Source organism: Streptopelia decaocto, assembly GCF_964273445.1.
Source record: "Streptopelia decaocto genome assembly, chromosome: 3".
NCBI classification, from domain to species: domain Eukaryota; kingdom Metazoa; phylum Chordata; class Aves; order Columbiformes; family Columbidae; genus Streptopelia; species Streptopelia decaocto.
Genome location: NC_138656.1, coordinates 19,934,784 through 20,078,962, shown reverse-complemented (window position 1 = coordinate 20,078,962; position 144,179 = coordinate 19,934,784). Strand labels below are relative to the sequence as shown.

General features: G+C 41.4%; 2 protein-coding genes across 5 annotated transcripts; both read right to left on the bottom strand.

The window, feature by feature from the left end:
• Positions 1-10,727: 10,727 nt before the first annotated feature.
• Positions 10,728-27,126, bottom strand: TLR5 (toll like receptor 5). Of its 4 annotated transcripts, XM_082048137.1 has the most exons (4): positions 27,007-27,066; positions 24,630-24,744; positions 18,946-19,002; positions 10,728-15,521 (listed from the first exon to the last, which is right to left on the bottom strand). In XM_082048137.1, exon 4 carries the CDS (start codon positions 15,512-15,514, stop codon positions 12,932-12,934), a length of 2,583 nt encoding a protein of 860 aa, XP_081904263.1. In that variant the 5' UTR covers positions 15,515-15,521; positions 18,946-19,002; positions 24,630-24,744; positions 27,007-27,066; the 3' UTR covers positions 10,728-12,931. The 4 variants fall into 4 exon arrangements, with proteins under 4 accessions (XP_081904263.1, XP_081904262.1, XP_081904264.1 ...); XM_082048136.1 differs by lacking the exon at positions 24,630-24,744 and having other exon boundaries at positions 27,007-27,126; XM_082048138.1 differs by lacking the exons at positions 24,630-24,744; positions 27,007-27,066 and adding an exon at positions 21,093-21,211.
• Positions 27,127-41,653: 14,527 nt separating this feature from the next.
• On the bottom strand, positions 41,654-119,451 carry SUSD4 (sushi domain containing 4). The gene is made up of 9 exons (XM_082048653.1): positions 119,332-119,451; positions 118,846-119,001; positions 73,578-73,790; positions 65,653-65,832; positions 62,003-62,191; positions 46,838-47,029; positions 46,253-46,397; positions 44,230-44,612; positions 41,654-42,540 (listed from the first exon to the last, which is right to left on the bottom strand). The coding sequence occupies exons 2-9, from the start codon at positions 118,964-118,966 to the stop codon at positions 42,512-42,514; spliced, it is 1,452 nt and encodes a 483-aa protein (XP_081904779.1). The 5' UTR covers positions 118,967-119,001; positions 119,332-119,451; the 3' UTR covers positions 41,654-42,511.
• Positions 119,452-144,179: the final 24,728 nt, after the last annotated feature.

Genomic DNA, 144,179 nt, shown 5'->3' with positions numbered 1-144,179 from the left:
TTGTTTGTTTGTTTGTTTTTAAAGAGATGGCAAAGTTTTGCATCTTTTTTCACAGCTCTTGGGATCCCATCACTGAACAGCTCATAGAAAGCCCAGCTCACTTTCATACAAATGCATTAGTATATACATGTGATCATCGAAGGCAAGACCCCTACACTCCCCCTGTAATAATGATCTCCTCTTCCAGGGGTGCTGGGCTTCAGTGCATTCTCTGAGCCCTGATCTTTGTTTCATGTCCCTTCTCAGCCCTTGCACCCCAGCCACTGTTGTCCTGGCTGATGCAGAGCAAATGGGTTCTCATTCATAGCCTGGCAAAAGTGGCCCCTTTGCAGCAGTGGTAGGTATCAGTGGAGGCTTTAGTCAAAGGCTGTCTTGAACCTCCTCCTGTCCCTCACGTGTTCCTGGTAACCACCACAGGCCCTGCACACCTGGTGTTCCCCCAAGTTCCAGCCAACCTTCAACTGCCATCATTTCTTTCAGAAAACATCCCCTGAGGCTTATGATGTGAACTTGTATTTAGATAAAGCACATGTATTCAACAACCATAATTAACCTTCCATTTTAAAACCTCCATTTTCAGATCAGCTCCCTACAGGCTAATTTTTCTGTTTGCAGGAATGCGGGAGTGATGCACAGATGCTCTGTCGGGATACTTTACCTATTCATTAAGTTTGATTAGATAGCATTTGCACTCTGCCATCTAAGAGTGCGTAGCTTTCTGATATAATTAGTGTTCCTCCAATTAGGATAAATGGCTGTTTCATTACTTTTAAGTGGGTCATTAAAGTGCCATTCCTGTTTCATGCCTCTGGAGCTGACAAGGGTACGTACACACTCCTTTTCACGAAGTCAAATCTAATTTCAGAAGGCTGATGGAGAAGGTAATGTACCAGGACAGATGTTGCTTGCGACTCCTGCTGAGAGCAGCTCCTGGGTAGTCGATTTTCTTGTGTGCTTGATACTCTGATTTACTGATGAAGCAGAAGTACCTGTTTGCTAAGGCACCTTTTGAAGAAGTTCCCGGAAACATCAAAAACTGGGAATTATTTAAAATACGTATTGATAAGCTTCTGTTACCATACCGATCCCGTTAGGACTGTGGAAGTGCCAGGTTGTCACAGGAGAAACACAGAGATTGCGCCTTATCAAGAGCAATCCTTGCATCTTTGTTTTCTCATCCCCACATTCATCTGCAGGAATGTCTTCTCTCCAGGGGTCATGCTATTTGTTTGTAACCTGGGTGTAGCAGCCCCTTCTGTTTCTCCAGGGGGCCTTGCAATTCCTGAAACATTAAATACTGCAATGCTCTAAACAGCATTTCTGAGAATTGGAGGGCAGATTGCTAGCCCACATCAGAAAATTGTGACTCATATTTTGGGAAGGGCTAGAGACAACTTTTTTGCAAGGGAGATTTGAGAGCAGTGAGTCACCACGGTGGTCTCTTTCTGTGACTTCTCCTTCTTAGATGTGGAATTCATAGACAGTTGCACATTCTAAAAATGCTTAAAGCCACATGTGCAGGAGAATAATCTTGATCATTTTGGATGCTGTAAATCAGAGGCTGGTCCAGGGCTGAGATCATCTGATTCTCCCCATCAAGATCTAATACTGTTTTAAAATTTCTCAAGAAGGGCTAAGATTTTGGAGAACAAAGAACATACTTCTTGCTGTGGGATTAATCTACTCAAGAAGTAGTAAAAAATGCCTTTTAAAAAAAAACTAATAGATTTATGGAACTCCCCGGGTATCTTTCTATTGATGAAACTGGGTCAAATTTTAGATTGCTTAAAATGTAAAAAGCCCATTTGTTTTCCTCTGATTTTTTTTTGTTTTCTCTACTTTTCTTTGAGTTTCAAGTTCTTTAGTTTTCTTCTGCCTTGTGGTCCCTGGTTCTCCTTTTACCACAACATCATTGTATAAGACATCCTCCCCAGTTCATCCAGCTTACAACCATCTAGATATTCTAGATATTCTCAGGCCCTCATCTCAGATGATTCATCAAAGCCAAAACACCTATTAATCCATCACCGTCTTACTGATTAGGTTTATTTCTAGTAAGTGTGTTAGTACTGAATTAAAAATGGTTCAAAGACATTTTTCCCATCCTCCTCAAAGTCGGTGGACATAGGGCAGGCGGCTGCAACCATTATCCCCTTCAACCACTTCTCAGTGGGTAGATGGAAACATGCAGAGTAGTCACAAAAGGCAAGTGGGACCCAGGCAGGAAGGATTAGATCTTGAGGAATTTTATTTAATTAACCTTCCTGCTAAAGCAAACACATCTCATTTCTCAGACTCTTACCCTCCCAGGTCATGTTTTCTCTATCAAACTGTGAAGAAACACACAGAGTTATATAGCTGCCTTGGTATCTTTGATTTAAAAAAAAAAATTCTGAAGTGACAAGAAAGTATAAATAGATGGAATATGAAAATATTTACTACTGCATAAACAGTTATCAGTCTGTTAAAATCTGTGCGGCTGCTGGATCTCTGTGGGAGGCAAGCCCGAGTTTGGCACCTTGAGCCACTTGTGACAAAGGTTTGCATTGATCCCAGATGCTACTTTGAAAACTGAGGCTTGATACATCTCTAGCTTTTGCGGGAAGTCAGAATAAATCCAACAGCTTCTGTCCAAAATCTCTGCTGGTTTTGCTGTAGATGGCATTTTGGTGGCATAGGAGCTTTTAGTGAAGATTCTGGCTTCACGTGTCCCAGAAGAACAGAGTGATATTCTGCAAAGCTGAATTTTGTTGACTAAGACATCAAGCACATGGTGTTAGCTCATCAGGCATTATTACTGTGTGTATCCTGGAGCTCCAAAGATGAGGGTCTGGCCAAAGGTTCATAGGTTCAGGCAGGATGTGCTGCTTTGTCATGCCAATGAAATACAGTCAACAGGATATGGGGAGACCTGAGCATAAGGGCTACCGAAGGGTCACTGAAAGAAAAGCCGCTGCTTCTATATGTGAAGTACAAGCTGTATTCCTCCAGAGCATCTCCTGCTAATCTTCTTCCTTCACAGGGGTAAAGCTGAGGTCAGGGAGCAGTAAGTTATTAAGTTAAAAACTCTATTCTGAGGTCAGCTGAGGTGCATCAGAATCTACAGCATGGCAGAAGGAGGGGTGAGGCCTTGCTAAGAAGAGCTGCTGTTTTGCTTCTGCAAACTCTAGGTGTCTTCAGTGGATTTTATCACCCATGGCTGTATCTCACATATGTGAAGAATGGGCCAATTTCTTGATAAACAGCCTGCTTCCATGGGAGAACAGACACAGGAGAAAGAGCACCTTTCTCTGAAAACTGAGAAGGCACAACAGCCCAGCCACAGGGGTTACTTGCAGCTACCTACTTTGTAAAATATTTTTCTGCAGATATTCCTGATAGGTCCCTAAGTTATGGTGCAAGGCCTCTTTCCTAAGTGCTGGCAAATACTGAGTACATGGAAACCAGAGGTAAACCATGGACCCTGCAAGGAGCCTGTGGACAGTGAGTAGCAGAAATTATAATTTCCTAAGAACAGTGTCTCTGCTCCCTGAAGTCAGTCAGTGGTGTCTGAGCAGGTGGCACAGGTTGCCTGTTGAATGAGAAGGATATAGCTGGTAGAGTGGCCATTTCCACCTCCTTACTCTGTTCTTTACAATTTTTATTTAAGCCTGGCAACCACCACAGTATCAACAGGATGGGCTTTCTCTGGGCACCTCTTCTAAAAAGGTGCCTCTCTGGTGCCTTTGGCAGCTACCAGCAAGTGTGCTGGAGCTGGGTAGGAAACTGCAGCATCTTATTTGGTCTTCTTCCTCAGGCTTTGTATGATTGGGCAGCCCTTTTATCTTCTGACAATTTTAGGACCATAACCTGTACACTGACATAGTGGAGCTCTGCTGAGGAAGCATCAGGCTTCGTAGCTATGGGCTTCATAGCACTGTAACATGAATAATATAAGTGTAGTTCTGTCCCTTCAGCTAATAGCAAATTATGTTCTAACCCATCCTCAGACAGGCTGACACTTTCTGTATACACTGGCCCTTCCTCCTCGCAGGGCACAGCAGAAGTCCCCAGCGTGTGCGTTGTGTTTGGCCCTCTTCAGGGCTGCTCTGTTGGCCAACTGGGTTGGTCTTCCCCAAAGTATTTACTACAGTTACTCTCAAGCATTTTATGGACCTTCCTCTTTTATCTCTTGGCTTGCAGGTAGCTTATGCCTCTTTCATGAGGTGTACAGTATGCGTTCTGACAGCACACATGTCCTGGTGTGGAAATAGTCACGGTGCCAAATCCTCTAAATATTGTAAAATTCCAAACCCCAGTCCAAGTCTCCTAAAATAGCATGTCTGAGCAAACTTCCTGGGGCTTTTTAAACAGCCTTCTGATGTGTGTGCTGGGGTATGAATGGAGCTGCGCATTTCTGAAGTGTCAAGGGGGCGAATGTGTGTATACCCAAATGAGAATATTATGAATGAGTCTCTTCAGAGAAGAACACTGATGAAAAGGACACTGTTAGCAAAAAATGACCACAGAAGTATGAGCAAATACTCAAAAGGAAGAACACCCAGGGGGAGCGGGTTCCCACTTTCTAGTGAACTACATTATTTTCTTTTCAGAAGTCAGGCTAAATAGGAAAGATTTTCCAGTTTTAGCAAAAAACTCAGTGAAAGTTCTTCTGGGTGTGAAGACGAGTGCCAGTGTACTTCTGTGGCCATAGGACATGGATTCCTCTGGTAAGAGGAAAGGAAGTTAGAAATTAAAGCCCTCTGTGTTTACATTGCTCCCTCAGCACAGTGTGTAAATGTCCCTCAATTGTAATGTATTTACAATTACAGCGCCCTTAGGATAGTGCTAGTCTTCCCAAGCAAAAAATGAAGAAAGTGAGGCATGAAGAGGGAAATTGCCAAACGAGAGTGATTTCCACAAGATTCCTTTTGTCTCCTTTTATTTCAGGTTAGTGGCCTCTCATACCGCTCCTTATCTTTTATGTAGTCTCTCCATCTACAATATGGACAGTGAGTTGGCAGGGACAGTGCCCTCTGTAGTAATGCAGCTCCTTTTTCATCACGCTGGAAACTTTTGCTGACTTGAGATGTAATATTCTTGCAGCTCTTCATAGTTCTTTTTCTTCTCAGTGTTCTTCATCTCTTTTAAATCACTACAGGTCTTTTCTTTTGTGATTTGTTTCCATCTTCACCCAGAACCTAGGCTAGAAGAACTGCACAAAAACTGAAAACAGGGCAGAAAACTGACTGGCCTTTTCTAAAGGCTGTCACAAGTTTTGGGAACAAAAAAGAAGAAATTCCATCACTATTTAAACTAATCAAGCTCTGTCACTCCTACCTAGAGTCTGTTCTCCATCAAGGCAGAACTCACTGAACTACCACTAGTTTTGTATTAACCGACAGCCTACATTTTCCTCTTGCTAGATGTGTTCCTGCAGAGTATTGAGGGACTTTTGTAAAGGTGCTGTGTGTTCTGGATTTCTTTGTTCCACACAAGTTCATATTTCTCCTTGTGCCATGAGGTCTGCCAGGAGCAGCAGTGGCTGCTACAGCTGAAGGCTGAGCTGACATCTTCTTAAAAAGTCAGGTCTCTGGCAGGAAAAGTGCAGTCAGACCAGAAACTCCTAGCTGAGACATGAGGAAAGGCTGCAATTAATCCATGAGGTTTCTTAGAAATCTGGGTAGCGAGTAAGGTAGACATACCTAGGTAAATGTTTTGTAGACCCTTCCTAGCTCATATTTAATCACACACACATTCCTGCCATGAAGCTTATGGGTCAGCTGTTGTCAGTCCTGGCTGTCAGCAGAGAATGGTCCTTTCCTGAGTGGGTGCAAATCTATTTGTAACAAAACGTGGTCCAGGGATGTTTGGCAATGTGGAACTGGGGAGATTACAAAAAGCAGTAACAAAGCAGTTAAAATTTGAAATTAAAGAAGCTGGCACCGAGAACTGCAAGATGCAGTTGGAATGTTCTCACTTTGCAGCTTCAAGTCTGTTCTCCCTAGGAAAAGAGTGAGAAATTCAACGCCTGCTTTTCAGAGGTGTTGAATGTTTATGTCAGGAGGGCTGCAGATGGTAACACTCTTGAAACAAAGTAAGTGATTCGCCTTGGCATTCTCACCGTCACAAAAGGAAGGCTGGGTGCATGGGCCTGGGCTTTTCCTTTCTGATGAGCAGGTGTGGGAGTGAATTCCAGAACATCAGATCTTTGGCAAAAGGAGGTTATAGTTGGGATATGTTTGTGCGTTTCTTGTACTTCTGACCACTAATTGTCTCACTTTTTTTTTTTTTTTTTTCCCTTATGCACATCACATTCTTCGGCCCTATTGTTTTGAAGAAACATACCCAAATGGCTAATTGCAAAGCTTTTTCCTGATCGTTGATGGAATTCTAGTATCTTAAAGTTCTCAAAAGATAGTTCATGTGTTTAAAAATACTTTGCCTTCTCCCTGTTCTCCCTACTCCATTTCTGGCATTCCCACATGTGCATTTTCACATGTCCTTCACTGGTTTTCCCACTGTTCTTAATTTGCAAGCCCCATCAGAAATTCCAGACCATGTGGCTACCTGAAAAACTGTTCGCAGCTCCCAGAAAAATGCCCAGTGAATTCTCGTTCCTGTCCTGAATGGGGCCCAGATCATCCTCAAATCACTGGCACTCAAGTTGGCCACTCTCACTGAACCTTCAGCTACCTTCTCCTCCCTGTAAAAATGGTTCTGCCCCACAAGGGCAAACTGCTGGCATGTTAAGTGGAGACCTTACACTGTTAATTAGTTCTGGAGATAAACAGAAGACTTTAGTTTCCAAAGTAATAAAAATGTATGTTGTAAAACTCCTACAAAACAGAGCAAACAGAGTTAATAGCTTATCCTTTGTCAAACCTGAGTTCTCTTTCCAGTGCTGCTCCTGGTAAAAGGTGTGTAACTTCACTCTCTCTGCCTTTAAAGAACAGATAATAAAATGCACTTATCTTTATCAAGCACTTCTAGTTTCACTATTACAAGGTGCCACATGCACCAAATATTTGATATGGAGTCTAATCACAATGCTGAAATTACATTGCCTATTCCAATTTTAGGAACAGTGATAACAGACTTCGTGGCTTGAAGTACTTGGCTTTGGGTGGCAATGTGAAAAGCTTACATGTGTATGTGTAATCCTGATGCAAAAAGAACTTTGTCTGGTATGAGGTTTCTTGGTTTGCCCTGCTGCTCTCCATCACTGCCCTCCATGCAGCCTTGAGGCAGCCTGATAGTGCTGTTCTTATCCCGGGAAGCTTGCAAGAAGCAAGCACACAGGTGATCAGCCCAGTGCAATGACTGCTCATAAATCCATTTTTGCAAGAGGCTGGTGAACTGGTAAAGATAAAGACAGTCTAAACAGTATTTGGGACACACTAAATAAAGAGTGAAGCCTTTTTTGATAGTGATGTTTACATACCATATAATTGTTTTTATCACTGAAAATCCCAACTTCCTTTCTTTGAACGTAATGTCTAAACAGGAAAAAGCTAACCTTCCTGTTTGGAGAATTGTTAGTTTCAGAAGAAATATCTTTTTCTCTCTTACTTGCAGTTTTCAAAGATTTTATTTTTAATACAAATGGAAAAGACAAACAATAGGCTATCTGAAAGGAAGGAAAACTGCATGTCTGAAACAAACAGTCTGCTATGAACAGATAGTCTTTGTGCTATCAAATAACTCATGTCATACCTATATACTGCCTTTTTGCATATTGGAAAAGGAAATGTAGACTTATTTTTGGCAACCACTATGCTGTATGTACACAATGCAGAAAGCAAAGGTAAGGCTAGAAGGGGGAGAGAAGCCCCTTGTCAATCTTGGTGTCTACCTCTATGTCAATCTCTGCTGGATTGGCCCAACAGGAACACCTAGATGTGATGCCATGTTGACTAACAAGGCTAAATTTAAAATTTCTGGTACCTACTTGGCATTCAGCATTCCCTGTGTGTCTGTGCTCACAGGAGCCTTCTGAGTAAATCTCAGCTTCTAAATTTTGCTTTTGCAGCTCTTGTTTCATTGAAGGAAATACTGGTGGAGCAGCACCTGCAGTTCTGTTCCAGATACATGGAGTCTCTGATGGCTGCAGAACAGTGAGACTGGAGTTCAAGATGCTCAGCTCATCTTTGTGAGGGACAAAACAGAAAACAGGTAAACTATATATGAAAAGGTGCCTGTACCCCAAAGCAGAACAAGCTGTTTGGCATCTCAAAGGCATTTGATACCTTTTCAGAGACTGACAGCAGCCTAATGCAGTAACCACCAGAAGAGGTTTTGTAAGGACTACTGATATAAATTTGTCTGTATGGGAAGTCGTCATATCATCACTTCTCCTTCAGGTTATTTTATTGTAGTCAAGGCCATAGTTTTGCTGATCCTATTTATCAGCAACAATTACAAAATATTGAAGAATGAAGGACAGGTGTGATATTAAGAACCACCACCCAGAGCAGGCTGGGAAGGCCAGTCTGTCTTTTCTTCACCATCTTCCTCAAGATATTCTTTAATCAAGGCCTGACTAATTTACCTGTACTTCACAGTTAAGCCGAAATCCTGAAATATCTGGATTATTCCTTAGAGCCTTGGCTCTCGTATTCACAGATTGCATGAATATCCACCTTCTTATCATCATAGAGAAAGTGTAAAAGTGTGGTCTTATAGGGTCAAATATGAGACATTTCTAACTCTTCTAATGTTGTAGATTTGTTTGCACCAGTCTTCTGATTCAGGAGCCTTATTTCACACAACTATATGCTTGCTGTTAGCAGTATTGTATAGTGCAAAGAAACCTTGCAAATATTTGCTAGCGCTAGTCCTACTTTAAGTTAATCTGCTTACTGTACTAGGACATCATTTTTAATCATGTTTTTAGAGTCAGACTCTAAAGATTTATCTTGTTCCTCCTCTACCTTTGCTTGCTTCAGGTTTCTGCTTCTCATGGAACACAAGTCCGCTTTCGATGGCGACATGCTTGGCCAGCCATATATACCCCTCCTAACTTGGCTGATCTCTCAGATATGCATGTTCTGATTCTGCTCCATTTGCAGTATCTTTGCCACTCACTCTTGCACTCAGCTGTGCACTGCTCTTCATCTGGAAGTATTTTGCCAGGTATGGGCCTTACTTGGCGATTTAACTGGACTGCTGCTATTCACAGTTCCAGCAAGAGCAGAACATGTTAAAGCCATTGTAAAATAATCAGCACCACATGAAACTGAGAAGGTGGGATCCAATAATCTGAAACCCAGATGGTCTCTGGCAGCGAGTAGAAGAACTGTCACGCTGAAAAAGACCCAGAAGTCAGCAAATGAGCTGAGTTAATGATGTGACACAAGAAAAGGAAAGGCAGAGTGATTCTGAGCAACATATGTTGGAGTGTCACACTCAAGAGCTTGAACTCTCTGTATCATATCTGTGCTGGCGTTCTCCACAGAGGCAGGACAGCTATTGGAGTGGGAGCAATGATGGATACTAACTGTACATTAACAAGGTGAGAGACCTACCAGCATGTTGAACAGTCTCTCTGAGGAGGGATTAGCAACTGGGATTAGCAAATATAATTGGATAACACTTTCCTGAGAATGGTATGGATGTCAGATGGGATGAGGAGGAGAAGCCTAATTTCACTGTGTGTGAAATAATAATAATGTAAAATACGCAATAACATGTGGACATATCATTGTTGACTTCTGGTACCCTCCATAGGAATATGTTTCTAGAATCTGGGTTCTGGTCCGGAGTGCCTTGACTTCGAGTAGGAGCCCTTCAATCTCTGGACTTTGACAGGTTGGTCAGCTCTTGCTGTAGAACACCACTGCCTGCTTGACCAGTTAATGTTTATAACATATGTTGCAATGGTGGTGGTAGGCTTTTACTGTTAAATATCTGAGCTGATACCATGTGGCACTGAGTCACTGTCCTGTGATTATTCCCTGTGCTGCTACTGCAAATAAATTCACCAGCTTCCGTCTTAATAGCTTGCTTTAGAGCCAGTGTCACATTTCACACCCCATTCTGGACACTCTCCAACAAGTTAATGTCTTTCACTGAGGAAGGTGACTAAAACTGATGAGAGTATCCTTAACTAAAGAGCCATAAAATGCTAATAGACCGGTGATGTTCCCAGCAAACCTGAAGGGAATCTGATCAATAGTTATGAGGTTGAGGCTCAATTTATGGCCTTAATTCATCAAGCATAGTCATTCTCCATTTTTGTACAGGATGCTTTTGTGGTTCCTGCTGAGCAGGGGAGCATATAGTCTGCACAAGCCCTTTCTCAACAATTCCCCAGGCTTTGTCATTTAAGAAGAGGTGACTACAGAGGTGGTGGTCAGGGTCCTGTGATCTATTTGAAGTCAATTTTTCATTGTGTAGGACAGCACACCGGCTGGGAAGACTGAGAGTCTCAGGCTTAGAGTGCTTTCACAGTGAGTAAAAAATAAAGGTATTTTGGATCTCTTTAAAATTTCACATTGCAGTTATTCATACGCCTGCAAACCACTCCACAACCAGGAATGGTTCAGTAGCATGTTCTCCAAAATCCTTTTACTGCCCTTTGTAGACCCCTTGCAGTAGACTCTGTAAGGGACAGATGGGGGCTGGGCTACTTCTGTGTTTCTAAGCTGCCTCTGTGGTAGAAAGAAGTTTTCCCAGCTGCTCCTGACACATGTTTGATCTCTTTAAGTTTCCAAAATGCTATATAAGCATGGAAGCAGATAATGAAATTTCATCCAAAGGTTTTATTATGACCTTTATGTAAAAAGTCAGACCTTTTCAAAGGCTGAAGTAAATGCAAATTTTATGTAGCCACCTCCCACCACTGTCATAAGCATGAAGTACATAGAAACATTTAAAACAAAATCAGAAAGCCTTGGTTTAAAGCCATCTCAGTAATCTCTGTTCTGCTTGTCGTTCCTGCATACGTAGGTTACCTGAAGTAAGTTTTAAGTATCTGAAGCGATAGGAGTGACTAGCAAGAATACAATGAGGTCCTAACGGAAGAGGGGTCTCAGTTAACACTTGATCAAAAATATTTTGTGACATTCATTCAAATATAATTCCTTAAGCGTGCTTTTAAAATTCCCATCTCTTACACCATGTACAGATCCATAGACTAACAGCCTAGACCTGCACATGATCTTCATTGTACAGATTCATTCTTGCTTTGGCTATCTGTCAGTGATTTTTAACATGAAATACTCCCTGGTATAACCTCTGACTTTAAAGGATGCCTACACATATTTGCACTAGTTGGGGAAGAAAAAAAAGTTTGGACACTTTCAGATCAATGTAAGAGAGCTGAAATGCAGGTGGTGGCTTTTCTGGCAGCTCATGGGGTATGTGGGAAACCAGGGCTGCTGGTTGTTTTTCAGACCTCCCTCTGCAGCAGCATTTTGTCCCTAACGCCAGCAGCTGCAGCAGACGGATGCTGGAGGCGTTTGGGAAGCCCTGGCTGTCACCCGAGCCCACAGCGACACCCAGGGCTTCATCTACATCATCCAGGCCATTTTCTAATCTGCTCCGCTGTGCCTCCTGGAAAATTTTCCAATGTTTAGCCCTTTTCTGCTCTTGAGTGACTACACTGATTGAGAAAGAAGTAATATTTTCCTGTAGTAATTTTATCAATAGAAATACTGTATACTGCTACACTGACAGTAAATTAGATCAGCCACAGGCACATCTATATTCAAACAGATGCATTCACAGGAAGTGGGTTGTACTTCTTAATCTCCATCAAAATAGTTAAGATGGTAGTATTTGTTTGCAGCTAAGGTCAAGACAGCTTATAAACCTCCCATTCCTGCTTCCTCGCTACAGCGAAAAACTCACTGAGGCCATACTGAAATGATTTGGTAAGTTTTTGTTGAATAAATGTATAAACCGAGATGAACAGTACACAGAAGGAGTACGTCACCATCAAAATAATAGGTGCAGGTTTTATAACAGTGAACACTGAGTCACACCTATTTAAAATGACCCTGAACAACGCCCTGAAGACACATACCTGAACAAACAGTGGTAAAGTGATTAGAGAGGTAAGAGAGTACCACGCATTAATGATTCTAGAAAAATACTTAAATAGAAGCAGAAAAACACCCTTGATCAGGACCCAGGATGTACAGAGGACAACCCAAATTACACACCAATTGTCTGTACTTTCCACTCCCAGAACGTGAAAGCTGTCTGGCCATCGCTGGGCTACTGGCCATGTCACCAGTGTACAGCCCACGCAGCTGCTGAGGTAGTTTTCTTGTTTGCTTTTCAGATCAGAACTCAACTGCAAAAGCACCAGGCTGAAACAGCAGCAAATGAAGTAGACCCATGACCATAGTTTTACCACCAAACAGAGCAGTTGTGAAGGGGAAAGGTTCAAAGTTTGTACATTCCAGTTGAGAAGCTGAGGCTAACTGAGTAGAAAAAAAAAATAAATGAAATCTGTGTTACACCAATTTAAAGCATAAATGTGCAAAGCACTGGTTGTACTTTGAAACAGAGCATGAGCAGTTACAGAGTTCAGAAAGCACAGGAATACATAATCCATGAACCAACAGTTCACACATGAGAACACGCTTGCTCCCATAAAGTCCTGTGGGCTCTTTATAAAAAAAAAAACAACAAAGTCATCCTTCTCTAAGTGAAACAGACCTGTAAGTAAGTAGTACACTGAAAATCAGGACTAAAGTGTCTGAAGCTGAGCATCCAAAATATGAAGCATCTGTGATTCATTTAACTCTTCTGAAAATGAGTGTCATAGTCTATAAAAATTGCACTTACATACATTTTCTGGTTGCTTTCAAGCTGTTTCCATGTTTAGTAGGATTTATACTGAAATAGTTATCTTTCTACCTGAAAGACGATGCAAACTTCTATTTATTCTTGCCATTCCTGGCACAGCTGGAAATGGAATTTATAGAAGGCCCATACAGTGTCAATGTGAGACTGTTGTTACAGTCTGCAGCTCTATACCATTGTCCGCCTTCTGCACTTTTTTCTCCTTCAGAATTCGACAAGAAAGATTATTTAAAAACCAGCCTACATCTTGATAATCTTCAGGCCATCGCAAATATTGGCTCCTTTGTAAAAAGTTCCGAATTGGTTTGTGTTTCATCAGTTGATATTGAGAAAGTGATCCAGCCACTACCATAATGAGGACATCTTTCAGATCAGAAAAGTACCTGCTTTGGGCAAAATTAAAGGCTTCCACACACCACCCGTCTTTGAGAAACTGCCTGGTCACAATGCAAATTGTCTTCCTGCTGTTCGAAATGGCATCACGAATATTGTTGATATGTTCTTCCCCAGGTAAGAAATCTCTTTCCTCAAAGCACAAGGTAAATCTGTTTTTATCAAAATACTGTGAATCCAGATGCTTTATCAAGGAATTCTGGACCCATTCAAAGTCATTTTTGCTGTAACACAAATATGCATCATATCTGTATTCACTTTTATCTGCTGCTTGTGGATGCCTGTCTATAATTTTTTCTGTGATAGTTTTATACCAGACAAAACAAATCCCTCGGCAGCGAGTAAAAATGATGACTGCTGTCAGAAACATTAGAAGAGTGACAGAGGTGAAGACAAATAGTGAGAACCTGAGCATCTGGTGGAGTTCATCTTCATCGCAATCATCATATGTCAGAAAGGACAGTGGTACCCCTGCAAATGCAGGTGGGTATACACAGTACCTGTCAGCTTCTGAGCCAGCCAGGGTTACATTGGTTTCATTTAGCCACACTAGTAGATTCTTTAAAGTACAATCACAGACATACTTATTATGTGTTATATCCAGAATACTCAAAGTCATAAAGACTTCAGGCTCAGGGGATAAAAGCTGATTTCCAGTTAAGTTTAGGTTGGTTAGGCTTTGTGGAAAAATCCCAGGAGAAAGATGAGACAATAGGTTGGAAGCTAGATTAAGCCTTTTTAGAGATGTTAGACCTCTAAAAATCTCCTGTGGAAGAGCACTGAGGTAGTTGTTATTCAGATGTAGAACCTGAAGTTTTGACAGTGCCCCGAACACATCCAAACATACACCTCTCTCCCACACAAGCTGTAACATATTTTCGCCTAGATCCATATAGATTAACTGACTGTTTTCTATAACATTTTCACTCTTCACACAGTAAGAGAAGCGATTCTGTTTTAAGAAGATATACTGCACATCTGGAACTTGGAAAAGAATATACAGGTCACCCATGTTTGCCAACCAATTTCGTTCTAAGTCAAGGTGTGTTGTTGCTATTGCTGTGCCAGCTACAGACATTAGTTTATTATCACCTAAAAAGACAGAGGTCACATGTGGAAAGGAAGGGAGTTTTTTAATGGCATTGTCTCGGAGATCAATTATTTTCAGGCTTACTAACTTACTGAATGAATTTTTACCAATCATCCCGATATGATTTTGCTGTAAATCAATATACAGTATACTGCGTAGACCCTGAAAAGTATAATCATACAACTCGCCTAAAAGATTACTTGACAGATTGAGCACTTTTAGGTTTCCCAAGCCAAAAAATGCTTGCCTTTGGATTTGATTTATCTTGTTTTTGAAAAGGTTCAGAAATGCCAGATTACCAAGGCTTTGAAAGATTAAAGAATTGAGAGAGAAAATGTAACCATTTGAAATATCAAGCAAATGAAGACCACTTCTTGCTAGCCCTGCAAATGTATTATTATCTGGATTTTTTAAGTTATTAAAGCCAAAACCCGAACCCATTATATGAGGGCCAAATATTAAAGAACCAATTTGAGTACCTTTAATGGCTGCACAGAAATATTGGACTTTCTCTGTGCTCCAGCCATTCCCACTAAGGTCTAGTGAGTCAAATGTAATATTTCTGAAGGGATTTTGGCATTTAGCCCAGACCGTTTCATCCGTCTTGTACAATTCATTAGAACTGAGGCTAAAAAACATGAAGTGTTTTCCTCGGAAGCTGGTAAGATTGCTTTCACACAGGTTGGATATCGTGTTGAATTTCAGGTTCACAGTTTTTAAGACTGTTAGATTATAAAATAAGGGATGAGGATGAAGTTTAGTGATTTGGTTCCCTGAAAGATCCACTTCTTCTAACGAGCTCAAATCTTGAAAGTAGCGGTCCTCCAGGATGGAATCTCCCAGGTTGTTCTGAAACAGACGGAGTACACTCAGATGTTGCAAGCCTACAAAAGCATCAAGATCCAGCTGAAGAATGTTATTGAATCCCAAGTCTAAGACACGAAGGTTTGGCAGGTTCCTGAAAGCTCCTTTTCCTATGGTAACAGGATAGACATACTGCGCCCCAATTTCCAACAACAACAAGTGCTCCAGCAGTGGAAAGGAAGTTGCAGTCACTTGTCTGATATAGTTGAAAGCTAGCAAAAGCTTCACTGTGTCCTTTGGCACAAGTGGAATATCTGTGAGGTTGCAGAAATGATACAGGGAGACTTGGGCTTCTGAATAACAGCTTCTAGATGCACATATATCACTAGCTAGTGATATTCCAATGACAAGTACTAGCTGTTGACGTAACATCACGAGTCTATGTGAAAAAAGTGAAAATAGTAAGCATTAATTCTGGAGTTGGCAGTAAGCTGTAGAGCATGTTTTTAACAGTTGTACAATAAAAGACTGACGTCACACTAAAACTGACTAGTGATTTGAGATTTATCCTTTCTCTGGAGTACCTTTATGTACATTCAGGGTGGCACCAAAACCCCACTAGGTAAGCATGAAAATCTTGGCCTAGCTATTTAAATTACATCATGGGACTGATAATGCTGTTGTATTAGCTTAATTCCTTAATCAGTTATCCAAACAGTTGAAACAGTTTGGATTACCGAAGTAAGGTGCAGTCATCCAGTCATCTCAACCAAGGAGGCAAACGCTGCTCTTTCCCTGAGCGCTCTCCTGGTAAGAGCAATCTTGCTATTTGGAGTTCAGATTGCTGTCACATAGAAGTCCCTAACAGCCATGAATTTTTAAAAGAAGGATCTCTTTTGGGGGTCCTTGAGCCTCAGATTAACCATGTAATGTGAAATTGTTCTTGAAAGGGTTGTAAAATAGTTTTGCAAGTATAGGCAGGAACAAGGCTAACAGTGAAGGAAAAGAAAAAAACGCAGCATCCTGAAACTGTGCTGCAAGATTTCATGTTTTGTGAAAAACTGCATTTCCTGAACTGTAAATTCCTCAGACAAAAAGGTGCATAACATAATTTATGCAGCTCACTGATGAACCCATTCATTAATTTATTCCCACTCTGGATTTCCCTTGCATTATGCCATCTGTCTGCCTGTCTCTATCTGAGACAAAGACCTCTTCAGAGCAAGGAATTTCTTTTTTATTGAGCATAGTAAAAAACCAGAGCAAATTATTAGCCCTAAAGTGGTTGTTTATGTACTGTAGTTTAAAAAAAAAACCAAACTAACTAAGATTGTAACCATCTGCCTCTCCTTTTAAAAAAACATTTATTGAAATGAAATGACAGCCCAATGGAAGAATTTTTTGTGACCTCCCACTCAATCTGCTTAAAAATCAGAAAGCGTAAATTCTTGCAGAACCAAAGCCCCGATAGCCATCTAACAACTGCAAAGTAAATCTACTTCAGGGAGGAAACAAGTTGGGCTTTGAGCCAGTAATTTAAGCCACTAATTACTATTATGATTTGAGCACACTGCTGCTTTAAAGCAGAAGTACAAAATGCTATTCAGAACATTGCACTTGAACTAAAATCATCTTATGCTTGTTGTCATCCTACAAAGTGATTTCTGGGAAACGAAAAAGCATGTCAGTAGAAACCATTATGATATTCCCATTGCAAATGCCAAGGGAAAGAGCTGGCCATTTTTTAGACTATCTGCTAAATAGGAAGAACAAGGATGTTGTAGTACCATTGAATCTCATAACTGACACAATCTCACTGCACTTAACATTTTCAGTGATGTTCTCAAAGTCATCTGATTATACTAAAACTTTAATTTGTAACAACTGTGACTAACATGGGGAGTCTCCAAGCACATACATGGAAACTTAAAATACTACTCCTGTCATTTTTTAAGACAATTTCATGGTCTTGGAACATGATCTGATTCTTGAAAGTAAAAAATATTATTAATATAGGATTGGGTGCTAAATTCTGAAGTCCTGGCATTCAAATTTCATTCACATTTTGTCTCATTAAGGAATTTAGGATGTGCTGCAAAGAAAAGCAAATCACAGGTACTGAGTATCAAAATTCTGGTAAGAGGTTTTAACTGAATCTATGGGGAATAAATCCTAGGACTAGAAAATCATAGTGTTTTCTACCCTCTTCTTTGACCTAGCACGCACTGTTAAAAGGGGACTTTATAAACAGTAAACTGTATAATGTTTGTCTTTATGACCACAAAGTGGTGTAGGTTATTAAAAAAAAAAAGAACTAAACATAGAGCAGGTTGAGATCTTGTTTACTTTTTACTCTTCTGTCTGCTTGAACCATGGAAACAAACGACCACATTTCCCTTTTATTATTTGTTAACTATCACTATTACTTGTTGACACCATAATATAAGATGTTTAGCACAAATGGTTTCAAATTACATTTATCTTTCAGATTCCATTTCCATTCCTTGTTGTTTGCCCAAATGCAATGGCTGGATTTTCACATATGGGCAAAATGACAGCATCATCAAAAGCAGTGACAAATAGAAACTACTTTGGAAGTCAAAATTTAATAGACATGTATCAGCTTAACCACAAGAAAAAGCTCAAAATGTTTAGAGCGGAAAAACTGGAAAATGTTGGAGTTTTTTAATTAAAAAAATATTTTTATTATTGGAAAATAAGAAAATGGTGAAATATTTCTCGCCATCTTTGCTTTTATACTTATCTGCTTTTCTGCATTCTTGTAAGTTAAAGAAACCTCTAATAATCTCTTAACAGTTGTTACAGTCCGCCTCCACTCTGGTTTATTGACATGGAACATTCGTAAACTCTTTGCTCCCTCAGTTTTTTTCTGTGTAAGTTACTACATTTTCCCCCAAATCGTGGCCCTCCATGAGCAAGAGGAGGATGCTGACAGTAAGTAATGCCTCTTACTGCTCTCATGAGAACACCAAACATTTTTAATTTAACAGAATCCCCTGTGTAGCATTCATACAATGCTTCACCATTGTACATTAACACGTAAAACCTTCTGGGAAGAATATTCTTCCCACAAAATGACCATCATCCCGTTAAGTTACATGCCTGGGCATGGAGGTGAAGTGATACGTAAATGCTTCATTTGTTACTGGAAACTGGAGCTATAAAGCTTAGAGAACCAGAGCTCAGCATGTGAGATTTTGTTTCGTTTACTGCATTGATGTTGGGCTAAGAGGTAAAGGGAAAACGTAGGAGGGGAGGAAAAATGCAGCAAATACTTTTGGGGTGGAATATCCTAAGCTGCTATGTTTCCGAGCAATTAAAAGAACTTTTACAATGCAGGGTGGATATCCTACCTGGAGGTAAAGGCAGCAGGCAAGTGCATACAGAATGCAAATGGTCTCAGCGTCCTTGGGAAGTGTGAGTCTGGATCAGGGAAGGCTGATGCAGATGCTTTGAGTAGTCTGGAACTGACCTACACTATTGTACTATCTTTTTTTTTTTTTTTAAACTCAGTTTTGTTAATTTGGATTTAAATCACCCAGAGACCTTCACTGCACAGCAAAAAGGGAACTGGTGGTTCCTGAGAGTGGATGCTGTAGTGGTGTCTGTCTCAGCACAGCTGTGCACACTTTGGGACATCCACAGAGGCTGACGCTGAGCAGTGCCTGAAGCATAGCTGAAGAGGAGGGCTAAGACCGTCTCCTTTTTGATGTAGAAAAGCCAGAAAAGAAGTTAGAGTAACAACTGTCTGATGGAGAGTTAGCAAGCACTTGCCATTCCCCTTTCCACACCCCCAACGAAAACACACTGGAGTCCACATATAAAAAGAATGGGTTACATACCCTATTTTTGTCCTTGCTGGTGGCTGAGATCGTTTGCTTGCTTTTTAAGAGAGTGACCTGAAAGGAAAATTTTGGTTTCAGAAGTGGTTTTGTGTAGCATTCAGCAGCATGTTGACTCTCTTCAGCAGCCTCCCCTGCTTCCGTCACATAACCCTGGGTCAAATATGAACCAGCACACCCCAGTGGGAGTGAACAGACCCATCCCGTATGTGCTTGTGAAAATGAGCAGTGGACCTAAATGGTTCTCAGTTGTCAGCCAGAGGTTTTGGGGAACCAAGCAGCAGAGGCGTTGGCTATCTGGGTGGACTCTAGAGAAGACCAGTCTGATATAATCATCAATGAGATTTACAGAGTTTAAAAATATTTTTAATAACCTATTGCACTGACCATTCCCTCCTAAGGACAACTTTCCTAGACAACTCAGTCAGCCAGAGGAATTGTGTGCCCACCACAAGCACAGACTGCTGAAAGTAATTCCACAAAGATGAAGTCCTGTGATCAAGAATACCGATCATTTAGGTGTTCGCGATGTGGTCAGTGGAGAAAAAGGTAAAGACAGAGGTAAAGCTGGTAAATTTTCCATTATCTGCACCAAAAAACAAAGCAAAACCCCAAGATGTAAATATTTTGCTCATGCTAATTTTCACAAAAACAATTCAGGCTTTTTTTCTGTAAGTCACTGAATCACAGATGAGTAGGGTATATATATAATAAAGGTAGCAGTATCTTTTGATGAGTGTGTGAGAATCTCATCTCTAATTGCTGCAAGCCTGCTTTAGAAATAAGGATTAAGGGATAAACATTAAGCCTACTGCCAAGTTGGAAGTTTTTTTTCTCCCTTTAGCTCCATAACTAAGGGCCTTGCTGTTTGGACAGCAAGACATGAGAGCTCACTTGGAGCCTGCACGAGTGCTGCGGGTGCCCTTATGTCTTTCTATGAAACACCACTAGTTGTCACCAGTAGCACAAAAACTCTTCAGAGAAAGGGAAGAAAGAAAGAGGATTAAACAAATTCAGGGTGTATTTCTTGCCTGGAAAATCAAAGCATCGTCCTCTTTTCTCCCCTATATACCCAAAACCATTAGGTACTGAAGAGACAAAGACCGTCTTAATTGTCCCTTTTTTTTTTTTTTTTCTGTAGTGAGAAGTATTTGTGTATATAATTACACTGATTTAACTTAGAATTTTATATGCACAGTGCTTTCATCATCAGTGTACAACTTTTCTTGTGAATGTTTTGAAAATATATTTAAACCAACTTCTATATGTATATGTCCAGAGTCCAGCTAACTGAACAGAGACTGTTTTGTATTCACCTAACCTAAACTACACTGAGTTTGCAGCAATGTTTATGAATAAATTTCTAGATACACTGGTGCCACACTTCTGCTTTCTGGTAAATTCTAAGATTTGAAATAATTCTCTGGTTTCAAATCTAATCACCAGTAGGTATTTCTGTGTAGAAAACAATATAATTTCAAATGTTTTGCTTCTGATTCTTAGATACTAATACAAATACATTCTTGCTGACTTCTGTCCCTCTCCTGCATTCACCAGAGTAGCTCTCCTGCCTGACAAGGATTGATACGTTTACATTTGTGACAGAATGAACTGGGGGTCCTGCCCATATACAGCTTCTGAATTCTGCTTGAAGTACTTAATGTTCTTAGTATTAATTTGTTCTGGCATACTGTCCCGGACCAGAAACAACAGTCAGTTTTTCAGTCCTTTGGGACAAGGGATTAGCCAATTCCTAGAAGAGTTAGTTAACCCCAGATCTTTCTGCCAGAACCTGTCAAAGTGCAGCATTCACAAACAGTATTAATAAAGAAATCAGCTGTAGGTACAAAGCAAGTGGGCATGAACGAGCCACTGGGAAAGGGAAACAGCAGGAAGAGTTTGGAACCTTTGGGTGAGGTCATTTTTGCTTAGTTTCAGGTTAACTCTCACTCGGTATAGATAATCTCAGCTGGAAGGACTGAGATTTCAAATGGCTCTTGATTCAGTCCATGAGTTGTGGAACAAGGTTCCCAACAAAGTCAAATAAATCCTTACTTCTCTCCCCCTTCCTTTTTCAAACCTAGTTTTCTTTTGAGAACAAATGTTAGGAAAATGTTCATGTCCTGATAGTATTAAAGTTAAAATACCTGATCTTTGTACATCTGTAACCAATCTTTGGCCATGTTGCATGTAAGATGCTTGCAATGGCTCCAGGAAAGGGGTTATGGCAGATACAGCAGTCCACTACCACTCAGCCATGGTGACAGGACAAAGCTGAGCTGTAAGATACAACAAAACACACACAGAGCTTTATGGGAGTTAGGCCTGAAACGGTCTCTCACGGTTTAGCAGCGTGGGACTGCTGAGCCAGCTCATTAGTGCTGGAGGAGAGTATGTGAGACACTGCTTCTGACCTGAGACTTGAAATGTAAATCAATGATTTCAGTTCCCATCTCCCTCTCCTTTTCTTCAGTCCCTTTCTCTTTTCCCTAGACTTTGACTTAGGCATGGACCAAGTGCACCAGCATATAAAGGGAGTCTAGCTCCTACATTAGTATGACCACTGCATCTGTCCTCTTTCCACATTGCTCTTTAGTGTGGATATAAAGGTAGGACTTAAGCTATCTGCCTGGGGAATTTTGGATGTTAGCTGCCCAATCAGAAAAGTAATTCCCAACCAAAGACCCAGAGTGAGGACTAGAAAACAAGCACGAACCTAACGCAGCCCTTGCATAATGATATGGCCCATCCCTGGTACATGACTAGTGCAGCTCCTGCCTTATTTGGATTGCATTGACCCTTCTGTGGAAACACTCAAACAGAAGGAAGACAACTTGGGAGTAAGGGGGTGAAAGGAAGAAAATAACAAGCACTGCAAACAATGGAAACTTGTCTGTCATTTATATGTCATGGGGTTAAGACATTCTCTAAAGTATCTGGGTCAAAGCTATTGAGGCTGGAGGCTGTAACTTTGGAAACTGGTACCTCAAAGTGGAAGGTGATGCTAAAAGAAGAACTGAGGAGTTAACTATATATCCCCAATTCTGCATAAACAAGGGGAATACTGACTGGATGCAACATTATGGCAGAAGAGTGTACTAACAAAGGGAAGCAGAGGACAGTTACTAATTCTGTACTCAAAACTAGGCTCTAAAGATGAAGTCTTGTGATGGATTTTAGCTAAACCAGCATTTTGGATTAAACAACCACAGTCAAGCAACCAGTGTTACACTCCAAAGTAATTCAAGAAGTTTATCTTACAATACCTGCTCAGCAAAAAAATCCTCACAACTCTTGCATTCTTGTTTGCATAGCCAAGCTTCTGCAGTAGAGATACAACATACTGTTACCTAACATATGTGCTTACAGCCTCGTGATTAAAGCCATTTCCTTGAAGGAGAACCAGACAAGCTTCTCAGACTGAGGAAGGTTGAATACTCAGGTCTTCCACTTCCTTTAATGGTCTAACTGGGTCATAATATCAGAGACCTCTCATTTCCGTGGCTAAAGCATGCAAGAAAATGTCCATGGCTGGTATGCCTTGCACTAAACCCAAAGCCGCAGCTTTGCTGGAAGTGTTCCATGCAGGCTCCATGGAGGGTCGTGTTCTTAACATCCATCTCCACAACATCTGCAATCACTGTGCGAGGTTCCTCAGCCTGGGGTGCTCCTTTGCAATGGCTTGCACATGCTGGGAGCAGCAGCACAAATGGGGGTGCTGTGTGGGTTTATGACTGAAGGAAGGGCCTGCTGGATCAGCTTCTGGGGACTTGGCTGCCTAAAATCTACTGAAATTCACCTGAACAGACAAATGTGTCTCAATTTCAGTCTTCAGTTCTTGGGTCTCTTCCTGCGATCCAAATTAAAGAGCCTCTTTGTTCAGTTTTCCCTATCTATGCACATGTCACAATTCTGTAGGCAACTGAGAGTAATTTCTACCTCTTGGAGAAAGTGCAGAACAAGTAAAATACCCTTGTCTATTTCCCTGATATCGTTAGTCTTTTCTTCACTCTCAGCAACAATTATGGCATGTTTCCCAGGGGCTGGTGATACACACTGACCATGAAGTACTATTTGTATTTTGTGCTTGGTAAAAATTTTCAGAAAAAAACCCCAAAGACCTTCAAAGAGCACATTTTTCTGTTACTCGGACAGTCAGCCTACAGACAGGGAGTTTGTTTGTAATATTTATCTAGGCCATTAAAGAGATCTTAAAAGATATATCACAAACAGTAAGCCTTTGTTCTTAGACTGGCCAGATAAAGGCCAACTGCTATTGTGAAAATTTGTATTGCTGCTGTTATCTGATTAGATCAAATCTACTTACTGAAACAGAAATACAACTCCAAGCTTTTGTCCAGGCTCTAAGCCATCATAATATATGCATTTGTGCTCATAAAAAGCTGTGCAGTGTAAACAAACTTTTCTTCATGGGGCCAGTCTAGCTGATTGCAATCTAAAAAAAAAAAAAATTTCATTAATCAGATGATTAATGAATGTGTCCCTTCCCACCCCATCAGCCTCTCCCTTAAATTGTTAGGATGCTTACCTCCAATACAGCATTTTGTGACTTAAAATTGGGAAGCATGTTATAAGGCAAGTGAGTTCTGTGACAGTTCCTAGCATAGACGGGGAAAACCTAACACAATAAGGCATTTCATGACTTGATAGAGCAGAAGGACCATGAAAAACAGCCACTAGTTTGGATAATCAGAAGCTACCTATGGGATGTAATTATCTAGTTCCTGTTCATTACCTAGATTTATTTGGTTTGACATCCCCTCAGATTATATAATGAGATGCAACACACACACTTCAAATACAGTGTAATTCCTCTATTCTCATTATAACAGTTCTTGAAAAGCAAGTCTCCAGAAGGATGGGGAAATAAACTTAAAAGTATAGACTAAAATACACTCTGAGCTATTTCTCTGGGGAACAGGAGTAAACTGGACGGGCACAGGGAAGGTGCTGTAAGCCCAGACTCTAGCTCCTGGCCCCACTCAGTTGTTTTTAGCCCCTGGCACTGTTCTGAGTGTCTCCCTCCTGAGCAGAGCCAGCTGGCTCTCTTCCCTGCCTGAGCAGCCAGCTGGGCTGGTTTTTCCAGTGAAGTGCCCCAACACTGGGCACTGGTCCATCTGCCAGCCCCAGCAGCCAGACTCCTCTGCCCCTGTGTCTCAGAGGGAAGGGTGAGGGCAGAGAGCACCTCAGCTAGGATTGAGCAGAGGACCAACAAATTGTCTTATGCTCTTCCAGGTCCTATGGAAATGAACTTCTCGAGCCTTCAGTGAAGATTCCTGAGACTGTTTCCCAGGAGAGACGCTCATTCAAAGCTGCACAAACCACTTGTGGGCAGTCACAGTCACCACTCAGGTACTCTTGCCTCACACCCTGAGTCCATGTTCACTCTTTTTTGCTTTGAAAACTGTCATGGGATAACTGCTTGTTCTAGACTAGACGCCACTCCGGGGAAGTAGTGTTTCCGTCCTGTTAGTTTCCCTTCCCTCTTAGCTATCATTTTGGACTGTCTTTTTCACAAAGTGGATTTAGCCCAGGGACAAAAGGTCCCTTTTTGTGCTCACAAGATAATTAGAAGCAGCCAGGATTAAAACTCTCACCTGGAAAATATCAAAGTGATAATAGGAAAAGGACTCTCAAGAATGACAGCCTAGTTTTTAACTTACAGGAGGTCAGCTTTCACAGATGTGACAGAAATTCTTGAGGAAGCAGCAGTAAGCGGAGAAGCAGCACTCAGACTATAACTCCTCAGGTCACAAGCAGAGCTCCATACAGCCTTCCCTGCAAAGCTAACCTTTTTATAAAGCTCATCAGCACTATCATACCAGTGAAACAGTGGTCAGGCATAAAACAGTGGTGATGGTTCAGTAGCTGAAATAGGCAAAGATGACTAAATGGCTAGCTGGAAGGGAAATGGCATGGTTGCCACACCTGCACTCCTGAGACCCAACCTGAGCATGTTACTTATTAAGGAATTATTTAAAAAGTGTGGAGACAGGTGCCTAAACATTTAGAGAAAAACGGTAAAATTGATAACAAAGAGATGTTTTTTGCATCATGTTTTAAGAAAAGCAATCAAAAGACAACAAGCTGCAAATGCCCAGTGACAGAATAACCATAAATGTAGTACAAAAGTGAGACAGTCAGTCAATCAGCCCAGCATTTAACTGAAGTTAGAAACCTGCTCCACTCTTTCCTGGAATGGAGACATTGAAAGGATACCTTCCAAATCTCTTTGAAAAAGGCTTTAGATCAGAATAAGTTTGTTGGTGGAGGAGAAAAATTACACTCACAAATATCGTTGACCTAACTGTACTGCAGAACCTGTTGTGCAAAGTAGACCTAACAGGTGAAGAAGGTAGAAAAGCAGCTGGTAGCCTTTCTGAAACAGTTCCTGTGTGAGGCTGTTGGTCAGTCAGCTGTTTCATTGATGCACAGGATGGTAGGCCAGTCCTCGGGGTCACCTGCATGTCCATCCCAGGTTGAGTGCTTATCTACGGGTTATCCTTATACCAGATGGTCCCAACCTGACCAAGATACCTAGCTGTCACACAGGCTAACCTGCATGAAAGGCTTTAAAGTGGGAAGCAGGAGACCAAATTACGTACTCCATGCAGAGCATGTAAAAAGATATGTGCCTGATTTCTGAATCCATAAAAGACCAGCAGTCTGACACCTAGAGACTGCCACAACAGAAATCCCTGTGCAGGGTATCCTTTAAATTCTGTCCCAGACCAGCTCTTTCTGGAGAGAAAGCTAGCAGTGTCTTCATTTAGCATTTTAATCTATCACATGAAACAGATACACTCCATTCTATTTTCTGCACAATGCAATACCAAACCCTTTCATCTCACAAATATCCATTAACTGTGGAAGCACTGGTTATTTTGGACTGGAAGGCACTCTCCTCTTCTGCTGTTACAGCTTTTCCAACTGATGTTCACGGTTCACTAAATCAAAGATATGTTTCAGCCTAATGAGGGGCTGGGGGATACTTTGCATGGAGGCCAAGTGAGGGGAGATCTGCTCTGAGCAGTTTCCACATTCTGACTGTGCACATGTTCAACCCAGAAACTACCCCTGGAGAACAGCCTCGAGGCCCTTCTTGCCCTCACCTCTAGTTTCTGCCTCTTACCATCTCAATCAACTTCTAGTAGTTTTTGCACAGTGACGCAGCTTCAAAAGGAAGCTGAAGAGTCAGTGCCAAAACGAGTCTGTTGCCAATTGGGAGGAAAGACGGAAAGACGTATGTCTCATTTGCCTTCAGGCAGACAACGCAGTTGAATGAGCTCTCCCATGACCTGGGTGAAAGCTTCTATCCATGAACCACTGAATTAAAGGTGTACAGTAACAGTTCACCACTCCTTTTAAAAATAATTTGGTTGCCACTGGTGCATTTTGCACTGGGTCTGAGCTAGAAGTGTCTCTACATCAAAACACGGATGCAATGTGGCCAGATTAGACACTGACTGATCAGACCTGTCAGACTGAGGCACTGTCAGGTGTCTGCAGAAACAAAACATTTTGTTTGGGAATACCGAAGGGAGGGCTGGGGAACTCCGCTGACACCCACAGGCTGGACTCTTCCAGCATCAGGCGCAGGTGAGGCTGTGCCTAATCCAGTCCTACCTCAGGGCCTTCTGCCCTTTTCGGAATTTTGTACCCTACGTATCTCTTTTTCCCTTAAAATGCGCATAACAATCCCTGTCTGCCCTGGAAGAAAAAGGAAAGCCAAATAACATACTGCTTTGAAAAATGCGAAGTGCAACCGAGGTGCCAAAATTTTTTCCTAAGGGTGGATAACATGTCCTATTTCGTAGTGGCTCAAGGAGGGAAGGCTGAGGGTGGCAAGGGACGGAGAAGCCTGATGCTTACACAACGGCAGGCTGCGAAGCACCTGCATGAAGCTACCGCACCGTCCCCGCCTGCTGCCCGCTCCCCGCCCGCCGGCCCCGCTCCGCACCCTGGTGTGCCCCGGGACACGCCGCCGCGGGACCCGCCGAGCACCGGGGGCCGGCACCGCCTCACGCCGCCCGCGCTCACCTCCGCCGGCACGGCCCGCGCCGCCACCGCACCGGCCCGACCCGCGGGGCTGAGCCCGGCCCGCCCCGGGGCGGAGCGGCCGTTAACGGAAACGCGGCGCGCGGCGGCCCTGCCGTAACGGCCGCGGGGCCGGGACACCCGCACCCGAGCCGGCGGCTCCGCGGGGCCTGAGGAGCGGTCCCCCCGTCCCCTACGCGCACCGGCCGGGGGACGTGAGGAAGCTCGGCCCACGCTCGGGCCGTGTGACATGGCGGGGGTGCTGAGCACTGTCAGGCCCTGGGCATCGCGGCTTTCCCGTTGCAGGAGCCCGCCTCAGAGCGGCGGAACGAGATGCTGCAGAGGGGGATCTGGGGGTTCTGGTCGACGGCAAGTTGAACATGAGCCAACAGTGTGCCCTGGCAGCCAAGAGGGCAACTGTGTCCTGGGTGCACCAAGCACAGCATTGCCAGCCGGGCAGGGAGGTGATTGCCCTGCTCTGCTCTGCACTGGTGCGGCCTCACCTGTGCTGTGTGCAGGTCTGGGTGTCACAGGATAAAAAAAGATCTAAAGCTACTGGACAGTATCCAGAAGAGAGCTACGAAGTTGGTGAAGGTTTTAGAGGGGAAGGTGTATGAGGAGTGGCTAAAGTTACTGGTTCAGACTGGAGGAGACTGAGGGGAGCCCTCATGGTGGCTACAGCTTCCTCACAAAGGGAGGAGCAGGGGCAGGTGCTGAGCTCTTCTCTCTGGTTCTGATGGAACTTGAGGGAATGGCAGGAAGATGTGCCAGGGTAGGTTTAGGTTGGACACTAGGAAAAGGTTCTTCACCCAGAGGGTGGTGGACACTGGAACAGGCTCCCCAGGGAGGTGTCACGGCCCGAAGCCTGACAGTGTTCAAGAAGAGACTGGACAACACCCTCAGACACATGGTGTAAATTTTGGGGTTGTCCTGTGCAGGGACAGGAGTTGGACTCGATGATCCTTGTGGGTCCCTTCCAACTCAGGACATTCTATGGCTTTCACAACAGCAAAAAAACAGAATTGGGCTTAAGCTACTCACACACGCAATGCCATGGTACAGAAGGGGCAGCACAGCACAGGTGGGGTGCTGCAGGGGTAAATAATAGTGGGAAATGGTGATGGTGTGGATATGGAATGGGAAAAAAAAATCTAAAAGAAGAAAGGTAGAGACGTAAAGTCATCCGTGAAGAAATACTGGCAGGTAAATTCCCCTGGAAATCCTCCCTGGCTTTCTAACCACAGCCACTAGATGCCAAGAAGGGGTCAGGCAAGGGGAAAGAAACCAGGCTGAGAGGTGCAGCTAGGGCACAGGACCCAGCTTTTATGGCCTTTGCTCAATGTAAGCATTGTAATGATGATCACTTGTACACAACTCAGCCTAAGCAATGTAAAAAATTGTGTTTGCTGCTTGGTGCTTGAGCTGTTTCTTCTGATCTTTTGCAGGTAGAAAGAGCTAGCTGCAATCTCGCTGACCCTCTGATGTGCACTTAATTTGACCCAAGGTGACTGCAAACAGCTGATTATCTACTCTCATTCTATTTCTGATGGTCATTATATCCCATTTTCTACATTATCTTATACTGAGTAGAATACTTAGGCTTACTAAAGAAGTTAAGATTGAATGATAGATCTGTAGCTGAAGTCATTTATTTGCCTGTTACTGTAATTCTTAAAGAGGATTCCAGGAATGAAAAAACAGGGTAAAAGAGAGAAATTTTTATTTTAAAATATTATAGTCACTTACATTGTATTTTTGCATTTAAATAAAATTTCTGGAAATGGATGCTGTTTGAGGAAGTGGCCACTTCTAAGCTAACTCTGGAGCACACCACTGCCTGGCTGTATCCACAGCAGTGAGCTGGGGATTTAGTAAAATTGCATGGGAAACACAGGTGACTGAAACATTGGATCTACAATATACATCATGTTAACCAAAACAGTTGGAAATGCAGAACTTGATGGTTGTGTCTCTTTTACTTATAATTTAATAGATGGAACTGGATACCTGAAGTTCTGGATATTTTCAGGATAACTCTCAGCTGTAATTAATAGGAAATGCAGTAAGTCTGTACTAAGTCTCGTTTCTACTGAGCCTGCCACTGCAGCACCTCTTTCCAGGTGGTGACAGTAAGAACCAGCATCAGGATTTAGATGTGTTTGCACCCAGTTTACACGTCTTGAAGTGGGTCTAATGTGGATGCTTCATGTATAATTCTGTTGTAGCTCGTTGAGGCAGATAGGGAACACCCAGGTTTTTGTGGATCCTCTCAACTTAGGCCTGTTTGTTCATATACATAAAAGGCTGATATATTTTATATTGATGTTACTGAAACAAGGCCTAGAACCCAGTGACAGTTTAAGTGCCAGCTGGGCTGGTCTCAGATTGTGAATAAAAACTTTAGAAGTGGCTGAAGCAGCAGGTAAGCAGGACTGCTATCCCTTCACAGCTATAGTCTTTGAACATATTTTTGTTTAATATATAATGTACATTTCAGCAGGGAAACAAAGTATTCCCTGCTGCTTGTTGTACAACTGCTGCTAACAGGTGGCCACAAATTTACAGAAGTGTTTTTTGCAAAAGCTCTTGCCAAGTTATGGTTGAAAATCCAACCTGGAATTTTTTTTAGTTTGGTGCATTGACTTTGATTTATCACTGAACAATGCTCACACACTATTATTACAATTGCAGACTTACTTCTGGATTACATCTTTTTGATTCAAATTATTAAAAACCTCCAAGTTTAACATGTGTAAATCACAGGACTCTATAAAACATGCCGATATATTCAGGTAGTTGTGTAACTCAGAAAAGAAACAGCTAAGTTGTCTGTTAATGCAGCAGTACTTTCTGTAGCACTGTGCTGACATCTTTAAATGCCTTCTTGCACAGAGGAAGTAATGTAATTCCAAATGATCTAGATGAGCATGTTATATTTTGAAGACAAAAGGCACACCTACGCAACCGTCTCATGTTGTTCTATCACTTGTAAGAAATGATGGAAACTAAACCAAAAGCTGTCTTTCTGCCAAGCTGTCTGTGTTAAGCAGAGACTTGTTTTTTGTTGCTCCATTGTTTTATGCAAGTCACATACATGTAGCAAGCTAGCCACCAAGCAGGCACTATAAGGGATCAGGAAAGAGGAAAAAGAAACATGAAAACACCAAAAATTAGGAACAGTTACTTATAGAACTGTACTGTGTCCTAGATTTATGCAGTTTTTTCAAATTAAGCACTGAGATACCTAATTTAAAGCATATTACTAATTTCAAGAAAATACCATATGTGATGGTTCATTTATAAAAGGTCAATAAATGCTTTAACATATTTTGTAACACATAGTCATTTGTCTCATGTTTTGATAAAGACTGCAACAGGTTAATAGGCTGTTTATTGCCATGGTTTATTACCAGCTATGATGTCTTCTACTGATGTGCTTGTAATATTTCCAATGTAGCCCACTCCGTTTTAAACATGCTAATAAAATACATTAATAATGTGCAATCTTTATAAGCCCCCTTAAAATGCAACTAGGATATAATCTTTATTGAAATAAGACCCAAACAGGTGCTCTCTCTTGTGTTTAATGGAGTGGATTTAGTATGGAAAAAATGTGCTTCCAGCCAAAGAACAGGCCTTTGTGTGTGCCGATTGTGCAAATGACATTTGCCAGTTGTAATGAACTCAGACTATGAAATTCTAATAGCCACTGAAGGTTATCTATGGTGAATGACTAATACCTTCTAAATTAAGGTCTATAATTACACTCTACTGATCATTGCATTAAATTACTGATTTCTTACATGTAGGACACTTACCAAATGTGTATCTTATTGTACCTCTGGGCTCACCTATGATGTACAATAGGAAGGTGAAATACATGATCATTTCCCACAGGCTGCTTCTAAAGCAGGCTTCCAACCACACAAGATCAACGCTGTAATAAGGTCATTATTTCTAGAGACATACATTTTCATATCTTGTATAGATAATGACATTGGGGTCCTTTACCTTGTACGTCTCAGTTAGAATTATAATATTAAATACCAAGAATTATTTTATTTTTTCCCACATGTATTTCACAACGAACACAGGAAAATCTGTGATCTTCTTAATAAACCTTCAACTTGGAAAAAAAAAAAAAACAAACATGTGTGGGTTGTGTTGTGTGTTTGGGGAATTATTAAAGTGTTTTAGAAAGCTTTTATCAAAGCAGTGAACTCAACAGTTTGCCCACAGAATGGATAGAATAAGATAAATTTCAACATGTACAAAGATAATTATTCTCCCTTTATGCATATAGAAGGATCAAAAGTGAGCCTCTACAGTTACATTTTTTCCTGGTTAATTTAGCATCAATTTTGGTCTGAATGTGCTTCTGTGAGCTTCATTCTTAGCGAGACTGAACACTTCAGAGAGGCAGGTTTTTGCATTTGTATGCCTTTATAGCCTTGGATACTACTGAGTTCAATTACAAATATGACTGTTAATTTGCACAAAGAAGAGAAGAGCAAGATCAGTGAAGTCTGAGCAAAGTTTGATCAATTGATGAAAGTGCTTTGTCAGCCTTGACATAAGAATAATTAAACATACTACATTTTAGCTTGAAAATTATGATATTTTATTAAGGTCTGAGTAGGTTGGAGGAGAAAAATGTACTCCCACACTTAAAACTAGCCTATAAAATACAGCCCCAGATTGTCTGACATCCACAGCTGTACAGGGCAAGTCCCAATTTTGGGCTGTGTTGTCAGGCCAGCCAGATGCAGCAGCAACTTCTCCCTGTGGCTTCTCAGGCCAGAAAGAAACCTTTGTTCAGGCAGCACCCACTGGCCAGGCAGCTGTTCCCCATATTCTGCAAAGAAAAGCTGCCCGGAGCTGAAACCTGGTTTTATATTAACCTAAATACCTTTCAAATTTTGAGACTGTAGTAAATTGGCCTGTGACAGCTTTCTGTTATTGAATTGTCCAGCATTTGTATGTGCGTGTGCATATGCACACACTTGTGCAAGCTCAGGTCTCTGCTTGCCAAAACCCCCCAGGAATCACACAGTGCAGTATTAGGTAAGAGAGGACAAAGACCCGCAAGAAATAATTCTTGCAGTGTTAACAGAAAGCAAAGAGGAAGGTAAAACAAAATCCACTGGTAACACCAAAAGAAATGTCCTGTGAAATTGAAAATTGTACATGCTGACAACATGCCAAGTTTCTGCGTGCAATTGGGATTTGAAAGTCAGCACCTCCACGACAGCCTTGTGACTCCTGTTGCACTTGAGACATCTGTCAGTTAACAAGAACGTATTCAGCTGGGATGGCTGGATTGCTCCATTCTGACCACTTCTCCACTGCGAAAATGACAGATGAGTTGCAAGATGTCATGTTGTGCCACTAAAAAAAAAAAAGGCTGAGCAGAGCATAAAAGCAGCAGATCACTTCTTGCACTCCCAGGCACATCTTTTTAAGGATGTCTGAAGTGGGTTATTAGCAAAGCACGTATTATCCTAGAGAAAATGTCCTTCATGGAAAGATGCCTACAACAATAATAATCTGGTCTCGATACTAGATCACGTTTGTAGCAAGCATCAGGAGGAAGAAATCAATCCAGATTCCAGAGGAAGGACCGCTGGGCAGCTGTGTGAGTTCCCAGGCTGACTGGCAGCCCCTGTGGTGCTGCTGCTGCCTCTGGCACCTACACCCAGGGCAGGAGAGGCCCCAGAGCTGTGCAGGAAGGGGGACCTGCCCACCATGGAGCTGTGCCGGAGCCCCCGCTTCCCAGCAGCACCCTGCCACCGCAGCCTCTCCGGAGAGGTGACCTGCCACACAGCCTCCTGCCCCACAGAAGCTAATTGCATCGACTGGGGTCTCACCTGCCAGGATAGAAAAATAGAGCAGCTGTGCCGCACCTCACTTGGTGCCTGGTTTAGCCAAGCTTCAACCAGTGCTGCTTGCACTCCTGCTTTTACACTGACAGCAGGCTGCCAGCCAGAAGTAACTGGAGGAAGTGCTTGGAGCGGCATGTGACATCGCTTCTGGCTTCATCCACACCTGAGAGTCCCACCTTTCTGACATGAAATGTTTTTCACTGTTGTATGGTCTCTTCCTGTATTTTTCCTACCTGGTTTGACTTGACAGCAGCTTCTGCTCATTTTGTGCTATCAGCACAAGCCCTAAGACACTGCTCTTATCTACCCCCGTTCCTGCCACAGAAAGTGCTGCTGAAGAAAAAAAGAGAGGTGCTGCAGAGGCTAAGTTTCTGTGACTCACTGCCTGTGAAGCAACCATCACCTCACAAATCATGTTTGCCTGAAAATAGCATGCTTGCCATTTTCAGTAACCTCACAGATTGCTGATCTTTTTCATTTACTTTGTACGTTTGACAGAAGTTTGTGTCTAGTTGCCTTTGCTACTGGTTTTCCCAGCCAATGCGCCAGTATTTGCATTGACAGAGCTGTGTGGGTCAAGACCCAGTGCAGATAGGCTACAACAGCATAAACCCACGTCTTTTTTGCACTTGTGTATATGGTGCAAATAAACAGCCTTCAGCAGTGAACACCTGGTGTTTTTAAGAGAGCAGAATCAATGCCAAGGAGTAAAACAGTTGCTCAAGTAGAACATTTCCCAGTTGTCACAAATTTGTGCTTTGGAATTTTTTTTTTGCATTTCCTACCTTTTTAGAACTATATAGAAACAGTTGTGTTTGGCATCTGCACATGAGTCCATCTACATTTGGTATTTAAAATCTATTGCAATCTGCTTGGCATGAGTTTCCCTGTAAGATTTCAGCATATACTTACTGCTCTCCACAGTCGTTCTTAATTTCTTTCCCTGTGGCCATGCTAATTAAAGCCTTAGCTCATCTTCCTTTTAAGGTCCAAATTCTTTTCACTCTGTAAAAGAGGAAAATATTAATCAAATGTCAAAGGTCTTCAAGCTGTTGTATTTGTATTGCAGCCTGCGATTATTACGCCAGACTCTCTGTGACCAGCAGCCTGGGGTGGATGCCTTTCTCACTCAGTAAACAAATCTTTTCCCCAGAGCTTAAATATGTAATTGCATGGCAGAGGCTGTTTCTTTCTGCAAAAGCACTTATTAACACATCTTGCATTAAGCTTTGCGATTTCAGTGCAATCATGGGCTGATATTTTTCTGCTTTACACGCTGCTTTTTCCTTCCAGGGTCCTAATTGTGAAGATGAGATTTGGCTGTGCTGTTGTGAACTTCCAATTCTTCAAGTGCATGACTTATCTGAACAGAAAAATGAATGCACAGGGACAACACGACAACGAGGCTACTCCTAAGCTTTATTTTTTTTGTTTAAGGTTTTTTAGTTTGTTTAATTTTCAGTGGCCCTCACTTTGGAGTCAACGTGAGTTGAAAATAACTGATTACATGATTATTTGGGAAAAAAGTCCCCTTTTTACTTAACTGTGTTCGGTTTTGAACCAGGGAAATGAGGTGGATGGGGTTCAGTCTTCTTTTGGGTTAATTAAATGATAATTTAATTTCTTGAGAAAGGATGGCCACTGCCTTTCCTTCTGAAGAAACACAAAATCTAAATTTATCTTGGATTTTTTTTTTTTATTTATAGTTTTTAAATTATGTAGTTTAAAAAAAAAAGGCATTTAGAAAATGAGGCAGAGCAGCAGGTTGTTCTTGCCAACATTACAAACAAACTGAGGCAATGCCCCTTGTGCTGGAAACCGACAGGCAGACCTGTGAGGATGAAATCATATTTTAACACTGAATTTGGATAGCAGCAAATCCTCTCAAGAAAATCCGTCTGCGTTAACGGATGGAAGTAATTTTCTCTCTTGTTAGATATTCTAGAGCAGGCAGATACTTGATTTCCATCTGCCATCTTCTAGCGACATAAAATATATGATTTGGTGACACAGTCTCAATGAAGAAACTGAAGTTCAGGGAACAATTAATCACTTTCTTGCTCATAATTTAATACAAAGATATTTAGGGTACTTAGGCATCCAAAGGTGAAGACAGCACCATGCTTGATTTAAAAAGGGTCTAAGAGGGGAACTGTCTTGTTCTCAGTTACTTGTCAGTGCCGAGAGCAGCCAGAGGCTATTGACAACCTGTTGCACAGCCCTGTGTTGTGAAGGCGTAAATGAACAGAGTACCACAATGCACCCGCTCAGCCTCAATTCACCACAAATAGTGGAATGAGAGTAAAATCAGAGACCTGGGTGGAGTTCTAGGGTCCAGTTTTCCTCTAAAGGAGTGTAATGCTAAAACCCACCTTTCCTTGGACGGGAGCATATAGCTTTTCTTCTGTTTCTGGGAATTAGGAGAGGAGGGATCCCGACTGTATGGTCAGAAAGAGCTCGTTGCTGAAAGGGGCTCAGTGGTCCCAGTTCCCATCCATTTCGCTGGAAGCTGTGCATATATCCATATGCATATATCTGTAACAGCTCCGAGATTCAAAATTTAAGGAACAGGCGACCACCAGACCAGGGAAAACTGACTGGAGGGGCATCATTACCTTTCAGGGTGCTTCACCCTGGCAATTCTTTCCCCACTTTTTCCCTAAAATGGAGAGAACATTATCATCTAAGTCTTGTCGTAGCTATGTCTATCTCTAGTAAGATATATTTGTGACAGATTGGCCCAGCACCATAAGCATAATTAAAATGCTGGACTCTTTACAGCTGCCATGATGTCCTTTTTAATGCCAGGCTTCAGCACTTCTGCAGCTGTATCCAAGCTGAACACTGCTGCCATGTGAATGGATACAGAAGTGAACCTGGTAAGTCACTGTGGCAGTTCTCCTCCCACGTGATTGCCCATAATCCAACGGAAAACCAAGCATTTGGTGTATAAGCAGCCAGCTGATTTTGCCAGTTGGACTAACCCTCAGTTTTGCTGCAGCACTTCAATAAAAGCCAATTATACCAAACTCCATTGACGTCTGTATCAGTGATAGCCTACAGACATTTATAGTCCATCAATGAATAGGCTAAGCTAAGCTAAATTGTTCTGCTAAACTTTTTAGTATATAATTAACCCTGAATTATCAACAACAGGCAGCTATGGTAATGGTTATGAAAGAAATAACAACCAGTTGCACAGTTATTAACACGAGAGCACTGAACAAGGCAGACAAACAGCATGTGCCATGGAATTAATAGAAGGGACAACGGTGGCAAGTGCAACCTCCCACAGGGTGGTACAGTTCCAGGGGCTGAGATCGCTGCTGAAAGACACTTGCTTTGGCAAGAGCAGCAGGAACTCAGCAGTATGTGGATGGAAGTCAAAAGCGGATGGTAATAAGGAGTGTTAAAAATAAATCTAGCCTAATTAGGTTAAAAAAAAAAAAAAAAAAAGAAAGAAGATGTGAACCTGACAGCTCAGCAACTGGCAAGTGTTTAGTTCAAGCAGTTGTCCTGGGGACAAGAAATTATACTGGAGCACCAGGAAGCAGACAGATGAAGTGACCTGCTGTGCTCCCTCACTGGACCGTATCAGTGCCCATTTTCTGGAGCTGTGAACTCACCAGTTTTAGAAAGGAGGGTCTCTTTAAAAAGTCTTCCTTTGAAACACCCTAAAATATTAGCTAATTCTTAAAAATCTTAGTTACTGTGTTTGTATAGGAACGTTCACGTACGTACACGTACACAATTAAAGATTGTGAGCTGACAGGCTTGGGACCAAGGCAGGCAGATACACCATCCATGGAGCAGTGTGGGCTCCCCTTGGTGTCCCTGTCTTACCATTTCCACAGACCATTTGTCAGCAGTGAGGAGCTCCACGCCCCTCCTTGTCCTCTCTGCTGAGAATGTAAATGAGGAAGGCAAATAAGAGCAACCTCTTATGAGGGAAGAGATGTGTCCTGCTGTGTACTGCACAGCAATTAAGCAACTTGTTTCACTTCCCAGCATGACTGAGATGACGGGATGAAACTGGAACAACAGTATTAGTTACCTTAAGGAAAAAAAAAAAAAGAGCAAAGGGGAAACACAGAGCAAAAACCACAGTAAAATGAAGAAGTGGATCCAAACCAAAACTAAGGCCCTTACTGCAAGCAGAACCAGTCTGACCATTGAAATACAGAGGTGCTGGAAAAGAGCCACTGGAACCTCAAATTGGGAAACTTGTCTTCCCTCCCTGCTTCTTGACTTTGTTTTGAACCAGTTGTATTAAGAAAACAGCTTCCTCTGTTCTTACTGGAGAACATGGCGAACTTACCCATGTACTCCCTGGACTTTATTAAAATCTATGTGGCTTTTCTTCCTTCTCCAAGTTTCTGTTTAATATATTTTATCAGGTGAATGCAGTTTTCCTGAGTTATAAAATGTTCCTATACAGCAGCTCCCCTGCCCTGTAGGACAGTCCCTTTGCCTTGCTGAGGAAAGCTGCCTCAAGAATCCCAGCCAGCCTTAGCTGTTCAGTTTCTGGCTGTGTTCTATGTGAATTATTAAAAGTCTGCTCTGACAACTGGACAGCAAATAATTTAATCTCAAGCTAGTGCCCTTTCTGTTATTGTTACATACCATATCTTAATGTCCTAGAAAAATGGGCTGGAAGGATGGGCTGTATGCTACTATATAATCAATGATACTGACAAGAGACATCTATCATAGAATCATAGAATCATTTCAGTTGGAAGAGGCCCTCAGGAACATTGAGTCCAACGATAACCTAACTTAACTCTAGCACTAAACCATGTCCCTAAGAACCTCATCTAAATGCCTTTTAAACACCTCCAGGGATGGCGACTCCACCACTTCCCTGGGCAGCCTGTTCCAATGATGCATGAAATAAATTATGTACATTATTCTGGGGGAGGAGGATTCGTCTGTCTGTTCTGGGTGCACACCCTGGGCTGGGGGAGTGATAGGCAAAGCAGGGCCTGTCTCCCCTCTGCTGTAGTGCAACTCTTTTGGGAACTGTGTTGAAGGAACTGGACATCCTCTTAACAACGGAAGATGCTCCTGGGTGTTGGGCAGATGTTTACTTGTTTTCTAGTTCTTCCTGCCCCCAAGTCCTCCCTGAGAAGCCATGGGAGCCCAAGAGCAGAAGCTTGAGATGTGCTTCTTTCATCTGTGCTCCTCCTCCTTCTCTGACAGCGGATGCGGTGAGCTATGCTACTGTCTGCAGCACAGCGCAGAGAGAACAAACAGCTTTTGGGGCATGGGAAGCTAGTTTTGCATAAACATGACAACGGGCTCTGTGCTCCAGTGCCTGAGCTGCTGTTTTTCCTTGAATTCAATAGATGTCTTCAGATAATTGGCAAGAGAAGATTTACTTCACCTAATGTGCAGTGGAGTATTAGAAAGGCTGCATTCATTTAACTGCTTAATATAGACATGAAGACCAGAAAATCCCAAATTTGGATTTGTCACAGAACAAAATTCTGAAATCAATGTCACTTTAATGCAACAGGGTGTAATTCACAGGATTTTACTGGAATTCAGCCCACGCTACATGAAAGCTTCTGTTGGTGGAAGAGAGAGTATTTCTGGCTGTGGTTTTGACCACTGCTGACCAGTTTGCCCAGTACCATCAGTTTGGAATTAGTCTATATGGGGACAACCATGCATCAGCCAAGTTTAGTTCTCATAAGCGGGGAATCACACACAAACAGAACAAAAAGGGGCCCCAAGAATTTGCGTAGTGCATCTTGCCCCAGAGTTTTCTTGGCCCCTATTTATTTTAAATAGTCTTAAAAAATCTCCAGTAACACAGTTTTTTGATAGCTTTCTTAGATCATCTCTCCCTGCTTGTAACCATCTCTATGGCTAGAAGGTTTTTCCTAATAATCTAACCTAATTGTCTCATGCTGCAATTAAGCCTATTATTTTTGCCCTACTCATGTAGATAATTCCCTTCTTCTTTGCAAAATATGCTTCTTACAAAAAACCCAATTTCTGTGGCCCCTCTGGTCTTCTGTTGTTCACACTGAACAACAGTTCCTTGATCTCTAACATGACCTGTGAGGACAGGCTCTTCCAAACTTCTAATCATTCTTGATTCTCTCTGCTTGGTTTCCCTCCAGCTACTTCACATTTCCCTTGAAGAGGAAAAAATGTGCTCAACGCTGGACACACTGCTCTAGCTGAGGCCTTACCTAGTGCTGAGTGGAGCTCAAGGATTGCTTCATGCATTTTAGAAGTTATAGTTCTGTGTAAACATCGCCGTATTGACATTTAACATTTTCACAACAGCCAGGTCCTGTTGACTCATGTTCAGGTTGTGATTCACTCCCTGCAGAGCTGCTGTGAGACCTTGGATCCCACCCTTCCCCCAGCAATCTGCAGGTCAAGCCCTTGTTCATAAGTCAGTGTTGAAGGCTGACACATTGCTCATTTCTCCTCCTCCCTTTTCGTTTTTAGAAATATTGGCAGGCTGAAGCCAGTTCTTGTTTTTCTTGCCTGGAGTTCTCAGTACGTACCCTTTCCTCCCTCTGCCGAAGGCACGCACATTGTCTGTCTTCACTAACAAGCTGCTTCTCCCCTCCACAGCAAGGGTTTTCCTGGGTTTGTTTTTATTCACATCCAGTTAGCTCAAGCGAAAACAACTTATCTGCATAAGATGTGCTCATTCTCCCATCTGGTTTCATTTGCACAGCAAACACACTGTCACAATCTTCCCAGCACTCCGGTCTCTCAGAGCCCTGAGAGCATCCACCCTCCCAAAGGTTTGGTTGCTGGGGCTCAGGGTTTGAGGTGACCTCAGGTCTTAGGCCAGGGTGCTGTGGGGGGTCTCCAGGCTGGTGGGGCAGCTGGGGGGCTGGGCAAGTTGGGAGGCACCTCGGGGTAGCCCTCAGCCCAGGGCATTGCCTGTGGGTCAGGGCATGGGTGCAGATCCGGGGGAAGGCAGAGCTCTCATGAGAACTCAAGCCCTATGTGGAAAAAAACAAGCAGCAGGAAGTCCTCTCCCCTCAAATATTAAAGCATGCCAAAACCCCAAATGCAACCACATAAATTATCCCCCCAACACACCCTTTCAGGAAGTCTTATACACACTAAGCAAAAAATGGTATAAACCTCTCTTTTACCTTTGCAAGTTAAATTCAGTACGGTGCTATCAAAGGACTGTCAAGCAATATTAAAACATCAATGTTTTCTAGTGTATTTGCAGTTCTGCACTTTTTATAATAAAATGGTCTAATAAGCCATACATTTACATTTCTTAAGTTAACCTGTCTGGCTCCCTTAACAAAATGACTGCAATACAATACATATAGCAGTGTAAATCTGTAAAATTGTAGAGCTACAAGTATTAATCAAAAGCTTTCATAACAGAAATTAATAAATGGAAGTCCAGAAATTTAATAAGGAATGAAGTTTCACAAGCTGTTAAAAGACCAGCAAAACCAGATTTAATAATATTTTATAGGGCATCTAAAGTAAGTTCAATTCTTTCAATGACATTGTGAAACAAAAATCACTTAACTGACTGTAGGGTTGAGACATGCTTCAGTTCAAGGTCGGTATTACAGCACTGTCTTGTTTGCTGAGGTGACAATCTTGAACCTCAGCTGGTAGTGCAAACACCTCTCGAAAGCACAGGACCTAAAAAGAAAGGGGTAGCAAAGGAAGTACTAACACCCAATGGAGATGACTCTGGGATAAACCTGAAGATACGATCACAACTGAGACAATTTCAGAGGAAAAAATTGCAAAGGCTATATAAGCAAGCATGGAGAATAATGTGGAATATGTCTTTCAATACTCATCACTATGTTCTCATCAATGATACTGTGGAATAACTGAGATTATTGTAATAATTACCTCTCCATTATACAGATTTTCTCTCCATTTGCTTCTTGCTGTCATATACAGTTGCTGACAGGGTGCTGATAAACACTTTCTTGAATGGTTGCAGCATTTCTATCCTTTTACTAGCCTGACTCATGAGTGGGACCACTAAGATGCTACCATGATACAAATAAGTAATTAAAAAATAATGAAACAATAACAGCAACTTGTAGTGATCCTTTTTTTAGTGCAATAGAGATATTATTGGTTTACTTTGTACACAAAATCAGAACTCAGTTGCATTTTTCTTTCGGTTTGGATTGGCTCACATGATGGCAATCTCTGTCATTAACATATGGTAAGTTCTTCCTTCAAGCACTGACAGTTTAACATATGTTTCGTTTGTGCAATACCAAAAAATAAGACAAGAAAATCTGCTTGGATTTCTTCAAGTATATGAAACAGCCAAGAGCTTTCCTGACAAATAACAAATAGCCTGTAACACCACAAAGGTGAACCTTTCATAGAGACTTCAGCACAATGTTCTGGCATAGAGGAGAGAAAACCCAAGAGCAGGATCCGTAGAAGCTGTGCCACTGCTGCACCCATTTCCCGTGCTGTGCTTCACCAAAACTGTCCCTTCAGAGCTGGATAATGACTGCTGAAAATGCTACAGATCAGGTGTCCTGCTGCCATCTCAGCCTTCAGGCAGGAGCAGTTGAAACAAGTGAGAAAGGGAAAAAAAGGCCAACTACACACAGTTGGATAAATCAAAGGAACTGAAACTGAACTTTATTATCTTTTTAAAAAGTATTCTACAATAATGGCTCAGAATACTACCACAACATACAGGGACAAGGCAGTGCTCTGGGCTATGACTGTAGATTACTCTAGTATATATATTTGTAAGAGCTTAAGAAAGGTTGAAGCTTGGCAGTTCAATATTTCTTAAGCACATATTTAATAATTTTAACATTTTCTAGATCTCTCATATTGTAGCAGGATTTATCAAATGCAATGTAGTCACAGAAGTCTTGCATAAATACAAATATCAATACTTTACCTTGAATATTGTATATGCTATAAATTCTTCTTGACCTTTAAAAAAATCTCCAGATCATTAAGTGACCTGAGAGTCTTTCATTTTCTTTCTCTTTAAGAGTTTTTAAATATATATATTTATATATATTTGCTATCATACATCAAAGTATATATGAATCCCATCATTTCTGTTATATTTTCTGCAGACATGGTCTGAAACAAAATCACCAACAACTAAATCAAAAGCTTCCTGGTTAACATAGGAAAGCCGAAGAGGATCTTTCCTCTTTTATTTTTCTGTTTCAGTAGTAGTATTTTTTTTAAACTTGTAAGGATTCTTCATTAACTAGAGGTCCATAGATCATTTAAAGCAGTCTTTATAAGCAAATATACACACTTTGACATGCTTTTGTGAGGCAGTTAGTATCAAAATCCAATAGTATTTCTTACAGAACCACATGACATTCTGCGATGCAGATATACGTTTCTAAAAAGCCACAGTTCTTTTTCTACATCTGCTCTCATCAAATCCCCAGGATTCATTCATAAAACTGCTGCTGTTCCAAATGCTGAGGCTATTAATCCCCGCTGTGGATTAAGATGTGCACCCAATCTGGTGACATCAGCGTGTGAAAGACTGACAAGTAGGAAAATACCCTCCCCAAATCCACAGATAGTCTTTTCTATCTCTAAATCCGCATGTTTCATGTCACTCAACAGTGCAAAGCAACGAAGATATGTCTCTGTGCAGGCTAAGGGTCTTCTTCCATCAAAGGAATCTCTAGGGGAAAAAAAGAAATAGCATTGATTGCTGATTGTAACTTCCCTTTACACTTTTGCAGAGCATACTAGCAATTCTGCAAAACCAGAAATTGATGGTGCAGAAATCTGAACAAGACATATGGTGTCTCCAATTCTAGACTCACGCTCTAACACCAATATGAAAACTAACCTATTAATATCAAAACCACACAGATCTTCTAAAACAAGTTAGGCCCACAAAAACCTGAATGCAAACATCCTTTCTACTACATTAATCCCTGGAACAGCATTCACAGTAGGCAGAGACTTTTAGTGGCATTATTGTAATTTCTCCCTCCTCCTTCTAGCTGTCCTCATCCCCTTGTGATGCCGTTACAAGTGAGCCCCAACCCTCTGGAGCAGGAAGGCTTCCTCCACCCAGAGCTTCAGCCACACTGAGTTGAGGACACTGAGCTTCAGCTCTGCCACCGATAAATCCCATGGAGATTGCTTTGCCTAGCGACTCCCAGTGCCTGCGGAGAGCAGGATCTGAGCCACTCCTTTTCAGTGTCTCCAAGGAAAGCTATCAAGGTTCCTTAATGCACTGAGCAGTACACTGTACAGCTCCATTAGAACTCAGTGAAACGATATCAATGCATACTCGTGTTTGATGTAAATGCAGACAAGAATATATTGGGTGAGAGTTTGGGTGATCTTTTCCAGGCTGCACATGAAAAAAATACACTTCTTCCATCCCTGGCATTCAAGTGCTTGGAAGGGCTGTTAGGACTTGTCTTCTAGAAGTGTTGGATTCATTACTTCCAGTGCTTAAAAGGGGCCTACAAGAAAGATGGGGACAGACTTTTTAGCAGGGCCTGTTGCGACAGGACAAGGGGTGATAGTTTTAAACTAAAGGAGGGGAGATTCAGGCTAGACATGAGGAAGAGATTTTTTACATTAGGGTGGTGAAACACCGGCCCAGGTTGCCCAGAGAGGTGGCAGATGCCCCATCCATGGAGACATTCCAGGCCAGGCTGGACGGGGCTCTGAGCAACCTGATCTGGTTGAAGATGTCCCTGCTCACTGCAGGAGGTTGGACTAGATGACCTTTGAAGGTGCCTTCCAACTCAAACTGTCAATGACTGATTCTATGGCACTCTCCCTTCTCATACGTGGTCCGGTGGGTACGTTCTCCTTACTCTGTGAATCCTGTGTCCATGGCTTAATGCGTACATGCCTCGGACCGAACAGTTTGCTGTATGCACAGACACTATGAGTTTGTTAATGAAGGCTGCTAATTTTGGCTAAGTATGAAAACATAATTTGCTTTCTGTTTTAAGGAGAAAGTCCTGTTCTTTGCTGTGAGCACCATGGTATGTGAGGGAGTTGTGAGAGTTGGAGCTGAGGAACAGATGAACAAACCAACATAGGCAAGCTTTGCTACTGGCATCCCTGTTGATGACACTGCTGTTATGGGGTCTGGAGAGAAACCTGGCCTGTCCTACCCTCCGGCAGTCAAATCCCTTGTACCACAGCTAGCAACGACGTATCTCAGACATGAAGCTCTATGACCATGGAGTAGTATGGTTTAAAAAATGTCCAAATTGAGATGTGGACAAAAATTGGAGAAAGCAGGAGCTGGTCAGCTGGGTTTACTCCTGCTCTGACAGTGCAAACAAATGATGGCTCCTGTTTACAGACTCATCTATTGCACCTATGCAAGACTCACCATCTGCAATATCGATCCGCGGACTTGTGGATGCAGCCTCCCCGGCAGCACTACGGGATACATCAGTTCGATCTGGACCGGGAAGCACTGCCGCTTGGCACGCTGGGGAGGGGTACAAACTTTGGAGCAGTTCAGAGGAGCCTGACCTATTGTCACAGGTCTCACATTCGCTAGGCATCGTGTCTGTAATCTGGGGACCAGGGTAAGCAGGAGGATTCTGATCTTCTGTTGGCAAAATATGCCCCTGGTCTGTGGTAGCGGAGTATCCAGGTGCCAGAGCATTCAAGCCGCTGCTTACAGCTTCATCGTAGGAAGGCAGCATGACAGGAACGCCATCCACCACCACGAAGTCAGGGTCACCCATGGAGCCCTCCTGGTTGCCTCTATGTCAAACACAGACAAGTTATCACAGAGAGCAGGAGCATGTCAGAAGCACCTCAGAGCCACCACTGAACTTAAGTAAATACAGCACTTTCCTAATCATCCAAAATAAAGCTACAGGGTCATTAGCATTCACAGAAATGTTTGCTTCATGGGTTTGCAAAAGTCTGTTCAGGTTGACAGGTGGAATCTGTTACAATTGGAAAAATGAAACCAGTAACGTGAAAAATGGTTTTGGGAGGGGAAAGAAAGCAGGTGCTTTGAAGAGATTAGGAGCACTGTTTGCTGTACTGTGCACAGTGAGTATCATGGATATAAAATCACAGATGTAGTTCACCAGTCAAAAGTGTCTGCATGCCTGGAAAGATGTGTGCTAGGGAAAAAAAGTGTCTACAGCCCACGTAAACAGGCACTGAAATTACTACTACTGGATGCCAGGGCTTTGGTGACCTCCTTCAGGTCTTACTTTCAAAAGATGAGGGCTTCCTTAACCAGTACTAAGCCAGTTTCTTTTAAAACAAATCTTTTGTATTATATTGGAAAGGTCTGTTAAACCCTAAAGTATCTGTTTAGTAGCCAGTTAAATCACAGTAGAGTCCTAGCAGGAAGGAATTGGTCCCAGGTACCTGTAGGTCATGAAAACCTCTGAAAAGGAGAGGACAGAATGCCGTTTCAATAAGACAAGCTATAAAGCTATCCACAGTGCAACCTGTTACCCTTAAGATCTTCCTAGTTATATACATATATGTGTACTACTCCTCCTTTACTGTATATGTGCATATAAATTCACACATTACTTACATAGTCTGTATACTTTTATGTACACATTTCTTTAACATTAAAATCACCAAGTCCTTTCTGCTGCATGTATTTAGTTACATACAGCTTTTTCACCCCTGTTTTCTGCATGTGGTAGAATAGACACAAGAAAACTCAAGTGCAGCAGAGAAGGAGTCACACAGTAAAGATCCATAGCAAACTGAGCACACTGAAAACCAGAAACTAGTCTAAACTCAGATACACTAGTAGCTTTGCCTAAAATTCTGCATGTCTGCCTTTGTTTTTCCAGTTGTAAGATAATACCCACCTAACTGTCTCATGAGGAATGCTGTGATTATCAATGACAAATGCTCAGAGCTGCACCATATTTTATGGAAATAAAGGAAGATGTAGGAGATATTTATGAATTGTGATGAAAATAATACTCATGAAGGGAAAGCAAACTTTTAATATAAATTTGTCCGTAGAGAAAAAGAAACTCACTCTTAAAACTTACATTACTAAGTCTACAGTAGTTAAAAAATTAATTCCCCCAGCACCTGAAAATGAGTATTTAAAAATATTGTCAGCTATTTTTACATGCAGAAGCAGCAATTTTCAGTAGTAGAGCTGTAATTATTCCCAAAGTGAATCTGGCAAACTTTGCCTTTTATCTTAGTTGCAGAATGGACTACTGCAGGTTTTTGGGGCTGCCCTTCCACACTGGGGGTTCAGAGACCTCTGCTCAGTGCAGAAGAAGGTATCTGCAAGGCTCGTGAGCTGCTCTGTCTCCTCAGTAAGGAGTGCTGAGTGTAAAAACTGAGTCAATGCCCTCCATTTTTTTTTTTAGAAAAAATAAATTTGAAAAAAAAAGAGTACAAACCTTGGAAGGAAATGTGTCTTAAATTTGGTCTGGAACATCCTGGCTAAAATAACCAGTAGCAATACTAATAAAACACTGGTAGCAGTAAATGCCACTATTTTCCATGTAGTCAGGAGAGTCTCCTGTGTATTTGGCCAGGTTTGTTCTGTAACAAAAAGGCAATACAAGAGTTGTGCTTGATTATTACTGTTACTAGTTTGTATTAATACTTCACAAAACTCAGAAGGAGATCTTTTATATGTGTGTTTTATAAAAACACATGAACCCAATCCCAGATATGAAAAGCAACCTTAACATTAAGCTTGCTTTTTCTCCTTGACTTTTTAAATACAAGCAATCATGAATTTAGCTTTGATACATATAAAGATATCTAGAAGATGTTAAAAAATACATTTGAAGAGCTTACAATTGAAATGGTTTAGGATCATTCAGAGTCTTGGAAATAAAAATATACTGTATTTAATAACATCTTAAAATCAATGTTCATCACTTAACCCTAAAACAGATGAAGTTCGCCAGGCATTACAGACCAACAAATTTGGTCTAAAAAAAAGGGTGGAAATAATGCCATTGCTGTTCCCTTACCTGTTTTGACACAGTATACTTGGTAGGAGGGGAACCACTCTCCATACTGGCAGGTGATGTACTTGTAGTCGTTGGTGAGGGTGTAACCAGGATCACAGTAGAACTCCACCACCGTCCCGTGGTTGTAGCGCTCGCAAGGCCGTGGGTGGCAGATGTAGTCTCCATGACTCACCATTGGAGGTAGTGGACAAACTTGGGCAAGGAAACAAAGAGAAAAGGAGAAAGACATTAACGCCAGCCCCTCACTGCCGGGTAGCTTCAGTGTGTCAAAATACACAGGGCACGCTTCAGGCTCCCTTTTGGGGTCACGGCAGTTTTGGGGTTCATCTCAGCGGTACCAGACCGGATCCATACCAGCGGATGGATGTACACACCTCCAGGGGGGCAACACATGTTGGGCTGGGTGATTTTCAGCTCTCACCGACACCAGCAAGCTCTGCTGTCACCTCCTTATTTAAAGGCCTGGGAGATGGGATCTGGGAAGATTCCCAACTTCTGGGGGAAGGCGAGAGGAAAATAAAAGGGGAAACATATGCCTATATGGGGATGGAGAGGGACATTCAAAATAAGGACAATCCCTCTCCTTATGAAGCATCTCAAATTCACCTGTAACGTCTCATTTTTTGTTTCATTAACATAATTAAATTGTTATATACACTAATTAAATATCTAAATATTCACTCTTCAAAATTAGCTTGTCATCAACACAATGCACAATGTCGCTTAAACACTTACAGTCTGTACCACTGTAGAATTTTTAAGCTGGGCTCAGACTCTACCAGCACTAGTTGTGTTTTGTTATCTCTGAGCAGCCCTACAGATCTCGGTGGGATCGCTGGTGGAGTGAGGTCTTAAACTGAACTGAGGCTGAGCCTGTGTTAATTAAGTACAGCGGTTTACATAAGGTTATGTAAATAAGACAGAATTGCAATATAAACATGTGGAACTTTAATTGTAGGCCCTGAAACGATAAGAAACGTCTGAGCAGATGAACTCAATGGAGAGCCGAGGGAGTACTCTCTAGGAAACAGCAGCGGGAAAGCAGCTCACAAGCAGTATTTTTATAAGAGAGGAAACTTTTCCACTGTTAGTTGATAAATATTTTCTTAAGTGCTCCTAACGCAGAGGAAAAAAAGCCCTACAAAGTGTAATGATGTCTCAAATGGCTACATACTGGCCCAAAAAGGGCTTAAATTACTGGATGACTTGTTTTATTTCCCTTCAGAGGCAGGAACTAACTGGCTCAGTGCCCCATCTACAGGCTGTTCCCTTTGCCTCCTGCCTGCCTCATGCAGGCAAGACCTACTGCATTGATTTAAATAATGAAAATGCCATCTCTCAGAAGAAGAATCTTCCCAGAAATTACAATTCAGCTGCTTCTCTCTGTGAATCTTGTTACATGAATAATGCATTTTATAAAAAAAAATACACAAGATATTAAATGAATCTTCAAGAGAGGCTGATTACAATGTGTACCAATGTCTATTCCCCATCCCCTGGAGACATGGCTTTGTTTGCATTTTCACTGGCAAGGCTTAAGAATAACTTGAAATCAGAGCAAGTAATTCACATAAAAATTCACATCCTCAATACTCTGCATACTTTCCAAAGTCTCTGGGGCCACAAGAAAAAGGAATGCTTTACTGGTTAGTCAACTCAAGATTGAAAACAATTTTCTTAAGACTAGGGCAAAGGTGTCAGACTGAAATAGTAGAAAAGAACCTGTTGTCCCTATCAGGGATTAGTCTTATATTAAAAGAAAATGATCAGTGAAAGCAATGATTCTGGCCTGCCATAAGGAAACCTGGTATGTTTTTATTCTATACACTTAGAGCATGAGAACAAAGTTTGAGCTTCTTTGCAACTGAGTTTTGCCAAGCTACAGCAGGCTGCAAGAGATGTGTGGATGCCCAGGACCTTTCTAGCAATGAACAAGTAGAGCACACCTCATCACAAAGAGCAACACTCAGAGAAACAGATTTTCCTCTCCAGCAGTGTACATGATGCCTCGTCCCTCACCTCTTAATGTCATGAAGAACCAAAGCAGACTGCTGAATAAAAAAAGCCTCAAAGTTGGTTTCCCAGCAATGTGGGCCAGATCGGGAATGACACATTTCCAGGCAGATTGAAAACTACACTCTGCGGACAACCCGGGTACGGAACCGTCGGTCTATTTACAAATAGAGAGCTATTTTATAAAACCTGACAACAAGAGCATCACTCTTTGTGTAGAATAGGTCTCCGGTGCTAAAAAGGAGTGCCACCCCTTCCACTGACACCTGCCATATTTCAAGGGAAATGCTCATGTGATTGGTGCTGCCTGGAAACTTCTGCAAACATTTATTTAATGGACTGCCAAGCCGTCATCATGAACTGCAGTCGAGTTTTAAGCGGTCGTACATGCCAACAGCTCTTGAATTCAACACACTTAAAATTAGCAGATGCAATAGAGCAGGTCTGAAAACTTTATGTTCATCCAGTTTCAGAATTTCCCAACATTATCATGGGCAAACTGGCCGCCATGTACAATCAATAATGCTCGGGTTCAGAGCCTCTTTTTCCAAATCAAGTCAAATGAGATACATCACAAACAACCAAAAATGAATTTGCTTTGAGCTTTGGGCAGTTAGTTGTACCCCCTACATCCCTTTCTCAACTTACTCCATTCCCATGGTCACCCTGCCCAAGATCCTTTAAAATCAGTGGACGGACAGTCATGAAATGGCTTTAGTTTTGATCATAGAAAAGCAAGATTATTAAAGTCTGGAGGGCCACTGAACACTCTTGGCTCCCAAAGACAGAAGATTTTTTAGTGCAGAACTAGTAATTTTACAGGGTCAGATCCCTTATTTATGCTGAATACCACTGTATGGTACTGATCCCACAGGTTAAAGGAACGTGCCAGATCAAACATGGAGGAAAACCTAAGCCCACTGAAATTTTCTAGGAAAGTTAAAATTCTAGCATTCCAGTGATCAACCCTAATTGTATTTGGAAATTACGGGCCATGGACTTCAGGAAAATGCATCAAACTCAGAGAACGAAAGTAGCCACAAGCTGATTAAAATAAAAGTGTGTCTGACAAGTGCATTTTAACTGTCAAAGCTCACAGCAGTATGAATGGTAAATAATCATAGAAACAAGTGAATTCTACTTCAGGAAGTTCTCACAACCTAAAAATGCCCTAGGTGCTATTCTTAAATATGACACCAAATCTTTATTACCAACAGCTTTCAGCATCTTCACTTTATAAGGCTTCTGAGACTTTAGTGCACTAATTACAACATCCAGAATGGATAATTTAGTATTATCTTCTGACAACCAATATTAAAAGCCCACGTGTGTGTCCTTAGCTTTGGAGCTTGTCAGAGGGATGGGCATAATTCAGGCAGTGTCTACTGACGGTTCTGCAGCACATGATCCTGGGTGTCTGAATCTGTCTTTGTAGAGCAATTGGCCCCAGACTGTAAGGGGATTTACAAGAACATTACAGGGCAGAATTCTCATCTGAAAAGCTGAATCATTAATCGAAAAGAAAGAAAAAGTGTGTTTATATGGCAAACAGATCCCTTCTGGGATGCTCAAGATGCCTGTTACTCCAGGAAGTTGGAGGGATTCCTGCTGGATTTGATGGACCTCCCTGCCTGCTCTTAGGAGCTGCTGGAGCTGCTGGCTCTCCTCTGAGAGTAGCTATGGGCTTTCTGCTCTGATTTTAATGCAAATTTAGTCTTCTTAGGAAGAGCTTAAAACCTGGGGAGTTGAGTCTTGTGTTACAAACAGTGTCCCATACTGGCTTGGATCAGTGGCAAAGGCAGGTCTGCCCCACCATGTGCTCCCTTCATCGCAGCCTCTGCAGTGCAACAGCTGCATCCCTTGGACCAGGGTCACAGCATGGGTGACACTGGCTGCGGGCACCTAATGCCCAGACACTGGAGGAATAAATGGGGTTCACCCAGTAATTTTTCCTACTCATTATGGTCAAGAAGCTTTTTAAATGCTGCCCAGAGGATGTCACAGTAATTCTGCACTGTTCACACTGGAGGGAGGGAAGGTTTTCTGGCATTAGGATATTCTCAGTTAACATTGATGGCACAGAATGAAGATGTCACATCACTTTTTAAAAGCGACTGGTAGAGAGATAACAGTGGAGTTACAGATATTTACAGTGCTTAAAACCTTCTTTTTAGCTAGTCAGTTCAATTACTAGTTGGTTTAGTCTTTTGTCAAAGTAGGTGGGAGGTAAATTATTCAGGTTTTGCCCAGTTTTACACATGAGCCAAAAAATAAAAGCAAAAATGTCTTGAAATATGTTCTATTATAAAAAGGGGGTAGGAATGAGCAGGAAGCTTATTTTCTACTTTCGATTTTTTGAATAGTAGGTTTTTCTCTCTAGCTACTAATCTGCCTTTCATGCAGGACATTAGTTGTTCATCTAGCTGGGTTAGTAGATAAATCCAGTGCAAACCCAGCCATTTTCTGCTTGACACAGGGATGGACAGAGTTAGCGACATTTACACCCAATAAAAAATAACGCTTCATCCAAACACACTGCGAATGCCTGCTTATTATGCAAAGAATGAGAAAAGATTAAGATGAAACTTGATGAGAAAGACACAGATAAAAACCTGCCAGTTCCAATGTGGGGGGAAAATGCTTGTGTATCTTGCTAGACAGCAATCAGAGAGGTGGGCCCACTGGTTCCTGCACAAACTGGAAGAGAACAAGAGCTTCTCCTGATCCTCACTTGTTCTTGTACATACCAATGAACAGCAGAAGTCTGGACACCTGTCACCTGGCTACTGCCATTGATTCTCCATGAGAATGCAGCAGTATGTGTCCCAGCAAGTCTGACTCTTCCCATCCAGGGTGGCCTGGTCCCCACCTGAGACTTTACCAGCTGGAGTCTGAGGCCTCAGTATGGATCCTTTTCCAGATACTGCCTTCATACAAACACATGCTTGGGTACATAGGATCTAAAAATTCTTTTTTTTTTTTTACAGGCACACAGAAGATAAAGATTATTTTTGTTCCTTTTCCTGCTTCTTTATGAAGACCATGCTAAGACGACTTGGTTCCTTGGTTACTTCAGTGTCATCACCCTTCAGACCTTCAGAATAACATAAATACTCAACCAAGAAGCCTTTCTCTCATATACCTCAACAATTTCTGTCCATTTCACCTGTCAGACCTGGCCATTTCCACAGCTGTTACCAGCACATGAATCACACTTGTACACACAGTAGAGAGCTAATTTCAACATCCTTGTCCTCTCACGTATACATAACAACACATTATAAGATAGTCAGTATGGAGGGGAACGTAATGCCTGTATCCTATATTCAGTTGATGGAACACTGGTATCAGCACCTTTCACAAAGGAAAATGTTTCTTAATAGTTATGAGTTTGTGAAAAACAGCAAACAAAAAGAAAATAAATCAGTGGTATTCAAAAAAAGTAGCTGTCAGTTGTGGATTTTTAAACTCTATATACTGTTTAGAGAATTTACAAATTTATTTATTAATCAAAATATCTCAAGACAAAAACTCATAGACAAAAATTGGTATTTCTAGTGCAATATCAAATAGGAAAATTCATGGGGGAAAGAGAAGTGGATGGCCAACAGGAAGAAGAGGAGGCAAAGGAAATTACTTCTGCATTTTAAATATTAATCAAAATGATTTTTTTATTATTAGATTTCAATTTATAGTAATATTTTTTGAAGTATTTTAATTCTAAAATTGCAAAACAAAAATTCCCATTAAATTGTCCAATATTGTAAGTAGGATTGAAGAAAAACTGTTGGACTCAACCACTCATAACTAGTTGAGAGCTTGAAGAAGATATTAAGAGGTTTTTTAAAGGAAGGAAGTAGCAAACCCACTTGCTTTAAAATAAGCCCTGTCAAAACATTTCTGTCTAGAACAGCTGCTTAACGAGACTTTATTTTTAATGACGCTCTTCAGAAATGTAAGCAGAACAGGAAGCATTATTAAAGTAACTTTTCATTTACTGTGAACATCAGCTTAACAATATCCTAAAGATACATTCCTATAACAAATGGTGCTGGCATTGTGAAGAGAGACATAGTGCTTATTATAATTGTACTGGAACAAGTGAGAAAAACGTTGAGGTCATTGGATGTGTGTTTTGAAAGTGAAGACAGGCTTTGAGGAACTTTTCTCATTACTTATTCCCACAGCAAAACAACAGCACCCATAGTAATACCAGACTAGAAAGACTAGTGGAAACAACTAAGCGAGCACTAATATATAGAGCAACACCTATTAAGCCTGATGGTAAACATAACTTAAAGTAACAAAGATACAAGATGCTTATTTTGAGCTCTGAAGTTGCCAGCAAATTTATTTCTTGAAAACCTACAGCAAGAATTATTTAAAATACTGTATTCTTAGCCAATAATTTCCAAATTCTTTCCAATTTTAACCTTTCTCGATTACTTAAACCTTCACAAGGCTATTCATGTGTTTTGTTCTGAAAAGATACCTAATGGTTAAGTAAATTCTTCTCGACCATTCAGCAAGTCAGTGTTCAAGCAGCGAGGAATATACCCCAGAAGCTGCTTGGTCAATCCCTAGATGACCACCCCTGGATAATTCTGTAGTAGCTACAATAGCGAGATTGGCCTTTCAATGTGTGCACAGTGAGAAGCACTTTTCACCTTCTACGAAGTGTGAAATGAATGGAAAAATTAGGTTTTTAATGAAGAGCTGCTTCTCTGGTCTAGCTTTGACAAACACCATCTTGCTGTAAATTGCTATCACTGACACCAGCTGTATGAGCCTAAATGAAACGTTATAAAACTAGTTCAAGCTTATTTTAATAATAGTTTAACATTAGCTGATTCCTAAATGGAAACAGAAGGTGATTTACAATTACTTATTGTACACAGAGCTTCCCTGTTACTGGAGTTACAAATTACGGAGCCTGTTTTGCAGTTCCATTCAGCTGAGCTCCTGGAGGAGCATCACACCAAATTCACACTCATCCTCAATAATCCTGCTGTTCCCAGCACAGCAACCTGTGAAGCATTGATCTTAATGCCAGAGTCTTCCATTTCAAATGCATTTCACAACAGACACAGGATGAAACACACCCCAAGTGATCTTTCTTCTATAACTTATAAGTTAAAAAGTGCAATTTTCATTTAAACTACAAAAAATGACAAGCTTGCAGCAATAGAGAGTGTTTTATCAAGAGGCCCAAAATTATCTTTAAGGAAATATTTACACTCGTTATTCACATGGGAGTCCTTGGAGCACTGTGGTCTCATTTACGGCAGACCATTTAAGCTTTCTTCATCACTTGCTTTTAGGTTTTTTTTCTTCCTTTTCTCATGAGTGGTTGACTTTATGATCAATAATGGTCTTTTTAGGACTTTGAGAAGTAGACACCGGGGACTGCAGAGACACCTAACAGGAAATAATCAGAGAGCTTCAAAATAATTCAAGGCTTGGGTATTTGACAAGCAACACACGATAACCCCAGACCTGTAAAAGGTCGAAGTGCTTAGAAGATGAAGGGAAGTGGAGGAAGGAGAGAGAAAGCTGCTGGGAAGGTGGCTTAGAAAACCAGGCAGATAAAAGCACCTGATAGAGATGTCTGAAGAAGGCAGTGCTCACTGTGAGCGGGGCAGATCAGTGTTTTTATGTTATTTTAATCCCTCTTTCTTTAATAGCCTCTTCATCTTTGCTTATAAACAAGAATCCCTTGAGCCTGTGTGGTGTCACCTATACCAGTCATCAGGGATTGACAGAGAGGAGGAATGCCAAACCCAGCTGGACCTGCTGGCATAGACAAACTCTATTCCAGGGCTTAGCTGAAGGCCGAGGAAATCAAATTGTACCACTTGGGAAGGAAGAGCATGAGACCACATTCTCAAAGGAGTGCTCCTAGGAAAAAAACAATGGGGATGAAAACCAGCAAGTTATGTGAGCACTGTAATACCACAAGCCAGCTCTCAAGACTAGGGAGGTGTCAAAGAGTATCCATTTCTGTTATTTATGTTTAGTTATCACGTGCCTGCCTACACTAATTGGTAAAAATGTCACCCTTTAAATATAATTTTTATCTGTGGAAGTGAACAAACCTACACAACAAGTAGGCTTCCTAATGCATAAGAGACTGTAGCTACATTTCCCTCCATTTCTGGAAGATGTTCCATGATTGTGCTGTGCTGCCACTTTTAATGAATGTGTCCGTAAAGCACAAAGGTACTTAATTTCAAGGTACACAATGCAGTGTGCCTTTCCTTCCCAAGGAACCCCGCCACATACAGTTAAAGATTAATATTATAAAGCAGCCTTCAGGGAGAAATTTTGTCTGCTTTCCCCCACCTAATCATTAGCATATTTAAAGCGCCGTGAATAAAATACCACATGCATCTGGCAGCTAGTGTGGAACTTCAGGGCAGAAATTATGGCTCCATAAAAAACTTGGGATGTCTGGCTGATTCTGGAAATGCTAAGGAGTTTCTGAAAGGTGCACAGGTGATAGAGCAGGTTTAAAACAGTGATTTACTGCCAACAGTTCTGTGCATCAAGCAGAAACAGAAGACATAAAAGAAACAGATTACAAGTTGTTGTTCTGTTGCTTTCTTGAAAAACTAGGAACAGTGGAGAAGGCATCTATTACAATCACAGCCAAGATCAAAGAAGATTTCTGCAATGCAGAAGAGGAGCAGTTACTTAGAAATACAATAGTATTTATCTTCTTCAAACGATGTCTTCAACTTGGAGACTGTTCTCTAAACCTCCATAAAGAGAGCTGTAAAATGTCCACAGCTGTGTATCATTCTGTCTTGAAACGTGGTCTGGTTTTCTTTCCGTTCCACTTTGCAACACGCTTGCTGGAGCTAAGAGATTGTATTAAGCAGTATGTCCACAGAAGAATATGACTTATCTGCCTAGTATTTCATGTCACTGCGCTCTTTCTGAATTCAGTTCTTTTCCATGCCTGTGGGTAAAGGTGTACAGATGAATTTCAGCACAAAAACCCCACATTCCAAGTCACCTATGAGCAGCTCCTTAAAGTGTTCAACTTCCACACTCACAGAGAGTGGCCTGACATGTATAATTTCTGCAGTCTCCGGTGATGAATGAATTAACTGTCTACAGTGTGCAGAAACACATAGAGTTATTGAGTTTTTTTTAAAGAAAACTAACCTTTAAACCTTCTTCATCACACTTGTTTTCTGTGACTCAGTCACCCCTGAGGGTGAAAGACTTTCAGCCAATTTCATCCTTTGGCCATCAGCTTAAAGGTGTCACCACTGTTGAGGTGTTGCCCAAGTAAAGGTGCTTAAAAATATTGCTGGCTGCTGCTGTTTGAGCGTTTATTGCCGGTTGTCATTCCTGAGTTGCAAGAAGTATTGCTGTAGGCAGTGAATATATTCTGAAGCGCCACTCTAGTCACAGCTGTTAAAACCAAGGCCATCAATGTGTCTTATGTTAACATTAACTCAGTTAACTTGGATGACCTCTTTGGCAGTTGAGCAATATTTATTCTCCCTCCTGCCTGCAAGCTGAGTAGGTGTAAACATAGAATAGAATCCTGGTATCTACCTGTCTTAATTTCTTAATACTATAATGTCTCACAACTGGCTTGTATTGCTGCCCTCTGCTCTCTACAGGATTTTCATCTGTTGGAGAACTGCTGCATCAACATTATCTTCCCTGAGGATACGCATCAGTCTGTCACGTTGGAATTTATCTAAAGCCTTCTCAATGTCAACAAAGAAACACAGAGAGAAATCCATTCATACCAACGTACAATATCTCAAGCTTACAATTGCTTACTTTATTCTGAGGCCTGAACATAAACTGATGACAGGCTGACTTGTATCTTTTTTCTCAGTGTATTGGTGTATGTTCCATCAAGAATATAAAATATTTTAAGGGCATGGCTTATCAAATGTGTCAGTCACTGTTTATGACATTAGAAATTGTTATATAAAATGAAGATTTTTGAAGCTTTCCTTCACAGTATCCTGCATGTAGTTGGTTAAAACATTTAAGCTAATTTGTTTTGAAACATTAAGTGCGTATGGCATTTAATGTGTAATATCACCCTCCTGCAGTGCTCTTTCACACTCTTTACTTTCTAAGTTCTATGTCAGAAATATCAGACCCTCCTTATAAGTGTCTATCCTCAGGTTTATGAACAGAATAATTTTAAAGCAGTCCTGTATTGTTGCCTGTCCTTCCAGAATATTTTTTTATTTTTAGCATACTTTGCTGGTTTTAATTCTCATCTGACTAACCCTCTCTTATTCTTCAGAAATTTCCTGGTGCTCTAGGTGGGGTTTACCTTGCACTTCTTCTGGTTTGTTGTGCGATTTTCTTAAACCCTTCCTTCTCCTATATTTCTTTCATAGCTTCTATACAGGATCCCTTCTGTAATCAGCTTAGTGTTACATCTTTTCATGTCCCCCCACAACAAGGTGGTTTTATATACCATAGTTCTGAAATGCCTTCAGTTTTCCTTTATGTTCTTCTTCTCCTCACCAAATCTCACCTTTGACTTCTAGGCCTCATGTTTGTTTCACTTTTATTTTGCATCTACCCACAAAAATTTGAAGTATTATCTATTTAACATTCTTTCAAGCCTAACCTCAGCTAGCGAGTCTGTTGATTCTAGCATGTAGAATGAAGTTTTGATATTGTAATGTATCTGATTTCCTGCAGCACTGGCTTTTGTGGTCAGCTGGGATGATGCTGAAACCAGACATTCCAGATAACAGGATTGTGTCTGTTGCTTGCAAGTTCCATCAACCTGTTTTCCCTTTTACTCTTAAATACAAAGCCAGGAATTCCTAATTATGCTATCCATGAAACTGCTTTATCTTCTAGCATTAGCACAATGATCAAATTCTCCCAGCCTTTCCTCTCTCTGTCTGCTTTCCCCCCATAGTTCTTTATAAGAACTGCTCATTAACATCTTCTTGGAAATGTTCTGAAGGGCATGAAAGATTAAAACGCAGAGCCCAGATGGAAAGGTGTGTAATCATATGCAGATCACGTTCCCAAAGTACTAATGGCAAGACTTTTTTTTTTTTAATTTCTCCAAATCCTGTGGTTTTTATTCACCTTAAAGTATCATATCATAAATAATCTGTAGTTTTTACGTTTTGTTCCACAGAGTTCCATACCAGCATGTTTTCTAGTGTTTGCTCTCCTCCAATGTTTCTGGAAGCCATCTGATTTTCCAACTAATATTTATACCCCATGTAGTAATCTTCAATTTAAGTTCTGTCCCCCCCTATCTTTCGCATATCTGATTTTACAGAAGGCGATCACTACCTCACATTAATTTCTAGAGATGAATTATTAACCCCAAATTGATAAGTTAAAAATCCTATAAATAAGTAAATTAACATTTTCCTTAGATCCTTGAAGTGTCTAACAAGTTTCAGTAGAAATTTAAAAAAATGTTTGCAGTATTATGGAATTCCACTAGAAAAAAAGGATGTTAAAAAACTTCAAGATGTTAACTAAGGAATTAAAGGAGAAGAAAATTTAGTATTAAAATGCGTTATCTTATCCTCTAAATGATTGTAAAATTTTCTAACGCTGGTAAAACAACACAGTTTCTTCTACCTTCATTCTTAGATGCAGCTGAACAATTTCAACTGAAGCTTCCCAAATGATTCAGCTTGAGACAGACGCTCAAAAATTAATCTGAATGTTTTAAATTTGGCAAATGTACAAGCATTTAAGAAGAGGATTTCATACCAGTAAATACTTGGCAGTCTGAGCTAGAGGCATCCTTATTTGCCTGAGCTACAGCAACGTCCCTGAGCAGATGCAAACAGCTGTTTCTGAGAAGCCACTGCAAAGCGCTGCAGTGTTGGCTGCACTTCAGTACCAGGTAACACAATTTTTGTGCACTGCTGTGAATAAAGCAACAGTGATTTTAATTATCAGAAAAATCTTTTTCCCTATCAGCAAAAATTAGTGTCTCACAAGGGCTGGTGGAAGCTCTGTGCTTGGCAATACTGAGAGTAAGACTGGCCTGAGCATTAGAAATCATGCTGTAGGATGGGGGCTGTGTGGTCTCTATTTACATGGAGCTACAAACCCTTCATTCAGAATTTATTTGGCCTAATAAAGAGGGAAAAATTCACGTGATTGACATATAGTATTTATGTCATTACACACACATTTAAGGAACTCTTGCTGTGAAGGCTTCAAGAAGAACATATATCAAAACAAGAAAGCTGTGAGCAGCTTACGGCAGAGTAAAAGCTCTAAAATGATTTGTGATGGCTTCAAAACAACCATTTGCTTTTAATCATTACTGTACTAAAATACTGAGCAGGAAATGTCATTAGAATAAATTTTGAGTTGATCATGGAAATAAATAAATTGAATTAATTTGTTATTTGCAGATTTCCTCTGTGAAAAATACTGCTTGGTGACCTTATACCTCACACGTGAAAGGAATGCTGAAAAATGAGCTTGACATCAGCATGCAAGGTGCAGAATAAAAAATATGCAGGGAAGGAGTTTAGTTCACTAATTGAGAGTAGTGGATTGCAACAGGATTCCTGGAGTCTGGCACTCCTTGCATAAATCACTTGAACAAACGCTTTGAAACGAGGGCATCCCAAGTTGATTCACCCTATCTGGATTTCATTTTGAAGTTCTCTGCATGCCAGCTGAAGCATCCCTACAAAAGAGTTCACAAGGGAGGCTGCCGGGTGACCTGTTAGTGATGCTGCTGCCTCTTCCACCGCAACAGAAGCAGGTAGAGCTCCAAAGTGGAAGAGAACCTGCTCTTGCAAGCGTTATGCTTGTGCTGGTTTGACTGAAAATTGGTTCATTTTCTTCATGCAGTTAGAAACCTTTCTTTTTCATAGCTAGCATGCTCATTATTTGGACTTAGTTTGAGAACAAGCAGATAACACCCCAGCACAGAGTTAATGTTTTTAATTGCTCTGGTCTCAGAGCCAAGGACATTCTGAGCGCTCTGCCCACAGGTGTGAGACAGTGAGGAAGGGGGGCATGGATGGGACAGAGCTTGACTGACATCCAGATTGATCAATAGGAGTATCCTATTAGTATCATGCTAATTATTTAAGGAGAGTTGGGAGCTGGGATCTTCTGGTTTTGCTCTTCTGCTTTCTTGCTTGCTTGCTCTTTTTTTGGGGGAGTTTTTGGTGCGGGACGTTTAGTCCGGCTTTTGCCATTTTGCAGAGGCCTCTGAGCCTTTCTGCATTTTTCCTCTTCTCTCTCTGGGATCAGTAGTTCGGACGAGGTGTGGCTTGCTGGGACTGGCTGCTCAGTTGTGGACAGAGTTCATGAGGAATTGCCTTGAGTATCTTTTATTTCTATTATATATATATATATATTTACTAGTAGTGTATTAGTATTTTGTTATTCTATTAAACTGTGTTTATCTCAACCCAAGTTTCTCCCTTCCCTTTTGATTCTCTCCCCTACTGGGGGGCAGAGAGTGGTGGAGGACAGGGTGAATGAGCAGCTATTGTGGTTATATTGCTAGCTCGGGTTAAACCACGACATCCTCTAGACTTTGGTCTTCTGTAGTTCACTGAACACGTGAACAGATGGGATGCCAACATGAAATCACCACAGAAAGTTTTAACATTTAAAGAGAGCAAGTGATTAAGAAAGTGATTAAAAGGGAGGATGGATCTAAACCAAGACTCAGGAGGCCTCCCAGATGGCCTTGACCCAGCGGCTGACACACACTGACCCCCTCCCATCACAGATCATTGTTGTTCACTGGAGATGATAACTTCTGATGTGTTATTTAAAATGTAGAACTGTCAGGGCAGCAGTTCTGATCTCATGCTTTAAATTATAAAGAAAAAAGAGCCTCTCCATGACTTTACAATACAAGCAATAAACAATGAGCACATGAGTTTTCTTGGGAATTTGATAGGAGCTGGAATGCTCACTTGTGTTAAGAGAGAGTAAGACACAACTTTTCCTGCTTCAGACACTTGAACTTCTGTATTTTAATGCTCTTATCTTCCTAACAGGCGAATTGTCAATTTTATCAAAACAGTTACAGTGTCTGGGTTAAGTCTAACAGGGCCCTTCTGATTTTTTAATATATTTTCCATGCTATGAACAACAACAACAAACCGACCTTCTGAAAATGTCATGCACAGAGCTCATTTGGGATTAATCTGTTATGGTGTGCCAAATATTTTTTAAAAATCCTCTTGTTATGTCATTCCAAAATTGCAAAGGCTTTTTTAAATTTTGGAACTTGAATTATCAGTTAAAAGTAAGGATCATTTTATTACTTCTGTGCAATGTATCACGTTGTTGATGCTGTTGGCAAATTTCTGCACTTCCTGACTGCTTAGCATTTAGCTCAGTGACATAAGCATCACATATGAATTCCTATAATTGCTTTTAGGTAAATTCTACATACAGATAGCTTCCTTACAGGCTTGAAATAGAGCAAAAATGTAGTCCTTTTAGGGGAATGAAATGCAGAAGATTCTGATGCCTTCCTAGGGTGTTTCATTCAAGAAGCAGTATGAAGATGGAGGAAGGCAGTTAACGAGGTTTTGACAGTATATGGAGCAATCCATTTGGTACCTTTGTTTTAAATGTATGGGATGCAAATACAAATGCACTACAATATCCTCCACTGCAGACAGAGTCACAAATTATTCCTTTGGCTTAGTACGATTTACCTCTGTTTCACACTGAATGCTTTTTATGTTCTTAATCAATAAACTAGCTCAGTCATTTTAGTTGCAAATCCTTCCTTAAGGTTAACTACTATAAGAGATAACAAGTATTCAAACGTGCAGCATCGTGTAGCACTCTGACCATCTGCGCACAAATGTGAATGCCATAACTTCCTCAGTATCTCAATTAGAAAAGCTGCAAAGAATTTACATTTTGAGGGCAAAGAAATCAATGTTAAGAGCTTCCCCTCTTGCATGTCGGACACCGAGAGAGCAAACATGAGTTAGAGAACACCAGAAGCTAATGGTACAGTGAGCTGCGCTAGGTTGCACACAACAAAACCCAGATACAGTCTGCATGGCCTGCAGAAACATTATATATATAGCATAACTGTATTTATAGCCCTGAGTTAAAATCATACAGAGCATGCTGATTTTTCAAAATGGAAAGAAAAACAAACAATAACACATTTACCTTCCACATCAAGGCACCTAGGTGGGCTATCTGACCAGATAAGGTTATACATGCACTCAAGGAACTCTGCCCCTTCTAGTTTATATCCAGGAAAGCACTGATAATACACCACTGTTCCTACGGGGAAGGAGGACTCGAACTCAGATACGTTAATGTAACTATGAGGAAGAACCAATGGCCTCAGGCAACCTGCAAATTAAGAAAAGGGAGGTATCTTTTATTATAAGGTGCTTGTCTCAGACATCTTAACACATCTTTGTTATAATTCCTAAATCGAGGAGTGCAATACTTTTCATCTTTTCTACTATGAATGGTATGCTCGCATGAGCTCCCTCAGATACATGTCTCATTATCCTGTTACAAACACTTTTGTTGTTTAGCCAACACACTTTGCTAGCGTGGAATTCACTCTCAGCATTTTGTTTCACAAACAGTCACTGCTTTAGCAGATGGCAATTTCTTTTTGAGGTAGAATCTTTAATAAGTAAAGATTGTCATTTATATAAACCATGAGTTACATTCCTCCTCTTAAAATTGACAGGCATGCAAAACAACTTTAATATTAAAACTGCTCCTGTGACAACTGTAAAAGATTTGAAGACAGAATTAATGATTTTGAAATTCCAGTTCAAGAAAGTCAAAAGGGACATGACTTCCTATGAGCAGTCCCATGATAAACACTGAACGAGGTCCCAGATTAGGTTATGAAAAAGTTAAGGTACCCGTTATCACCAGAAATTGTAAATGTAGTCAGAGACTACATTCTACTTCTGGAATTACTTCTGAGGGATTTGTACCATGGATGGCACTGAGCGGTGACAGTTAAATGGTCACCAACCCTATGTGGTGCAAGCAAGAGCAGTGAATTAAATAGATGCCATGATTTCATAACATGTCATTCACATATATTCCAAGTCTGTTTTGAGCTGGTATTTAGATAAGAGTTTGTACTAGAGAAAAAAAAAATCCTCATGGTCTTAGAAATGACCCTCTGGGTAATACTTAATACTGTTGATTTTTTAATTTGCAGCAGTGTGAAGGAAAGATGATTAGTAATCAGGGAATGAAAAACAATATTATAAAGCTATGAGACTAATAGGATCTGCGTTATGGCAATCCATAAATAGGTCTCTTGTTATTACTAGGAATTTGTGAAGGATGTTCACAGGACTCTCCTAATTTTAAGCCTGAGGGGGAAACTAAAATCAGTCTGAGAACTTATTTTAAGATCCCAGCATCTAAAAGAAACAGTCTTGGCAGCACTTCAACTGGTTATTTCCTTGCAATGGTCTTTTGAGGGAGAGGGACGAAAGCAAAGAAAACGACAGAAAAAGCTTGAAAGGTTTTTATAGCACATGGTGCCACCAGCGCAATGGTTTTGATAGCTGTTTTACTAGCTGCTCAAATAAAGCTTCAAGCATCCTATCTACAGGCTAGTGCTGGTAGCCCTGATCAAGTATGCCCCACACATAACACACCAGCTCCTGCAAACAGAGCAGCCCGCTGAGCAGGACGATATAAACAGCTTCCAGTGGGACAGAAAGAGAGAGCGCAGGCTGCCAAAGCAAGGCTGAGCTTACTCTCCTCTGAACTGTATCAGGGAAAATTTCATCCTGCTGGCTCAGAATTTTAATGCTCATGGAGAGCAGGACAGAGCTGTAGCTGAATTCGCATGAGAGCCAAGTGTTTGTGAAAATCCCCAGGCTTCCAAACACCTCGAGCTGCTTGAAAACTTCATTTTGACAGTTTTTGGTCAAGTCATAAATATTATTTCAGATCAGTAATTATCATTATTATCTCGTGGCAAAAATAGTTTGAGGTTGGGTTCTTATACACTGAACAACCCTTTCCTACTGCTCTGACAGAAAAAAAGACATCTTAGTGTCATGAGACTCCCCTGCCTGTTGTAATCAAAGGGCCACAGAAATGTAATTGACAGCCTGCCTAGTGCAAGTAGACAAGTGCCTTTGATATTATTAATGCTTGACGTAGCAAAAAGAAAAATCTGGAGTCCATTTTGGAACAGGTTTACAGAATTTGGCAAAATATGGCATATACTTGAATCTGAATTGCCTGTTCTCTACCTGTTTGGTAGTTACAGCACTTTGCTCTTGTGCAATTGATTTAACAACTTTTATTAGCACTGCTTCTATTTTTAAAAGCAGTTAATGTTGACTATTGAGTAGCAAATTCACTGTGATTCACAGTATAAATACAGCAACAGAAGAAAACAACAAGCCAAAGGGCACTTGGGGTACTTTTACTTACATAGTTAATACTCACTTCCACAAAATTTCCAACTGTATTTGTGGCAATACAGTACCTACAAATTAATCTTATGAGCATTCATCTCACCTAACTGCAAGAATCTTAATTTACCTTAACTAGATGTGAGGTACACCCACTCCCAAAAATGGGCTGTGTACTTCATATTGCCACACCCTATGGCATTGCTGATCAGATACTCTGATGGCATTGCTGATCAGATGCCCACTTCTTAATGAGCTTGTGAATCCTGTAATATGCCTAAATTTCTACATGCCTGTACCATTGGCTATGACAAGACCTTTGAGACACAGTTTGACATGCTCCAAACTGAGGGTGCCAGCTGCGGAGATCCATACAAATGAAGCTCCTGTAACTTTGGACTCTGGTGCCCATCAATCTCATTGCTTCATAGCAGAAACACCAGTCCATGACTTTTGTGTCTTGCCCTGCCACTGTCATTCCTGAGGTGTACCAGCCCCCCTGCCTGCTCCGACTCTGTAAATTGATGTGATGGTGTAGGTGCCTACGGAGAACCGTCAGCTTTAGGAGGCAGCAGATGGGTTTGAGGAAATTTAATCATAACTCAGTCCTCTCCTCAGCACAGATAGTTAAAATCTCTCAATGCTGTTCAGCTGGTCAGGATTGTTACCAAAAGGTCAACTGATTAAAACCAAGTCAATAGTACCAACCCATGAGTGTTATAAAGGTAACAGCAGCACAGGGTTACTGAATTTCCATTCACTAAGGCTGGCTTACCCCCAGCCACCGCAGCCTAAGCGAAGCGGGGATCTCATGCTACAAATACTACTAGTGCTATGGCTAATGGATTTTCTGGCCAAAAATCATTCCTGTGCACACTCTGAATTTTCGGTCAACATCTATGGGTTTAATTGACAACTCTGCTGAAAACTCCAGTAGAAGAACAGGTTTCACCTTCTCTCCTCTACCCCTGCCCACTGCACAAGGCAAAAAAAGGTAGAATTGCAGTCAGAAGCTCAAATTTTTCCAGAAATTAATTGGTGCAAAAATGTCAGTTGCCCATCAGATCTTTTGCTGAACTTTTGGCCAATTTAACCCTGATTTTTTAAAAAATGCACTGTATCTGTGTCAGATTTTAGACTAGCAAACAAAAAGCAATATTTAAAGTAGTATTTTAAGTATTGATATGTTCAGAAAGTGGCATCTTCTTTCCTTCAGTGAGCAACGGGGAAGAGAAATAAAAATCTTAGCAGCAGCAGCAGCAGCAGTAGCAGCAGCACTATTCAAATACAGTACAGTGAAGCTTATCAAATCAGTGACATCCTTACAACTGTAGAGAAAAATATTGGCAAACTATCACAAGGTGCATGAGCTTTAAAACAGGATGTGCTGGTGTACTAAACCTTGACAAATGGGCAGATTATCCCATGTTCCATCGTCTTGACATATTGAAACCATGTTGTCTAAGTCAGGGTAACGGATCTGGAATCCTTCATGACAGCTGATTATTAACTTATCGCCAGTCCTGTATGTCTTGTTATGAATCTCTGCATCTTCAACATGTGGAACAAGGCAATCTGTGACTTCATGAAAAAAAAAATAGGAACTTCATTAAAAAATCATGACTAGCTACTCAATAATCAAGCTCTTAAGCAAAAGTTATCAGTTAAAGTAAGTGGTCTGCCCTAACTGCTTGGAAAATACATGCATTTCAGCAAACATGTCCTTTCCCTAGTTACAAAGTCTATAGCACTGTAGTAGAAGCTGACATGCTGCAACAATGGATCATTCCCCCAGACTTTTTAAACAAACAAAATGAAGAGCATTTAGGAAGACTTTTACATTTTGCCCTTCCATTCAGCATGTGTGCAAATTACACCGCAAAGTCTGACTATTCTGAAGTCCCAAGCGAAGGCAGATTCTTTGACAGCACTGAGGACAGGACAAAAGAAAAGATAAAATACAGACATGGCATGAGGTACACAGATAAACTGCTGTTTTGGCAGAGAGACAGATGAAAACCTGGTACATTTACAAGGGTTTATCCAGCTCCATTCCACAGAGTTCATTATGAGAATGTCTTCACTTTAATCTCATTGATTCTGTTTTAAATCAGATAACTTTATGTGCCTGAATTCATATGCCTTCAGAAGCCATGATTTTTTAGGCTCTGAGCAGCATCTCAAGTGCTTATAGAAGACTCTCTGCAAGGGAAATGAGTGCAAACTTCTAGTGATGTACAGGAAGGTACCTGCCTGAGATACATGTATCCGACAGTCTTGTATTTCACTATATATAGCAGTGCCAAAGACAACAAAGTATAAAATAAAACCCAGAAGACTAAAAAAACGAAAGATGTTGTGGGAAGTGGAAGGAAAGGGTGAGGCAGGGTAAAAAACCGTCTGCTAATGCTGAATAATGAAGAGAAAGGCCAAGAGGATATAAAGGGATAGTCCAGGTGACTCAGAGTTCATTGTCCTCATACACGCAAAGTGAGAATAAACAGAGAGAGAAAAAGACTAAATATAAGGCAAATATAATCAAAATTATATGTTTGTCTGCCAGCGAGCAATCCATGAGAGAGATAGCGATAGAAATTTCCAGGCATCAAAACCCACAAAGTGTTTCAAACAAAAGCAAGACAGTAAAAATATTAGCCTGTTTTATGCTGGCTTTTTTTTTTTTCCCAAGACTTGTGGTAATAAGACACAATTATCTTCATTTAGGAATGCAATATTTATTAAAAAAAGCTTCAGAAGTCCTTTGAGACTTGCATGAAAGAGAAAGATTCTGGCATTTTCATCGGTAATTCTCACTAAAGATGAAGAGGTAACTCTAAATTTGTATTTAGCAATTAATTGTGAGCATCCACAAAGCAAAGCGACAACAACAGTTTGCTTGTTTGCTTCAAAGCGCAAATAGAAGCAAGATAAACTGTCATTTAGCACAGCACACGCAAACTACTAAGAGAAAATGTATTTCATAATGTATTTATTTATCTAGGCAAACTAGGGGAGCAATTATTCTGAGAGTCCATCACTACATTTCACTAATATGAAGTGGAAGAGTGTGCTCCCCCAGCTAAAACAAATTTTACTTTGTACCTTCCTGTTACGGGGATGTTTTCTAAAGTACATGGTACTTAGTTAACTTTTTTATGGGGCCTGGACATATTATTAGTCAAAAATGCCCCAGTTTCACTTGTTACTGTGAGGTCCCTGGCTGCTGCTGTGAGTACCTCCTGATGCCTGTCCCAGGAAGGGCTGGCAGTCTGCCAGGCTGTCTGAGAACCTGCACCAAGAACTTTTATTAGAGTTTATTCATTTATAAATGCCCAAGTCTGGGACGATGCATACATAACAGAAGGATATAAAATGCACTGTGATGAGGTTGCAGCCATCACCTTTGAAGACTAGACAATTTTCTCTCTTTGGCAAGTGAATAATAGAATCATGGAATCAAGGAACAGTTTGGGTTGGAAGGGACCTTCAAAGCTCATCCAGTCCAACCCCCTGCAATGAGCAGGGACATCTTCAGACAGATCAGGTTGCTCAGAGCCCCGTCCAGCCTGGCCTGGAATGTCTCCAGGGAAGGGGCATCTACCACCTCTCTGGGCAACCTGGGCCAGTGTTTCACCACCCCCATTGTAAAAAATCTCTTCCTCATGTCTAGCCTGAATCTCCCCTCCTTTAGTTTAAAATCATCATCCCTTGACCTATCACAACAGGCCCTGCTAAAAAGTCTGTCCCCATCTTTCTTGTAGGTCCCTTTTAAGGACTGGAAGTAATGAATCCAACACTTCTAGAAGACAAGTCCTAACAGCCCTTCTAAGCACTTGAATGCCAGGGATGGAAGGAGTGTATTTTTTTCATGTGCAACCTGGAAAAGATCACCCAAACTCTCACCAAATATATTCTTGTCTGCAGGCCCCTTTTCCGTATCAGCAGAGAGTGCTGACGCTAAGCCCTCAATGCTGTCATGAAGAGGCTGCCCTGGGCACCCCCAAGGATGGGCTGAGAGAGGTGGGGGACCCTGCTCTGTTGCCACACAGGAGGAGGTCAGAGATGGATGTCAGAAGATATCAGTGAACAGCTCACTCTCTTGGCATAACAACTTTCTGTTGCTATACAAACAAAAGAGGTGTGTATACACAGACTGCAGTAAAATATGAGAGTTCACTTTCAAAGTGGGGGAAATGGATTCAGTAACAATGCCCTATTACAGCGACTTCATCCCCATTATTCCAAGTAACAGCCATAGATCGAATCACTTTAATCGGCTACATGTTGGCAGGGAACAGCGATAAGTTGCTGACTGTACCATCCTTTGCCTGCGATATCCTGGCTGAGGTTGATAACAGGTCTGTCACAAGCCCTGGCTAAACATGGGACCAGTGGGCCACGGTATTACAGCTATTTTTCCTCATGCCTTGTAAGCAAATGCGTTCCTGCTGGCTGAATTTGTATTGTTTAGGAATTAGCCAGGCATAAATTGAAGTAGCCACCTCTCCTTTAATAACTGGATTAGGTGACACAAATTCTGCTTGGAAAAGCTGAGAATAAGTGACTGAATTTTAAAATATCCTGTCCTAGAAAATAAACTGCTTTATTCCAAGGACTTTTCAGCAAATCCATGGAAGCTGCTAAACCATTCAAGGGAATACACGGTCTTTAACCAGCATCGAACAGCAATGGCTATGACTTATGCTCCTCTCTGGCAGTTTTACACAAGCTGCTTGTATCTACTGTGTGAATATTAAAGTGGGTCAGCCAAAAGAATGCCCAAGTTAGGAACACATATCTTATCTTGCAGGGGCACAAAGAGGTGGGTGCAGCCAGGTGCAAAGGCTCATCTTCACCTAACAGAACCACAGAATGTTAGGGATTGGAAGGGACCTCAAAAGATCTAGTCCAATCCCCCAACCTGCTTTCAAGTAGATGCAGCTTTGTACCTTAGGAGCTCATTGCTTTAGCAAAGCATGTCCCCCTCCATCACAGGAAGATATTTTTTTTGGTCTGAAGAGTAAAATTTGTTAAATACTATAGTCATAATGCTTTAGTTTATGCATACGTAAACCGTGCATCATCTCTTAGAACTGTTTTTTCCAGCCCATGGGGAAGGAGGACCATCCTCCCTCCTCAGAAGAGCAGCTGCACCATAAAGGTAATTCAGAAGAAAGGCACGGCCTGGACACTACAGAGATAGCCACAGCATCCATGGGTACCAGCTGGCTTGGCATGCCTTCTGTCTATGCAGCTGAACTCTTACTCTCCAAAAATTGTCCCTGGTCCATGCTAATCCATAGGGTGCTTGCAGGAATTGCTTGGGGAGCACTGCTTTACCTTGGTCAATACCATGTCAGGGACCTTTCTAACACCACAACAGTATGTGCAGTTGCACAGCCATGCCCTGGCCCATGCTCTGGCACTGTTTTGTTTACTAATCTACACGTAAACTCAAATGCAGAAGTCCAGTGCTCCTATGTGTCTCACTGTGGAGCGGTCTCTGAATTAGCCTTGACCACATCTAGCCACAACACTGACAGGCTGAAACGGAGAGGAACAGGGAGGAAGGATGAGAGGAATATCATAAAGAATGGGTTGGATGCTGAGACAACTCATCTGCACTCTGTCCTTTTAAAAGCAAACATTTAAGATCAATATTGTCTTTTTTGGTTTAGTTTGGTTTTGTTTTGTATTTTAGTAGTGTTAAATCCATAGTACTGTCTTAGTACAGTAGTTCTGTGGATGGTAAACATAGTATTTCAGTGCATACTAAATAACACCTTCTCTTTATTGTCTTTGCTTGTATTACAAGAGGGCACAGAGGCTTCGCCTGAGATCTGTGGCCATTGTGCTAAGCACAGGTTACAACCATTGTATAGTGCTTGCAACTAGGCTTAAGAATCAGCAAACACTGGGCAAGACAGACAAGAGATGGAGAAAAAAATATTTCAGTTGACTCACAGATCCAGGGACAAAGACAAAGAGAAATGAGAGCTAAATGTCATACAGGAAAACTGTGGCCAAACAATGCTCTAGTCCACTACTTTTACGGCAGGTTTATCATCCCTGTCAGTGGGAGGATGAGGCACTGAGGACATCTCACAGGCATCTGCTTGCAGAAGCACTGGGAGAGAAGGGGACAGCTCTTTGCTTGGTTGCCAGCCTCACGTAGACTGTAAATTTAGATTAAACCTCATAGGGAAGAGGTCACATTTGTTCCAAGTAGGGCAACAGTCTCAGCAGCCACATTATCACAGTGGGGGAAGATTAAAGTTTGAACAACATGACATATTGTTCTTAAACACTAAATACAAAATTCCTACCTTAGAGCTTTGGTATTTATGTGCACAACCTTATTAGAATTGATGGAAGTGACAGTCACAACATGCAGTAGATCAACAGGAGAACATAACTCTAAGCACACAGATTTTTGACAGGGCATTTATTGGGCACCCAGTCATGCAACTTCATTCTCATACTGACACATAACATCTCCCGGCTCTTAATGAGAAATGACAGACCTATAAAATCAAATAGATTGGATGAAGAGCTCCAGGCAAATGTATTAGTTTTAAAATCAATTACATTCTGAAACAGGTTGCTTTGCTTCCTTTAGTTAATAGCATTTGTTTGTGATTAGAGATTGTTCTAGTAAACACATAATTACAACTAAATATGCATAAGATATAGACATGAAATTATATGTAACCATCCTTAGTTGAATCCAAACTTCTGAGATTAACTTAAAATGAACTACAGTATCAGCTGGCAATATCTGACATCTGCATATACTGTGATGAGAGGTATGTATAGCACACCACAGCACACATGGCAATCAGCCCCTGCTTTAAATGAGTAACTGCAATATAGAGTTTATTTCGCCTTCTGATAGCTAATGATGAATGTCAAAACATTAACTTCTTACTTCTCCAGTAGTAGTTGCTAAAAATTTCAGATTTCTTTTTATACATCATTACAGAATTTCTGCAATTAAGACTTTTATGTATGTTATTAGTCAGCTGAGAGTTACAAACTCTGTTATAATTCCTCTTTAACTGCTCTCCAGATGTGCCACCTCCCTGCTGTGCCCATCTCTCATCATTCTTCTCCCAGTACACAAAATGATCATTCTAAAAAGCACTTAAGCAAATGCTTCAGTCTCATGGATTGCCACTGAACCTTTGCTTAGTATTTGTTCTGAATCAATGCTTATATTGTGCTTTGGAAAGAAGAATTAATTCCATCTTCTATTTTTTTTTCCCATTGCTAAACCCTAGGATTGTTTTAATAATACCTGAGGTATTATTCTACTGTTAATCAGGAAAGTAATTAAGCACTTGCTTCACTAAATCCTAAATCAGGTTTCTGCTCTTCAGTCCAAATAATTTTGAGCACAGAACTTTAACAAGACTAATCACATAATTACAGTTATGCTCAAGCTTAAGTGCTTTGCTTGATCAGAGCATTGGCTTGCAATCTTTTTTAAGTGTTCTGTGCTGTAAAGTAATGATTATCTCTTAAGCAACTGTTGTCACATCATCCATCACATCCTCATCTTCCAATTTCTTCCTTTTTTGAAAACACCTGGCTTGAGCGTTGATCACACTGACATCAGTGGCAGTTCTGCTGTTGATGGCACTGTGATCAGAAACTCCCTCCATAGACGTCCACTGGACTGGGTGGTCTGGGAAGAGGTTTGAATATTCAATAAAACATGCTAATGCTTAATGTAACAACTGCAGTGGATGACAGAGGTACTATTTCAAAGATGTGCATCAACATTCCTAGAAGCTACCTGCAATGGTAGATTTTTCCAAGCATTACAGCTTTTTCTAGTAGTCTGAATACCCAGTTTACACATATTCTGCTGTCACTCTACATGTATTTTTTCTTCAGTTGCCATGAGGTGAGAGACAAGGGCATTTATGAAAGGTGGCTGTAATGGGAATGGGCATGAATTTCATACATACATTATTTTCAAAGGCACCAGGTTGTTTCTTTGGCATTGCCCCATGCCACCATTATGACCAGATGCTATTGGCCTCAACTGCCTTTACGTTCTGCACATCAGGTGTCGTCTCAGTGCTGTCTCAGCTGTCTCAGCCTGAGACAGCTCCAATCTCTCATGCACCCCTTTCACATAGACCATTGTTTAGAGTTGTGTCCTTCACGTGTACCTCCTAAGCATGGTCCTCCCAGGCCCTGCTTGCTCCTGTTGTGGCACATCCCTTTGTGCAGCCCTGTCCTGGCACAGGAATCTGATACCCACCCACCCATCAGCATGAACAAGTACTTGCAGCTTTTATACACGCTGAGTGATGCATGATCCTATGCAGGAAATGTGGTCATTAGACACACAATTCTTCATCTACTTTTGAATGAAGTTCATATATTTATCTGACTTTAAATGACAGAAGGCATCCTGAAACAGATTTTATCTTACTCCACCTTGAAGACAATGAGGTCATGGCTAACAACTTCAGTAGAGAAACCACAACACTAAAATGTATGCAGTTGATTTAACTAACACTTTTCATGTCTGTTGATTTTAATAGCTCTGTTGACAAAAAATAAATCAACAAAAATAACAAGTTATATCTATAATATACTTGGTGAAATAAATTGTTTGTGCTGCTATGTGCTATTCTGGCCAAAATTTACACTTATGACACTCAAATTAATCCTGTCTCTGTCTAACTCCTACAAGAAGAAAGTAATTTAACGTCCCAATTATTTAAAACCAAATATAATTTCAAAAATGCAATATGATAAAAATAAATTGGTTTATGTTATAATAGTTGAATTATCTCAAAGTAAACTTCTACTGTGACCTTAAACTTCTGCAGTCCATGTGTGTTTGATTTTACTACTTGAATCATGCACACATCATAAAATGTAATTGTTTAAAACTCCTGATTAGCAGGAACAATAACACTGGAAATTCATTATATTTTCCTAGTAAAATATTGCATAAAGGATTATTAAGTGGGTAGCTTTAATAGTTACAAACAGTTTACTTATACTGGAGGATGTTTTCTCTCTCTGCATCCATTTGTAACTAGCTAAAAGGAAAAATGTATTATTTTTTCTTCAGATTTATATCCCTTTCAACATGCATGCACCCACATAACCTCTCACGGTATAAATTTAACTGACAAATGGGGATCATGGATGGGATGGATGGGAAACTAAATTATGTATCAGATAAGACATAGCAAAATGGACTCCAGTCTTTTGTGTTTTGTCCTGAGACACACGGACATGGTACATGGACAAGTGAGAAGAACTGACACTGGTGAAATGCTTTAAGAAAACTGCCTTACCTTCTTGTAGGCACACAGGTTTATCACTGGGTTTCCAGCTCAGGGAGCCATTAAAGTGTCTCACACAAAGTTTTTTTGAAGTACCATTAAGCCTGTATCCTTCTTGGCAATGGAACCGGACTACCACGCTTTCAAAGAAAACACCTGCGCTGGGTGTCTTGTATCCATGTTCAGGAGCTCCAGGATCAGCACAAGTATGTAGGTCATCAAACCCTGTGTCAGGCAAAGAAACAATCAAACTGTGTTCACTTACTCCACATGCAGCTGTAGTTGCGCTTTTTCTACGTTTTTCCATTTGATGTTTACTCTGCATGGAGGGCTCCTATCTTCCATTAATGATTGATAGCAAGCCAGGGGAGGTTTAGGTTGGGCATTAGGAAAAGGTTCTTCACCCAGAGGGTGGTGGACACTGGAACAGGCTCCCCAGGGAGGTGTCACGGCCCCAAGCCTGACAGTGTTCAAGAAGAGACTGGACAACACCCTCCGACACATGGTGTGACCTGTGGGGTTGTCACATGCAGGGACAGGAGTTGGACTCGATGTTCCTCGTGGGACCCTTCCAACTGAGGACATTCTATGATTCTATGATACTTGGTAATGGGTACTCCTGACTCAGGAGAGGAGCAACCTCCAGCTACAGCAGAAATACTCAGGTGACAGAAGCATTCCTGTTGTGTTGTGCAGCTACTGAGGAAGCAAAATCAACCACACTCCTCAGCAGCTGACCTGGAAAAAAATCAAAGCACTTGACCCAGCCTACCAGTGGGGATTCCACAGTAATGTGTCTGTAATTACTCTTGGGGACTATGGGATTTTGGAGGTCTAGTACAGTCACTGGAAAGAATAATAGTGTGTCAGAAGCAGAGAGGAAGAAGAAATAAAGAAAAGGGTATGAAAACTAACTGCTATCCAAAGGCATAGTAACTAAAGCAGAAGATGAGCTGCTAGGTACAGGGAGATTTTGAGCTGGGAGGGAGCTCTACCACAGGGAAAAAGGACACTGTAATGTTGGATGCAAGTGATCCCATATCACCTTAGCTTGGTGGTGCTGCCAAATTCTTAAAATACTATTATGGGAGCACTGTATTACTGCACTGATGCCAGAAGGGAGTTTGTAAAGCCCTTTACTTCCACAAAATTAACTGTAAAATAACAAACAAAAACCCAACAGTTGCAATCGTAAAGTGTGACTGTGTATCACTTTATCAAACTCATTTCAATGTCATCTGCATAAACTGAAACCTTTTTTACTGCAAAGCAACAAAGGTTTAGAGCAGCACTGAACAAGTACTGCACATTGAAAGAGCAAATAACTTTGCAACAGGAGCAGCGGGGGGGCAATTAATGCCAGTGGGAGGGATGCCTGGAAATTTGAAAATCATTGCACTGTAGCTTTAATGTTTTGGTTTAAAAGAATAGTATCAGAGAGCTACTTCCTGCATGATAAGGATGAAGTGCCTCCATGGTACAGTCAGAGAGAAGGATGATATTACAGTAAAAGACTTTTAAAAATAAATCCCTGTTTCCCGAGGCCAAATCATTCCCTCCACCAAAGGGCTTGGTGTGACGCTGTGGCAGCCAAATGGAGAGCACTGAAGGTGATAAAGGGCTCCAGCACTTGAACACTTAATTTCTCCCTTCAGCCCCCTGGCTGAAGGCTGTTAGTGCAGAACACAAGAAGCACATGCTGAGCCACTGTGTTGTACATCTGACTAGCTGCTCCTGCCCGCAGAGGCAGGGCACAGCGCTGGGTCACCAGAGAAGTTTGCATCTTCCCAGTTCTATCCACGGCTGATTTTATGTGAGTCTGGATCACTGCACTGATCTCTCCAACCAGGATACAATTTCCAGAAGGTGACCTGATGGCCAGAACCCAGCCGAAATACCTGTGTGCCATGCCATGGTGAGACCCTACCTGGAGTCCTGTGTCCAGCTCTGGAGCCCTCAGTACAGGAAAGACATGGACCTGTTGGAGAGGGGCCAGAGGAGCCACAGAAATGATCAGAGGGCTGGAAAAGCTCTGCTGTGAGGACAGGCTGAGAGAGATGGGGCTGTTCAGAGAAGAGAAGGCTCTGGACAGAACTTATTACAGCCTTTCAGTACTTAAAAGGGGCCTATAAGAAAGATGGGGACAGATTTCTTAGCAGGGCCTGTCCTGATAAGACAAGGAGTAATGGTTTTAAACTAAAAGAGGGGAGATTCAGGCTAGACATGAGGAAGAAATGTTTTACAATGAGGGTGGTGAAACACTTGCCCAGGTTGCCCAGAGAGGTGGCAGATGCCCCATCCCTGGAGACATTCCAGGCCAGGCTGGACGGGGCTCTGAGCAACCCGATTTAGTTGAAAATGTTCCTGCTGTTGCAGGGGGTTGGACTAGATGGGCTTTGAAGGTCCCTTCAACCCAAACTATTCTATAAGTCTATGGGTGCTGGAAAGAGCCATCACCTACAGCCACCCTCTGCCCCTCTGCAGTGCTCCAATACCCAGCACTCTTCACCTAAAGAGATTTCACTTTTAATAGTTTCTGCTTGCTTTGCTGAAGCAGCACAAGAGCAGCAGAGCCTCTGCTCTTAGGTGGCTTGACTCCTCCAGCCAGTGAAATTTATCATGAGAAGTGAAGGCTCAGTGCAGTAGCCAAGTCAAACGAATCTCTCAACTTCACACCCCTAATCTGCTGAATGGCTGAAGATCTCCAATGCAAATTGCCCAAGACCCTCTGTTATTTGCTAATATGACAAACAAGAGAAACACAGTCATTATGTTCATGGGAATACATACTGTAGGCAATACTTAATAATAGAGGAGGGCTGTCCATTTTTACTGGAGATTAAAAAGAAGCTTCTTACGCTTCAGGCACCAAACTCACATGAAGTCAGCGATGATCCTAATTATTTTCCACTAAACCAAGAGATAACATGACATTTAGCTCAATTTTATTACTTGGGTAATCTCAGAGTTTGCAGTCAGGCAAGGAATATCATAACCCACCTTGAAATATGTGTCCTTTCTTATTAACCACATCAGGGAAATGTACACAACTGCCTAATACTGTGCCTCTGCAATAACAAAAAAAAACCAAAAACAAAACAAAAAATGTGTGGAGGTCACATACAATTTGCCAGGTAAAAAAATGAGCCAAGCTCATTTCTCAGTTTTCATTAAGTCAAATATGCAAAGTTAGAGATTTGGGGACCATCAGCACAAAACCCAACATAGAAGGCAAGAATGTTTTTTTCCCTGGTGCAGCCTTATTCAGTGACCATGCTGCCACTTCTCTGTTGACCTTTGACAAGCAAAGATTTTCATTCCTCCTAGGGATCATTTTGCAGTAGGTTGATCTCTTAGGTTATTTTCTCGAGAACAGTTTGTGAGTAGACAAATCTATCCCCAAGAGGAATTCCCAAGAAGGAACTGGAACACGAATAGAAAAATTGAATTATGTACTCCCTAGTTTCTACAAAGCCAGCAGCCAGCTGTTATTCAGCTACTGAATAAGAGATGACACACAGAATCAGCACAGGATCGCTGCTTCCATGCAGCATTTCCAGTGCTCATTTCTGAAGCAAGGAAGAAGGAAAAAGCCTCAGAGAATAGCCAGTTAGGCAGATTACACAAAATATGGTAAGTTCTCATGCTAAGACCATAAAGGCAAAGCAAACAAAATCCCAGTCCCATCTTTTCTCCACCGATATCAACGGTAGGTTTGGCCGAAATCTTGCCGCGCTACAATCAGTGGAAGTTACTTGCATGGCAAATTTCTTTGTGAAGACGTGCATGATCCAGGTGCCGAGCAGTGAAGCCGGTGCTGTCCACCTGCACTATTCCTGAGGAGGAGGTGAGGACCTGAGGGAGGAACAGCGATGCTGGCATCTCCTGGTACTCTGAGGGTACCACAGGCATTTTGAAGGGGCCACTACAACCTAGAGAAGCCAAGAAGTGCCCTAATTTTCACCAAGGTTGCTCCTCTCTCGCACGAGAGGTGTGCTGAGTATTTGACAGCTTAGTCGGCTGAGAGCTAAATCCATCAATCTTCTCCAATTTTAGTATGAAACTTCTGGTACAATATTCAAGAACAACAATGCTGAAACAACCCTGAGAATTGCCATCTTCCAGTTGTCCTTAATGAGATAAGACTTGGACCCTTTACATAATAATCCTTTTCATATCTTCTCACCTAGTTAAGCTCCACCCTATCAAAAATGAGTAAATGCATGTCTCCAGTAAAATACAGCTTGGTATATTAAGTCTTTTATTCCCATGATCTTTAGTTTCTTTTCTTTTTCAAAGCTATGCTTTTAAGAGTAGCTACTCAAAGTTATGATATAGTATTTTTATAATGGTAGGAGTAATCCCATGTTATAGACAGGACATCTTTTGCTTTTGTCCCTTTAGAACCTGATTAAACCAGCCAAAATAGTTTTCAGCCTGAGTCATAAGATAAGTCTTTGGAAGGAACGATAAAAGTTACATAAATGGGAAAGCCGATCAGTTGATTATAACAGAAAGGTGTTATCCTGAGGAAAGAGTATATCAAATAAGATTTTAAATTACTTAGAACTACAATGGATTCTGTTTCTTTATACATCCTTCCATGATTCTTTGGGGAGGAAACAAATTAAATTTTACTTTGACTTCTGCACTTTTTCTCATAGTTACAAAGAGGGAAGAGGCACCTACTAGTAAAAAATATACAACACACCTGTCATATAATGCAGTAAATTTTCATGTTACCTATAACAGCAAAAATTTAGTAAGGTCAGCAGCCATCATCATAACACTGCATCACTAGAACAACTTTACGGGATGCTATTGTAGGGGTTTAAATCCCCAAAGTAAAAACTGCAAAATTAGCACTGAAATGGCCTATTTCAGTAATCAGAATAACTTAATATTCAATCTGCCTTGAAGTTTCATGGTACCTTTAAGGGATGTTGTATAAACAAGCAATAATACCTTATGGCAAGGGTCTGGTCATCTTTATCAGTAACACATGCAGTTGATACAGAACGTATTTCTACTGCTGGACCAACAGGAGGTCATCAGAAAATAGTAGTGCTCTTAACCTGGATAAAACACAAGCATTTTATGTGGGTTCCTATTTTACTTAAACTACTCGTTATTATCAGTCAGAGAAAAATTATGTCAAATTAGTCAGAAGACTGAAAAATAAGCAATGCCCTCCTTGGGGTGTAAAATGAACCATTATAATGCATCCGACTGGACTTCATTTCTAGAATTCTGCATTGTATGTTCTCAAACATATAATGATTAAACTTGTCCCTGATTAAAACCTTGAGATTTCAGAAGCCAGGACAAAATTACATATTTGTGATCATAAGAAATTATGATAGCCACAGCTGAATTTCAGACACTCCTGAAAAAAGGCAGGAGGAGGAATCCCTCAGCTCTTCGCATCATTCTCCATTTCTCTGCACTTTTTTCTTACTTTCCTCTTTTGTTTTTCTTGTTCCCCTTCTTTCTTCACCTCCATATCTTACAGCTCTCTGTAAATTCATGGTGCTGGCAAGGTGATTTGATGGACTTATTTGCTTCTAAAACTGCTATATAGCATTTCACTGACAAACTGCTGATGCATGTTAGCTCAGAAATGGCTGCACTCATTCCTGAACAGAGACATCACTCTCTTTCCAGTTTGTTACATACACACAGTGAAGGAAAAGTGACATATAATGTGTAATAATATTAAAGATGTAGAGAATTTTCAGCATTTGTCTTCAGTACAATGCAGAATGGGCTTCTGGTACAGCAACACCTGTATTTGGGTTCACTAAATCAGCAAGTCTTTTCTCTCTCAGGCAGTGGGAGGCAGAGGCTTTGCAGCTTGTGGCAGGACCAGGCTGCCTGCACGCACATTTGACAAGGAGTCTGTAAACACTGCAGGAGCAGGTTATCTTAGGCCAGCTCTCAGTTAAGAGCCATGCTAGGACTAAACCAGAAGGGCCAGAAGTGCAAACATGCTGAGGGCTCGCTTGTCTCTTACAAAGGAAAAGTCATTTTGATCCCTTTAAGAGTTTCTGCCCTGTTTTTGCTGAAGCCACACATGCACAGCATTTTGTGCCTTTGGCTGTTTACGCTTCCTTGCTGTTGATGATGTTAATTGAACTATCCACATACCCCATAACAAGAAAAGGAAGGATGTGGTTCAGTTAGCATCTAGCCTTGGAAGTGAAAGGAAATTATAAACCTGTGATTTCATTAGTGAAATGCCTGCTAAAATCTAAACTCTCTTCAATCCCTTAAGGGTCACTAATGCTTAAGCTTCCCTGAGACTTTGGCAGCTTTGTAAAACCCTGCCCTGTTTAAGATGTGAATCACAACCTCTTTTGCTATCCTTGCAGAACATACTCCCAACTCCCAGCACTGTTGGACATCCCTCCTTACTCCAGGGCAGCCTAACAAGCCACTGGAAGAACAAGAGAAGTTCAAATTACTTTGTAGGAGAAACAGAAGAACAAATAAGACCTCCAGGGGGTTAGTACTTTGCTTAAGCCACAAGCAGATCTATAAAATGAAGAACACCACTAAGCTTAATTCTTCATATAACTCAAGAGCGTCATTGCAGAAAAAAAATAAAATCAGAGTGTAATGCAGTTCATGATCACCAAAGCCACCCATATGCAATAAAAAATGAACATGCAAGCCCCGCACGAAGGGCAACAGGCTCCAAGAGAGGCAACTAATCATTCAAAAGGCTGAAAGGTTGCCTCATTTGCAAGTCCCCATTTATCTTATTTTTCCATTTCACACACTCCCACCTGTGCTCTCCACCCTCCTTCATATCAATCCACCCAAGCCGACCCAGCACCTGCCCTTGCACCCTCCTACTAAGACCTCCAGGCTTCTAAATCTTGCCCACCACCATGCCCACCACCTCTCTTTCTCCTCTTCCCAGCGTGTGCTTGGAAAGGAGCTGTCACTCACGGAGGCTCCTGAGAGCAATGGGTCAGCTCAACCTTGAAATCCCTACTCAGGCATGACAAGTCCCTGGGCATTTCTGCGCTAAATCAAACTGACATCTCCCTGGAAAGCCCAAGGATTGCTGCTGCTGCTGCTTCCAGAGGGGGCACAGGGGAGGGAATGCAAGGAGCTGTAAGCAGGACAAAGCACACATGGGGGGCAAAAAGAGTTTTCCAGGAGCCAGGCTGGAGCTACTTCTGCCTGGGAACCTCACCAGGAGAAAGGGGACAAAGCCAAAGCGTCAACAGGGCAGGTCCAAGGGCACTGCACAGATGATTGTGGATATAAAAACAGCATCTTTATTTCAGGTGTCATGCCTCCAATTAGTTACTCCAATTACTGTTCAACACTCAGGGATGATAGCACACCCCAGCTGGTGCTTGACCTGAATTTTCTACCCATGGAGGTGATCACCATTTTTAATTTTGAATGTGAACCTTGATACAGGATTCATTTATTGCCTTGACATTAGGCTAATGCAGGAGGAAAAACTGCTTAAGACTGCTGGGAAAGGAAGAAGGTTTAGAATACAGTTAGCAGAGCACTTCAGTAAGCGCAGAGCAAACTAAAAAAAAGATGCATTTGTTTCTTCTGGAAAATGAGTTTCTTCTAATTAACATCTTAAACAGCACAGGCCTGCCCCTTTAATCATAACTTCGTGCAATTAATATAGCTATGTCATCTTTGTAAATAAGCCATTTCATTTATAATGCAAGAAGTACTTGTTGCTTCCAGCCTTTTGTAATCCAACAAGTCTGACTGCATAATTTATGAACCCTTATGAAATGTCATGGGCTACTGCGTGATCCTCTGAACCTCCCGTCACTTAAATGAAAAACAAAAGGCAGAAAGTACATCTGCTGCTGGTTCTCCTGGCAGAGCTCAGTTCTTCTATGTTTTTATTACAGAAAGTTACCGTGGCTGTCCTGGGGTATGATTCAGGGTGAATAAAAGCCAATTTATCACACCAGAAACCCCACAACCTCCTCCCAGTTCCTACATATTTAAACTGGAAATACAGTTTTTGAAGAAAGCCACTGAAAATTGTAACACTTCCACACTGAAGCCTAAACTGAGGCCAGTACAAATCAAGCATTAGGCAGGAAAAAACCTAAAAACCTAAAGCCAGAGTTTGTTTTGCCTTCTGCAAATATAAGGTGAATATTTTCTTCATTTCCGTTTATTCAACTATTTTGGCTTAATGACTAGTCCTATTCAAGCTGCAAACTCTACCAGGAGTTCAAAACATATGAAACGATGTTTTTCTTTTCAATTCTGTGAAAAAGAAACAGGTAAGAAGGAATGACTTCTTCAATTTTCTTGTTACAGACAATATTTCACAATTCTAAGTCAATTTTTAATACTAAGTATGTTTAGATAAACTTATTTTTATGCATATTTACTAAACTTAAGGTAATTTCAACTACTTTTAAATGGTTATTCTTTAGAATGGTAGTTCCATGCTTATTTTCTGAACCCTGAATATCTATGCATTCTAACTGCACAATACAGGGTTTGAAACAGATGATGAGCTTTTGAAACAATCAAATAAAAAAAAAATCAAAATACATATTTTACCATAATAGAAACAAGGATGCAGTAAATGCACACTAAGCTCTATATACTTCAATAAATGGGCATATATCTAACACATCCTCCTATTCATTATGCTGATTACACGCTGTAATAAAGATGATATTTGCCAACATATGCTTGTTGACTGGTGACCCATAAGAAACATCATAAGGAATATGTACAAATCCAAAATATATTACTGTATCACTTATGCCAAGATTTCTTTTTTAATGATTTAAATTGATATATGAGCTCATTTAAATCAACCAACCCCACTTATATTTTCATCCTCATATGTAACATTTCATATATTATATGTCTAAGGATTTCATTAGGGTTGCAATATTGTCGATGTGGGAATCCAGCCTTAGATCACTAAACAGGATTAATAACAACATAGAAAGCTACTAATAAAAAAAGTGCCTAGTAAAATAAAACTATGCTTCCATAATTTCAAGAATGTTATGGGCCTGCTGTGTTTTAAAAAGCAGTATCTAAGTATTGTTGTTTATCAGTCCCACATTTTTAGCACTCTGGAAAAATTAATTACTGTTACTAAGAGTTAGCTTAAACATTTTTAGTCTAGACATGCATCCCTTAGGAAATATAGCAAAAAACATAAAAAATGAATAATGAGCTAGTTACTATAGTAATATTTCTTCTAGGCCGATAGCATATAATATTATTCATCATAGCAAATCCAAAGTAATGAAATGTCACACTGTTCAGCAGAGGTCCTTGTTTCTATAAGATGCAGGAATCAAAGACTCAGAGGTATGAGTCGGGGGTTTGATATTTATGCTCTAATCGACTACAGACTTCCCTAGATAATGCTATATTTTTATTGTACACAACAGTATGATAATCCAACAATTTTTGCTTTTCAGCTGCACTACAGAAATTGATTTTATGCTTTCCAAATAACAGGCAGAATTTGGTATAGGGACAATCAGGATTAATGTGTGAGCATTATAATATTACACTTCTAAATAATGTGCTCTCTAGAGAAGACTGAGAGACAAGGGATTTTAAAAGCTGGTACATACTTAAAGCAGGGGAGCGGAGAGACATATTTCCCAGCTTTTGTGCTTGATTCCTTATCACAAATCCTCTGATGCTTCTGGATACTCTGACAGCTCATGCCCTACAGTGATTTTTCTCTATATGCACCTACCCATGAAACTGTGCCCTTTTCTTTTAGATGAGGGACCTCATTGCAGCCATCAATTTTTTAATTAGCCTTTTCCTCTCTGGATGTTTTGCTTGCTGATACTTATTTGGCTAGCCTTGCAAAGCTGGGGCATTATTTTGCTGGTTCACCAGCTATTTTTCCACATGACGACTGCAACTGCGCCTTTTACATTTGATTCGGATCACACCACAAAACACTTCTATGCAGGTAAAGCTCTTAGAAAGCAAGTAGATAATATCGACTGGAAAAAAATACCCTGACTGATTTCAGTCCTAATCGGGACGCAAGGAGAACTTGGTTTTCTTCTATATTGAAAAGTGGCTTTCTGTTCCTATATTCTGCTAGTACTGTTAGCATTAAGCACAGGTTTCAGTCTGTTTTTTCCCTTCATGAGAATGCATTCACTGACGAAAAATGAAACAACGTTGGCTTGTTATTTTCCAAGAATGAGACAAACCCACAAAATTGGATAGAAAGGAAGCAGGAATCCAGTTGGGCACTGACAATGAACCACTGTCATCGTACCAAAATGCTTTTTACTTAAATTACTCATTTAAAATGCTCTGTCCTGTGAGTTATTCCTTCCATACTGAAAAGACTGGAAAAAACAGTAGTAGGTTAAGATGATACAGAAGCATATTTTTGTCCTTATGTTTTGATTCATAATTGTGTTCAATTGAATACCTCGATACAGGGTAAACCCCCTAAAATTTGTTCTGTTTAAACAGCTGGTCAGGAGTGGGACTTTAACAGCAGAGAATGCAATTGCGGGGCTGCCTCCACTAAAACTCTTGTGCCCGTTTCACAGGTTCAGTCCTACCCAAGGACCGCCCAATGGTTGGAATGCCATGGCAACCTGTCCGCAGCATCAGAGCGACCAACTTAAGGAACAAAGTCACAGAAGAGCTAGTGAGCAAGATGGAAGCATTTATAATTAAAACATTGTGCCACTACAGAGCCATCATATTTAACGCCCTAAAAAAGAAAAATCAAGCAAAATGTCTATGACAAATTTCACTGGTGTGCTCTCAATTCTTGAAGCATCATCAAAAAATCATCAGCCTGTCAAGTCCCCTCTGGCCCAATATCTCCCCTTTCAACACAATCTGTTTCCTCTGCAGCCAGCTTCTACAATTCTTCTATTAATCCAAATCTTCACCTATATTTTCCCTGGTGGCAGTTTACGAAAGTCAAGATAGACAATATCTTCTGCATTACCCTTCCATGGGAAGCCAGCTGCCATCTCAGGAGATTCACAGATTAATCTGACACAATCTTTCTTTAATACATCTATGCTTTATTTTATATCATACCTCCAAGACCTTTAATCTTTCTACCTTAAAAAACATCTAAAACCTAGAGAATTATTGGAGTGAGTGAGAACCAAGTCCCCGATTGCCTAGATCATGGGGTTTTCTTTCTTTTTTTTTTTTTTTAATTTCTTTAACCTGTGAGATTAAAGATTAAATTTAATCTATTAGAGGTAGTGTTTTAGGACACTACTGAAGTCACTCCCTTTCAGTTACGGATTGGCAATGAAGGAGGAGGAAAGAGGAGGGAGCTGAAGACAGAAGAGAAACTGAAGAAACTGGAGCAGGAACAGCAGGAGCAACTTGGCAAACGTACAGAGATGGGATGTAGTGACATAAAACCATGTTAGGCTGGAAGCTGACTGACAGCTATCTGGATGGTGATACCACTAGAAGATAAGAGAGAAGGAGATGGGAATGCAAGCAGCAGCCCAACAGGGTTCCCAGTAGGCTAAAATGGGGAGCTAGAGGGAAGAGATGGGGAAACCCCGAGTCACAGGCAGCAGGAGTGAGAGGATGGGCAGTGCCGGGAACAAGAACAGGGCATCAATGCCAGGAAGATGCCTGGCAGAACAGTTTTGGAGGCTGGAAACACCCTATGAGAGCCTTCCCGAGGGTTAATGGCCTGTTCTTTCGGACCAGAAGAACCTGATTTTTTTTTTTTTATTCTGCTGACACCTCTGAAAACAACAGACTCTATAATGTACTCTGCATTGATGACACTGAAGTTGAGACTGCCAGATGAAATCTAATACACTTTATATAATGTACACACACCGCTACTAGTCAGTTGAAAGATTAGGAGTTATTGCATTGATGTGCACAGATAATAGGTAATGCTGAGCTACCTGATGCTCAAAATATTTTCATAAAAGCCAATCTGAAAATCACATATACTGGTTAAATTTAAAGACTATGGGCTTCTGTTCTTTGGAAAGTATTCACATCCCTTTCTGTCATGAAAATATATTCTCATCATTTTTAAGGACTAGAGGAAGAATGAGCTGTTATTAAATTTTTCATGGTACTGTACATCGATTAGCTGGGAGCTAAGAAAGGTTTAGAACTAGCAAAGAGATGGTTCTTTGTTCTTTTCAAGGGGTAAGAGTTTTAACCACATAAACAAGCAATTTATTTTAAACTTATTTATGTTAACAGATATTAATTTGAGGATTTCTGAAGCTTCTCTCTCCCCAGAGTGTTGAATTGTTCTTTTCAGAGCAACAGCTGCAGCAAACCTAGTTAAAATAAAAAGCAGGCGGTACACAGATCCATACATATACTTTGCAAGAAACAGGCAGCATATGCAGATTTATATGTGTGCCTGTCCCCTAGGATGTCATAATTGTGTTTGTTCTTTTAATAACTTTAGGCTCCAGTGATCAGAATAAAAATTCTATGCTGAAGCTAATGCTTCATCTTTAGTTCACCTCACTAGCCTGAATTGTATGGTAAGCAGACTTAAATAAATGCAGGAGTCTGGCTCTCTCCTTACACCGTAGACTCCAGCCACGCACATAATGAGTTGCCTGATTTAATTCAGGGTCTCTCTTTTCAAATCTTACTTTGTTTCTACAAAATATTTGGCTCAGCCATTTCTTTTTATAACTGCACAGATTTTCGAGCCTGCCTTCCAGTGTCAAGTGATTTGCAGTCTCTACCAATACAAGCAACACATCAAGCTTCCTGACTTGCAAGAACAGGTGGGATATTTAGACAATTATGTTATTCCTAATTATTATATCTACACTTACCATCTACATCTTTCTATAAATGTAGCCCAAAATAGTAAGTTAGTTAAGTAGCTTATTAAGTAGGTATGGCCTTTCAATAGCTATAGTGATTACAGCATGCCAGTACTAATCTTATGATAATAAATGATTTTTTACTCCTATAACCAGACTCCAGATCACCCTATAATGAAGACAGGCAGACATATTACCAGCTGACATGAGGGGCACCGAGACAATTAGAAGTAGGTCATAAACAGCACAGGCTAACGGGACAGTGGTCAGTAGAAAGCCAAACTCCAGTCTGCCAGTACCTTGTCCAATATACCTTACTACATTAAGGTTAAATGTGAGCTGAACGTGCCTAAATATCCTGCCACTTTCCGTTTCTGACCACGTTAGAAATATTTTTTTCATAATCTGACACCATCTTGAGCCTCATTTGAGATCAGAGGTGAACTGCTTTAGGAAGATCAGATGATCCTTGCAGGCCTTGCTGGATTAGGCAAGACCAATTGCCTTGTTATGCACAAAATTCTTGGGTATTCTTTGCCTCCAGTAACTCAAAATCAGTTTCACAATAAATTCTGAAATTGGTTGTTGATAATGCTGGTGTAAGAAGAACATTGATGTCATCCCTGCTCCAGTTTCCTGATCATTACACTATCTTTCCCCTTTGTTCTTCATCATTACCAGTTTAACTGTCCTCTCAAGAACAATAACGACCCTTTCTTTCCATATCTCCTTTATCTTCACCCAGCTTTCTTCGGTGACTCTCTTGTGTGACACTTTACAAAAATCTCTCTTAAAATCTTTTCCTTTCTTTCTTCTCATTATAACTGGCAGGAGTCATCCACCATGACTTGGCATGTAGCATTTGGTGCCAGAAAGGCCTTCCTAGAGCTGTCTCAAAGCCCGCGTCTCCTCACTATTCCCACTAACATCTCTGCTCTTGTGTCAATCTCTGCCAGGACTCTGAGGACATTGATAGGCTTTAATGGCACTGACTGGCCTCACCTGGGACCCTCACTGACACCCTCTGCCCATGGCCCAGGAGCTCCAGGTTGCCCAGGCCTGGGCACCCAGACCTTGCCTGGGTTACGCTGCAGTCATGCCTGTCTCCAGCCCTGTCTCTGGCCCCATCTTCTGAGTGGACCTTGGATCCATGTTGTAGATCCATCTCCTGCTTCTCTGACTGGGTGGCCCTGGAGCCCGTTCATCCCCTGGCTGTGTCTGGAGCTGTTAATGGACCCCAGTACCAGAAGCCAGCTCTGCTGAGACCCTGTGGAACTGCACCCTGACCAGTGAGGGCACAGCCATGCTGGGGTCACCCTTGGTTCTTGGGTTGTCCTCCTCTGTGGAGCAGCCCCACTCCCACTGCTCCCTGACATTCCAGCCAGGACACACATACCCACAGCTCCCTTCACTGCTTTCCTTTCCTTTCTTAGTGAAGTTCAAGCCACTCATCCTGTTCTTCCTCACCACGCGCCTCTGTTCTCTATTCTTTCTGTACCCTACATGTTTTCTACATTCTCCCTGGAATATACTTCTTTAGCTGCTTTGTTTTTCTCTCGGGCTTGAATTTATCTTTTTATGTCACCTCCATATCCCCTCAATTCTCTCCATTCATGTCCTGTTGTCTTTTAAACTTCTTCTCAAAACCCCACTTATTTCATTTATCCTTCACCAGGCCCAGCTGCTTTCCACTTTGAGGGTTGTTCTCCATGGGGCCTTTGAGTTTAGGCTATAAAATCCAAAGACAAGAAAGCAATCCTTCCACACTTGGTGGTCTCTTACATAGTCTGCCCTAACTGTGGCCTGAAAATGTTCATCTTTTAATTATTTTGCATTCCTGCAAAAAAAGCCACCACCTTCTGAAATTTCTTCATCTGCCATTATTTTTCTATGAATACGTTGCAATACCTAAAGCCCAGAGAGATTGCAATTGATCTGATCTGCCTTATTATTAAGAAACGCTTGTTCCCAATATGAAAAGAAGTATCTCTGCTCCCGATTTCTGACTCAAGCCATTTCATAGCCCACATGCTGCTCAGCAAAGATGCATCAGTCATCACACATCAGGCACGAGTGACCTCCACAGTTAGTTAGGAGTTCCCACGCTGAGATGTTATGCGGTGTGAAGTGTATGGCTTGACCTAAAGATCTTTCCCACTGACAAAACATGCCTTTCGACCATGCATTTAGACCTACTGCTCTCCTAAAATGCAGTGTCTTGTGCCCTATCGGTGTCATGTTGAAACTAGGCATGGTTATAGGAAGGAGATTGTTTTGATTAAATGAGATTAAATGAAAGGCTAAAGGACATATACACAATACTGTAAAGGAATAAATGCCAACTTTGTGTTTAGTAGCTGTCTTAATATGGAAGAGGCAACTTACCCCTTAGTCCAGATACTACTCAGACATTAAGAATAGGGCCAATGTCATTTATTATCCCTTGTCAAAGCGATCTTTTGGAAGAGCAACCTGAATGTTTAGGTGTGCTAGGATTAGGCCTGACTCTGTAAGCACGGCTCTGCATTGTCTCATAGAGGGCCTGTGATGAAGATCAGAGCATACACACCACATGTACACACATACACATGCACATACAAAAACATACCCTGGGCTTTAGCTTCAATAGAAACAAAGGACTGAAGGATTCTCTCAGGGACCTCACCTTTCTTCCTGCCTAGCTAATTCATTTATATTACAAGTTTAAACTTCTTAAACTCAGTTGAAAAGGAACTTCCTCAGAAAAAATGCCAACTAGGCAATGTTATCAATTGCGCTTGATTCTCTGAGGGAAATACAAAAGCTAAGTTACCCTTGCATGTCCAGCACTTCATAAACCAATCCACTCTATAGCTTACTTGATGCCTTACTAGACATAATGCCTTATAACTCTGCTATCTTAATGAAAATAACTACGTACACATATGTCCTTGTACGCCTTAAAACTCAGCATGCTTCCTTTGTCATACATACAATTATGCATACAGTACAGCACTTACATAAGCCTAATTGAAAATGCAGTGAAGATTGAGGTAAACTGACAGTATCCCATGGAAAAAATGAAGAAACTGCTATTCCTCAAAGCCTCTGTGTGCATTTCTGGCTTGAAAAACCTCAGCTTTCTCTTAGGTGGCAAGAGATGCTGTTTCAACTTTATCAGCTGTTCTACATGGTACAAGAACAAATAAGCCCAATTGGGATGAATTCAGCAATTTAAAAAAAAAATTAATTTAATCAGTAATCGGGTAAACTTAATCTGACACAAAACCCCCCACATCTTGTTCACTTACTTTTGAAATACAGCATACCCAAACTGGGAGGAAATTGTTTTAGTGTGATTTGTAACAGTCATGAAGAGTGACATTATTTTCGGTAATGACATTGTGAGATACATTTTCTCTTTTGGGAGTAAGCTTCTGAAGTATTTTAATCTGTCTCATCTACCGTTACAGACTTCAGCAAAACTGTGAAATCCTCATGAGAATCAGGCCTCTATATAAATCCAGTAATAACCCATGATCATCTCTCCATTTTGGTTTTATTTATGTTGTAGATACTAGGCTTCTTCAAACTTCCACCAACCAGTGGAAATTAGCCAAATATATAACCCAGTGGGCCATTTAAAGGGATTTTGCTGCATTTGTGGGCAGCTTTCAGTACCCAACCTGAAACCTTCCAAGTATTAGTTCAAGACCTACAGAAAATGTATGAACTGGACAGCATGAGCTCTCTGTGTACAAGTGGGAAGGGCGCTACTTAAAACCAGTCCTTGCTTTGGCAGCTGGGGGAGATGTTAATACTGTCTCTTAGGCTGGCAGAGGCTGCCTAGAGCCTGGTTTAAGCTGGTGTCTGTACAATCAAGCTATCGGGGCTTAACTAGGTAGTGTGTGGCAGCTGAGCAGCAGTGACAGGCTGTGCATGCTCTTTGCACATGAGATGAAATGCATTAGCTTTAACTTCTTGCATCCAGACTATTTGCCAGATGGATTCCTAACAAACAACAGAACCAAACTGCTGAATTATTTTACATATGCTCGGAAAGCTTGGGAAAAAATAAACACACAAAAGAAGTAACTAATGGGAACTGAGTGATGTGTTTTCGAGCACAATGGACTCCATCGTTATTTCAAAAAACATCTGTACATTACAATTCTATTAAAAAAAAAGTCAAAAGTCAAAGTAGTTTCCCATTTCCAAGTGAGAAAACAGGTCCAATTTTTTAGATAATCAAAAAGAGAGGCTTTACTTTGACTGAGTAGATCTCACGTGTTTTTCCTATCTGAGCATATTGCTCAATAGCGATGGTGTACAAATGTGTTAAATTAAAGCTGATAACTGTGCTGCAAATTCTTTAGCTATCCCTGCAAGAAATCACCTTTTCCCTCAACAGTATGAATCTACATTGCTGCTCCTGTACAACAGTTGTGTTATTATTATTATTGTTTCTTTTGGATTGGGCTTCCAGTCCTACAGGGTACTCTGCCCTTTTCATCTTTCTTTAAAAAAAGAAAACAAACAAAGGCAAAAAATCCCCCAAACCAAATTAAGATAACGCAGCCACCAGAGGGAGCCTCTGATATCTTTCTAGAGAAGAAAAAAACGCTTGAAAGCGACAAAGAAATTAATGAAAATAATTATAGTTGAGAAATTGGGTTCCAAGAAGCAGCAGGTTTGCCTTAGGACCAAAACGTGTATCAGTGTAAGGTTTTGTAAAAAGATGTAATTTATAGCTTAACTGGCTCCTTTCCATTTAGAAAGCATGCTGAGGAAGGACAAGAATCAGACTGGGATAGGAATGATTTCGATTAACAGTTGCTTCACCTAAAAATACAGCAACTCTTCATTCTCAATGAGTAGCTAGAAGCAATTCAGATTACTCAAGAGAGCTAGCCTTTTGCAACCAAATGTTAATATATAAATACACTGATGTGGTAGAATAGTATCAAATTTTCGCTACCCATACATAAACTTTTAAACGGATTTGCAAAAGAAAACATACAACATGTGTCCTCTGTATGGAACCTGTGTGTACACAGGTTTTATATGCATCACAGCTGCCTTGCCAACCAGATGGATGAAAGCAGAGCTCTTCAGAAAAGGCAGCAGAGCTTTTTCAGACCTCTCATCATCTTGCACAATCCCTCTCATGTTCCCTAGGCAGCTGACCTTCAAAATGTCATTAAAAACATGAAATATTAAAAATACACTACTACAGAGTAGCATCTGTGTTTTATATCCCATTCCTTCCATGGCTCTTCAGAAGAAATCTGCCTTAAAGCATATATTGCTTAGAGGATGAAAAAGGATACAGTATGTTTGTATCCGGTATCTCAAAAAGTACATTTATTGAAATATTCATCACTTGTTCTAGTCCCTGAACTACTTCTGAATTGCTTATTCTGTCTTTGAAAAGATGCTTGCTATATAAAGACTTCATGTGTTGTTATTCTTAACTATCACCCTTCTAACCAAGAAAACTTGCCAGAGGGGCTTTACTTCACAATGACAAGAATTTATGCTTTAGTTTACTTAGTTTGCAACTTGGATGTTTCCCTTTCTCTTCCTACTAATGGAAGAAAATGTTGCCAGGCAGGCCAATTGCTAGATAATTCATGGTACTTGGTCTCTCAAGATGCTTCTCTTGTATGCTAGGGGACTTCAGTTCTGGATTTTTCTTTTCCATAACTGAAGAAAAAATCCTACAGGAATCAACACTGGTAACACTGATCATTTGAAGCTTTCTTTCACACATCTAAAATAACCCTACACAGGCAACCTGGATTAAACTAAATTATAGTCTTGAGAAAGATCACACATGTCTGTAACAGGCTCAGATATAAGAGGACAGGAAGAATGGCCTTACGAGCAAGCCTAACTTCAGCATTTTGTAACCTGAGGATTTTGCAGTCTGATGTCCTTTCAACCTCTTCAAGTATGTCTTTAACTGAGTATGACTTTAAGAAGGCAGACTGATGCTTTCCTTCATGTGGCTCCGTTCTGACCAACACCCTTCTGGGTACAAGGGTAGCTCCTGCCTCGGACTCAAGCCCAGTTAGTTACTCCTTCCCTCAGGTTACAAAGGGGAGGCTGCACCTCTCTCCTGCAACCTGAAGCTCCAGGTGCATGGGGCAGGACAACATGCAGCGTAGGAATACTGACATACTTTTGCAAGCACCTAAATGCCTTTTGAGCATTTGCAACCTCTGGTAATTAATGAATGCAAAAAAAGTAACACACTGGGCACAATTAGGTATTATTAAAATCTTGTTCTAACATTTCCTGAAATCCAAAGTTATGAAGCCAGAGCTAAAACAAGCATCAAAAATTTCAGCTAAATGGTTATGAAGTTAGGGCTTATAATCCTTCTAAGGATTTGTGCTGAAGCTGCTCTAGCTACAGGCATCACCACCACCTCCACCTTTCCAACACAGCACAGCACAGCCTGTCTTGACAACACAGCAGCTCATCACACCTAATATGATCATGGTTATATAACCAATCCCAGCACAAGGCACTTGCTATAAATGTTGACGTCACAGTGATTTCGAAAAACAGCATTTCTATTAACATTCTGTCTCCAGCTTTCCCAGCTGGCTGACTGCAGACCATTTCCCAGGATGTTCCAGTTCCTCCCTGCAGAGCTCTCTCATGTATTTTAATAATAATTCATAACATTTCTATTGCACCTTTCACTTTGACTCCCACTGACATATTCGGCTGTGACTTTCAGAGCAGCAGTAATACTGTTGTAGCTGTGATTGCCTTCACGACACACCACAGCAACATTTGTAGGGAAAAGAAATATATTTTGCTAGACCAATTAAGTTAATTATAAAAAAATTGACCATCTCAGAGTCATACAAGGCCTTCCTCACAAAATCTGCTGTATTTTCTCTACTACAATTATAAACTAGAAAATACCCATTTAATGCCATGCTGGCCAAAAGATTTAATTGATTGGCAATATAACCTAATAAGGCTGCAGGAGTTAAAAGTTTGCGAAGATTTTATATTTAGAACCAAGAGCAAAATCTAGTCAAGCTAGAAAAATATTTTCAAATGCACCTTTCCTCTCCCTCTCATTATTTGTCTCTTCAGTGACCTTTTCCCTCTTTTGATATATATATGGATCAGTGAGGAACTACTTAAGTTTTATGCATAAAATTAAGAGACCAAGAAATACATCTCAGAACAAAGACAGATCAATCTAATGCAACAGCAATAAAAGCGAAAACGAGAAAAAGTCAGATCTGTTCCTAGCATTTTTTCTCTGAGTTTCAGGAACAAGTACAGTAAGCAATCACATGCTGACATAAATTAGTCTACATCTAGTAGCAAGGCCAAAAGAAAGTAAGCAAACATCAGTGAATACAGTCCAAAAAGCATAAAAAGGATGCAAAGTGCTAGAAAGTAAAAAACTAACACACTTAGAGGATAGGGATTGCATATTTCTTCCACAGCCCCAGCAGCACCTCTCCAGCCCCAAACAGTTAACTTCTACAAGCAGGCACTTTTTGACTTCCAAGATCTCACCTAAAACTGGCATCTCTGCTGAGATTGCGAAAAGTCATGAGGAGAGCAAGTGTGATGCAAACACTTGCGCAACCATAAAATCCATTTTACGTTTGTGAGGTCATTTAATACCTATTTAGATGGCAGCAATATTTCGTCACTATTGAACTAAAGTCACTGAATCAGGAGCTTAATACATAATTGTTTCTTTAACACTCTGGCCAGATTCAAGGTTTCAAGGCCATTGTGGATTTTATGTAAGCAAGTATGAGATGCTGGCAACAGAGCATTTTATTGCTATACTATGAAAATATTGGCTCTACATGTTCAGAGTGAGATATGGGAAGAAATGTCTCAAGATGCATGTCTCTGAAATCAGATATTTTGTATCTTACTTTTAAAAACCATTCAATTAATTTCTGTGTCATATATGCTTCCCATATTTGAGAGACCTTTGACCATCTATGGGCAAAGCAGAAGTACATCTAGGACTGATTGTTAAACAACAACTAACGGTAATAGCCAGCATATTCCAACAAAAGCCAGTTCATATGACCCTCTGCATCTTTGTTTTAACCAAGCCAAGAACACTCCTGCTAAGCCATCTGTTCCTATAATGAAAGCAGCAACACAAGGACACTGAAGAATGTGAGCTGTGCCTTAGCAGTTTGGTCCTATTTGCGCCAAGGCAGCATACGGTCACGTTGTGTGTTCATAAAGACACCAATGCAACAAACTGTTCCCCTAATTTCAGCTGAGGGTAGTAGCCAGACTATGTTAAAACCAACTATGTCAGTCATAATAGCAATGGCAGCGCTGAAAATAGTAATAACAGACCACAATAGCACTGCCACACATAATGTCTCTATAGTTTCCTAATTTTCTAATGGTCATTGCCTTTATTTACATTGCACTATAGACATATAACTCTGTATTGAAAGGGTTGTTACATTATTTCACCTTGATCAAGATTCGTTCTAGACTAAAGTTAGAAGAGTTATGAAAGAAAGGGGAAGAAACATAGATTATATGCTGCCAGAATAAAGTATTTCTTAGGCCATATTTTCAGTTTGGAATCATTCAGGCTCTTGAACATGAGCAAAAATATCCACATGTGTACTATACTTGTTGGATAAACTTAAAAAATTCAAACAGCAGGTCTCAGATTTTCAGCTGCTGCTTTGTGTTAGGAACACACCTCAGCCTTGCACCCAACTTGCTCCAAGTCCATGCGCTTTGGACATGACCCGTGCATCATACTCAGTTATTCCACAACTGTATAATGTCTGTATAACAGAGTGTGACCCACACACTTCCCATGTCCTTGACAGGATTGACAGACAAGGCTTCCTCTGATGTGAATTGATATGTGGTATATCACAGAATAACATGCTGATTAATAGGATTCGTAAGCATCTGAAAACTAACTCCCCTTTAAAATGTGTGCCTGCGTAACACCAGACTTGGATGTAGATGCACAAATAACAAAAAAAAAGGTACTGTACACTAGGCTGGGCAGTGGAATTTGTTACAGCTGACTATGAACTGTGGATGAGTCAAACATGAACCAAAGTGGAGAGCTCAGCTTGCACTACCCTGACTTACAACATTCCTCTCAGACATTCACATAGGATCAGAACAGACAGCTAGTCTTCTGCTTTGAAAACATCTCCCTGGTGTAGTTTTGTAAGATTCAATTCTCTCCTGTATAACAAAAGGAGATAAATTTCCAGTGAAGGCTGTGAGGTTTTATGTCTCCTGTGACACACAGCTGATACTCTACTTTGTACATCCATCATTTCAAATACACAGATGAAACTTTCACTGAACTATCTTGATTCCCAGGTCTGGCCAAGGAAGAATTGAATCCTTGAAAAGGAAAATATTTTAAAGAATTTGCTATATTGTGAAGGTTGTTTTCGATCAAAGGCAGGTGGTAGGTAGTCTGTTGCAGTCTTGAGTGTCTTCTGGATTCTTTACTTGGTATGCACATGGTTTCTGTAATTATAAATACTTCTTCCACTGTTGAGTCACTTATTACTTGAAGTCACTGCCAAAGCATCTTTCTCATCTTCTGGTTTAACTACCATATCACACTATACATGGAGACAGATGAGAAAGCTACAGAGTTTATAACTAAGGGGAAAGAAGAACATATTCCCAGTGACCCAGCATGCCATATGTTTCAGGACCCCAAATCAAACTAATCTTCCAAATCTCAGAGTGAGAAGGTTCCACCCTCTCCTGCAACTGACTCTATATGGCCACAGCAGCTGCAATCTCTCAGTGTCCCTAAGACTGAGACGCCAAGACAAGACCTGAGACTACAAGAGATGAGGCTGTCACAATTTCACCTCTTCTGTGGAGCTCTCACATATGGAGTATGATCACGATCTCAAAACTTACTGTTACCAGAATGAAACAAAAGAGTCATATCACAATATAGGTTTTTTTCTATAGGAATTTTCTCAATGAGAACAAGTGGAAAAAGCATCAGGAAAAACTATAGCCCTGTTGCACTCTTGCTTTACGCACTGCAGAAGAAAGGGAAATATATACGGTCAGTGATTGCTTTTTTTACTTTTTTCTGCACAGAAAACTTCAGTATTCTGTGTTTAGTATTCTACAGTTTACAGATTAGACAGATGCACAAGGGCAAATTGAGCTTAAAAATGTGAAAGCCAAAGTGCACGATTCACATTACTTCTGCAGTTCTCTCTCAATGCAAAATTCTACTGCAAACCAGTCAGATTAAATCTTTTGTTGGAAAATGCATGCAGGATTGATTATGAATGACCTCAATGCATCTCAAACGACTCAACCTAGTACAAGGACAGATGGGAAGCTACAAGTGATGAGATCCTCCTTCCAGGAGATTTAGAAGGCTGTGATACACAGAGGGTTAGTTTTAAAGAAGCACTCAAAACAACGAATAGCTTGAATCTTAAGTTTTGAGGATGTTCCTAAGGAAAAATGTGCTTTATTTCAGCTATTTCACAAATTAAATCTTAAAATTTCATCAGCTCCTGACCCATTATACAAGGCAGAACTTTCCAGAGTCAGAAATAGAACAGAAAGAAACCATATGTGTGAATGATTGTTTAGAAAACCAATATGTTGTATAAAACACATGCAAGGCATTAAGGAAACTGAGGCAGGAGACCAGCTCCACTAGTTTCTTCAGCCCACACAGACACATGCCCAAAGGATGAAACAATCTTCTTCTACATGTTATATCTATTCTGTATCATTATAATTCAGAAACAGTCAGATATTTTGCCTAAGGAGTCTTCCCAGCTGGCAATGCTAACACATCATTGAAAAATCATATATCCGTTTCAAAACTAAAGAGAAATACAATTTGGTAACAATTACTTCAGCTATTTATTCCTCCAGATTTCACATATGAAGACACAGCTTTCCATCCCTGAAATAAACTCACCCTGCAGGAGGGATATGGGTGAGGGTTTCTCACCACTGTGTCCCAGTGAATGGAGATGCATAGAAACATCTCAGCTGCTTCTGTATGACAAATACAACATGCAGTGGTATCGTAGTGGCTCAGCTCATTTGAGGTAGACTATGGGCAGGCATTGCCTTTATTTCACACAGCAGCTTTTAGATGTGGTCACACAAGCTGTAGAAGAAGACAAAGACAATACTATGCCTACTGATTCCAAGGGTACCTGTAGCACAAGCAGTGCTTGAAAAAGCCACGTGGCAAGGCCATAGCAGGGACAGTATCTGCGAGCAAGAGTGGTGACCACTTCAGAATGAGAGGAATGCTCTCCTGCACGTACAGAAGACACACTCACGTAGGCTTTGAACAAGGGAGAGATGTTCATCCTGAATAATCAGTCTTAGGAACTGTCACCTGTGCTGGCAGAGTGGACAGAAGATCCATGCTTAAATAAATATAACTTGTTTGATTTCACTGCCTCCAGCAAGTGCTTCAGTATATATTTACATGAAGAACTGAGGAATGAGTAGGTAGAATACAATACTCCACTCCATTCCAGAAGTACGTTGCATGAAAACCCCACAAACCCAAGCGTGGAGCAATGTTACGATTATTTTTCTGCCTACTAAAAATCTGTAACTTTGCTGTTAAACTTGACATTTGGAGAAGATTCATTAATGGTCTGACAGGAGGTGAATCCGCTCATATGGCACATTTATTTTCAGTAGCAAGGGATACATGAACTCACCCAGAGGCTATAGGAGAGGTTTTCAGTTCAGAGCACCCAGGGGACAAACCCAAGTGTCAGGAGCTGGACTCCAAAGCAAGAAGACAACATTAAGAGCCACTGTAGTTAAAAGAGCACAATGATACAGGCACTGCCCTTGTTTAGCAGGCACCCAAGTCTCTGAGCAGTTTTGCAGCCAGAATAACCAGGGGATCAGACTGCAGCTCTCATGTGTAGCTCCAGTTCTTACAATTTACCCATTTAGGAACCTTTTTGTCGTAGTTCATTCAACTCATAGCATATACAGCATTATCTATTGACAAATAACCTTTACAACATATAGGCATAGGAGAACATGTACTAACAAATTGTCAGATTCAATATTTGCTTGGTTGTAGCTGACTCATTATGCAACTTGAACTTTTTATTTAAATACAGTGTGCGCGCACAGTATGTCTCTTGGTATTTGCTTTGTTTTTTGAAATATGCTGCTAAGTGAAAAATGTTCTGCTGTACAAACCAAAGATGTTGAACACAGTAAGCTACTGTCAGTCTTAAAATACATACTAATTTTTCTAACAGCTACATTGCATAAATAGATATTTAGAGTCTGTTTAAAAACAGATTATTTATATAACAGTTCATAATAAACCCTGTAGCAACAGCACCATTTTCATGCAAATTTGTACTCCTTTCGTCTAATATTATTGTTCAAAGGTAAAACAGTTCCAAAGACAAAACACTATTTAGTGATGTAGTTTTTCATCTACATAAAATCTGATCAATATCAATTTTATAAATATAATGGGCAAAATTCAGCTGTATTATAAATCCACAGCTTTCAGAATATTCTATAATTAATATTTCTTGCCTTTGCAGAACGCTGGGCAGATGGTCACATTTTCTAGAGATTTCAGTACAGTGGCGAGAAGTCATTCCCCACTAATGGTGCCATATGATTAAGGTGTCTTAGGTCAGGGTCCTGTTTTGAAAGATGGTACAAAATCACAACTTTCAAGGACTTTTACTAGAAACTTGGGGTAAACCAGCTCTGAAAATGAAGTACTTTGATTAAACAGGTGGTCTTCAGTGCTTCTTTTTATGTTAACAACATTTGATCGTGGGATGCTGCCTCATGTGTCAAGGGCTCAGCCCCAGGCAAAGATTTTACATTAAATGGTAAAATAAATGCTTAGAGGACAAACTCCAGAACCCAAAAGAAACACAAGCAATCAGTTGTTCTAATAAACTGCAGGCACAATACAACCTTCAGAAGGCCAGTGGGTCTCCCCTGCTCAGTTTTATAAGTTACACGATCAGGTAGGGCAGAAAAATTTTGCTGTGTAGGTGTTAGCCTAACACAGCTGAGTAGAAATATAAATTTCTAAATTGGTATTAAGATTTAAAAATCTGAAGTGAGCTAAATGTTGTATTTTAAAATGTCTTCAATGTTTATACAGTATCTCTAGAAGTATGATCCTACAAGGAAAATTTGGCCATTGACTTCCTCTGCTTAATTGTGACATTTTATTTCTGATGCAATCCAAAGCATAAGTCCTCTGGTCTTCACTGAACCAGGTAACATTCAGAAAATACATAGGAGAGGCCACAGCACCAGCCTTGTGTGACAACTGGCCGCTAAATATAAAACTTTCAGGCACAGGCGAACAATTCACTCTCTTTGCCTGTTCAGTACTGGCTTTCCCTTCAAAACTGACAGCAGTTATCAGGAATTAGTGTCAAGCGACCTGGGGCTATGAGACAGGTAGGTATCCCACAAGAGTACAGTAAGAGAAGGCCCTCAGGTGAAAGGAACTTCAGATTTGGAGCTAACAAGTGATAACCTATTGAAAGAAGAAGGATTGATGACCAACTACAAATCCCTGTTGTACTCAGCCCTCTTGAACATACCCCATTCAAAATTCATTTTTGATTTTTTTTACAAGTCAAAAAGTCCTATTTCTGGCTGCTTAACCTTGCATTCTTTATTATGCACGTGTAAAGAACAGGATTATTGTGTACAAGTATATTTTTTCCTCAAGCAATGTATAAGGGAGTTGGTGTTCACATATGTGTAAGGCGTATGTGTGAGCATTCATCCATATTAACATTTTTGGTTTGTCAGTGGCTAGCTCTGTGTGCAAGTAATCAAAAGACAGGTTGAGACACAACAAGGAAATCTGTCCCTTCTGCAAAATTGAATCAATCATGTGCTGTCAACAGAAATTTAACTCACAAAGAGCTTGAGTCTTACAACATGTTATTGCCTTAAAGGCCATGCTGTTAGAGGAAATTATATAGATTAAGTCATTTCTCACCACAGTATTACATCCTTTATTTAAATGTCTAACAAAGGAACAAACAAACAAAACCCGTAGCTGTCAAAAAATTTTACCATCTAGGTCTGTAACTCAGTGACCACTGTTAAAACCAAGGTGGCTGGGAGCCTTTCTGCAACCTGCCATACACATGTCAGAGATAGGATCTTTTTTTTTTTCCTGACAGCTCTTTTTTTTTTTTCCACCCAAGCAGTGTATTGCAGTTGACACAATTTCTTTTCTCTGAAGAGCAGAGAGAACAGAAGTCATCTGAGTTTCGTTTCTCTGCCTGCTCAGGGGATCTGAGGAAACAGGGAGAACAGATGGGCGAAATAGCATGTGTAGAAGTATCTCTGAACCCAGCAACTCACTCGTCAGAAGACCTAAAAGGGACACTTCAGCTGTCACATTCCCTAAGGTATCAGGTAACATTTTTGGTGTTGGTTTTTTTGTTGTTGTTGCTGGGGAGTTGTTTTTGTATGGTTGGATTTGTTTGTTTTTTAGGTTTCTTTGTGGGGTTTTTGTGTGTTTGTTTTTGTTTGTGGGCATTTTTTTGTGTGGTTATTTTCTGTTTTGTTTTTTTGGTTGGTTGTTTGGTTGGTTGGTTTTTTGTGGTTTTGGTTTGGTTTGATTGTTTTTTTGTTTTTTGTTTTTTTTTAATCACAGGCATTTTAATATATTAAGCCTGAAAGGAGAACATCTGTGGGACTTTTGGTATTGACAGCATTCTGTTAGTCTAAGAAACCAAAAGGCTCTGTCCGCTGGGCCAAATTTATGACCTTCCAGAAAAGGGCTTGGATTATGATGTGACTGAAGAGCTGCCCAATTCCACTAATAGAAACCACTACAATTAGCACAGGGAAGGTACAACTGAGCTCTGTTCCCACCGTGGAACTTTATTTCCTGAGTCTGGGTAGCTCCTCATAAGAAAAAGGATTTACATCCTAGCAGCACATAACACCCACGGACCCTGACAGATTTAGTAAGAGGTACAGTGATTCAGTACAGAGAGGAGGGATTAAAAATAGTGACGTTGTGGCTAAATTGCCTCCACTGTGTCTCTAAACACTGACAACCTCAAAGCAGCCACTTACTACACTTAAAAAGCACCTGTGCAATTGCAATTGTGTGTCCACAAGCAAAGGTCATGAAGCATTACCTGGACGTGAAAGCAACAAGGCCAAGAAAAAGACGACTCAGAAAAAAAGCCCAATTGTGCAGGTAATTAGTGAACTAAACCAATATTTCGTATTCCAAGCATTATGGCTTTAAAAAGGAATGAGTCAAAAAAGCAAGGAGAGGCATAGCATAAGCTCAGTGCATCACTGTGCCCCAGAATATAATTTAATGGATACAGAAGAGCTCATATAGACAGAGAGACTGATTCTACTTCCACTATCTGCAATCAGTATGTTTGTTCTGGGATAAAACAAACATCCATAATCAATACTGAAGGAATACTTGAGCAACTGATCAAGGAATAATTCATCCCTGTGCAAAGCTTACCCTTTTAAGTCTGCCAAGGTCAGTGTCACTTCAGGTTATCAGCTGCTAGAAGTGCTGGCTAAGTTAAAACTGCCTAGAGCAAGCTTTGAACTTACATACCCGACTTCTTTGACAAAATGTATGTGTCTTACGTTATCTGAGTTTGCAATCCCCTGATAACGCAAGGCACATTCTTCCCCCATATTCCTTATTCTCTGCCCTTACTTCCCTTTTCGGCTCAGATAAATCTTCTATATGTAGCAGAACGAAGCTTGATTACAGAGAACATACTAGTATCGCTCAGTTGACATGCACCATCATATGTCCTTCTTAAGAAGTAGTTCAAATTAGATTTAAATACTACTAAGTTTTTGGTGAGTTTTGTTTTTGTTTTGGTTTGTTTGTTTGTTTTCCAGGAAAAGGTTTCTCTATGTGCAGTTTCCCACTGTGATTTAAAAAAACCAAATCTTTTCTTCAACTTAACATTCAAGCAGTAATCTCCTTATCAAATATGCTGCATCACCATTATGAGCTACAGTCTGAAGACGACCGAAACCTCACGTAATCTGAATGCAGGTCATACTGGCCTTGGTCATACTCTTTGCAAGTACCCCAAAGACAGCAGCACCTCTCTGATCTGTCCCCTACCTTTGCAGCAGCTCAGGGCCTTTTTTCCACTGAAAGTTTATGGACTTAAGTTTACTTCAGTGCTTAAGCCAATTCTAAAGCAGTTCTTAATCTCCAAAGTCACTTAAGTGCTTTTTTTTTTAAGATGCAAGCATGCTTTTTTCTTCCAAATCTCGACAGTTCCACCGCTCACCTTTACTTAGAAATTCAGTGTTAGAAGCTGGAAGTTCTTGGATGCCACATGAGGTTTTAACGCCAGTTAATTTCCCAGGTAACCCAGGCACGGAGACAGAGGCCATGCAACCTGCTGGGCTTTGCAGCACTCTACAAGACTAGGAGCAAAAGCTTTCAGAAATCAGTGTAATTTTGCAAACTGAATCTGGATCATTTATCCCACAGGAAAATGTGATTCTTCTGTTATTATATCAGTACTACTAAACATTCCACGTCTGAAAATTACTCTTCAAACATAAAATAATTAGCATTCTGAAGGGAAATTGAGAAAATATTTATGCTTTGACTAGCACAAACCAAATCCAAAGACTTCTGTGTTGCTGTTTCAGTTAAATCAGCCACCTTTTCTATTTCAGCTATTTCTAGCAACAGTTCAAGTTGCAAAGTCTCTCTCCTTAGAAATACTAAGCAAGGACCCACACTGCACAAGAAGAGCAGAGAGCCATTCTCTCAAGGAGTGAGCCTATTGTGAAAAGAAACCGAACAGATACATAACATCTTGCAGAAATCTGATTAAAACAGAAACACGAAGATTAAACCTCTCAGCAATATCAGATTGTTTAACAAAAGATGCAGCTTGTATGGAAAGATGAACCTTTGCTCTACTGTCTTCCCTTCAGAGCTAAAAATAATAGTGAGTCATGCCAGTAGCTGTGTTGCTATTTAGCTTTACAAATTCAGGTCATGAGGCTTATATGTACAAAATCATTCCTTTCCTATCATGAATCATGAAATGATAGTAAGGACATAAGCACTAAGGAACTGGGCACCAACCAGCCCTTGGTTTCAAAACTCAGTAGGATAGTACAGGAATAAACAAAATTAATACAGTCAAGTTCAATAAGAAAGTCAAGACTGAAATTACCATTACAACCAGGAAGAAAAGGGAAGCCATACATAAACCTCTGAATAGTACATCACTCAATCCCTTTTTTCCCCCATCTAGTACATCCCTGCCTTTCCTTTTCAGGCATTTTTTTGGTATTTCAGGTCAAGGCAAAAGGTTAAAAAGTGTTTGTGAATAATTTTTTTAAAGCTAGCTGATCTAGACAGATACACCAGATGTTCTGTAGAAGGCTGCACAGGAGCCAAATTACAAAAGAAACATATTAAACACTTTTTAATGCCTTGTAGCTTCACAGAGAATCTCCCGGAAAAGGCACTACCAGTCCACCTGTTCATTTTATTTTCAGGTAAGTACTTTTGAAAATAGGTCAGAGGAGGAGATAAGCATGGACCAAGGCTGTAAGGGAGCAAAAATGAGTGCTCTTCAGCTGCTGAAAGGAGAGGCTGTATATCCAACTAGAAGGACCAGCATCATCTTGTGTTCTAGAAATATGAGGTTTTCTTCATCCCTGCGTGTAAACTGAGGTGTGGCATTGTTTTAGAACTGTTTCATAAGGCCAAATACCTTTATATCATACGACCTGTGCTCACTCCTACCTCCTTCATTCCCAAGGTCATGTGTAGGAGATAAAACAGAGGATCCAGATTTGCTCTTGTAGGAAATTTGGCAGCGTCACTGGCAATCAGAGCGCCCACGGCCTGAACGACTGCCTCAGGGCGAGAAAGGAAATTCACTAGAGAAATGGAAAGCTGATGAATAGGAAAATCCCTACATCAACTGATTTCCAAAGATGTTCAGATTAGGGAAAAAACGGCAAATGGTATTTCCAAGTAACAAATAGCAGCATTGTGTTAGTATTCGCAGTAAGCTGCCAGCCTCATTGGCTCCTGAAACTCTGCTGCAGCTCCCCGGACTGCTTTGGTTTTGTACTTCAGAGGAGATTTTATTATAACAGAATCACTTAACTGGAAAGACAGAAAAAATCAGCATATGGAAAATAATTTTTTTCTAACAATATACATACAGATAGACTATCAAAAGACTTCTTCCTCTCCATCAAAACAACTGAAGAATTAAATTGAGATTAAGTATGCCAAAAAGCAATCATAAACAACAATTGTTAAGATGACTATACAGTTGCAACTGGGAACTGTTACATTGTTTCCTTGGAAAAAAAAATTATCAGACTTCCAATCAGATTTATAACTATTTCATCTGAAAGTTTGCATTTGTAAATCAGAGCTTTAAACAGGCCAGAATGGCAACTGTAATGAATCATTCACCTATGATACTAATGCACTGTGGCAAAATCTCTTCAGCTGACATAATCCTGAGCTACTTTAAATCACTGTCCCCTTATATTTTTTTATATTCTAATAATGATAGCATTCTAAAAAAAAAAATGCTTTCAGTACAATTTCTGTCAGTCTGCTTTATCAAGCTAGATCCCTGTAAACTTGGCCTGGCCAACAAACTAACTTTCTGAGCTGCATAGATCTACTTGCTCTGAGCACGAGGTTTCTCAGACAGCCTGTGGGAATAACCAAGACAACGCTATCGCATGCAGAACCCAGAGTTAAACATGTACCCATTAGCATCCAGGAAACACACCTCCCATCACATCAACGCTACTGCAAAAAGGCATCTTTCATCCTGGTTTTGACAAAATCCATCTCCCTACAGTGAATGCAATTTATCTGATGGATTTCTCTTTGAAATGAGGAATGAAGTCCTTCTCTGTAACGTTACTGTATATGAAATAAAAATGAAATAGAATCTAAATATACGCAACACTACTGTGCTCTCCATCCCTCACATTAATCCGATATCATTCTTGCACCTAAACAGAAGCATTAGAAGCAACACTCATCCATTTTGCAGGGTAAAAACCAACTTTGTAAATGTTAAGAACAAGCATAAGAACCTTGAAAACTACTGTCAGTGAGAGTAGCATATACTTTACAATGTCATTGCTGGGTTTTTTTATTTTTTTTTTTTAATTTCTTACTCATGTCCAGCATATATGCAAATATCTATCCATCTATCTGTCTCCATGTGTGACAACCTTGAAGTGCTCCCCTGCTTACCAGAACAAAGGACCATGTTATGCCTTAAACATCTAGGTTTTGTTACTTTGGGAGGACAAGACAGATGGCTGTGGAGGGAGACATCTCATCTTATCTTTCCCAAGGTTTTGTGTTTGGTGGAAGAGACAGATGGCTGTGGTGGCAGACACCTTGTAAGATAAAGGCAATCAACAGTGTTGCTCTGAAGGCCTCATGGCGTAACTGGAATTATAGAGGTGAACCATTTGTCAGACAACCAATTATCAGAAGAAACCACGAACCAACAGCTACTCCTGACAGGCAAAACAATTCACTTCTGGTCAGTACCATGAACTTTCCCCTAGTTTGAAGACCACAGACCCATTTCCAGAAGAGTCTTCCTAATTAGTGTGAAGAGCAGAGGGAGGAGATGAACCACCCACATGTAAATGAACTGGGTTATAAAATGACCCCATGTGTGGCATCAGTTGCGGCGTGTATATGCTGTGCAGCATGACCGAAGTCTTCAACATGACCACCCTCTCTCCATAGGACATCATCACTGGATCGATAACCTGTGGAGTGGTGATTGATATCTTTCTCTCTCTCTCTGTCTGATATCTTAGTCTCCCTTCTCTCACCTTTTTTTATCTCTTCCTTTTCTAGAACATATAAAAGTAATATCATTTTAAGCTCTGCTACTAAAGTCTTGTTAAGTTTTGCATTATAGTTACTAATTGTTCCCAATCCACCGTTTTTAGAAGGACGTTTGCTGACAATGTATTGATAAATCTAGTGACATTATAACATACTTTTGCCAAGTCACTGATCACTGTAATTTGTATTCCACCACGTGCTTTTAGTAAATTCATAATTGAATTGGAACCCTGGAGTGATTGTTATTCACTTCGCATTACCATGCAGAAATACCGAGAGTTAACTCGCACCTGATCTCATCTGTTGGGTCAGGGTGTGTGTCACGTTCAGAGTTAACTCATCCCTCATCCCATCTGTTAGGACAAGACACCATGTAAGATTAATACGGGCACACTTGAGTATATCAGAGTATGGGTGCCTTCATCCCTCCTTGATAACCAGATGTCCCTGCTAGTCCATGTGCCCTTTCCTGCAATTTCTTCCACTGCACCTCTTACAGCTGGTGTGCAGCGGTGTGTCCCATTATGACCCAATTTCAAAGAGAACATAGGTATAATGGAGTTTGATTTCATCTATACACATTTTACAATAATCTGCAAATTTTGTTCGGTGAATATTTTCACTGGGATATTCCCTTTGGAATAAAATATCCTAGCCTCTGCAAGCCAGCCTAGTCTTGGTAAAATCAGCCCCAGACTGTACCTTCCTCATGCTGGTCTCCGAGACAGACACACTGGATAAGGGCAACAGTGACAGATGACACACAGGCTATCAGCAGTGAATGGCTCCGCTAGATTTGAAAGACTAATTCTTCCATCTGCACAACCATTTCTGATTGTCATTCTTCAAAAAGAGAGGGGGCTAAAGCCTGAAACAACAACCCTGCTCTCTGGGATGTGAATCATATATGGACAGAGAGAGAGGGAGAGTTTTAAAATGTGGGTAGTACACTGGTAGTACAGAGGTATCTGAATGCTGTCAAAAGACCAGACTACAGCAAACTAACAAACTAAATTGCACAGCAGCACACAAGACACAAAAGTTTCATAAACTAAGGATTTTGTTGCTTCTGATAAATCTAAACCATTGATGCTTCCAGACAGAAGTAGGGCTTATTTGCACTGTTTCTTGCCTGCTGCTGTGACTGAAGGGCTTGCTGAGGAGTTCAAAGGCAGGTGGGACACCAGACGATTGCACCCCTAGGCTGGCTACGGTCAGGTGGGGTGGGAGGCTGTGCTGCCACAACCATGTCATACCCTTCAGCCCACCCCTGTAAGTCCAGGTGATATTAACCTGGAGTTATATTTAATTAAAAGAGAGGCTGCATACTCCATACATCACAGAATCACAGAATGGTTGGGGTTGGAAGGGACCTCTGGAGATCATCCAGTCCAACCCACCTGCTACAGCAGGTTCACCCAGAGCAGATCACACAGGAAGGTGTCCAAGCGGGTCTTGAATGTTTCCAGAGAAGGAGACTCCACAACCTCTCTGGGCAGCCTGTTCCAGTGCTCCGGCACTCTCAAAGTAAAGAAGTTTCTCCTCATGTTTAGATGGACATGTACTTCAATCTATGCCTGCTACCTCTCATCCTATCATTGGGCACTGCCGAAAAAAGTCTAGTTCCAACTTCATGACACCCACCCTTGACATATTTTTAAGCATAAAAAGATACTTCTTCCCTGGCCTCATAGAAAAACCTCAGGTCTCAGAGAAGAGAGCAAACAAGGAGCACAAAAATAGGAGCATATGCTTGTTTGAGTTACCAGTGGGAAGAACTGCCCAGGATGGTGTCTCTGAAGCTAAGGAGGGATAGGGCAGGAGTTAGTGTTGCAATCAAGCAGTGTGGTGCTCCCCCAGAATGGCTGTGACTGTACTTTTTAGGGGTTGTGGTCCCCCTTCAGAAGAGAGAGAGATGTTCTGCATTTTACAAGACCAAGACAAATGTCCGTGTATTCTCATTTTTGCTATTGCTCATGATAATGCTATTTAATCTTCATTCCTTCAAGATTACTGCAAATGTGGTAATTGCAATCAAGCTATTTTATAAGTCAAATTTACACGAGATAAAATTATTTTTTATTTATTTTCAGTTCTAAGTGGATCATTTGTGTTTTCCCTGAGTAATACGATGTGTACAAAATATGCCTAAAAATGTCAGCTGAGTGGAGAGATACAGAAAAATGACTGTCTGTCTCATAAGTACCCATGGCTTTCAGAATACGAATCATTACTACGCAAACATAGGAATAGCATAGTAGGCTTACACAGAGTATTAGAAATAGATAAAAGACATACTCTATGCCATGAAGTTCTTACAGCTAAAAGATTTACTCAAGCAAGTAGCTCTGTTGACTTAAATTCCACATCATCACAGTCCTCCTCCTGCTAATTCAGCTTTTAGCATATCTCTAAATCTCTCAAACTTCCATTTGAGCCAAAAGAAGCCACTCCTCCCCATACACTCCCTAATACACCCCGTGCCACTCCAGATTACAGAACGACACAATCTTTGTGGATACCCTCCATGAGCAACCGTTTTACTGGGAATGGGAACACAGGCACTGGAGGTGACAGCTGTAAGTAGCTGCTTGTCAAATTTCCTGTTAAAATTGTTTATTTGCAAATACACATGAAAGTCTTAAGCTACTGACTGGCTTTTGTGTGAATCTAATCTATTACCGTGGGGCTAGTCAGTATACACAACTCCACTCAGTCTACAGAAGTAAAATATGAATTCACTTGGGTGCAATTTAGTGTGGCAATAACCATCCTGTTTACATCACGATCAAGTACAAAGAGTAGGTCTAATATCCCCAAGGAGAACACACTGTGTAAATAAGCATCTTTTATAGGAGGGCTCTGAGATTTATTCCTGATTCTTTCCAATAGTGACTTTGGAAAATCCTTGCAAGCCTTTCCAAACTAGCAAGACAAAGCTGACCTTTCTGATAGCTGCTGGTAAGATACCTGATCTCGTGTTAAATACGAACTTAGCTGTGACCTTCAGTAAACTAGCAAATCATAAGTTCCACCCTGAAGAATCACAACGGTACCAATGTATGAACAGAGGGCAGTTACAGCTAAACCTCAGCTCCCAGGCTGTTACCTAATATCTAACTTTTCAGAGATACTTTGCTGGGCTGGAGCAGCCAGGATTCTTCCCACCCTGCCCCAGGGCAGGAGTAGTTGGAGTCAGGATGGCCAAACACAGAGCGCCAGTGGGTTTGCACTGATAGGCAGCACAGAGGAGGAAGTAAAAATTGAGAATCTTACACCAGAGACATAAATCCTCAGAGAGTCCTATGCTACAGCAAAGCAGATTCAAATTAGACTTCAGAAGAACCTTTTTGATGGCTAAGAGAGTGAAGCACTGGGATAGATACTTGTAGAGTTTCCAACACAAAGTCTTGAATGATAAGTGCCCTGAGGTACGTATGTGGGTCCTGTTCTGGGCAGGAGGATGAACCACAGGTGCTTCTGAGGTCTTTTCCAGCACTATTTCTGTGACGCTGCTCTCAAGTCCATTGTCCCACCTCCAGAAAAATGGAAGTGAGTTTTTTCTTCCATAGCTTTTTTTCAGTCTACACATTCACTGGTGCTAATGACCGAAGTGAGAACAGGACGACACGTTTACAGCCTTCCACTTAGGAGCATCTTTTCCTCCCCCCCAGCATGTATGGGAGCTTTTCTTGAATCTGTATGGTGCTCTCCAATCTCCTGACAGACCAACAACCATGCATGCTGCTGCCTTTCTGCACTGCCAAAAAAAGAAGATCTGAAGGCTTTGCATGTTCAAAGACAATCTCTTCTTTTTAGTGTATTCTCTAGGTCTCTGGAATGGGAGTCCAGTGATATAACAATTCCCCTGTTTCATGTGCATGCTGTATTCTGCTTTTTCTTTAGCAGTGTACAAGAGAGTTTATTTTTAGGACGCTATCCCACGATACCCTTAATAACGCAACTTATACATAATCTAACCCTCAGTAACTTATTTTCTTCTTCAATCTATTGTAAGCGTGTCTCCTCTTTTCAGCTTCCAAGCAGACTTTTTTCTTCCAGATTTAGTAAATTTTTATGAAGTGCAGAATTTGGCTTTACACAGAAACTCTGCTGCACCCTTAGCCCTGGTATGCTTCCCAGCTCTGCATTTTGCACAGCTTCACCACCAGCAAATGAATCAGCAACAAACCAGGCACTATACCTATTTCATCCTTCTACGTCCTTTACATTACACCTTATGTTTTCATGAGCAAATGATTGCAAGCTGAACTCATTTTTTACATTTTTATATTATATATCCACTGATTTCTAAACCGCAATGGGCGGTATAAGGCAATGGCACTCATGACAGAGTCTTCACGGAGCTATCTGGTCATGCAATGCTCCCTTCCTCTCTAACCACTTAAGTATGTTAGAATTATTTTAAAATTATATGCAACACTTTTCTAATGTTGTCCTTTCATGTAAGCTATGGTCACAAACCACATGATTGAATAAAGCAGAAATATTCCTGCTAATACGTGCTTTTCACTATGAGAAACTGCATAAGACCATTTTCCAGTGCTCAACCTTAACTTATAACATTTTCTTTTCTTTTTTTATTATTCAGAAGAAGATGTTTTCAGTGTCTGGAAAAATACCATGTACTACCTCAGACATAAAGGAGTAAGGCAAAAAAAAAACCACACCACACTCGAAAAACTCCCTCTGTGATTTGCTTAAGTGGCAATTTATGTGGATAGGAAATATGCTGCTCATTTCAGTTAGAAGAGAGTCACAGCCAAAAAAAATCCTATTATAAACTATACACAAATGTGGATCAGGAATTTCCCTAAATTCTATTTACAGAAGAAGCGCTGGATGAAGATCCAGAGGATCTCTTCCCACTCTATGGTGAGATCTGTTTCTTAGGTGAAAAGTGGTTTTAAGTATTTTAAGTATTTTATCTTTCTGTAGTTATTTTGCCATCTACAAAGGGCATAATAAAACTTATTTTTTCTTTATAAAGTGCTGTGAACTCTATGGATGAGAAGGACTATACTAAAAACAAGTCACATTTGTAGCATTATTGTTACTATTAACCTAATACAAGCAAGAATATCTGTCAACTTCTAGGTTTAATGGGATATGCCTATCAAAAGTGACACTGGCAGAAAAGACCCATATGCTACTTTCTAAAGTTGATCATACTGACAAAAACCAAGGTTTGTTTAATAGAAAAATATTCCTGATAAATTCTGGAGCTTTCCTACAGAGCAAAAACTTAGTATAACCCCTTAATAACGAGCAGAAGAGCAAACCAGGTTGGCCACTATCCAATTTAAAAGCTGGTCATCCATCACAATCCATCCATCGCACTGCTTTCAGTATGTGGAGAAAGAAACACCCCGATTCAGATAAATCCCATCAGCAGCCCGGCTGTTCAGGAAAAGCCATCGGAAGCCCCCTCTGAAAAACAGGTGGCCAAAGTGGGTGTGCTCAGAAGGTGTGGACATCAAAAGCTGCTGCTATAAACTGCTCCACTGTGAAATCTAGTCAATGCACAGCCTGTAATTGGTTTCAGAATGCTATGCTTGTGCCACGCTAAAGAAAGTAGCTGAGAAGATGTAAAACCAAGTGAGGAGATGTTGGTTTCACAGTTAAATTGCTGAATTCGGTAAGATGCATGTACCTTCAGCCCACTTAATATGGTAGTAAAGCAAATTTCTACACTTACAGAATCAAATTGTACACAGTACACCACTTCATCCCTTGAGCTCATTTTCTGACTAAGTTAGGTTCATCACTAAGTGCAGCCCAGGTTTTCATTCACATTTGCACTAGCATATGGCAAATATGAATTCAGGCCATACTTTGTTGTCTTTCTCACACCTAAAACCTCACTGAAATGCACAGCACGAGTGCAAGGTTTTCTGCTTTTTAATAGTGTGTTGTAAAAATATGAATTGCAATCCGCTGTAGGCAATATTTAGAAAAAAATGAAGTACACAATCAACACTATAGAAAAAATCCAGAATCCGTAAAAGTCAAAAAGGAGGTTCCAGTATAGGTTGGGAAATTACATATTAGAGAGCAGTGTAGGGGAAAGGGACCTGGGGGTCCTGGTGGACAACAGGATGACCATGAGCCAGCACTGTGCCCTTGTGGCCAGGAAGGCCAATGGCATCCTGGGGTGTATTAGAAGGGGGTGGTTAGTAGATCGAGAGAGGTCCTCCTTCCCCTCTACTCCGCCCTGGTGAGACCCCATCTAGAATATTGTGTCCAGTTCTGGGCCCCTCAGTTCCAGAAGGACAGGGACTGCTGGAGAGGGTCCAGCGTAGGGCAACAAAGATGATTAAAGGAGTGGAGCACCTCCCTTATGAAGAAAGGCTGAGGGAGCTGGGTCTCTTTAGTTTGGAGAAGAGGAGACTGAGGGGTGACCTTATTAATGTTTATAAATATATAAAGGGTGAGTGTCACGAGGATGGAGTCAGGCTCTTCTCGGTGACAACCAATGATAGGACAAAGGGTAATGGGATCAAACTGGAACACAAGAGGTTCCACTTAAATTTGAGAAAAAACTTCTTCTCAGTAAGGGTGACAGAGCACTGGAACAGGCTGCCCAGGGAGGTTGTGGAGTCTCCTTCTCTGGAGACATTCAAAACCCGCCTGGACATGTTCCTGTGCGACCTCACCTAGGCGTTCCTGCTCCAGCAGGGGGATTGGACTAGATGATCTTTTGAGGTCACTTCCAATCCCAAACATACTGTGATACTGTGATAACATCTTAATTCTGGTAAGTATATTTGATTATTAATCCACACAACAACAACAAAAAAGAATGTTAAAGAACCTGCTACTTTGGTAAAATTTAGTTTATACTTTGTTAAAATCCCTATTTCTCACTCTGTAACATCTTCTTTAGGAGGTTCTCAAACTACCTCATAACATGCCCATGAAATACATCACTTATCTACTTTACAGATGAGAAAATCAAGCAAAGCATAATTAATTAATTCTTCTAAAGTTGTAATCATCCTTAATACAGAGATCAAAGATATTCTACTGTACTTCTGAGAATAAGGGAGCAAAGTAGAGAAGTGAAGTTCACCCCAGTCTCTGAATTCCATGGTAAATCAGAGATAAACTTCCTGCTTACATGGTGCTAAGTAACCGATTTAAGATTAATTTATCGAATATGCCCACCTCTCACAAGGTTGTAGGCAGAAGGATGTGCCACTGAGACAAACAATGAGCTGCCATCCTACAACGTCACTGGTTTTGCCAATTGCAATCAGAATAGCTACAAAATGGTACTTAACTACTAACTTAAGTCTGCAGAGAGGGCGACAAAGGTTGTATGACAGAGATCTGGGATTGAGGATAAGATTGTGTGATGGTGTGAAAAACCTGTTCCTTCCAAAATCCTCAACACCTCCAACAAGCTGGAGGTTAAAAACAATCCTGCAAAATAACCGATGATTTAATCAAACATACAGAGACCTCTAGGCTCAACTGCCTATGTGGCTTGATAAGTGAAGCAGACACACTGAGAGGGAGGGAGTAAAATACATTAGCTACAGTGTTACCAAGAGGGTATCCGAAAACATTCTGATTTTTGGGAAAATGTTATTTATAATGTCACACGTATGCAGGGCAGTTAGAGGGAACCTTTGGTTGAGTTCTCTTGCAAAGAACAACTGCAGGTAAGCCCTATGGTGGGCCCATCATCAGCACAAAACAGAAACCTGTGTGACCGCAGGGAAACAAGTCCACCATCCTTAGAAACTTGAGTGATGCGGGTTTGGTAACCACTACATCCAAAGGCTGTGGTTAGATACTATAACCAAGGCGCAACCAAGACTTCAATTAAAAGCAAGAAAACCATGGAGCAGTAAAAATTCAGCTTTGGTCTAGAAAAAACAAAAACAAAAGCCCAAAACCGAACACAAACAAACAAAACAAACCCTACCCCTCACTATTTTGCATGGTATCGCATTCAATATCAAAATCACATTCAATGCATGGTAACATCCAATACAACATTGAAGGCCTCACAACATGCCAGATTTCTTTACCATCATGCATGATGTATAGCACTTCCCATCCTTAAAGCACCCAGTGATGTTAACGGATGCTGCCTGCAGGACATGAGACCAGGGTTACCAGGCAAATTGATTGCAACACAAAAAAAGCAGTAACACAGCATGGGAAGAACTGGCCAGGTAGCAGCACTGCAGGAACAAGCCTGGGAGCTACAAGGAATCATGAATATAAACCAGCAGCAACATATAATGACAGCAAAGGTAAGTGGGATGCCTGGACAGAAGCAGAGCCTTGAAGGCAAGGGCAGCTATGCCTCAGCTCTGTTCAGCACCGGTGAGGCTGTTGAGCAGCATATTCCACAGGGACATGGCTGCACAGGAGCAAGTTCATGGTCTGAATGATCAGCAATCCAGAAAGTATGATGTAGACTTAGGAAAAGTTTGGAGAAACTGGAGCCATCCAGTCTTTGGAGGAACTGGAGTCTGTCTTTCTGCGGCAGAAGACTAAAGAGATGGAACAGAACATGAAAGACACAAAGCTGAGGAGCAGTAGATCTGCTGAACATCTGCCATGAACAGGATGGGAAATAGCAGGCTTAGACAGCAGCAAGGATGCTCCAGGTTAGACCTTAGGAAAAACTTTATAGTGTAAAGGACAATAAAGCAGTGGCAGAGGGTGCTTAAAGAAGAGGTGGAGACTTTTAAAGAGGATTAAACAAGCATCTTGCAAGAAGAATATGAGTACTCCTGACCCTGCTTGAGGCCAGCAGGCAAGACAAGGTGACACCACACAGCCCCACCCAAGAGGGTGTTGCAGGCCTGAGCCTCTCCAAGGCGCCATGTAGAACACACTGCAGGAAAACAGAGCTCACCCAACTGACATAGGACAATAAAGCAGTCATGTGCCCAGGAGACATCTGGGTACAATGACAAAATCCTAAGGCCACACGACCTCAAAAACAGAAGCTTACTGAAGTTTTTCCTCTCCTTTCTCGTCTGACTCCCCTCCCTTGCAATTTTAACATAATTCCAGGAATTTCAAATATATGTAAAAGCATACCATTCCCCTGTACTTGGCGCTGGTGAGGCCCCACCTTGAATCCTGTGTTCAGTTTTGGGCCCCTCACTACAGGAAAGACATTGAGGTGCTGGAGAGAGTTCAGAGAAGGGCAGCGAAGCTGGTGAGGGGTCTGGAGCACAAGTCTGATGAGGAGCGGCTGAGGGAACTGGGGCTGTTCAGCCTGGAGAAAAGGAGGCTGAGGGGAGACCTGATCGCTGTCTGCAACTACCTGAAAGGAGGTTGTAGCATGGAGGCGGTTGGTCTCTTCTCCCAAGTAACAAGTGATAGGACAAGAGGAAATGGCCTCAAGTTGCACCAAGGGAGGTTTAGACTGGATATTAGGAAAAATTTCTTCACAGAAAGGGTTGTGAAGCACTGGAAAAGGCTGCCCAGGGAAGTGGTGGAGTCACCATTCTTGAAGGTGTTTAAAAGATGTGTAGATGAGGTTCTTAGGGACATGGTTTAGTGTCAGAGTTAGGTTATGGTTGGATATGATGATCCTGAGGATCTCTTCCAACCAAAATGATTCTATATTCTTATAGCTACAATATTTGGACTCAATGATCTTAAAGGTCTTTTCCAACCAAAATGATTATATGATTTTATGATCTCCATACTACAGGTACTCTGAAATAACTTATCATCAGCTTCATCCACTTGCGCATTTCATTTTTCTTCTCACTAGCTTTCCCACTCTGCTCCTACTTTCTTACTTTTTTTATTTTACCTCTACATCATGGAATTATAGCAAAAGCAAGATAAACAAAAATGATTAGATGAAAGCCACAAGCTGAACTATGGGAGATTTACTTTATCCTTGGTATCAGCAGAGTTAAATACATCAGGGAGGAATGAGGTATATCGATAGCTGAAAGGTTTTTTCATTTGAGTTCACTTCTACAGCAAATTTTCTGCTAGATCCACTTTTGAGAAAGAATGTAATAAACAGAGTTATTCTCTGTAGGATTATTGACAAGAAAAAAAAGAGTTATAAGTAGTATTGATTTAGGGTGGAATGGTAGAACGTGACAATCAATAGAGCTTAGTCAGATATAAAATAGGAGGAGTGACACAAGTCATGACAGGGTTATTACAAGAGCCAAATCCTGATACCAGCTAAGAAAGAGAGGAAGCTCTAAATGGGATCCAAAATGTAAGCCATGGATTACTTTATAGAAAAAAAAAATAACCCTAAACTATTCATTTTCATTTTGTAATATGTGAGATAGTTTTTATTTCAGCATATTGTCATTGCTGTTTTTCTAAAGCTTTTGAAATAAATTCTTTCCACCTCCATAGTATTTTCATTAAATGTCATCAAAGCTCTTTTCAAATCTCTGAGAGAAGTATGATTATCCTTATTTAACAGATAATGAGAAGATAGAAAGAGATTTGGACTACATTTTCCGAAGCAGTTAGTAATGTCTCTGCCTTCTGTCTGGATACACAAATCCATAAACCAAGAGTCCTATAGACATGAAATTTTCAAAAGTGCCAGGAAACCACAACTTTGGTTGATGCCAATGGCCGCTTACAAGTTCTCAAACTTGGGGTCACAGGCTGGGGAGCCAAAAGCTGAGCCTTCAGGGCAAGCTGTGTGAGCACAGTAAGCTCACTCAAAGATACAACAGAGCCTAAAATAGGAGGGATTCTAATTTACAGTCCTCTATTCTAATTACAAAGCTCATTATTTTTACCACTCAAATGACTCAGGGTGAAAAAATCCTAACAACCGTATATTGTACCACATGAAAGATCTACACATTTACCAGTATTTATATAGTACTTAACTTCCGAGCACAATCACACTGGGAAATAATAACAATAATAACTTAGGAACAGCAATGAATATTTTTCACTGGCTATTTTAACCACGCGCAATCGTTCAGTGCATTGTCATTTCCTAGACTCTAGACCAAAAAACCCCGAACCTCTTGAAAGATCCCGAAATGCCTCACAAATGGAATTTGATATAAATTAGTTACACTACCAAGGTGAAAGGCAGTGGTGTTAATAACAATGAACATCACACATGAATTTATTGCAGGCATTGATGAAAACATTCAGGGGAGACACGAGCCATATTTTGAAGAACCTCTGGCACAAATCAGCTACATAAATGCCGACAATCAAACACAGCCTCAGGGAGGAGGGGGCCTTGGATCAGTCTCATTTTTATGAATGGAGCCGTTAGAAGGGGGCTAGAGAACGACAGGAGCTCACGCAACTCCAGTTGCGAGGAACGCACAAGACAGGCAGCATGGCATCACCACACTGAAACGCGAGCTGGCCAGGAAACCAAGGGTAACGCAGTTGCAGGGAAAAACAACAACAAAAAAAGCCATTGATTTCTAAAGAGGGATTCTTAGAGACTGCAACAGTTTAAAAGCTTGTTTAGCTGGAATCACATCTGCAGTCATGGGATTTCTATTGGAAAATGGCATTATAGGCTCGAGATAGAAAATTAGGACTGAATCACATCAGGAGGAAGATGGACAAGACGACCTCTCGAGGTCCTCTTCAGCTGTATTTCTGTAAGTCTATGTTCAGTGACTGAAAACACATCTGGATCAGAGCTGCTTGGGCTCAGGCATTCAAGTTAGAAAATTTTGGCATAAGTCTCTGGCATGAGAAGAAGCGCTTGCAATTTTTGTATTGGTCTCTGTCTGCCATTAGTAATGCAATTCAATCATAAAATGGCTTATTCCCTCAACACAAATATATAATATCACAGCAGAAATGTGAAGCTTCTTTCATTATCATAGCTAAGTTCATTTTACAGCAAAGCAGTTTACTTTAAGACTTTTCCAGCAATCCAACTCTAATTATGGAATGAATTTAAAGCAATTTTGTAATTAAATGTACCTGCTGAAAATATCTCACCGGCTCAATAATTTAAAATGATAGTGTAAAAATGTAATTAAAATGAAAAAGGCCAAATAAGACTGGGTCATTCCTCCACAAGGAAAAGCGCTGAAGGACATTCCAATCGTTCCGTTTTCCGACCAAATTGCCTGTTTCCTCCCCAAATTTCTGTTTTCCCCAGTTGCGGGGAGATTTAGCACCAAGAGTCATCTGAGAGATCTCCGAGTGAACCGCGGGGGAGGGGAGGCTTTTTTTTTTTTTTTTTTTTTAATAATAAACCTACACGGTGTTTCAAAATCCTGCTGTACTTACACGGAGCTACTGCTCCCCGGCAGGGGCCGGGCTGAGGCTCCCTCTTCCCCGGGGTCTCCACGCGGGGGGCCGGAGGCTGCGCACCCCCGCGGCGGGCAGGGGGACCTGGGATGGGGCGGGGGGGCACAGGACGGAGCGGGACTCCACTCTGCTCCCCTCGGAGGGGGCGCCGGGCGCGGGGGGAGGAAGTTTCCCCGCTCCCCCCTCCCCGGGGCTGCGGGGTGGGGATGGCTCGGCCCGGATACCGTGCACCGGGCGGAGGAAGGGGCTGGGGCCGGGGTCGCTCACTCACCGCCCGCCGCCGGCCCCTGGCCGAGGCTCAGCGCCAGCTGCAGCCAGAGCGCCGCGGCCAGCGCCCGCCGCCGCGCCGCCGGGAGGGCACCGCCGCCGCTCGCCTGCTTCCCATGACACATCTTCTGCCCGCCAAAGGCATCCGGTTCGCCGCCGCCTGCAACGAGAGAGCCGCTCCGCCTCGCCGGTTGCCCGGGGCTCAGCGCCGGTTTCGCGGGTCGCCCCCGCAGCCCCCTCCCCGCCCGCCCCGGGGCACGCACCTGCCCGGCCCCGCAGCTCCGCCGGCCGTGCGCCCCCGCACTCCCCCGCCGCACTGCCCGCCCTCGCCGCCGCTACCTGCGGGGGCCCCGCCGCCAGCGCCGGCGGGCACCTCCGCGGCTGCTGCCTCCGCCGCTGCGGCTCGGCAGCCTGCCGGGGCCGGGCGGGCGTGCACAGACACGCACACAGACACGCAGAGACACGCACACGCAGGCACGGCTGCCCCTACCTGGGAGGGGGGCAGCGGGGAGCCGCAGCGCGCACCTGCCCGGCCCGCCCGTCCGCGGCCGCGGAGCGGAGCGCCGCCGCGGGGAGCCCTGCGCTGCGGGACCGCCGGCGCCCAGCGGCAGCGCGGGCAGCCCCGCCGCGGCGCACACGCATGGCAGCCGCGGGCACGGCTGCGGCGGCTCTCCGTGGCGCGGCACGGCGTGGGTGTCCCGCCGGGTGGCAGCCGGAGAGGGGGGCTGGCGGCGGGGAGGCCGGGCGGACGCGGGGGGGACTGTCACTGCACTGCTCCGGCGGCGCCGAAACACTTCCAAGGGCAGAAAAACGCGAAGTTAAGGCTTGTGGTCCTCGTAGTTTCTGGTCGTTTTCTAAAAGGGGTTCATGGTGGGCAGCTCTGAGGGAACATCCTTAAGATGTCTTGTGCTTCATGGGATAGGCGTAACGTTAAATATGAGATACGGTTTATCAACGCCAATGCCAGTGCCACATCATTCACAGTTCGTGGGAGGGCGAAGGTGTATAACAGTGCTCTCAACCATCAGCTACTGTTGAGTAAAGGCAGTACACCCAGGCCTGCCAGCTGAAGCAATTTCCCTGGTGGGAAGCAGCACCCAGCTGGATTTAGTTGATCTGTGAAATTCACTGCCACAAATCACTGAATGAGACACTGTCTCGTGGCTTAAACAGCTGCGGTATAGCTCTGTGCTTCCTGGTACCATCTACAGTGACAGAGTTAGGGCTATTACCCCTTCACCCTCAGCTGGGCACTCCAAGCCTTCTCTCGCTCAGAGACAGCTGAAGGTCTCCTCTAACTGAGAAGGTTGCAGAGATGGTGTTTTTGAAACGGATTAAGGTGTGCAGCACATTCCTGGGACACAGAGAGGGGGAAGAAAACCGGTGACAAGAGAAGGCACATTTGTGACATAACACACCTGGGTTCAATGCAAAACCATATCCAAACATACACGGGCTCCTACTTACAGCACGTGGAAATAGCACATCCCAATGCTTCAAAGCTGATAGTCAATATTGGTAAATGGATATGTACAGCTGGAGTTGCTTTCAAGTATCTCAGCTACCTGCTGCTGTCTCCTCCAAGTTAAAACTTAAGGCTTTTCAAGAGGGATTTTAGCTCAACTCTGTGCATCACGCATCAGTTCAAAGAGCAGTGTAAGCAGCATAGTTCTTTATCTCTCTACTCTCCCCTGGAGAAAATGGGCATCTTGTAGTGAAATACAGGTCTTCCATTTAGAAAGGAAAGAAGTATATGGCTGATTTTCAGCTAAGAGAGTGTTTTGTCTCTGAGATACCTTTGCTACTCCTTTTAAACAGGAAAATTTGGGAACTATAGAGCCTTTGCACCCAAGCATCATTACCTGACCAGGTGAGTTTTCATCTCCCCAGTCCAGCCCAAAGATAGAGTTCAGGTTAGTAATAGCACTTTTAAGCCAAGCAAATACAACGTAGAGACAATTACATGATAGAGATGGTTCTTCTAAGGCTATAAGCTGCTGGCTGCTACAAGTGACAGGACAGAGCAATAATGCAGCAATTCCTATTATCTGTAATAAGAGTATATTTATTTTTATGTCACTGGTTTGATAACTTTAATTTTTGAAATCAAAATAGCAAAAGATACTGCCCCTAGTGAGCTAGTACTATTCCTGTTTTGCACTGATTAAAATGCAAAGTGCTGGCTGTTAAATCTGTGTTCAGTGTGGAGGGGAGTATTACACCCTGATACATACTGGCCTTCTGAGGAGGAAAAGACTAATGAAATAATGCCCATCGGTGTTGATGGGTACTACTTAACCCTCGTTACTGCAGTTTGCTCCTTTCCTCACATGTGTGTGGCTGTGCTCCTGATACTGTTCAGACTGAGGAAGGACAACCAAGCACTCTGGGCATCCATCAGCCACCCCAGGTGAATAGGAGTACATTCAACCTTTTGCTTGTGGAGCAGCTCTTCTTCAAAATCTTAATGAGTTGTAAAAATTTACCTCTTGCTGAGTAACATGTAGATGCAGTCTGTAAGATGGAGATGGCGGTCGAAGGGCTGGAGGGGCTGGCCCTCAGGGTGTGAAGTAGTTTGCTGTCAGCCAGGAGTGGGAAAGGACTCCTGCAGCCCAGGAAAACCCAAACTGAGGCAGGAGCAGCAAGAGGTGGAGAAGGATGGAGCCTGAGGCAAGCGTGACCACAGAGAGGCAGAGGGGAACGAGCTGCTCCTCATCAGCTTGGACTTTGTTTCTGGAAAGTTTAGATTGCCTGAAGGGCTACAACAGCTCAGTGACCAGAACTGACATCTGTAATCAATTTTAGTGCATCCCCCTGAGCTGAAGTAGGGCCAGAACAGTGATGAACAGGCTAGATCTAGAGCTCTGAGCTGCTGTTACACAGCACAGATTGTAAAATACAGGAGGATTTCTCCCCTGACAATCCCTCCCAGTGCTTCACAGCCACAGATTTTGTGATTTTGTGCCTTCCCACACTTGGTTGCCCCTCTGCTATTTACTTTAAGCAAGTTTGTAAACTGTGCCTCAAACATGTAGGGTCTAACCCTGAATTGCCTCTGGGGGAAATAACCCCTCATCAGCGCTGGCACAGACAGGCTGGAAGTAAGTCAGAAACATTACATGAGGTTGGTTTTGTTTTTTTTTTCTCTGTACATCCTCAGAGCTGCCTTCATCTCCCCACACCATAGTTGTGGCTAAAATCGCCTCTCATTAGCAGCCATTCCCCAGGATGAAGAAAGCGCCAGCACCGATCTGTGTCCACCAAAAGCAGATTCCTGCTGTTCGGATCTATAAACATCAAGGTGGTGGTGGTGGCAGGGGGAGATCTCCGCTTCCTCTCAGCAGGTCATAGGTACTGCCATGTGATGCGAGGCATTTCTAGCTGGCTTTGCCCTCGTCAGAGGGAAAGGGCCTCAGCTCCCCTCCAGCTGCTGCATACAGCAGGCTCCTGGCTGCTTCTATTATAGCAAGTGTAGGGTGGGCATCCCAGCTAGATTCTGGCTGTTCGTGGACTTACAGCTTATCTTCTCCCAGAGCTTCGTAATCTTCTTCATGAGTAAAACACTGTGCACATATTTAAAGTCACAGGATTTTATTTTTATCTTGCCATGCACACTCATTTCTTTAATTCACTTATTTTTATCTTCTCATGTACACTCAGTTATTTGATTATCTTATTCTGAGATCCATGCTGAACAAAAGGCTAGATTAAAAAGTGCAGCCAAGTGCATCCAGCCCCAAAAGTGGCCCCTCACTCCAGGCCAAGTGACAATAGCAGTCACATTGACTCTTCTCAGGAGTAGAGAACGTGAAGACCATACCCACCCTACACAGCACTGGGCCCTGAGTCCTTAATACAATATAATCCTTCTGTGTGTGTGTGTGAAGGTGGGGGAAGTTCCGTTCAAAGCATCCAAGACAACACGAGAGCCTGTGCCTTCACCGGTCGGAGTGGTGCTCTCGCAGTGTGAACCCGATGGTTGATGTTGCACGGCTGGTGCTGCAGCACAGGAAAGTGCTCAAGGATGCTCGAAGATGCAAAACCAGGACGAAAGGAGGCCAGGGGAAGCCAAATCTGGTGTAGTTACATTCACAGTGCTTATTGGGAATGTCTGTGGAGTAAATTATTTCCAGAACTGCAGACAGGTATTGTTTCAAAAGGAACAAATTCATTCACTCCAAAAATATTGCTAGGAAATGAGTTAACATGTGTGCAGTATAGACAATCTGGGATCAAGAGCTGTGAGTGAAAATAGAGCAGACACATCCAAAGAGCTCTTCAGTACCTAAGGTAGGAGTCAGATGGAAGGGAGGCTTTTAGGTCCAAATTCACAATACAGCTTTCCTCCCATAACCAAAACAGCTGTTTCTTAGCCTGGGATATGCCAAAATTCATGTGGTTCTTCCTTTTTTTACCTGAAGCTTTGGACACTCACTATTGCAGTTATTCAGGCATTGTCCCATGCTCAGCAGCTCAAGAGCCTGAACCTGTTCAGGACCAGGAGACACAGGTGGGGCCACATGTGACCTGCACCATCAGCGCACTCCTTGGTGCCGGCAGCTCACGCTTTCCACAGACCAAACTGTGTGCAAACTAGGTGAGAATAATGTGGTTCTGTCCATCTTTGCTGGACAACAAAACAGTTAGAGCTCTCATCCAGGAATTGGGAAACCAAATTCCTTGGTCTAATAGAGCTCAAATCTCTATCTCTTTGCTTTTCTCAGTGTACAGATGCTATAGGCAATGAAGCTACATCTACATAAGTAAATTAAACAGTTCTAGGACATCCCATCCCTGGGAACATTCCAGGCCAGGCTGCACAGGGCTCTGAGAAACCTGATCTGGTTGAAGATGTCCCTGCTCATTGCAGGGGGGTCGGACTAGATGAGCTTTGAAGGTCCTTCCAACCCAAACTGTTCTATGATTCTGTGACACCAAATGTCATTTCTCTGTATTATTAATTTTTTTATCACAGCATTAGCTTGGGCTGTCTAACACTCTTCCAAGCCTGGTTCAGGAGATGCTGTGGGCCAGAGACTTCCCCATAGGTGGTTTGTGTACAGCTTCTCAGTTCTAGAAAGCAAAGAATTTTAATGATATGAACATCAACCATTCTGTGCTGGTTGGCCTCACTGCATCAGAGTGGTCATGAACACCTTAAATTTGCTAGCAAAAATGTAACCCAAAATGTTGGGTACTGTGTCTTTGTGTGATTAATTATTTTTTGTTGCCGTTGGTTTCTGATTGTTTGTTTTTCATTTTTATATATATATTCCATTAAGATATTCCTTCTGTGTATCTTACCTGCTCAAAAGCATGGTCAGAAGGAATTGTCCTAGTGATGTGGCTGTTGGCTTGGTAAGTTTAGTCCTTTAGTTAAATTCCAGCTGGGGTGAAAAGGATGTACTGGTGATTGTAGCTGAGGGTAACAAGGGAATGTCTTTGTGACAGTGTGAGACAATAAAAAAGACACCAGGGCAAGTTAGTTGCAGTTGAATGAGTGTAGGGGTGGTCAGTCCATAGGGAAAAAAACAGCTTAGCACACAAGTCTGCAATTAATTATTTCAAAATATAAAATGGCAATGACTAGCATTGAGATTTGGCTGGCAGAACATCATTCCAGGCTCAAATTACGAATTGTTGCAATACATCCTCCAGACCTCCAGGCCACAGCCCAGCTTCCTTATCATCAACGACGAGGAAGAACTATTGGTTCCCAGCCCCTCAGCCCACAGGTATCATGTTGTTAAACACAATTCTGCATGTAAAAGAAGAAAAAAGCTCAAGCATTATCAAATGAAATACAGGAGTGTGTTAAGGGGAGTTCTGCGTGCCGTGTAAGGCACAAAACTATTAAGGGCTAAGATTTAATAATGACCTAGTCATGTCCTTATAGCAGATAATAGCCTAAGATATGTGGCATTTATTATATTTTTAACAGGCTCAAGTTTTCAAGCATTTTCAAATAAACATGTGGCTGCTGATGTTACTCATTTGTTAGCCCCCCATATAGATCAGATAAGCCATTCAGACAATTTCTTCATACATAGAGTATGCTAGATTTCTGTTTTAGTTTAAAAATATTAATAAGCCAAGATGTCACAAAAAGAAGATGTGCCTGGGTGACCCGGGGAGGCATACATTATTAAACACAGATGCTTTGAAATAAAGGTTTTATCTTCTTAGGTGTTAATGTTGATGTCTTACTGTTAATATTAATGAATGAACAAGTTCCTTAGTATTTTCCAATCTATTTCCAAGTGTACTTTTGTCACTACTAGAGCATGCCTGGAGACCCTCCTCTTCACTGTGGGATTGCCTTTGCTTGACTTTGCAAGAGGATACCCCCCAGCGCCTCTCTGGGTATATTTGTATCGGAAATCTTGATTTCATCACTCCATTTCATCCCTGTCTGAAAAGGCCAGCGTTCCTACCTATACCTGCCTGAAGAACGTGATTGCCGTCCATTCAGTAATTGCAGGAAAGCAATTATTCTAAGCAGAATACTTTAAGGTGATTGCTTAGAGAGAGGCTTGCCTCATAAGTGTGCTTTCAAGAACAGGTATGCAATTAGGAGGATAATTATTTTGATAAATTCTGAACCACTAACAATTATGATGGCTCAAGAAAAGCAGCCCTAAAATAGTTGACTCCTGGTTCTGCAGATACTAAGTGCTGGCTGCTTTCAACTCCTACCAATTTCAGATGAGAGTTGAAGGCATTTAGTTTCTCACAAAGTCAGGATTCAAGAAGAGGCTTTCCCTTCCCTAAACATAATCACTCTTTTTTGAAGGTGGGAAGACACCCTGAAGAAAATGACAGGAATATGAAAGGAGAATTATTTTTCCTTCACTGAGCCATTACCACTGGCAGGCATAAAACTACATCTGGGACCAATACACAAACATTAATAACCAGCCATCAGTGTAGTTTTACCAATTAGTGCTAATTACATTTCATTAGAAAAACTGGCAGCATAGGGAGGGTGGAGTTTGAACTACTTTTTTTGTTTTGTACTGACCTATATAACTAATGAAAAGTTTTAATTAACGGAAACATATACTTTATTTTTATTACCGTCAACACAGTTTAGAGGAGATTACAGGAAAAAAGTGATACCTGGCTAATTGGAGAACTGGACTACATAAGACTCAGTGGAACATCTGTTCTTCAGCTGAACACATGGAGATTTTTGTACTTTTCTGATTATAGCTAAATTGTACTTGCCACTAGTCCTGTGACTACATTTGGCCCTTGATTTTCATTAGACAGTAATTTACAGCAAAAGAATGTGAAGTGAAACAATTCCAGGACCTAAAACAATTTAAATTGTTTATGAGTGCTTTTCTTTTCATCCCCTCGACAAGAAGAGGCTAGCAAATACGAAGTGCAATATGCAGTGTTTGATTTGCAACACCATTCTGAGCATGAATGGTATTCATCACCTTTAAGTGTAAACTCATGATTAATTTTTCTATGCCCACAGCACACTTGACACAGTTAATTTTCTTCGTATTATGATACCTGAGGTTCTGCATAAGAGGGCCCAGCGTCTTTCACCTCCAGCTCACAAATTCATTACTCACTGAAGGCTGGTGTGTGTAAATTAAGGTGCTCAGCCCCATTCATTTTCCCACTGAAAAAGTTCCAAAAATCTCACTTTCTGTCCCTTTTTGCCAGTTTGGCAGAGGCAGCCAAGAGCAGAATTAGGAAGCACACATTCGACTTCCATCACGCCTTTGGGGTGGGCAGCACAGCCCAGTACATAGGGACCTGTACAGGGACAGCAGGACACCAATCCCTTCCTACCACTGAACTTACAGCTATTATACAAGCAAGTCTCTTGGACTCTGCTTCCCCAAAGGACACTTAAATTCAAAATTGCAATTTCCAGACTGCTGCTCAGCTGCAATTTAACTCAAAGGCACTTCACTGTTTCTTAGAAAAACTTCCCAGGGGTTTGAGGGGTGTGTTTCTGGGTGTGCGCTCAGCCTCGGCAGCAGGGATCTTGTGCTTGCCTAGGAAGTGCCGTACCTCCCTGTGCTGGATTGACAGGAGCCAAGTAGCAAGATGCAGCCCCTTTCAAACCAGAAGGGATGTGCCTTCCCTTATCCAAGCTGAGCAGCTGAGCTTTCCACCCAGGTGCAGAAGAAATCTGCTTCCATGGCCCAGGGAGATCCAGGCCCTTGTGTCTCATGTCTCTGCAGGGTTGGTGTAGACACAGAGTGTTTGCCTAGAAGCATTTAATTAACCATGTAAAAAGTGAAAAAATGGCGCTACCTTTTTCCTTGCAGAAAGAGCAGCTTTATGTGTTCCTTCAGGACACAAGGAAAGAAGGAGGAATCAGAATGGAGTCCCCATGAGAGAGGAGAATGAAAGAGCTGAAGCAAGTGCATTCACAAGTATTCTTGGAAAGGCTATGGCATGAATAGAGCTGATGTTTGAGAATGCTTCCAGTGCAAATACCTCTACCTTTACAATCCTGAAAGCAGAATAACAGAAAAAGGTAATGGTACGATTATATAGCACTATGTAATAGCTTTCTAAGTTGTTTAGATTTTTATATTGGTTCCTAACCAAATGCCATGTAAATCCCTAACTTAATAACATGTGGTCAAATATGAATTTGGGAAGAACTGATTTACCTGCATCTTATATATTCCATATCTTTGCATTTTTTGTTTCTTGATAGAGATACAGTGGTTTGTGTTAACTTCATTTGGTAACAAAGCCATGCAAAAGCTACAGAAGGATAATTGTGTCATTGTTACGCTAGCATTTTTGTAAATTTATTTGGGATCTGTTCTGATGCATATCTTAAAACCACAGTATCAAGTTGCAAAACTTTTATAATAATCTCCAATGTAAAGCACCAGCCATACAGTTTGAATTAGTGCAGCCAGAAGAAAGGGAACAGAGAGAAAAACCTACTAGACAGCATTCAGTATTGGGAGGCTTTGAAGAAGCAGAGATTTGGATCTGAGCTGTTCTCCTCTCTTATTTCCATGTTTATTTTCTACTTTTTTCATGTAGTCGCAAAAATAACTCAATTCACCTATAGCCGCATTACCACTGAGTCGTGCCAATTATATCAGCTGCTCATTTGGCTCTCAGTGCAGGCAACAGTTCAGGTTTGTTCAGGTTTCTCCCTGCATGTGATCCTTTTTTCCTTTTTGGTGCTACATTTTTGTAGTTGATTATCTCTCAGCTCTTACCGGGTGAGACGATAACAAATCTAAAGCTGTCTAGAAAAAGCATGATCACCATTACTGCATACTGTTGCCACCCTGAAATTCCAAACAACAACAGGATTAGTTTGACTGAAGACTAAACTAGCTTAGGCTGGATTAGCTGTTCTCCCTTAGCTTAAAACAAACAAACAAACAAACAAACAAACAAAACAAAAAAACCCCAAAAAACAGAACAAACAGAACAAACAAACAACAAAAACCCAAAAAAACACCCCACCCCACCTACCCCTCCCCCCAACAACAAAAAACCCCCAAACCCCAAAGAACAAACAAGAAGAAAATCAGCAGTTCTTAAAAGCAGGAGGAGGAAATAAAATCAGGATAAGTCCATGCTGGTACATGCCAGGGTGTGTGACTTTGGTGGCAGTCCTTCCCTTCTGTAGTCCATGGAGGGGAAGCTGTGGGTCAAGAGCCACTGGGCAGGTAAAGGCAGGAGAAGAAGGGTGATAAGAAAAAGGCTTGTTTGGAATTGGGGTGAGTTACCCTGTGACAATCTGTTTGGGGACAGAAGAGAGGAGAGAGGGAGAAAGCCCCCTGTAGCCTGGAGGAGAGGGCAGCAGTCTGCCAATGACACTTTGCGTCTGGCAACAGTGTGAATTGGAAAAGCCTTTGAAACGATACTGCCTTCCTCTTTTCTTTATGTTCCTGCCTTCTCCATGCAAGGTCTCCAGACAGAAGCTCCCCAGAGCAATGGCTGAAACTTTACTTAGCTACACAGGAGAAGGAGTTCTGTCTTTTTTTCTGAGTAAGATGACTTTCAGGTATTTGGATCCCCATGGGAGTCATTTAATTCTTCATGCTTGCTCATGAAAAGCAAATCCATCCAGGTCTATTCTTCATTAACAGGGTAGTTGCCATAATATTAATTATTCCTTTTATGAAGTTTAGTGCCATTTAAAAGCTTTGCCCTTCTTTGTAATTAGGTGTTAAGGTTACACTATTTATATGAGGTGATTGCTTTCTTTGACGTGTAGAACACAAACTGAAACATAAACTAGTTTCTCTGGTATAGCAATATCAACACGTTTTTGGTGCATAAAGCATCAGGTATTATATAGATGGATGGGACCATATATGGTGGTAAAGATGGCAAGAGCTTCAGATGACAGGGTTTCAAAATCTAATGCCGTGGCAGATGCACTGCACTTTCCCCCAAGCCCTGAAAACACTTCTAGGCTGATGGACCACTATGGTCATGCACATGCCCCTTGGCTGACAGAAAGGGCCCTTGACCAATGAAACACCTTGGTTGAGACAAGTTTCTGAACTACAAGCATAAATAAACACAGCTCAGATTCAGCTAGGGTGTAAATGGAGCCTGCTGGAGGACAGGCACGTACTGGAAGGCTCCCCTCCTTAGACTGGCTATCTAAGGGATGTTCTTCAAGGACTGAGGCACCTTGCTGAACTGGTAAGTGATCTTCGGGGTACCCCTGAGAGTCCGTCCTATGTAAGAGTGGGAAGGATGCACGTTTTGATTCAACACTCTAGAATTTGGGATCTAATCCCTTGAGTTTGAATCAGCTGTGTAGTAATTGAGATCCTAACCAGTATCCAAACCTGTGTTTTATAATGTTGTCAGAGTTTTGAATAATTTTGGATAAATCCTGTTTCTGGTTGGTTTTCTGCTAAACAGTTCTGTTAGAATAAAGTCTGTTTGGAGCTTATTGCCTACCTAAATTGATTTTTGGGGTGCCTCCGTGACAAGTGCTAGTTGGATCTTCGGCTGATCAGACCTTCCACGTCTCCCTGACCACTACGTTTCTTTCAGTTGCCCCAGTACATAGTGTATGGTGAAGCATTAGTGTTCGGCTAAATCTAAGTTTCCAGAAGGGAAGTTGTCCAGTTGTCTTGTGGCAGTTTGTTCAGACAGTTAGTTACCTGCCATGTGAAAATAAGATCTCCAACTATCCAACTTGATTTTGTCAACTTCAGCTCCCAAACAATGATTTCTCAGAGCCTTTTTCATCTGAACTTTGGAGTCCCTTCATAACTATACTTTTTCCCATGAATATACTTCAATACCACATTCGAACCACTCCATGCAATTCTTCAAGGTAAGCTCAGCAGACTGAGCCCTTTTACATTTCTCATTCCAAGGGTGTTAAAGGGGAACTTGTTGGAGCAGCTCCCGGGCCACCTGGTACATGGGGAGGCTGAGCAGGGACAGGGCCCCTAGGTGACAGGGACACGCCAGGCTGTCTGGTCCCAGCTGCCTGAGCTGGTCATCCATGCAAGGGAGGGAGAAGCCTGTGCTGGGGTGGAAAAGGCGGGGAGAAAGGGCAGGGAGAAATGGACAGTTCAGTCTTGGAAGGTGGGTCCTTCTTTTCTTTGGAGCAACAAGCTTCAGACTTGCTTTCCCTGTTGAGAAGCTCATAGTAGCCCACGACCCTTGTCAAAGGGATTACTCCCTGCTGGGTGATGATAGTCACCAACCCCAATGCTGGCTTTGTACAAAGCTCTTAATGAAAAGCCCAAACTGCCTTGTGCTCGGCCAGAAAGGAAATGAAAGAATCCACTGTCATGTCTTTTTGTCCCCTCTCCCTTCCCCACACTTCAGAAATTCTCATCTATATTTGATTGTTATATGTTACCCTTTTTGATTGATTGTACATCACTGCTTATTCCTAATTGCTACTTTCATTTTTTTCACAGAGTCTGGATGGCCTTTCAGGCAATGCTGTCATCTTTCTTGGCACTGGAATCAGAGGATTTTTGGCTATTTAATGAGCTCTTCTTGAAAGAGCTCACAGTTCTCTAGCACATTTGTTCCTTCTGATTTTTTTTTTCTTATAATCAGTCTCACTATTTTTTCTTCATTTTTGGGAAACTAGTCCTTCTGAAACACTAAAAATCTGTGAAAGTCTATTCTCTTTTTGCCCCTTTTGAATATTTGTAAGCAGTGAATACTGTTCCATGATTGACAACTTAGCTTTACCTGTCACAGAAGGGTCCAGAATGGGTTTGGTGTAGGGTGGGTGTTCTAGATTAGGAAGTCACCCTTATACCTTTTAGAAAAAATGCCCTCCAAATAGTCTCAGAGGATATTGCAGTGCTTTCCATACACAAAACTTGTGAAGAAAAGAGGAATAGTATACATGAAATTTTGTTGCAACTGATTGGAATCCAGGAGTTCTTGTTTAGTCCATCATAGTCAAGCCAGAAATTATTTTTCTAACATTTGAGAGTGTTTGGGTAGCAGGTTGTATTTCAGCTGATGATTTATTTATGAATCTGAGAAAAAAATACTATTTATGACTGTAAATGTGGGATAAATTGTAAAATTATACCTGTATCCAAAATCAAATCACAAAACTTCAGCCTATATTTTATTCACAAGCTTCCTTCCTAATATGTTATTTAGCAAACATAACATTATCTCATTATATGTGGTCTTTGCCTCAAAGAGTTCGCAATGTCATTCAGGCACCAAAGATTTTTTAGCAGACGAAAGCATAATGAAGTAATTACTTTTGAAATAAACAGACATAATTTCAGATTAGAGAGGATGCACTTTAATTAAGGCATCATGCAGAAAACTTCATCTGCAAGGCACACATTCTGCACCGGTGATGGCAAATGATATTACGTGAAGGACTTCACCAAAGCAAAACCAGCCCTTTAAGATTACGACAGTGACATAATTTTGCCCATGCCTAGGTCGTAGGTCCATCAACAAAACACAAAAGACAGTGATTTAAAAACACACACATTATGTTTAATCCTCCTTGTGATATGCTGAGTGCGTTTCCCTGTGGTTTGATTTTGCTGGGAACTGAAACCATTAAGGTGCAGGGTCCTCATGCAGAGTGACAGCGCTGAGAATTATTCCACCACAGTTCAGTGCAATTTACCATGTCTCATAATGCCTGAATACAGCCAGCCTGTGAATGCAAATGAGGAGAATAATTTCATTAAATTATTTTTGTAACTGCATCATTTTAGTAATTAAAACCTTTACTTATACTGATTCAGGAGCGAACAGAATATTATACTAATGCACTGCACTTACTAAATTTTTAAGGTTGACTAGTAAATTTGTGGGCGATGCAAGCTGTAGTTAAAAAGCTTTGAGGAGAAAAATGGTCAAACAGCATTTTGATTAGTACAAATATATCTGTAGGAATTGTCTCCACAAATTCAGCTTGATGGGAACAGATGGGCTTTTTCAGGTACCTGATTCTATGGCTATTTTACTGTGCTTCAGATGTTCCTGAGGAACAGGTGTTTCTAGGCAACATTAGCTGAATTCCCTGAGAGAAAATATCAGCATAAGAAAAGCAAAACTAAAAACTGCCTGACCCAGGAGCTGCACTGAGTTAGCTTGTTGCCCAGTTCTTCAGTTATGTAAGGTTAAAGAAATATGCTTACTTAGTTCTTTAGGCCTTGGGTCAAGCTTTTAGGTTATGATCTGCAAAACCAGAAACTCAAACTGAGCAAAGCCCAAGACATATGTAAGGGAGCACTGAAAATAAGTCATCAATCAAATACTGATAATCATTCAGTCATGTCCATAAGCATGCTCAGGACAAGGAAAACAAATACAGCAAAACGCGCGCATTACATGAAAATTCTGAATTTATGTATATTTTATCCTGCCAAAAACCCTTCATATCCCACAAAAAAATTCATGTAAGGGAGCAGGGCTCTGTACATATTTAATCGCAGTGTCTGGTCCCAGGTCAGCTTAAAGGAAAAAGAGAGAAGTCATCTCATCTTTCAGAATTCATTAGAAATATAAGTTAGACACTACAATTGATTCAGAATAGTACATGACATTTTTTTCACTGTCTTTTCTCTATTTCTCTGCCAGAAAGCTCTTATATCTCAGCTTCTTACAAGATTGTTAAATTACGAGTCAGAAGAACAAACCTTTCAAAAGATTTAAAGGTTTTACCTTCTGGATTATATACCATGGTGATTTAATGCTAACATGCTGCGGTGCTGACTAGGGCAATTTCATTCATAAGAATTTATAGGCTGCTCAGAATATATCCCGAACGATGATTATAATTATCTGACAAGTTGCTCTGTGAGCCCGGGGACTGATGTTGCCTCTGTGTCCCTCAAGCCTCTCCCATCCCAGGCATCCCATCTCTGCCTCCTCCAGCAGCCCCTGGCTGTGACTGCAAATGTCCCAGCCGTTGCCACTGGTGCCACACAAAACCTGCAATAGGTTCTGCACGTAAAACCAGCACGCACGAAAGAAGAAGCAACTGGTTAATTGCCTTGGTAGAGAAAGGCTTTATTTTCCTGGTACCTTCAGAAGTCTGTTTATTCTCACTGCTATCCAAGCAAAGGCAGGTTTGCCCCTGCAGCTTTAGGGACCTGCTGGAAACCAAGATCACAGGTCCTTTGCAACTCATCAGGGTTTGCCTTTGACCTCAGTAGTTAAAAGGATCGTTATTGAAATCTTTAGGCTCTCAGCTTGCCCCTGTTTGTACTCCAACAGGTAGGGTTGAAGATTATATCTCCTGTGCCTGATCACAGGTAAGTGCACAGACCAGCATCACAAACCAAAAAGTCCCAGCTGAGAACATACTATTTACAGTTTCACCTATCTATGCTCTTCTGTGACTGTGAGGTAAAAAATCATAAAGAAAAAGACATGACAACAAAAAAGGGAGTACAGGGGGGTGAAATTCTCTTTTCTCACCATGGAATCACTCTCTGGAGATAGGCAGCTAAAGTAAGTGGATTTACGCTCAAGTAGATTAGAGCAGATTTAGTTCCTGGACTATCACCTGTATCTGTCTCCTACCATTATCATGGTTGCACTATACTGTTTAAAACTGTCAAGGAAATATACCTCCATTTAACACTGCCCACAAATCTGTAATTTCATGTGCACAAAAGCAACGTTTTAACTGCTGCTGAATTTGGCCTCTACTTTGGTTCTTTAAGAAAACAGGTGTTCATAGCCCTAGTATTTTCCTAAGCAACATCCATAGTGTTGCTCACTCACGTTAGCACTAATTTCACTTCAACACTGATCAAGAAGCATCCTGAATGCCTTTAAAGAAGGAGACATACAAAGTTGCTTCTGATCTTCCTGACAGCAGAGCAAATCAGGAACCATAAGTTATTAGAATTATTCCAATTGAAAACTACCATTAAGCCAACTCTTAAGATGGGAAATTGTAGCTAAGTACACGCTACTGATGGTAAAGAGGATGATCTCACACACCTGTATGTTGTTTCTAGCAATAACAGGCAATAAGGTTGTAAAGAACCCCAAGAGGTCCCCTGTGACGTTTGTGGATCATTGATACATGATTCTGTGCTTTCCCACAGAATCTTGTGCTGTTCACTGTGGATATGAAAAATGGATTTTTCTCACCATTTTTACAGCTGCTGTCTACATAGTAACTGAAGACTGTTACAGTGTCTTACTTCAGTCTTCTCCAGAGGGACATCCCCTGTTCCTTTAATATTTTCTTACATGTAACTTTTTTCTCGATCTTTGATCATTGTCTTTGCTGCCTTTTAAGCTCTCACCAGTTGGGTTAGATCCGTTTGAACTATGGTGCAAGAAGCTGAACACAGAAGCTTGAAAGCAAAATGCTGGTGTACCCTACTAGGTGTGGCTGCCTTTGTGGGGAGCACGGTCCTAGGCATGTGTCTAGGAGACAGCATCATTGGTCTTTCTTCTCAGCCTCTGCAGTATCTCTGTCACCTCTGGCTGTTATATTATATATCCACCTGTGATAATAATGCTGGGGTCATCGTAAGCTCTTATTTCATGGTTTTCAGGTGCAATTTTTGTCAGTAATTCTAAAATAGAAGAGTTTCAGCATTCTGAGAAGCTAAACTTGTTAATGCCCTGACGTCATGTCTCCTGGCTGAATTCGCTTGGTATTTAAACTACCCCTGCCCTCCACTGGAAAGTTTACTAGCTTTATTTGTCAGAGACTGCAATAATTAATTTCCTGTTACTTTCCTGTGACAATGGATTAACCTATTTAAGGATCTGAAGGAAGACTCCGGCTGTGAAAATAAAAGCAGAACCACAGTGGGTATTGCTATTGTGGGCACCAGGGGAGTCTAAGAGTTTGTTGCATGCTCAGAGAAATCCATGAGTGGTCATTTTCATGTAAAGTGCATCTAAAAACCAAGGCTTCATGCCACACTCAATTGCCTAGAATTACGGATTGGAAAGCTAAAGGCTGTCAGAAAAAATAAGAGCTTCTGTGTCAGAAAAAATAAAAGTTTCGATGCATAACAGAAGAAATACTTGACTACTGTACAGTATCGGTGGGAGAAATAATCTGCAATCCCATTCAAACTGCAGAAGGAGGAAATCCATTAACACCAAATCACATTAGAGTGTTTGTGCTTATGTCTTGCATAAATGTCTCGCTTTCTATAAAGTTTGACTCTGATGAGAAGGAAAGCTGTGGGAGGAATGATTATGTGCTTATTTTCATAGAAACGATCCACCATTTTCTGATGAAAACAACACAGAAGCATGCTTGAAAGATACCAGCTCTGACATCAGCTCGCTACACTAATTTTCTTCTACGAATACTGAACTCTTGAGATAAATCTCAAAGTGCTCTAGTCGCTTAGGAAAATGAACAAACTCAATTCTGGAATGGTAAGTGTGATATTGAAAATCCAACAAGCTACAGAACAGCATCCTTTTGTGACAATACTTGGGTTTATGTGTTGTTTAGGGTACAGTCACTGGAGAATCTGATCTATCACAGCAAAGCCGATATGTCATCCTTTACAAAACAGTCTGACATGCATTCACTGTGGGAGAGAAGCTGGCAAGGTGCTGATTCTCTTCACTCTGTCCCTACTGTCTAAAACACGATAGCAAAAAAAACCTGCCCCAAGCCCCAAAACCATACAAAACATTTATCTTAAATAAGGATTTGTTTAAAACCTTACAAGCTGTCATATCCAGCAGCACTAAAAAGCCTAAAGCAGAAAACACATTAAGAAATCAGGACTCACATCCAGGTGCAAAAGGATGCTGTTATGCATGTGCAGTTCACTAATATTTATTGAAATAACTTATGAAAACACAGCCCCACATTATACTGCAAATCCCAGCACAAAGAGTGAAAAGGTTTCTTCACTATATCTCAACAATCTCATCTGGTTGGGCTTGAAGAGAATAAGGTATTTTTCTAAGTATCTTGGACAGAATAGCCGAAAATTAAATCTGTATGGTGTCATTAAGCATCTTGGAAACCGTCACCATTTTTCCCACTCATCTTTAATGTTTTGTCTACAATAAATAATGGAGATCTCATCCTCCTTGGTGCTGAGAACTTGGTCTTCTCCTAGATAATGCTCCGCAGGTTTGCAGCTTCTTGTGGTGTTTGTCACTCTTCCCACTGCTATGAGGATACTCACTGTGTAGATGAATATTTTTCTGTGTTGTAGTGGGGGGTCTGAATAGCTCAGTACTCAGGCCATTTAATTCCTTTCAAAATCTATATGGATGAATTATGTACCACAGAACAAATCTTTTATATTTAAATATATTAAAGAGGGAATGTCACAGTGGTATGGTAAAATTAATTTGTTTTTTATAACAAGAACGTTGCTTATTACAACGTTTTCAATAGAAAGATAACTGTATGAGCTTGCATATTTTGGGAAAGCCTAGTGTGCCAATTGATAATGTATTTTACTTTGCCTTTACGTAGTGAGCTTGAGTTTTCTTTCATTGAATCCCTAAACAGCAGGAGAACTCAGTTCAGCCGAACTGGCCATGCTGAGTCGTAACAATTCAAAAGTTGAGCAGGCAGAAATCTAATTATCCTGTGGCCCTCATCATAGGTCAAATCTGCCTGGGCAAAGGTTGGTGGCTATAACTAAATGATGGTGAAAATCTTATCTGTTCAGATCCTTCTAGCTAGTTACTGCTCTAGGGATCAAGTAAAGGTCCCAAACTCCAGCTTTCACATTGCCTCCTGCAATTTCAAAGTAACTAGATGTAATCTGAACAGGTATCATTTTTACATCATGGCATTCTGCAAATTACATCTGCTTTATCCAAGAAATTTGCAGCCAAGAGGAATCATGTATGTAAAACTGTCAGATTAGTGTGGGTGTATCTTCAAGGGCCATGTAGCTAACATGCAAGGCAAATTACATCGGTGGAGCAGTTCACTGTAAACCAAATACTTCAAAGTGCTCATGCCTCCTTGTGAATGTTCAACAGGTGGGACCAGGCTCTTTTTCACAAGTCCTCTCTCCTCTTTCTTTGAGATTTATCACCAGACCTGGCATGCAACCCAGCACTTACAGCAAGACTGATACTTACTCCCAATGGCTTCTTTGTCATCTGGACACTTCTATAAGCAAAACCATAAAGAAAAGAATCACTGACCTTGAGAAACTTCAAACCCTCTGGCTGACACGTCTGGAAGATGTGGAGTAAGAGGCAGCTTTGAACAGAGTCTGGGAATAGAATCAAGTAAAGCATCCTCTGAACTACTCTTCATTATGTTGGCCTACTCAAGAAGACAAGTGGCTGTTTCTAGAGGTGGGATTCTTGGGTCTCATCACTCAGCCCAGCAGCTTGGATGCTGCCTGTGTCACACGACAGAACAGAGTGGAGCACCAGCAGCTATGGAGGGTGCCCTGGTGTGCTGGGAGAGATCTGTACAGTGCATCGTTGCAGTCCTTGCGGAGCCAGGAGTGAACCCACTCATAGTCCAAGCTAGTTTAGAGGCACGGTGTTAACTCTCAGCAGAATTTAATAATACTTTAATAATATTTCAAACAAGTCTGAACACCAGACAAGTTATGTCATATACCTGCCCACAGAAGAACAAGTAGACTTACTCTGGCCATGTGAAATATGAGGAAAATGCTAACTCACTCTGGACAAGGAACCTTGAGCCAACCCAGGTGTTTACCACAAGTAGTTTCCTGGATATTTAGGGTTTCACTAGGAGTCTGACTCAAGAAGTAGCCAGGCACTGCTCTTCACTTGGAGATGTAATGACAAAATGATATAAACATCTTCAGGAGAGGAGCTGAAGGTGTTGCTTGCTAGCTTTGTCTGCAAAGTGATTTTCTGCTCATATCCAAGACACAGAGGCATATAGAAACGATAGAATATTAGCAAGATCATCGTTCAAACCTGAGAGCTTCGTGAAGTTCAGTGCAGAAAAGTAATTTTTGTGACTGAAATTTTAGACGACACAAAATGGAAGGATGTGAGCAAGAAAAGCAAAGCATATGATTAAAAACTTCCTCCCATTTAGCTATCCCCTCAGGTTCCTCTCTATTTAACCTTAATTAGTTGATTAACTTCTCATGGGTGTCCTGGGATAAGTAAGGCTAGAGGACGGATTTGGAGACTGGTCAATCTACATTGGGGACCACCCAAGCATCCTGACGTTGTCTGCTGAAGGTCTGAGAAGGTGTTAAGATCCTTGGAAGAAAAGCAGATAAACAACATGTAAAATCCGAAGTACATCGCTGACATCTAATTAGAAAAACGTCCCACCTCAGAAAAAGGTATTTTCCAACACTCCTGCAGTTTCCTAAGATATCTATGATGTCTGGTGTAGTACACAGATCACTATGCTTCGCTCCTAATGGTCAGTGACCATTAATTAAAATTTCACTGTACACCCATCTTTTGAAGGATGTCTCCTCAGCTTGCCATCTGGAAGGTTAATAACAGAATTGCAGGCCCTACTGCAACACTCAGATCCAAAGATGAATTTCAAACACTTCTGATAGCAGCAGCTGTTCAGATCTGCATTTTAGGATGGTTCTCAAAGAAAGGGCCCCTCTGAAAGCCTGGATTCCGTGTTAAGGCTTTAACGGGGTAAGAACGGATTCTCTGAGTCTCCTTGATGGATACCACCCAAAGCCACTTTGACAAGCGAACAGCTTCAGCCAATATTTGCTGCCATCTTCCCTTACATGATGTTGAGCCTCAGGCCTGGAATTCAGGTACAAGTAATAACACAGGAAGGTTACAGCTCCTCTTTTAGCATCAGAGAGAGAAAGATTAGTGAAAGCTTCCTGGACAATGAACTTCTGTGCCTTCTCTGTGACTCTTTAGAATGTTTTGGGAGAATTGCTGATGACATGTTCACAGCTATGACAGCCGTGGGTTGGTGTTCGTAAACAAGCTTAACTCCTTCAATGGTCTCGTCTCTCTCTTTTCCAAAGAACATCCCACTTCATTATATTTTTTAGAGTTAAATAACTGGTGCTTGCTTGTGCCTGGCATTTGTAAAGGTTTCAGAACCAACAAATCCTGTGCTTTAATCTTGGTGTGTGGCTTTGACTTATAACCTCAACTAATTTAAACATTCTTTGCATCCAAGCCATTGCCTAAGAGGTGCAGAGGAGCACAATGACATGTAACCCAGGTATGCTGTTCATGCTTGGAAAGTGAGGTTGCATTCTGCACCTTATAATCCATGTAGGGCTGTAGTCTTTCACCACACATAGATTATCAGCTACTACAGGCAAAAACACTTGACCAAGCTGAGCTGTCCTATGTGCATGGAGTCTTGTTTCCTGGTAACGTGCTGCAGCCCAAACAATAGAAAAACAGCACTCAGAACTGTAGACAGTATCCCCCAGAGAAGAAGAATTTATAGCTAGAGAAAAGGCTGTTACTTGGTACAATATCCTGACACTGCTTGGCATTTTGATCTAGTTCTGTTTGGGAAAACATCTCTTAATGGATAATGTCTCACCTTATGAACGATGGACAGCAGCTGCTGCAGAGGGATGAGAGGTCTTTAGGTGATCAGCTGCACTGGGAATAACTTGAAGAGATGAGAGTTAATTAGTTCAGGGTAAACCAAGAAGGGATCTGATTAGCCAGAGTACTAAAAGCCAATTAATTCCAGAACACAGCTAAATGGCTTTACTTAGCTAAGAAAAGACAGCATCTGATAGCTTTTCCAACACTTGAGCTCTAATCACTAAAAAAATGACCCTTTCTTGCCCTCCCCCAGAAAATGTAACTCTGGGTGAGGGCAAATTTGGGAGGGGTTTTGCTTTTTTTTTTTTTTAAATATAATTTCTGCAAGGGTTTGTAAGATACGCAGCTACTCATGAGCAGAGTTTAATGTGGAGAAAAGCTCAACATCATGAACCAGAATCTTTTGGAGAACCGCTATTAGAAGCAAACTGATCTCCCTTGCAAACTTGAGTTGTCCCTTCTTCAAGTGGAATTTGCTGTTAGGCAATCTGGCCACCCTGGGAAGAGCATCACGCTAGCCTCCCACCAGCTGGTCCCCTCTTCTCTGTCCTGTATATAACTAAGAACCCAATTATTTTCTTCCTATGAATTGCACATTACAATACCTAAGAACTCTGCTTGTTGTCTTAACCCATAGCTGGAACATTAAGAAGTGCATTTCTGGACATTCAAACACATTTAGTAGCTTGCATTACATTTATAGGAAAACAAAAGCACTCTCAAGGCAGGCAAAGCTAAGAATGTGAGCAAGAAGTGGACCATCTGTGGGCTTGTGTGTGGCTGCCTGTGTGGCTGCTAACACTCAATTCCAGCTGGACCTGTCAGCTCCTTTCTTGTAAGCATGCTGTCAATGCAAATTGACAGGAATCCCCGGGCTTCAAGCCTCAGAACATATTCCCTTATGCAACGCTAATTGTTCACAACAGGAGAGATATCGCAGGAGACGATGTTTGACTAATTGCATATCAAATTGCACCCAAGCCAAAAAACAGTTGCAGAAGAGGCAGTATGTAATTTCAGATAGGAGGAAGTAGGATCATGTGAATGCATGAGCTCAGCCACTTAGATTCTGCTTCAATTCTCACTAAATATTCAGCAGAATTTGCAAGGCCATAAGCCAATGCTCTGCGTGAATGTGAATCGCATCCATAGCACGTGTGGAACTCTGCCTTGTATAATTCATGAGAATAGCCACACAGGGTCGTACCAAAGAGTCATTGAGCTCAGCATCTTGTCTCTGAGTCTGAACAGTGAAGGATATATAGGAAAAGAACATAAGAAATAGGATTAGCATAGCATGCTGCTTCTCCTGCTGTACCCTCTATCTACTGACAGTCACTAGTTCAGGGATTTCTGGAGGCTGTTGTTGCTTCCCAGAGCTTAATGGCCCTTGAGAGACTTTTCTTCCCTGATTCTGTCTGATTGCTTCTTCAGCCAATTCATACTTGGGATATCCAAAATATCTTGTGGCAAGAAGGTGCACAATTTAATTATCTATTGTGTGCAGATGTTCTTCCTTTCATTTATTATGATTAATAATTTCATGTGTTGCCTTCTAATTCCTGTGTTATAAGAAAGAGCGAACAATCTTTTCTTACTCTTTTTTTTTTTTGCATTTTTCACTTCCTTTCGTAGATTGCAGATTATTGTTTGGAGAAAATTTAACCTTGAACTGACTCATCTCAAATATTAAGATGATAAGAGATCACATCTACTTGTCAACTTCCAGCTGTATCTTAATAGGGGGCCTGTTTTGAATTCCAGGTACAAGAAATGTTGTCTCTGTAGTGTTCAGGCTTTGAATACAAATTACAGCATGAATCCGCCCCCAGCATTATTATCCATTGGGCTACTGGGATTTAGAAACTCTTTGTATCTCGTCTGGTAACTGTGGCCATTCTCAGAGTCTCTTATTTCTATACTTCGTGCCAGATCTCTAAGTATAAGGCTATGCTTTAAGTTGCCTTTAAAGGTATACAGCATTTCAAAGAAAATCTGTCCATGTTCAGACACAGAGGTTTTGGCAGACCCCCAGATGTGAAGACCAAAAAAAACCCCAAACCTTGGGTCTAACAGAAATAGAATGACAACCCTGTCCCCACTTTCTCCTAGTCTTCACATATAACATCATAAATGCTGCTATGAAGGTGTCTCTCTGCAACTGCTCCACCCATGATTGGCTTCTCCATCTTATTCAAAGTCTCATGTATATCTACTCTCATTTTATCCCATGTACCCTGTTCCTAAAAATGTACCAGGTGCATCCTTCTGATTGCTTGCCATGGGTAAGCTTCTTGGTTCTGAAGCCCCTTGTATGAAATGCACAGTGGATGTGAAATGGCAGAAAATCAGAGCACTTGCATTTTGTCTTCACCCAGTGCTAGTCTGAGTGGCTGTAAAAAACCACAAGCCTGGAGTTTTCAGCTCCCTAGCTCTCAGTACTCTCATAGCTCTGTTTCTGTTACACACTTTTTTCCCCCTTGCCATGTCTGAATTTTACTGGAAGTTGTCAAAGGTAGGAAAAGAGTGATATTTACAGTGCTGCTTTTTTTTTATTTGCCAGTGTCTGGGACAATTAACAAGTAAGTGCTGCCTGACAATGGTTCACTTCAAGTATGGAGCATTAACATTCTCATCAAGGGGAAAGAACCTAGTGCAGTTTCCAAGAGCTCGGGCTTTTTAAGGTCCTTTTTAAAATGTCACTTCTGTAGACAACAGAACATTTAGCTGAGTCATTCCCATGCAAACTGAATGAAATCTTCCTGTTGCAGCTCTGTGTGATCAATAGGGAGTGCATCATTTCAGGAGAGTATTTATATAGCTCAGCATGGTAGTTTGGTTCATAGCATTGCCATGAGTGAGGGGATTCTGGAAAAACTGCCCAGCAAACAGTAAGCAAGGATGACAGCCTCATGGGACAGCAAGCTGTGGGTGACAGTGGCTATATAAGGACCATCAGCCCTTCCTGGCTACCCTGCCCTGCCCATATCTTGCTCTCATTCTCACCTCATGGCTCTGCTCCCAGCATACATCAGGCCTTAGCAGGAGCTGTGTGTTAGCCAAAATCCAAGCAGGAGCTGAGTGAACATCCCCACCTCTAGAGGTCCTGTCCGACCTCCACCCTCCTGTGTGACCCTGTGCTGTGGTTTGACTCCTAAAGCACCTGAACTCTGCCCTGATGCCTGCTAGAAAGGATGCTAAGACAAGGGATGTTCCCAAATTCCTCCCCAAGGAAGAATTCATCACCAAACAACATCTACCTAGTCCAGACATATGGCAGACATAGTCAGAAGACAGAAAAGATAATTGATTGTGCACATCAGCTGTGGGGGCTCGGAAGTCACAGTGGATGACTTGGAGAAAATGAATTGGCACCTGCAATGACATTCAGAAAGCTCTGATAAAGGCCTAGAGGAAGGAAAAGATATGATTTAGTTCTGCATTCTTCAGGAAACCCAGTTTATGAGGAATTGTTTGTGGCCCAGAAGAGAGAGTTATTGCAGGCATTGGTTACAGGCTAGCTCTGTCACCTTCTCCCCATGGGGAATGCCCTAAGAGACCCGTGCATGTGCAGTGGTGCCCAGTGCCCCATTCACAGGATGGTGTGGGCATGGTTGGGAACCTCTCCTGCCCAACAGTGCAATGTGGCACCACAACTCACCCAAAAGTGGCAATGGGGGGGTCGGTGGGCCAGATGAAGATGACAGGGGTCTTGTCCTTTTCTTCCTTCCTCTTCTTCCTCCCCTGCTGCCTCCTTCTTGCCTCTCAGCACCAGGGCCAGGCGGAGCTGTAGGCACAGGGTGGTGCCACTTCTGTGGACGAGAGGCAGGCAGTGAGCTGGGGGTGGCTCCTTGGGGTCCCACTTACCCTTGGGACAAACATTGGTGCATCCAGCACCAAGGTCCCAGGGCCTGGGGCTGGTGTTAGGGTGTCCCATCCCTGGTCCCAGGGCCAGGGATGGAGAAAAGGCAGCTGGGCTCTGAGGCTCTCATTGCAACTTGGCGATGACCAGTTCCTCCTGGAGGAGGAGAAGGCGCCTCTCACTCCTCTTCCATCCCCAGCTTGGCCTCACGCCCATGCTCAGCACAGGCTCAGTGTCTGTGAGACCCTCCCTGCTGAGCGGAGAGTGGTGGGCATGAGAAATGCTGCTGCTACAGGGCCCATCTGTGCCCACATGACCCCAGCCCCAAGTGGGGAGTTACCTGGAGCCCAGAGCAGGACACAACAGATGGGAAGGACCACCTCCTTCCACCTGCTGCCAATGCCCCTTGCCTTGGCCTCCACTGCTGGTTCCTGACCTCCAACTAGACTTGGTCAACACCCAGCTGGCCAGCCAGTTTTCCTCCCTGTCTGCTCATGTGGCTCCTCTAGCAGACAGTGTGGAAA

What these genes read in the sequence shown, in the direction of transcription:
- TLR5 (XM_082048135.1), bottom strand. Translation starts at nt 18,485, where the DNA reads ATGCACTTGCCTGCTGCCTTTACCTCCAG. An exon ending in CCTGCTGCCTTTACCTCCAG is followed by an intron (nt 15,522 to 18,456) that starts GTAGGATATCCA and finishes TTTTTCACATAG; the next exon opens with ACTCGTGATGTTACGTCAAC.
- SUSD4 (XM_082048653.1), bottom strand. Translation starts at nt 118,966, where the DNA reads ATGTGTCATGGGAAGCAGGCGAGCGGCGGCGGTGCCCTCCCGGCGGCG. An exon ending in AAGACACATTTCCTTCCAAG is followed by an intron (nt 44,613 to 46,252) that starts GTTTGTACTCTT and finishes TGTTTGACATAG; the next exon opens with AGGCAACCAGGAGGGCTCCA. An exon ending in GCGGATCGATATTGCAGATG is followed by an intron (nt 42,541 to 44,229) that starts GTGAGTCTTGCA and finishes TTTTTCCCCTAG; the next exon opens with AGATTCCTTTGATGGAAGAA.